General features: G+C 41.0%; 2 protein-coding genes across 2 annotated transcripts; one reads left to right on the top strand and one right to left on the bottom strand.

Moving 5' to 3' along the window:
• The first annotated feature begins 26,396 nt into the window (after window positions 1–26,396).
• Window positions 26,397–69,543, top strand: lpar1 (lysophosphatidic acid receptor 1). Its single transcript, XM_084383987.1, has 3 exons — window positions 26,397–26,754; window positions 48,021–48,776; window positions 63,256–69,543. Exons 2-3 carry the CDS (start codon window positions 48,038–48,040, stop codon window positions 63,579–63,581), a joined length of 1,065 nt encoding a protein of 354 aa, XP_084240113.1. The 5' UTR covers window positions 26,397–26,754; window positions 48,021–48,037; the 3' UTR covers window positions 63,582–69,543.
• A 4,991-nt stretch (window positions 69,544–74,534) lies between these two features.
• On the bottom strand, window positions 74,535–109,277 carry musk (muscle, skeletal, receptor tyrosine kinase). Its single transcript, XM_084384023.1, has 16 exons — window positions 109,057–109,277; window positions 102,704–102,830; window positions 101,865–102,016; window positions 101,596–101,723; window positions 101,228–101,369; window positions 100,692–100,816; window positions 96,076–96,235; window positions 94,123–94,282; window positions 93,845–94,038; window positions 91,090–91,113; window positions 90,844–90,932; window positions 85,682–85,856; window positions 84,800–84,989; window positions 84,521–84,712; window positions 81,337–81,485; window positions 74,535–77,511 (listed from the first exon to the last, which is right to left on the bottom strand). The coding sequence occupies exons 1-16, from the start codon at window positions 109,145–109,147 to the stop codon at window positions 76,811–76,813; spliced, it is 2,799 nt and encodes a 932-aa protein (XP_084240149.1). The 5' UTR covers window positions 109,148–109,277; the 3' UTR covers window positions 74,535–76,810.
• Between the last annotated feature and the right edge of the window lie 2,982 nt (window positions 109,278–112,259).

The following is a 112,259-nucleotide window of genomic DNA, read 5'->3' as shown; positions in this document are numbered from 1 at the left end:
GCCAAACGTTTCCTTTACCCTTGTAGCAGAGGGATCAACTTTGTGTCTGAAAGCTCTAACAAGGTCATAAAAAGATCTGCATTAGCTGTTCTCACGAGCCAATGTCTTTCCAAGAAAAATCTTTTCACACGCAGAAAAAATGAAAATATTCCCAGCAGTAGCAACTGTGGTTTCTTTGGAGTAAGAGAAATGAAGAACTGGGCGGCGGAAGCATTCATAAGTGAACGCATAAGTGAGTTTTTAGAAGTTTTTAGCCACGATAGTGCCTTGGCTTCCCAGATGGCAATGTGGGTCAGTCGGTCAGCCAACCACTTTGGTCCGCACTGAAATATCTCAGCTGAATTGCCATAAAATTGGGTCAAAACTTTATTTTCCTCAGAGTAACAAGTATCTACAACACAGGACATAACATGAGTTGATTAGTCCATAACGGAGATGGGAAAGCAGATAGAAATGGTGCCGGGCTGCCAGCCTGACTTCAAACAAAGTCAAAGTGAAAGTGAAGTTTATAGGGAACTGGACTATGACATAATTATACTATCGCCGTTACATTGGGCAATAGACAATCAATCTATTGCCAGGTTTTGTTTAAGTTACCTGCATTACAAAAGTAATAAGATTACCCTCAGCTGTACTTTTTGCTTAGTGCTACTTACCAAATATAAGCACGCTTACACACGATGCTAAGATGGTGAGCACTGTTAGTGTGAGCTTGTTAGCATACTGATGTTAGCATTGAGTTCTAATCACTGCTGTGCAGCGTGGCAGAGACGCTACATGGCTGTGGATTCTTAGAGGATCGCCACCAGCTCCTTATTGGTCATGATGGATGCCAAACAACACAACAGAGATTTAAACTTGTGCATTATGAAATTAATTAATTGGTATGAAGATGGTGTTTCAAGTATATCTTCAATCTCTCAGCACCATGGCATTCATTTTGGGCTAATTAGCATTAACTGATGAATTGAAATATTTCTAAATACAACCTAAAGGAAAAGGATGGTCGTATTCTTCATTTTTTTCTAATGACAAAGCCCGTAAAAAAAAAAAACTTCAGAAGTGACTAATGCAGTCCTAGTTTTAGCATTTTATAGGATGTATTATCAATAAGAAAGTATGCCCATCATTTATATGCACACCTAAAGTAGCCGTCCCAACTATGAACTAACGTGAATGTGTGTATCTGCTCTCCACTAGCTGCTCTTTACTAAATAGAGCAGCTGTGGAGCTTTTATGGAAATATGTCACCACGCTTCCAGCCCTCCCCAGGAGGCAGGATACCTGGTTGAGTGAGACTGCCTTCCTGGCTGAGAACATGCACCAAGCATCCGGACTGTGGCTCCAATCCAGTTACTCCTTTAATAGCATTCACAATATTTACATTGTCTGTGGATACGTGGCCTCTACAGCCTGCGATCTGGATTTGCATTCATTACTGCACTGGCACTGTGTGGCTCGTGTAAAGAGAGCAGGAGCTCATCCGATGCCAAAATGTGAGAGTGGGCAGTCAGACAGGCAGCCGGACTTCTTGTTGTGAATGTGTGATATATTAATTGTAGACAAAATGACTATGATAATCCATTTAAGCCAGTACAATAATTGAACTTCTAAAGATAATAATAATAAGAAAAGGATGTATGGGTTTGATTTGTCTGTCAGCTGCATTAAATTAGCGGTAGCCTACTGTCTTCAGTCTAAACGCTTGTCTCATACTCATTGTTTTACCATTATAATTAAGTTTAAAGCATCTTATTAAACAGATTACTTGTAATCAGACTAACCTTAACCTTTAAAAGTTAACCTTTAAAACTAGAAGTACTTGGACAGAAAGTACTTGGGTCAAATCGTGGAAAGGGTCCCAGAACTGCGGCCCTGAAGTTGCTGCCTCCTAACATGATATTGGCCTACAAGCTGCAGAAGCTCACAAGTAGTGCAGTGTCACTAGTCTAAGAATAATGATTTTTTTTTTCTTCTTCTTCTTTGATAAATTTGAAGTGAGATCTTTCTGCTACGATTGCGCAGACAAACTCTGTTCCTCAGCCGCTGTAGTAAGGTCCAAAGAAGCGATGCAGTTTGCAGCATGATGGACACAGACAGCTATGTTAATGACATTAACAGAGTGCAAGAGAAAACCTGATTTACACACACAATGCTCGTGTGTGTGTGTGTGTGTGTGTGTGTGTGTGTGTGTGTGTGTGCATGAGAAAGACAGACTACCATGACATCACTGTTTCCACAGGAAATCATGTTTCCAAAACCCTGGTTTTCCACTCTGTAGCCTACCTCATACACAACTCACTCCTCTCTCTACGTCTCTGTCCCACACATGATACTGCGGAGTGGCAGCAGCGAACTAAATCAGTTTAATTAGCTCCTCCAGTGCTGCCATTCCCACCAGCAGAAAGGGTGAAGTCATATCGTTTTTTTTTTTTTACATGTATGGCTGGTGATTTAAAAGGAAAATTGTGGTTTATCACAAGCTGGATCCTTTTTTAATTGTTTTGGCCGCCACTACAATCGCTTACGGTAACACTGGACTCACCAAAGTAAACACTGAGATATGGGAAACCTGAGAGCACAGTGAGTATAACTGTGAACACAATGATATCATCACTGATGGAAACGGCTGCCAGAGCTGCGAATAGAACCGCACTAAATGAAACTTTAATTTGCCTTGTTATTCATCAAGCTGCTCTTTCCCTCCCACAGAAATCCAATTAGATTAAAAAGTAACCAGATATCCTACTAATTAATCCTTTTATCGTTCAGTCCATGTCAGGATTTAAACATTAGATCAGGGGAAGAGAATGGGGAGGAAAAGATGGAGAGGAAGGCGAGGAGTCGGCGGATAGAGACAGAAAGTAACTGATACGACGATAATGATAAATACAGATTGCGGCCTGGAACACATGCAGCGCACAAATCACAAAAACACACACCTGCACACAGATGTGCTATAGGAGATGCTGTCCAAACATTCAGATCCAATCCCTCGCAGATGAAAAATCCCAGATCTCTGTTATGTGCGTGTAAAGTTGATGTGTAAAAGTCCTGCAATCACTGCAGTGTGTGATGGGTGGTTAGTGTATCACAGCGGGTAATATCTGGTTGCGGTGCCGTACTGGTGATTCAAACAGAAGGAGAGCTTTCTCTGTGAGAGGGCAGGTGGCAGCAGGAAATGGGAGAGAAAAGTGGAGAGGAAGGAAGACGGTGGTAGGGTTTGGGTTGTTCAGCTAATTAAGTTTCCTCCGTCTTCAAGCTCCTGACCTTGAAATCAGAATCGAGGTCAGCCATTATAGAAGAGGTCGGACTGAGGAAACACAGGTGTATCCTCGCAAAAGTTGTTTAAACGTCGTCCTAATGCGTTTTCTGATTGGTAAGCTGATATGATGGGACAAAATAAAAGTTACTGGGTGTGTCTGTAATACAAATCTTGGCTATATCAGAAAAACACAACATTTTATTCCTCTTTTTACTCTACATTACTTGAGTTTTTACATTTTCTGCTACTTCATACTTCCACTTCACTACATATTGAGGCCAAATATTGTACTTTTTACAGACTAAATTCAATTAATTTAATAACTTTGGTCACAAGTTACTTTACAGATTGCAAATCATTTTTAAATGATATTTATTTTATCAGGTACTGACTCAGATAATCACAGTTCAATCAGGAGAGACTTCATTTTTTGAATTAATAAATATTTATTGCACCCTGCACATCAGTTGAGAAATAAGAGTCTCTGGGGATCAGGCCCCATCGTGACATCCATTATAATATTTTAGGAGGGAGGGTGAAGCTGTGAGCAGTAGAAGTAAACCCCCCTGATGGAGCCTACACGGTGGTGTTGGTGGTGGGATGGAGAGAATGGCTGAAGATCTGGATGTGATGAGGTGGATGGGGTGAAGGAGGGCTGCACTGAAACGACAGCTGACAACAGCAGATTTAAAGTTTGACGGCAGCAACATAAGCCGATTGTCCCTATTCCAGTCCAGAGGGTGGAGATAATGCAGGCTTCTTACAACCATAACTGTTTAGCTTGGGAGCTACCCACAAACCAACACGTTGATGGCCCGCGTTAATGGACAAAAATGTTCTCATCTTTCAGTACTCTCACTCATTGCTGTTTTCCTTGTGACGTCATTGAGACAGGAAGAGAGGTGCCTGCCGTTACAGCTCACATGACTTAACCATTAGCATTAGTCTGCTAACATAAAATGGTGACCATGTGTGTTTCCTTAGCGTACGTCTCAGATGGATAGGAAAAGGGAATCACTTTTACAGGGCAGAAACCATTAGCCATAATATTCAGCCTCCTGTAATCTGTGGAGAATGATTGTGAACATTTTCAGGACAGAGATCTCCTGACAGATAATACTTGGACACGGAGGCTCAGAGACGGGGAGAGAAAAACAGTCGGAGATGACTTTGACAGAAGAGAACACAGTGTGTTTTCCTCCTGACCTCAGATTGAACCAGTGATGAAAGTGATGAAGGCCTGAGCTCCAAAACATTGCACATGACTGATGACTACGACTTTACTTCTGTATCAAAACAGTGATTTTAAAAAATATTATCCTGGTGAAGTGGACGGCTATTATGTGGTTTTTCGAAGTTGTCTTTAAATGTCAGTTTTTAAAAGCAGTGTTCTCGTCTTACAAGTGATGACCTGAAGGTTTCGAGGGCCAGACTTTTTGGAGTTTTGTTGTAATTTCAATTGAGTTATGGAAAAATGATGTGTCTGATGGATACGGACCAAATACATTGTTTTTTTTCTGCAAGTTTCCGTTCTTTGAAACTTCATCTGGAACGGTAACTTAAGAGAGTGATAAGTCCAATAAACCTTCTGTACGCTGTAATCTAGATATACTGATTACACCCATCTTTTCCATTGACCTCACAGTCAAGGGCAGCCTGATCACAGCTCTGTAAACACAAGCTGAGACTCTGAAACTAGGAATCGCTGTCAGATGGACACCAAAGTTTTACACACTTTTACACACATAACTGGAAATTCAATTCATAAAGAGTAAAATCTCTCATACTGTCACAATATGCAGCAACAAAATAGGTTATTGATACTTTTAAGTGGGTATCCAGTTGTGAACAATCCAGGATACATGTGCAGCAGCAGGTTAGAAAACCAGAAAATGTCACAAAATGTCGCATATAGTTCCTTCTGTACCGTTTTTGTTGTAGAAATGTTGTTTTAATGTTAAAATGTACATCTTTAAGAGATGTGCCCTATTACTTTTCTTTACTCTAACATGACATTGATTTTAATGTTTTAAAACTTATCATGGAAGTCTATGGGAAGTATTTGTTTGAAAGTCTGAACAACTACAAGGGCTGAAGTGCTCACACTTTATGGACGGGTGCCTCATCTGACTTTAGCACAGCGCCACCATGTGGTCAGTTTTATGTGTTTTACGTTTTGGCCAATAACTCAAACCATGAAGCCCATTTGCACCTATAAATCTGTTTTAATAAACACATATTTGCCTCTCTTGGCTGATATTCCATCCAGTCTTCACTCATTTTGGTACACACCATATTTAGATAACCCCCCCAAAAATTGTCTGTAAGTGAATCAAAATTTTGGAGGTGGGCCTGATGGGCTTCACAGGCCCCAACTCTTCAATGCTAACATCGAAATGTGTCTGTGTGTTTGTACATACAGCCCCATTACACAAGTGTGTATAAATGTCTTACAATTCTAGGGACTTTCTCCTGGTGAGGCAAAGCTCCAGAGTCAGAGAGCTGCATGAAGAACTGAGCTAATTAGCTAACAGCAGCGAGAGTAAGCAGCGAGAGTTAGCAGCAGTTAGCGGTTAAATTAGCATCAATTAAGCTATTTGTCCATCGGGATACACCGTGAATCTCACGGAGTTGAAGCAGAGCAGACATCAGAGGGAACACCAGAAAACCTTTTCTCCATTAAACAGGATCCATTTTCACTGAGATAGTCGTAAGTGTGACCCAATTAACATATTGCAAGAACAGGCATCCAGGCTGCAAAGTGGGAATGACAGATGCACCACTTTCCCTTTTTAAGTAAATGTTGCTGTAATATAATTCTGGGTGTTGATAGGTAGCTGGTGCTGTCACCTCAGATGTACGGTGATGGAAGGGGGTGGAAAGGATCTCTCCGGGTCATGCAGCGAGGATCACTGTCAGTTCAGCGCTTGTAGTGAGTCAATGTTTAGAAAGAAGGAAAATCACCACATCTTACTCTCTCTTCCTCCCTCGTCGGCTCTTCTGTTTATCCTGGCCCAAATACGTGTTTTTTTAGGATCTCTTAGCTTGACTCAGCTTTCTTCCTCTGTGTATAAATCTGTGGATGCATCACGTAGCCTACAACTCTATCCCGTCTTCTTTCTGTTAGTCTTTGTCACGATGCTGTCGTTTTTATTCACTTTCTCTTCATTTTGACAAACTTGAACCTTTTGACTCCCTTTGTTTCCCTCCTCTTTCAGGCCTCTGAGACAAGTATTATCGATTCATTTTATACAGTGTAGTGTAACGTATATTCACATATGACTTCACTACAGAAGAAACTGTGATTTTAGTGGTAATGTACACAGTGTCAATAGTGTCGAATCTTGCAGCATGTTTTCATAAGGCATACTGTACATTCCACCAATATATGTCCGACAAATGAAATGTTAAATCTAGTTATTGTTAATAGTTCACCCATGGGTCAGTGAGGGTTTTTTGATTCAGACAAAAATATGGTTCTGAAGGAAAACAAGCTTGACTGAATTCAGCCCGCTCCATAAACACACACACATCAACAGACACGTACTTACAGCGCACAGACAGCTAGACACAAACAGTCACGGCCCAAACAAACAAAAGCACATGAAAAACCTAAAACAGGACAGTTAAACAATTACTTCCTCTGTAAATAATTACATTAGCGATGGATAAATCTATTACTGTAGCAACAAAGAATTGTTTGGGTCAAACAGAGAGCCCAAACGCACTTCCCAACCCCAAACAAGAGAGCTCTGCTGACCCACAAACACTACACTTCTGATTAAACACACTTCTGTGATAGTTGGGATCTGGCAGTTCAGGGAAAAAATGGTGATGCTTTCAGATTGAGGCCTATTGTGTAGTAGGGGCTACTTCTCAGATGCTCAACAAGTGTAATCAGTAATTGACCCTGGTGTTTTAAAGGTGCAATTTGTAAGAATTTAATTTCCAAACATTCAAAAATTAACAGAACTTATCAACACTTTCAAGCCACTTTGTACCTCAAGAGGTGAAGGTCCAATAGTAAATAACATCAGCATCTTCCGAGCTCCTCCAGCTAATACAATCGATATCTGCACGGCTAACTGAATTTACTAGCAGCTACAGTTAGCAGGTGATATGCTGCCCCCTATTTGTTTGGAGTGTGAATTCAGCAGGTGGCAAATTTTTACATATTGCACCATTAAGTAGAAGTGTCCATTCAATAAAACAATCAGATTTTTATCATGAAGACACTAAAAAAGATGATGTGATAGAATCCATTTGTGTTTGTCTATCTTTGAATAAGATATCTATGTCACTAAACCAAAGACGTTATTGCAGTCACATTATACCTGCATTAGACACACACAAACTTTTATTTTCTTCAATTCGAGCTAAGCTCTGTAAACGTCTTGATAAGACTTTGAGTTGGAGCATATTCAGTTGGGGTTTAGGTAGAGATTCAAGTGGTTTTGCAGCTTGACCAAGTCAGGATATCAGCTGTTCTGATTATGACTACGTTTTTTTAATCTGTCTCTTGCAAATTATGCAAAATTAAAATAAAATAACAGCTTCAAAATCATTGTGATGATACAGTGTCTTGTAATTGAGTGAATGGTGTCTCTGTCACAGCCACTCCCCCTCCCCCATCTCCTGTTTCTGTGCCAATGTCCCGGTCTGAGAATTTAAGCAAATGTGGAAGTTCCAAAAACTGTAGTAGCTCCTCGAATGGCCACTTGAGGCTGGCTCCAAAAGTTAGTTTTTCAAACTTTTGGGATAAAACAATGGATTCATCTACACTCTGCCTGACAAAAAGAGCCAATGTAACGAACTGTAACGCTGCTGTTTGACTGCTGAATGGAAGAGAAATGTAACCTTAGCCATACTTTACTTCATGAGTGTTCAGATAGGAGATGGAAAAAGAAAAGACACTGCAGTGTAGTGTAACTGCTCAGATCTGGCTGTTAGCAGACCTGGGATTTGTATTTACAACACTCAGAAACTTTGGGGTGCGGCAAATCGTGCAAAACGCCAATTTCTACTCAATGTTGCTTCAAGATAACATTGCTGAGAAGAAATACGTGACATCACAGCAGACTAACAGGAATGATACAAGATAATTTCCAATGAAAGCATCTGTTTCTATGCATAATGTCTTGTCTGGTGCATTCCATTGCAATGACATTTCCTGCGTTGTACTTTCACATTGAGAATACACGATGTGGCCTCACACAAATGCATCATAACAACGTTCATGTTTTCAGTAAATCTGCAATGGGACACAAGCATGTCAGCTTCATCTCAGTATTGAGTTTAAGGAAATGCTTTGAACTTTCTGGGATATGAGGGTTTAGAAACCTGAACTCTGAGTAACATCATGACAAACCCATTCTTAACAGTGAGCAAGTGAACATCTCCCTTGTGTCTGCATCTAAAGCCTCCCCATCCCACTGAAAGGATCTGAGATCATTCTGTATCTGGTCCAAATGCTGTAAATATGTCTACTGAGTCTTGTTACTAACACGGGCTGCTATTGTAATATCAAGGATTTCTGACCTTCTGGAAATGCACTCTGCAGGAGTCGAGGCCCATCCGGTCCTCTAAAAAGTCCCTGAGGTGGGGACAACTCCTTTGAAGTGTATTTACTCTATTATACATTCTTGAAACGCTGTAATACAACAATAACACTCCTGAGTCTGTAAGTGTGAATGGGGGTTTGTCAGCAGGTAAGGTCGTTGACTCGCCTCAAAGAGCGTCAGAGAGCTCATTGACGGATAGAGCCATCAGGCTCATTTGACCCCCTGACACACAAACACTGAGACATGTGCTCTCTCTCTTTCATTCCCCTCTCTGTCACTCAAACTCTCCCTTTCTCTCTCTCTCTCTCTCTCACACACACACACACACACACACACACACACACACACACACACACACACACACACCAGAATGAGTGAAATTCTCATCAACACTTTGACGGTGGGTGATCTGCCGTGGCTGACCTCTTATTGAAGTCAGGGTGCTAAATGTCACCACTTTGATGTAAAAACTCAACAGCTCCAGTGTGTGTGTGTGTGTGTGTGTGTGTGTGTGTGTGTGTGTGTGTGTGCTATCACACATTCTTAACATGCCACAAAGGATGTCACACAGAGTTACATACATGCCCCCTTTCTCGTCAACCATATGTTAAGGCTACCCCCCAAGATCTCCACACACACACACACACACACACACACACACACACACACACACACACACACACACACAGTTAGATAATATATGACCATTATTGCTATGTAGCACCAGAGGACTCCAGCACCAGGCTTTGACAGTCAGCACTGAAGCACATTGCAGCGTTGAATCTCTTTCTAACCCTTTTCTTTGTCATAACCAGAGACAGAAAACCAGACGCAGAGTCATACGGTCATTCCTGAATGCAGCGATACACTTTTGGGATGATTAAAGGTTCAAGCGGAGTTTATTTATATAATCAGGTAAATGACAGGTACAGCATACTCACATGTAAAACTGAAAATATGTACTTACCGATGAATAGCCATCACTGTTTAGTTTTTAACTGATCATAACAGGTTTCAACCATTTTGAATGTCTACATGTGCAACAGTTTTTACATTATATTTTTATTAAACCTCATCTGATTTCTTCTTGTCATATGTATCTGATCTCATTTCATATTTACTCACAATCATCAAATCTCTCTTTCATTTCCTATTTCTTATTTATCATTTAGTCTCTCACCCAATCTCTGGTTAATATAATCTCATATATTTTGTCTCATCTCATATTTACTTCAACTCATTTTACCTCCAATATCATATGTCCTGTACATCACTTAATTGCCACCTCTTCAAGCTCATATTTCTCCTCTCACCTTTTGTCTCAACCTCATCTCTTATTTCTCAATCATCATCTCATCATCTCCTCTTGCACGTTTCACACATCACCTCATCTCTCATTAAATTGATTTAATCTCGTATCATATCATATTATTTATCATCTCATACCCATCATGCAGTCTCATGTTTCTTATGTAGTCATATCATCTCATCTAATCTCATATATCTAATCCCATATCATTTCATATTCTTTATATTTCATCTCATTTCTCATACATTTTCCCATGTCATTATTACATGCTAAGAACATATCTTGAATTAGCCTAAGTGAACACTAACTGTTAGCTCTATGCATGTATGTGTATTCTTAAAAATCTGGAATAAGAGACACGCCGGACTGAACTACAGAGACTGAACTAAAGAGAGCTGAAATGTGACTTTGTTGAACCAGACAAGGGGTTCTTTTACCTCTATGGGCAGGGACCATTTCCTCTCCCCCTCTCTCCCTTCCTCCCTCTCTCCCTCGCTCCGTTTCTCTTTTTTAGGGTCTGCCTTTATACCTTTCTTTTCATCCCTCCTTTACTTTTCTATGCCATCCTTCTCCCGGTCGCTCTCTCTCTCTCTCTCTGTTACATCTCTCTCTTGCTGACTCCCTCTTTTAGGATTCTGGCAAAAGAACTGACGGTGTGTGTTTAATCCACGGGTCCTCTCTCTCTCTCTGTCTGTGTGTGTGTGCGTGTGTGTGTGCGCGTTAGCCAGAGGTCCTGTGGTCGCAGCGACTTCAAAGCTGAAACCAGAGTCTCTCCACAGTCTGCAGCTTCCCTATAAATCACACTAACCATACTGCGAGGGGAACACACATACACATATACACGGGCCACAACAGAGAAAAAGATGAAACTAAGAGTGAAAGTTTAATGAAATAACTATAAGGAACAACAGAAAACAGAAAACACCACAAAATGCAGACAGGTACACAAATAAAGGAAGGTAAACTAAATGTGACGATAGGATGAGGAGGTCAAAGTGCACTGGGGTGATGTGACGAAGAGATTCTGGATGGGATGGATTTTGAACGGGTTGAGTTACAGCTGAAAAGCGCCAGTCTTTCATTGAATTTGCCATTGAATAAACAGGGTGTTGCCAGCCAAGCCCTAAGTGAATTTATTTTTGCAACTAGATTCTTTCTCCTGTTATATATGCAGCTATGCAGTTGAATCAAGTGATTTCCCTCGTGTGCCGTAACCAAAGACTGAATCACCATATCTGCAGTCGCAGAAACAGAAACAGAAAACAGAGCACGGGCTTTTGTTTTGTTTTTGCTTTATTTTTGTTTTGTTTGATTTTTCCCGGTGATAGATGATTCATCTACATGTCCTTCACAGCGACGCCCTGCTGTGCGGTTCATACTCCATGTATGGCTTGAAGACCTGGAGCTGCAGTCGTATGCCGTCTGTGCACATGTCACCGCCAGCCTCATTTTTTAAAGCAGGCATGTCATAGCTAAGACGATCTGGTAAAGGTCTGCATATTGAAACCTATTTACTTTCGGGTCATATTCTGTCTTCACCTTGTATCTCAACTTTCATTGGCTTTGGCCATAAAACCCCAAACATGTCACACCAAATCCTGTAAGAAACCAGCAGGTCTCCGATTGTCAGGAGGTCAGAAGCCCTTGACACTTACAAGACAACCTCAGTGACCTTTGTCCTGAGAGCCTTGACTGACAACTGTCCTGGCGATAGTCTAGTCGTGTAGAAGTGGAATGAAAGTTGTTCAGCTGTTCTGACATACTTTTGTTGTCACTAGCAACCATTGAAAATCTTTTACCAAACGAATTAGTGCTACTGAAGTAGTCACTCTGCTCTGCTTCCCTGCCTGAGGGCTCATAGTGACAGTGTAGCATCTGGTTTTGAGTCCTTGCCAAAATAATTTTAAAAGATATAAGTTCATACTGGTTGTTATAGAGTTGTGCCCCTTTCACACTAGACAAAAAACCCACAAACACCCACTCAGCCCAGTCGCCAGGATATAATGTTAGCAGACTAGTTTTCAGCAAACCACAGATACGTCCAAGTTTGACATTTGTACCAAATGTGGCATATCACATTCACACTATATGCTTATTAGTCGATGGGGATGGAGGGGATGGTGGTGTCGGTGCCGACCGCTGTTCAAGTCACACAACTGGAGACTTTTAAGGACACCCGGGGGAAATGTTTTTCATGGGAAGTTGGACCATCTCCATCTGTGATCGTGGTGACCAATAATTTTGGTGTAAATTTGGTGAAAGCTGACAAAAACATTGGGGCCGACAAATGGCAACTCTGTAACTCTGGATCTGTAAAACCAGCGTTAACAGGTCATCAATATCCATTTTCCTAAGCTATCAACAAAAGTGTAATGTGCAGCACGTGCTTGACCCCACTGTTTACAGAATATTGCAGTCATTCATCAGTCATCGTTATGGTGTTTGTTCTTTGTGTGGATGGCCCTTCAAAATGTAGCTAGCAGAAGAACTTGCTTTCTCTTTTTACAAAGTTGTCCATTGGGGTCTGTATCATAATTCTTACTCCATCATAACAAATTTGGTTAGCTGGTAAAAATGTTATAGTCCAATAACCACAGAATGGATTTGTAAACTTGGTAAACTGCTTGAGTTAGACTACAACTGAATGCATTTTGAGTGATATATTTGAGTTTATATTGGAGTTTGTGTTTCCAGCATCTACGCAGCTTGTCCACCTTGCCGACGACAGCTCCACTGCTGAGCTTTGGCTCAATATTCAGTCTGTTATTTAAATTCCTGACCTTGGATTCTGTTTGGATAAACTTGTGTTGGACCTGCGCAGGCTGACAGATCTCAAGCTGTTGCTGTGTTGCTGTAGAGTGGATTGTCTCGAAAGCAGAGTTTTTAAGGGCTGATTTTCTTCACACAATGCCTGAGAACCGCAGCAGTCAGCACAGTGTCACAATGGGTGGTAGATCCACATCCTCCCTTCAGCCATTAAAACAAATAGCTCTTTATCCAAGAATGTCAATGTGTGTGTGAGTGTGTTGGCCGCCGGGGAGACTGTGTGTCTGAGAGCAGACATGCATGTGTTTACCTGTTTTTCATATGGTGATGTGGGTGCACACATCTTGTACATAAAGTGTCATGTCAACTGACAGGGAGTCTTTGATATGTACTGGTTGATTTACTGGGTACATCCGCTCATAACACACCAATGTGGGGAAAAAAAGATTAATACATTTAATGAATGAATCAATTAAAACTGCTATAATCAATATTTGTATATTACCAGTGGATGAAATGATCACATTTGTTGTGCCTGTGGTGAGGAACTCACATTTTCGACCAACTCAGCTTCGCGTTTTGGTTCTCATCAGCAGCAGGCAGCTGTTTTCCACAAGAAAGTACCAAAAACTGACCGTATGTTACCTGCGTGAACACACTGAAGCATTGAATGAATTTCATATTTCTGACATAAGTTGGTGGACAGCAAAACAGAGCAGGGAGGAGAGTAAATATTGGACCTACATTCATATGGTGGACACAAATGTAGCTCCATGCTCAAAGCCACTGCTTTCATGGGGCCAAAAACAATAAAAAATCAGTTAATCATGTTTAAAATTTACTCAACGATCCGCTTGCCATAATAAATGTTGGTAATGTGCATTTCTGCAAACCACAGATATGTTAAAACTTTACATTTCTTTGTGTTGCAACGCTGTGCTTATGGTGTGGTTAGGTTAAGGCACAAAAAACATTTGGTTAGGGTTAGGAAAACATAAAAATACCTTTGGTCACCACAAACAAATTGTCCCAACATCGCCTTTAAAATATCCAATGGTGTCATGCTAACAAGTGTTGAAACGCAGTCTTGAACTGTGGTCACTGGCTTGACAGTCTTCTAACCTGTAGCTACACCAACATCCCCTCCACCTCCTGACAAGTAAGGTCATAAACATGCAACGTGATATGAAACGTATTGTATAAATGTCATTATGGTACGTAGCCTATGACACTTACAAATGTGAACATATCACTAGTTAGCCAACATTTTAACCTGGCGACAGGGCTGTACTACAACATTTATTACACCACACCAACAGTTTGGCCCCAGAGATGTAAAGGTTGGTTGGTCCAAAGGTTGAATCCTCACTGAAATGACTCAATGAGGATCGATAGTCATGACATTCTGGACAGACATTCATGATCCCCTGTGGATGAATCTCAAAGACTTTGACCATGTAAGCTATAAAGACATCTGGGGTCACTCAGGAGCAATTATCATAACATATTTTCCAATTTAAAAACACACAATACGTACAAAGTAACTACATAATGTGGAAAGAAATAGGACACATAATAAATAGAGCCACACTGACTTTAACAGTCAGTGAGAATATGTTCGTATATTACAACTGTTTATAAAGCTGCATGTAATACATCAAATACTATAAGAAAACACTACATTTTTGTAAACTATATTAAATATTCATACAGATGCAGGCATGGAAAAACAAATTGCAGATGATGACAGTGAGTACAATGTTGACAAACCTCTGCAAAATCAGATCGACATGTGCACAGTAGATGAAATAAGTTATAAGGAAGAAGCGAACAGTCAAACAGAAGATGACATGGTGGTTAAATGACAGTGCAGACAGACAGACAGGCAGCCGAGAGAAAGAGAAACACAGAAGCAGTGTACAGTGTGTGAGGGTTACCACAACCATGCCACTGAGTGGTGTATTTACATGGTACCACACCACGTGGCTTTTAACCACAGACATGGCACGGCTCAGTGTGTGTGCGTGCAGCCGAGTGCATGTGTTACCGAAACACACTGACCGCATGCATGCCTGTGGGAAGAGACTCAATATGTTTCAATAGGAAACCTGTGATTTTAAGATGCAATCTCAGTTTAAATGGATTCGCGGACTAATTTTGTTTTACCAACAGGTGAAATCTGAACTGAAATCCCCTTTTATGTTTGCGCCAATACCCACTGGATTACACAGTAATGAACTCCCTCAGTTTCAACTGAAATCCTGGATTTTAACAGAGTTTAACTATAGGTTGTAGTTTCTACCGCCTCAGCAAACACATGCGCTAACATTTGTACTGCACAGCAGGATACGTGTGATTATGTTAAAAACTGTGCACGTCAGAACAACTTGTTTAAAAGAGACGAGCAAATCACAGCCATTCTCTGACTGAAGAGATCACATCACAAGTAACTCTGCTAGTGTGAGAGGCGAAAACAAACAAAACAAACAAAGGAAATAATTGGATTCACTAATGCATGAGGTTTGCTTGTGTTCCAAGTTGGATTCAGTTCGCTTAACTGCACAATCATTTCCTAAAATGCTCTTTTCAACTTCATGAATGCCTTCTGAGCATCAGCGTCCCTGTGGCTGTTTGGAGCTACTGTACCTGTTCTGCTTTGTTTGTGGGCAAGTCACATTCACAAAAATGTCACCAAAGAGTGTAAAGAAGACTTTTACACCACAGAGCTTCAAGTTCTGCTGTCGTAAAAACAAAGAGATTTTCAGGAGTCGTATCAAGGATCCCAAATCAATCAGTGTATCAATAGTTAAACTGTGCAGAAACAGAAATAAAGTGTGTGGAGTTGCAGGGTTATTCCAACTTCACGGTATCACACCATGTATATTAGCTCCAGATCAGTCAGTGTTCCCCCACACATTGCGGCCCATTTTAATATTTTTTTTACTTCGACAATCTACAATCTGCTCTATCATCAGCTTGTGAGTGGGCCTGGTTGTCGTGACGTCATTCCAACACCACACTGGTTTCAATGTGAAAAATCCAAAACACGAGGTGTGCTTTTTCTGATGCTGACGAAGAAAGTCAAAAGAGCTGACACATACAGGGAGAGAAATACAAGAAAGGTGAGGCAAGCCAGCGTGTGTGCATTAAGGTGGACAATTAAAGCAACAATATGTAGGCAAACTCTGAAAAAGTCGATTTTTGATTCTCATTCTCAGGTCAAATACCGACGCTCTCCCTGCCCCCACACATGTGTACGACAGGTGTGGACCACTCGTGAATTTCACCAGTAACACTATAAATACTAGATTATTGGAGAATGCCAATCACTCGTATGTGCCAAAAAAACCCCTGTTCAGTTGAGTGGTTCTTGTATGAAGCCCTTTGTGCAAGATGGGCCGAATGAAATCTCTCCCGCGGTCTGTGCAACACTGTATGGTACCAATTTTGAGACAACTCATTTGCAGTGACCCCATCGTGAATCACAGCGCAGCGATGTAGAAAAACACAAGCGGCAACACATAATAAACTTGTGTCGTCTGTCTGCTCTGCTCTCAACTTTTGTCAAAAGGATATGTTTTGTTGTTGGGATCCGGTCCTGAATCGTATCAGTGATCCAAAGCTCTGATTCAGACGTCAATGGATGCGTGTCACAGTGCTTTAAGCTGCTATTTAAGAGGATTCTTTTTACGTGAAGCACAGCTTTAATCCCTAGACTTTTTGCTTTAAGTGTGAGAAGAGAGAAGAAGGAAAGAGAGACAGGAGGAACATGGTGAGAGGCAGAAGGGAGCGAGAGCTGAAGGGATGATAACAAGGGGAGGGATCAGAAAGAGAAACACTAGCGGGGTGCAGAAAGAGCCGGGCACAGGGGCGAGGAAAGGTTATGAGAGGAATGAGGTACTGAGAAAAATTTTGAAACTTAGGGGAAAAAATATAAAAGCGAAGCTCGCTGTCAGGAAAGGGTGGAGGAGAGAAGAGTGAAAGCAGATAGAGAGGGAGACAGGAAGGAAAAGGAGGGTTAGTTAAAGAGAGAGGTGCCAGCAAAGGGAGAAGGAGAAAAGAGAGAGGGAGGAATAAAGGAAGGAAAGGGAGGGATGGAGCTACAGAGAGAGGTAGGTATAATGGCCAGGGAGGGGATGGAGGGAGAAAGGAGGAGAGGAGTGGGGGATGGACGGAGAAGAAGGTAGAGGTGGGGGGTTCTTCAGCTGCAATCTGAGGAAAGCAGTTGAAGTTAATTGGTTCCTGATGTGAACCTGAGCTTAGTTCTGCAAATAAAAGGCCTTTCTGTCAGCTGTAATGGCTTTTCCATGCTGCGCCGCTCTGGTGGGGGCTACATTAGCATCCTAGCATAGCTTTGAATTCGAAATAATACAAACGAATCAACTGTGATGGCCTGATTAGCATCAGAGGTCATGGACAATTTTAAAAACACAGTTTCCGCCACAATACAATCTAATCTGTTGGAGGCCGGATAAGAGCAGATAACTGCAGGCTGTAGCTACATCTCAGCAACAACATACAATAGCCGACAGTGTCTGTTCAGCATTTTGACATACATCAGGCTGTTCCCCCTCTTCCCAGTCTTCATGATAAACTAACCCATAGACCATATTCACATGGCAGCCATTTTCCTCCGACACCACGCTCAAATGTCGTAAGGCTGTACATGCGATAATGGGCCACTGTAGCTAATCAGCTGCTGGCTGTAGCTCTTTTGTAGCTCTTTTCAGTTGCTGATTAATCAGGAAGCTGTGAAATGATAACCATTTGTCAGATTCCCAATGTTTATTTGACTTGCGACCTGAAACACGGCAGCATAGCATTATCCCAGCAGTTGAGCTTCCCACCCTGAGTGTGAAATCAGAGGACAATGGCTTCCCTGTGAATATGGTCCATTGCTGGTCAGAAGTCAATAGTTTCGAGTCGGTATTTATTTCCGACATCCATTCTAAAACTTCACAAACTTCACAAGCATCTACTGACGACCTGATTAGCACATTTTAAAGTAGACGGGAGTAGTAGCCGACTGCATGCTAACAAAGAGTTCTATCAAACACAAATCAACTGAAAGGAAATGGCAACTGTTACAGCACGTCTCACAACACAAACACAACGTATAGTAAGTGTATAGTAAGTAGGAAGAGGTAACTTACGTCGGTGAGGTAAGGATTGGTGGGTCTTGCCGGAGTTTCCGACTTGAATAACCATTCCACTGCACTTTTCAGGGTTGGAAGTCATTTCTTCTGGATTCTTCAGTACAATGTATTGCAGCATAAGTGAATGACACTTGGCTGTAGTTTCATATTTACTGTTAGCAAGTAAGCTAATGATTACAAACTAACCAAAAATAAACCAAAATTCCACACTGTTCTGTTTAAAAAAAGAGAATAAATCAGTTTTCAAGAACGGAAACCGCTGGCCCTGTGCTGACGAAGGTCCAAGGAAGCGGAAAAGAGTTTCAAATTCATCTACATTACTGGCAACACACGCACACACAAGTGCAGTGACCCTGATGCAACAGAGAAAGCCTGAGCCTCTACAAACTCCAGACACCACTGACCTCACAGTCTCAATTACAAACAGCTGTCACATAACAGCTCTCTTTGTGTGTGTGTGTGTGTGTGTGTGTGTGTGTCTGTATTTATGTGTGTGCATTTATGCATGCTTACTTGCCTGATTGCCTCTGTCTCTGTGTGAGTGACTGTGTGTCCATATGTTTGCCTACCTGGTTGCCTGAGAGCATTCATGTGATTGTATGCGTGTGTGGGTGCATACACACATTATACACATGATGAATGAGGGTTTTGGATGTGGTCCACTGGTGGGAGAAAAAGACATTTGTTCATCTGTTCATGTTGTGTCTTCTGCTGATAAAAAAATAATTAGGGCCATTATGAGCACGCTGCAATGACAGTGACAGAGGATATTGTGGATACTGTGTGTATGAGTGGGCTTTGTCAAATGGTGCTCTTTTGGGTGCCTGTTTCCAGTCTTTATGCTAGGCTATGCTAATCAGCTGCTGGCTGTAACCATTTTGGGGCCTGTTTAACGGATAGATATGAGAGTGCTGTCAATCTTCTCCTCTAACTCTCTGCCAGAAAGTTAACATTTCCCAAAATGTCAGTCCATTCATTTAAATCTTGATCATTTACAGTGTATGTTCTAAAACTTAGCTCGTCATCGCAACTGACCTTATTTTTCAAATTCCTTTTACAATGACAGCCCGGCAATGACGACAACGCTGCGGTTTAAGACCCAGTATTTGCACTGGAGGCTGTAAACTAGTATACAAGAGTCCATTACAAAAGGAACACTTCATCATTGATGCAGTCATCAACATAGAGAAGCCATTACCATGCTTTCACCACCTGAGACAAAGGAAGTCACCATGGCTAAGCTGTCATCTCCATCTCATAAGTCTTTTCTGCTCGGACAATAACAGAGAGATGGGAGAGAGACATTGACCGGAACACAGAGAGTCCGACTGTCATCATGTGCATCTGTGTCTGCCTCTGTGTCATTTACACTGTCAGAGAGTAATCATGACATTAAAAGCTGTGGATCAGAGAGGCAAAAGAAGAAAGAGGAGAGGGGAGACGAAAGAGGAAGTTCAGATTGCCAAATTTGGCAATGGGGAATTTATTTATTCATATTTTTATGTATTTTTCACATTTTATGTATTACTCAAGGGGCAAAGTCCCCTTCTGTGGACAGGAGGTCCAACTTATCCATTTTGTTGCCTAGTACCCAAATAATGAAGCACATTGAAGCACTCCTTAACTGCGTATTGCTCAATAAACCCTAATTTGAGCCTGTGCGTGAGATCATTAACTGTGACTACATTAGATATGATGACCGTGGCAATATGCCCTGTCCTGCCTTCATTCTGCTCTGACTGACATTTCATTTTTTAGATTAGAGTTTGATTCTTTCCAATGTGTTTCATTATTCTTTTGTCCTCTCGCTTATTTTCATGTGGTGGCCTTTCATATCCAGGCTTCTATCTGCATCGATGATAGCTCACAATCACTTCTTTTCATACTCCTACCTATTACTTTTGTTTACTTTGTGATGCAAATCATCTCCCCACCCCCGCGCTGTTTATGTAGCTTTGTTTCTCTCCCCCCACCACACACTTTTCTCTTCTATTTCCTCTGTTTTCACCCGACCTAACCCCTTTGCTCCCTTTCACTCTCCAGCTCCACTACTGAAATTGATCTCTCCTCTGAAACCTCTGTGATTCCCTCGTCTTCTCTTCTCCTCTTCTCTGTTCTCGTGTGTCCAAACCCCTTCTGTCTTTCTGTGGTGATTCCTACCTGCCTCAAAATGCTTAAGAATCTTTGAAAACTTTTGTATAAGAGGACAGAGCTGGGGCTGGAGGGGACCTTTGCTTTAATGAACAAATTCAAGTCTCAGGCCTCCCTTATCTACATAAGTAAATGTCACATGAGGCCGGACATGACCACATGCCTTTTAAAGGCGAAGGGGACTATACCTGCTGTTATTGCAGAGATTGCACATGCCAAATACAACACTACTCTTCTGGTGGCTTACAACATTGAACAGCAATTACCATGAGTGAGTGAGTTATTACTTCAGATATTTTAGCTTTCATTTTTTTATTTGAAAATTTAAAAAAATGCTAGCAGCTGTGTGAGGCTGTACGAGTTGAATGCTATGTTCAGTGTTACCATGGTCACCATGTTAGTTTAGCATGTTAGCATACCACAGTCTAAGTATTTAGACAAAAAACAAAAAAAGTATGAAATGATATTTTGACCCCACAATGGCGGTGGATAAAATGTCAAAGGATCATCAAAGTTATTACAGTTCATCCTCAGAGGAACATGAATTGTTTTTGAGACTTTTTACTCAAATCCACAAATCTTAACTTAATGGTGGTGCTAGAAGGAAAGTCAGGGGATCAGCAAACAGCATTCATCATCTGGGAACCATGAATAATATTCAAATTTTGACCTCTTGGTGGCACTTAAGAAAAGTCAGAGGGTCACTAGAGTCATAAAGATTCATCCTCTGGGAACCATGAACGTCTGTACAAAATTTGAGGAAAATGCAGTAATCGTTCTAGTAGAGTTCAGACAGTCAGGACCAATGTGGTGACGGACAAACATTGCACAGATAAGAATAAATGAACCTTTATTGTGTTTTTTCTTTCCATATACAGAATCTCAGAAATCTACTCTATACAGGCCTGTGTTAAATAGTTGGGGTGTAGTTTTGACAATCAGATAAAGTATAAACTTTATTTTCAAAGTTGTATTATTAAACTTCCACTGATTTGAAAAGGCAGAACTTATTTCATACAGCCAGATTCTCTCTATAGCATACAAACACTTCACTATGCGTTTGCTTCCTATGACCAAGTTGCAGGAACAATGTCCGTCAAGTGACAGTCTAGCAAAGGAAAAAAAAGAGGACTAAGCCATATTACTAATAATACAAAATGACTGCAGGGACTTCAAGATGATCGGTCCTTCAGGGACTTGCGAGGAAGAAGTTTTTGAGACATACGGTTGTGTAGCCTCTGCTCTTCCCTTTCATTCCCGCAATTACGTAGGTTTGTTTACAACAAACACTTCAGTAATTGCTACCAGATGGCACTCAAGCCCGTGGGTGTGACACATTAAAAACAACTCTGCTGGATTATGTTTACTGACCTACCTGGTGACAAGGATACATGTGTTTTAAAGGGTAGGTTCACCCAAAAATTTAAATTCAGCCATAATCTTCAGTAAATTAATTGATTTAGAGCCTAAATATGTGTTAATCTCACAAGTTAGCCAGCAGAGTTACTCACTGGGTAATGTGGCTATGATAACATGCAGTCTTTACTACTGTGGTGTTTCATTTTATGACATACTAGCTGGCCAACACTGGGTGTCATAATTCATGATAAACACATTGAGACTTGTGTGAAGCACTGAATTACTGTAATGCACCCGCTGTGTGTTTTCACTTGGCAAGAGGAAACAGAAGAAAAGAGCCTCGGTGGACAAACATGGACACATGAAGAAGAAGATTAAAGAGATTAAGAAGATGAGGAAGAAGACGAGTGAGAAGAGGAAGCAACAAAATTGGCACAATTTTGAATGATACATGTAGAAAATGTAATTGTTTTTGATGAAATAACACTATTTTTTAACTTGGATGTATTTATAAATCATGGAGGAAGCCTTTGTATGGCATGGTTAGTTCAAGGACTGTCAGAAATGTGAAAATCTGGCGACAATTTCTGTTTGTACAGTTTCTGGGTTGTGACATTTTGGCAATTTTTTTATGAAAACATGTCTTTCAGACCCGCCCGCTGGTTTTGAGGTTCTGTTAACATAGTCATAAGAGATACATTTCAGGACACTGCCCAGTCTAAACCTCAGCCATGCTAAAATAGTGATGGGAACCATCTACGAGGGCACTGCTGACAACCATCTGAGCCTTTTGACGACTTGATATAAAGACAAAGTCTCCTATTAACCCTCACCTTTGTGCAATCACCTATTTTTCTTAGTAACACGTCCATTCAACACTCAAAATCAGTGCAACAGTGATAAAAATTTAACCTCCTGATATGGAGAGGAGCGACCTTGTCTCAAACCTGATAATCCTCAGGCGACAGATAGAAGCTATTGTCCATGGACTGACTTGTACATGACACTTATAGATATAAAGAAACCCTCCAAGTTGCTTTCACTCAGTAGAAGCTTATGTTGATTTCTTCAAGGAACGTGTTTGTTTATCAGATTGATTATAAAATGATAAAAGTCGAGCTGTATACATGAGAATGAAATGCTAGAGAATAATAAAGTTGATAGAATAACTTTTCATATGGTGAAATTGTGTTTTATGATCATCACCTAAAGTGCAAACAAGCAAACATCTGCCTGCAGCCACGTGAGCCTCAGTCTTGTACACTAGGTGGGATTCTCCTTTGGCCGACCGGTCGATGTTTGCTTTCCATTGCGGGTCGCCACGGTTTAAATTTGGTCTGTTAGGCTTGTGTGAAATAGTGGAGCTTCTATCACAACAAGAGCACAAATGTAGCGTAGTGGTCGAGCAAGTATTTTCACAGATCACTCAAAGGCAAACAGATTTCCCCCATTTCTGGGTTCTGTGTGCTTCCACTCATTCCTTCCCCGTCCTCAAGCATGCCAGACGCTACAAGTGACTGCACACAACATGTCTTTTTAAGTGAGGGATTTTTCTATTTTTCCCTCTTTTTGTCCACATCACTATGCTGTGCTCTCCACTTTAAGGGGAAAAAAGGAACCACAAGGATCTACTGGAACCAATAGCTATGAAAAGCAATGTGTGTGGCGGAGAAACAGAATACGGAGGTCATGCTGAAGTCCGTGGTTGTTACAGAGTTGTGAGAGATGTTGGATTTCCATAAATCCAGGCCCAGACACAACATTTACATCTTTTGTCATTTTCACTTTATTACCACCGCCAAGGATGTCATGTTTTCAACCATGTTTGTTGGTTGGTTTGTGAGCAGGATTACACAAAAACAACTGAACGGATTTTCTACAAAACTAGGGTGAGCTTACAATTGTTCTCCCTGTTGCCCCCATATTCAAAAAAATGCTGCAAAAGTGCCCTCTTGGATGCACCTATGGTAGATAAAACATGATAAAGTGCCCTCTAGGGTGCCGTTCAAGTTCAAATGACAAAACCTCTGAGGGAGGAGGATGAGGCGGATGGTTGGACCCACGGAGAGCATGTGATGGTGACATGGGACACCACTGTTAGCAACCTGTGTTTTCTTTCAATCCCCAACAACAACACTGAACTTAACCAGGCGGTTTTTGTTCATAAACTTAACCAAAGCTTGATGTTGCAGTGTCAGATCAAAAATGGTCCCTTTGAATTGTTTTTGTAAGAGTTTGGAAAGGCACTGACACACAGTAATCCTGCCAATAGGGGCGTCAGATTGGAAAATGATATTGCTCATGTTGGTTGTTTTTGTTTTGGAAGGCAATGACAAATTACATTTTTGGTCATTGAGTTATGACGCTCTGTTGTGTTTTCAATGACCTGCCTGATGTGCCAAGGTGACCAGGCAGGACGGGGCTGAGACATGACTTCCGGGCTCAGGAATGTCAACAGCCGTACATACACAGATGTTGGCAATAAGTGAAAGAATACACAAAAAAAGCCCCCAAAATATCTGACATGCTTTGCATTCTTTCAGTTCCTCATTGAAGCATCCTTGATGCAAAATAGCAATTGTTTTTTTCTTTCAATTGACTGATAAACTAATCGTCTCAGCTCTGCCTGGGATAAATCAATGAACTGTGCCTCAACTCATTTGGCATTTTTAGACTCATATCATGTAGTCTCATTCAGTACCTAGAGTCCTGAATTATATAAGTGCTGGTCTGTGGGAAATTGGCACTAAATAACATCCGATGCAAATGACATATTCAGCTTAAAGAGACAGTTCACCACAAAATCAAAAATGCATATTGTTCCTCTTAGCTGTAGTGCCTTTTATCCATCTATTGTTTTGTTGCGAGTTGCTGAGTTTTGCAGATTTCTGCCTTCTCTTGAAAACAATGGAGCTAGATGGTGCTTTGTTTGAAACTCAACAGTAACGTCTCTTTTTCAGAAATCCTGATTTGCTTTAGTTACTGAAGATAATCCACAGACCTTGTTGTTGGCAGTTTTATGTAAGAACTACTTCCTTTCTACTGAACTACTCTCGCAAACCGTTACAACAGTTTACAGTTTAGCCGAGCAGATTGTTAATGTTGACATCCCACCCTGTCGTGATTTAACCCTTGCATTAACCTGTGAACCAATCACAAGTGGGCGGCTCGTCAGTTCACACCTGGCATTAGCATCTGGAGTGACCACTAGAGATGGACACAATGCTTTTTGCACAGAGAAAGAAAGAATTAATGTATAACATGTGCCGAATTTACAAGAAGGCCCGAATAATTGAATTTGTCACAGAAAGTGCTATACAATGTTTATTAAGTTTCTCCTAACTCAACAACTCACAAAATCGAGCAATTTTATAAGGGAGTCTGGGGAATTTCTCTTCTTCATCTCCTTGCGGTTGTTGAATGTAGTTGATGTGGCTGCTTTGACCTATAATATGTTGGAGTTCAAGTTTGCCATTGGCTGTAGTGCAAAGCGTTCTCAAAGTATTGTTAATAATGATTTAATAAGTTATTAAACAACACAATTGCTTTACTTTGGACGCTGCCACCGTTCTGTCTTCAAACAGTGTTCTGGGAACTTATTTTCCTCTGAGAACAGCTTGTTTATTCAGTCATGGAAAAAAGAAACATGTCTGAGTTTGTATTATTCCCTCATTAATATTGTAAATATTACATTTCTGCGTTTGAATTTCTTCTCCCAGACTATATAGTGCCCATTTAAGAACATTTTTTTAGGCACTACACTTACTTTACTCGAGTATTTACATTTTCTTCTACATTTTGTCGGCAGATATTGTACTTTTTACTCAAGTGCTCGTCGTATAGGTGACTTTGAGCTTTACCAAAGTAACATTTTGACCAATATCTTTTACTTTCACTGACGTTTAACTTTTGGGTACTTTTTGCTACACTGGCCACAGGTAAAAGGAAATGGGTATTTTTGATTTTGTGAACTGAGACAAATGAGAAATGTTATATTCCTCAATGTATGGTGGCTTTGACACTCCATTTCATTCCACAGCCGCGGTGGTTGGTTTACTACAAACACCTCTCTAAGTGTTCACAGATGGTGTCAAGTTGGCAGACACAACTACCGAATACTTTCTCATAGGCAGAGAACCTCATTCGAGACGGTTTTAACTCCGCTTGGACACCAGCACCGGCAGACGGGAGGAAATATTTCCAATATATTCTGTGCAAGGTTAATTGGTAAGGAATACAATATGTCTTTGAGTCCCTGGGTGTCAGTCTCACGCTCTCTCTTTTTCACTCCACCCCTCTCTGCCTTCCTGTCTCTCTCTCTCTCTCTCTCTCTCTTAACAAGTTACTGAGAAAGAGGAAAAAAAATGTGTTTCCAATTAGGCGCTGAGGGAAAAAGAACAAGTCTCAGCTGCGAACACTACAAGAAGTGCCTTTGCTAACGGGACGTTTACATCATAAAACATCATTTTCTCACATGATAGGCAGGAAAATGGAAATTGGCTGAGTAAATGCACTTGTTGCTGATCAAGATTCACCTGCCTTCAGCTTTTAAAAAATAATGCAGAAAATCTCCAGTTTCACCTTTAACACCTTTCAAAATAAAGTTCCTACAAGCAAAATATGATGTCCAGCAACTTTTTAATGGCACTCTCTGTTTGAATTAGCCATTTCTTTTCTTGCCTGTGTGCGTCTGCGTGTGCATGTGTGTGAGTGACGTCATGTGCAGACAAAGGTCCTCTCCTGCAGAGTGTGTGTGGCAGGGAGAGAGAGAGAGAGAGAGAGTCAGAGAGAGAGAGAGAGCTTGGTGGAGCCGCCGCGCCAGCGCAGAGAGGCACGGAGACGCAGCAGAGAGCATCAAGGCGACTTCATCTGGATACAAAACAAATATAACGACTTGAGAAACAGTGGGCACGCTGGTGAAGGAGGGGATACTTCTTTTCTGCACGGACATAAAATGAAAGGGTTACCTGGCTGTCTACTGGATTTGGAGTCTTGCGTTATTACGCCGCTGCGACTTTGACACCAGAGTTGCGCAGCAAGGCAGGCGGGCAGGCACAGTCTCTAGGAGTTGTCTGTTGGAAGGAATTTCAGGCACCCCGAGTCAAACTTGAGCTGGACATCCAGGAACCAGTCAGGGAGTAAGCTACACCACATACCTACTGCTCTCACTGGAAAAAGGAAGACACTGTAAGTATTGAGTTTTGAATGAATCCTCATATGAAAAAAGAGAGAAGGAGGGGGAAAAGATGTTTTTCATTGGCTTTCTCCGGCGCGTCTTCTTGTGCATGCACAACGTGGGCATCTGTACATAATCAAAGTATACCTGCCACGTAGACGTGGCTAGAAAGCAGTCGGGTTCAGATAAAGGCTCTGATGGCATTAGCAGATGACTGGATCCGCCGTGCGCACCGTTATGTCGACAGGAGACGCTCGGCTGAGAACAGGGACGCGGCTGGGCTGAGGGACTTGTTGCGCCAGAGTTGGGCTCTTTATCAAACGCTGGGATTGGAACAATATTTGTGCAAGGGAGTGAGCAGGGGGAAAAAAACAAAAAAAACAAGCGGACGTTGGGTCTGGGAGTAAAAAAGGTTGACATCTGTGTTGATTTTCCACGCTGATGTGCAGTCAGAATGTTTTTGGAGTTTGCTTTTAGTCTTCCTCCTCTCTCCCCCCCTCTCCAGTCTAATCCAGCTGTCATCCAGCAGGAAATGCTGGTGTTGTCGTTGTCAGTACTTGTAGGTGTAACTGCTAAAACATGATGACCGGGCCGGCAGAGTATTGATAGTCCCTCAAACATTTCTTGTGGGGTTGGCATCCTCCCAAAGTATGCGCCTTGATGCTGTCTACCGCCGGCTGGAGTCAATACACCGCGCTGCGCCCTGGACTCAGGCCTCCAAACACACAGATTTCATTAACTAACTTCACTTCTGACTGAACCTTCTGTTAGAGAAGTGACACACTGGACCCTTCCACTAAAATCAGATGTTCTAGATTATATGTTAACCTGCCTCCGTTGATACAAGGATGGAGGTTAATGACCCTGAGACCCTGTGATTGTTTCTTATTGTCCTTCTGGGACAGAAAGACATCATTTGTTTTGTCTCCAGAGTTTTACAGTAAAAAGTCTAAAGCAGTCGCCATCTTCTATTATCATTCCTGCATCTGGGAGACTTTATTCCTGCATCTAGTTCAGGTTTTAGCCAGCTGCTCTCGGTTGTTCCTGAATGAGTGGAGCCAGCATTTACAGAGCTGAAAGATGCACAGATGATGTTTTAAGTGAAATTGAAGCTGTGCGTCCTGGGCAGTAAGCAGATTTGTTCAATAACATCTGAAACACATGTTGTCTTTCCTGCCAAACAAGTGATGCTTGATGACGTGTCCAGCATTTTGTTCCAAAGCAGTCAAAGTTTGCGTTTGTGTCTCCGGGGGGGGATTTCTAATCTCTGTGGAGACTCATAACATTTCCCTCAGAGCAGGTTGGGTCAAAGTGTTCACTCAGTCCTTGTACACACTAACACAGATATTTTTTTCTGTTTAAAAAAAAAAAAAAAATCATCTTGTCCACATCACCTTTGTTTTACAAAATATCTCCAAACGCACAAGGACTCAAGTGACGATTACAAATGCTGGAACAGGCTTGCCGAGCCAGTATGTGGTGATGAAGTCTACATTGCTGATAAGTTAAAAAAAACAAAGATTCAACAATATTCTGAGCGGGCACAGTGAACTTTTTCCCCTGTGGCGGCAGGTCCTTACAGAAAGCAACAACTGAGAGGAGACGTCACCATTTAAAACAAATACCCGTGTAGGTTTGTGCAGTGTCTGATGGCCTGGTTGCTGTGACCTTAACTGTGTATTTGTTGCCCTCACAAGCTGAATCTGACTGCTTTCAGTAACTCCTTGAATTCTCCCTCTCTTTGCCAAAGTTTTCTGTTTAAATCTTTTGAATTGTTGTTGCCCACTTGAGTTTCCTTCATCCCTGACCCTCAGGCCAAAATCTCCATTTGCGCTTAATCCTCCTATCTTTAAAGGAGAGGTAAGAATTTAGTATGCTAATGGAGGGGGAGGGGCAAAGATCCCATCCACAGAGTAAGCAGTGACCAATTACAGTGCAGAAGTAGTTGGTCACTCCAAATTGTGGGAAAAATTAGAAGAATATTACTTGAGATATTACTAGAATAAAAAAATATCTCCACTTTGGTCACAACATGATTTTTCCGTAACCTCTGCCTTTAAGAAATTAAGAAATTGTCATCATAAAAAACAAACGGCTGGATCATCATTCTCTCAAGGCTTTTCCTTTTCATTTCCACGTGCACTCAAGATATGAAACAACACAACAAGGTTTCTATTTCATATTTCTTTGAAACCGATTTCAAAGGTCTGCTGTAAAAAAGCCATATGCTCTCTACATGATGTCTTTGCCCTTTTGATGTTATCTAATTATACTGATCTCGGGCTCAAATGGTGTGTGTTTGTGTGTGTGTGTGTGTGTGTGAGTGTGTTTATTTGTGTATTGGCAGGAGATAGTGTTTACCTACCACCCACTGCAACAAACCTCAGGGGGTCTTTGATGCTAAGGTGGAGTGTGAGATGCATTTACACTTCTGTAGGCAGACCAGGTCTGTGGCCTCCAGCCTGTTTTCAATATAGAATCCACATTCTTAAAATAATGTCGCTTAATGAGTAACAGTCAGTGACTTACTGACTGAAAGCTTTGCAATAAACAGTTCATGGATAACGTACTGGAACTCTTGAACGTTTTCCAGTTTGGGTCCATAGAATCTCATGCGTACTAACTTTAAACCAGGCTGAGACACGTCCACAAGCTACAGCTGGAGGTGAGATAGGGTAACTGGCCTTGGGCTGTTAAAGACATTCTGACCTTAACACTTTGGACATGGAGAAATATTATTTCTTGTTATTGTGAAATCCCTCAGAAACTGAGCTGCAGCACTCTGGGTGTCCTGATCTATGGCTTATTGAACCAGTTTTGTTCCCTATAGATATTCCTTAATTCAGGCATTTTTGCAAAAATGTGGACTCAAAGACAAATAAGCTTCCTTCCCTGGCAAAACCCCCCAAACTCATGATCTATTTACGGTCTTTAGTTTCGTGCTTCTTGCTGCAAATGTTAAAACAACTTAGTGACAACCAACCCATCTCTGAGAGCCACCTCACTGATTTTATATAGCATTTAACCACAAGCATGGACCATTTTAAAATGACGTGTGCAGATAAGTGAGATAAAGGAGTGAAAACAGATGACAGAGAGAGATTGCTAGAAATATAAACGTTCTTCGAAGACAGTCTCGGCATACGATGCAATCTGCAACAGATAACGGTTTAAAGTGTTTCCAAAACACAGCAGTTTTTCAATCTGCTCTGAACTCTGATGTCTCTTAAGATGTTTCAGCTGATAATCATACTGTGTCACCCCGGTTTTGACACACCAGCGCTCCAAATATGGCGGCAGGATAGTTCTCAGTAGCTGCGTTGGTTTCCTCAGCAACCAGGGAAGCAGCGCAGGCATCAGTCCTTCAAGTTCTGATAGATTGAGGACTACAAAAACAGACTCATCCCAAAGTTATTCCAAAACTTGCTGAAAAGCAAAACAAATGCTGAAGGGATGAGTTGATGCTTCTGACTTGTGACCCTTTCGGTCAAACGAAGCAAAACTCCCCACTGCAGAGACTTATCGTCCCCCGTGAAGATGACTGTTTTATGTTTCCCCACATGAGCCCTGACATCCGTCAAAAGAAAGGGTCCTTGAACCATCTGTGTTGTGATTACTGAAAGCACGATTTCTCCTCCCCCTCGTCTGAGGACCTGCATTCCACCCATTCTTCCTCCCGACGTCCAGATTGTTTCCACATTCATGCAGGTATCACAGTCACATTTTGTGAGCTTGAGGGCAGTGGTGAGGATATGAAAGAAACAAAGAGACGGTTACAAAGACTTGTTTGTATCTTAGAGTTCTCAACGGGTCGGGTCGGCCCGACAAACCCGACGGGACCCGCGGGTTCGGACCGGGTTCGGGTCGAAAACATAAACAAGTGACTCGGGTCGGGTCGGACCTCGGGCTTAATTTTTTCCGCTCAGTCAAAAAAACAAAACATTTATTAATCCTCGCTGCTGTTCACCGTAAAGAAAGTCTGGCAGCTGTGTGCAACGTGCATCATGTTTGTATTGTTAAAAGGCGTGAACATTAAAGGTTGATTTGAATTCCCGTCTGCTGGTCATGATAATACGTGTATGAGAAGAAAAAAAAGGTGTGGGGGGGTGATTGGCGGCGTCGGGCCGCGGGCCGGGTTCGGGCAGATAATTCATGTTGATGTGTCGGGTTACATCAGGTCCGGGCTTTAAAAGCCACGGGCCGGGTCGGGTCGGGTTGTAATTTTCAGGCCCGTTGAGAACTCTATTGTATCTCTTTACATGCATCATTTCTGTGGATGACAAAGGCTGCAAAGGTTTCTGCTTCAGTTTCCGATCCAGCGCTCGTTCATCTGTGGTCAGACCACCACTTCTTCTTCAACTGCTGATCAGGATTAAGTTGCAGACCACAGTGGACTTCTTTAAAGTCACTGCAGTTTCACATGCTATTGTCTCGATCATGCTTGTGGTTTGCAGTGACGTGAGGCTTTTTGAGGTAACACAGGATGGCAAAACACTTGTGTGCAAGCTCGATCAGCTGCAGTCAAAAAACAGTGATAACAGACCAAAAGCCTCCCTCGATCTTCAACCCTTCCACTTATTGCTGATGTTTTTTGTTTATATCATGATACAAATATCACGTTCTATGATGTCAGATAGCTCTGGGTTGTCAGCAAGTTTCAGTACAAAGCTGTCCTCATTCGTGTTTTTATTCATTTGATTTGGAAGGTGCTCTTTAGATTGTACAGAAGAGATGAGGAGCTGATCTGTAACAGCTGTGTGTAACTACTAAAATATGGCTCTGTGGGTGGGAGCCGGGTTGTGATAATGCAGAATTGCATTGGACAAAATTGAGTGTCATTTCCACCACTAGCACCTCTTTCACACTCGACAAAAAACCCACCAACACCTACCAACATCTGGCTTTTGTCTCTAATGTGAATGCTTCCGCGTCAGGTTGAATAGTCGCAGGTATCTATCGGCACCGGCTTTGATTGGCTCGTTAATATTTTTCTATCCGTCTCTTGAACATCGTTCAGTCAGCGCTGAGTTTGGAAGAGAGACTGAAGTAAAAGATATAAAAGATAAGTTAGTATCTTCTGTCAGCTGCCTGATCGGTGCTGCGCATGTGCAGCTCTCAGCAGAGATCAGAGAGAAGCCAGATGTCTCACTGTAGTCTGAAGCTTCAGGGCGTTTAGGTCAGCTCTGGAATTATTCACCATTCGTGTAAGTTTGCAGACAGTTTAACCCTTGTAGGTCTGTTTGACTGTTTAAGATGTATGGATTTAGCGGTTCCCATGGTATAATTAAGGATAAAGTATCTCATCCGTCCCAGTTTTTATGTTTTACATTTTCATACTGTACAGCATATTAGCTGTATGTTCTGCTTACGCACCAGGAGATGTAAATGTAGCAAAGGTCCTCTTCAGACTCTGCTGTCCTGAAAAAATAAACTGGTATTGACAGGAAGCTGCTCTTATCAGTTTGAGGACACTGCTGCCAGCATGTTTGTGATGCAGAGTGCAGTTTTTTAAGACATCATTATCTTAAAATGTGGTTTACTGTACTCTGGGGGGTGACATTCAGTTTCAGAGGATGACATATTTGGGGGCAGCTGGTAGCTTGTGAGCCAGCTAGCTAGCACAGAAAAAATGAGCTAAAAGTTATCTTTGAATGCCCTGCAGGAACCACATGTCACGGCCCTGCGATGTATTTAACATATCCAGACGACTCCGGGAAATGGAGACTGACACTGAGAAAATGAAAAAGATGATGATAAAGACATAACAGAGACAGAAAGAGAGAAAAGCAGGCAGGCACATTTTCATTTTCCCACAGGTTTGGAGCCAAACACTAGTCTGTTTTTAAGGTCTCAGCATACCTGTTGAGACTCTGCAGACTCATGCCCACTGTCTGCAACTCTTAATGTGCACACACATTCCCAGAAATGGAATGAGATATGTCCTTTAGCGAACCTTCAAACGTTTTTTGAAATCATGAGTTTGACAAAAGGATATTGGTCAGTTCTGCTGGTCAAACCATGAGCTAGGCATCAGTGAGACACGTGGAGTCAGAGGGACCGAGATGTTCGAAATGACGCAATGTCAGAGGCTCGTGCTGGAAGACACTGGACCACATCGGCTCGTGAAAAAAAAAAACATGCCTGACCGTCGCACCATAACTCCTCGTTTCCCTGCTGCCCTCCCATCAACTCCCCCCACAGCGACTCTTTATTCCTCCTGTCTTAACTCTGTTGTGTGTGTGCGTGATGGGGTTGTGGGTTCAAGTCATGTAAAGGATGTCTCAAGCCAACCTTGGGAAAGACAAAGAGGAACCAACATCTGCAAAAATGAGGAAATTAGGAGAAAACACATACAGTAGTTCAGTACACTGTTGCAAATATTGCAGGAAGGATACAAACAGGAGCAGTCACAGCGAGCTGAAAGGGCTGCAGGAAGGCTGTATAAAATGCAGAAGAATACGTTGGAATATTTCAATTTTAATGCATTATTCTTTACTGCTGACATTTCAGTTCTTATTGTCTGAATTATGACTGAGGACAGTAACATTTCTGTTGCAATTTCCTTCAGCACAGTGGTCAGTCAACAGGTTTTCAACTGTCCTTTTCAACCCCTCCGCCCACCCCTACTTCCACCCCAAAATAGGAACACCTTTAAATACACTTAATATACAATTTATGGTAGTTCTGCTTCTCCTTTTTTCACTTGCACCAGTGCAATGCTTCCCATTTAGTGTCCTTTTTTTAACATCCAAAACAAGGGCTTTGGAAAGCAGTCACGCCATTTTCACTCTTACTTGTGTTAAAAAAATTTTTTATTTCAGTCTGTGAAGGAAACCCCATAACAATAAAGGAAAAAAACGTTTAGAAATTTCTGCAATAAATCAAATCTCTAAGTTACATAAGTACATAAGAATTCAATAATATATAGTAATTTCCCCTCTGATGAGACAAAATGCAGCCAAATATTCAGAGGTCCCTGAGGTAAACTGGAGCAAATGCACAACAATAACCTGAAGTATATACCACCAAGACAACCCTGGACTCACTTCAGGAGAGTCTCTGAATGTCACTGAATGGCTGAGCCAAAGCTTGAACACCGTAGAACCTTTGTGGAGAGACCTGGCAGCTCACAATCGCTCCTCATTCTGCTGACCTAGCTTGAAAGGATTTGCCAGGAAGAAAGGGAGAAACGGTCCAAATGCACAAAGCTCGTAGAGACTAACCTAAGAAGACTTGAAACTGTACTCGCTGCCAAAGGTGCCTCTACAAAGTAGTGAACTAAAGTCCTGAGAGATTTCTAATACATTTGTAAAAAGTTCTAAAAACATGCTTTTGCTTTGTCGTTATGGGAGAGATCAATCCTTCTTAAAGGAGACACGTTCACTTTCAGGGTCATGATTTTGTTTTGGGTTACTACTAGAATAGGTTTACATGCTTTAATGCTCAGAAACACATCAGTTTTCTCATACTGCCCAATGCTGCAGCACTGTATTCCCCCTCTGTCTGAAACGCTCTGTTTTAACTCCTGTCTCTTTAAGGCCCCTGCTCCTGAATACCTAGTAACTGCTCTGATTGGTCAGCTCGAACATGCCTGAGCCAGCACTGCTCACTGTGTCTCCGGACGGCTCTGTCATGTTTTCAGCTTCTGGTTAGCCTCACTTCTAAGTATAGGCATAAATCATGCACATGGTGACAGTGTGATGTCATGAAGTCACTGAATTAAAAGTGGGACTACTGACGAAGTTTCAGGCTCTTCAGGAGCAGTGTTTCTCTGCGGGAGAGGGGAGCTCCCGTTGGCGTGGACTTTGGTCTTTTTTTTTTACTTTCAAAACCTTTCACTTGTACAATAACCTTTAACACACTGAGGGAAAAGGGGAAAAAAAACAAAAAAGCATAATATCTCTCCTTTGAATTGAAAGCAACCTGCTAGCTACTGTTTTCTAATGTGCAAACTAAATAAAACTTGCTCACTCGCTTTTGGCCTTCAGTCTGGTCCTCAGTAAGTGGAACGTGCAGTTGAACTGAGGTCAGGTGACTGGTTTGGCCTGTAAAGAACATTCCACTGCTTAGCCGTAAAACTTTTTGGTTGTCTTGTGTGTTTGTTTAAAAATAATGTTTCTGCATTGCTCTTAAATTGGTGATTTAGGGACTGTATAAAAAAGAGCCACAAGTCATCCGATCTGGGTGTGAAACCCTACGAAATTACGGCTAAAAGTCAACACTTTCATCTTTATAACTGCTGGTTTATTTCAAATGTAATGTGCTGAAATAGATCCAGAACAACAGAAATCCAAATAGTGTATTGCACAATTTATCATTGTTTTGTTTTTGTTTCATTTCAAGTCAACGCACAATGATTTTTAAATGTGCTTTCAGTGCAGTAGCCTCCATCCATGCAAGCATTTGTTTTCGTTCAGCATTAGGGATTCTGACTGTCCGGAGCGTTCGGTGATGAATTTGAGGAACGCTTTGGAGTCGAACGCCCGAAATCTCTGCAGACCGCACTGACGCAATCCCATACTGCATCTGCTCTGGTGATGTAATCGGTGGAATCTGTCTCCAATAGTGTGATTTCATTAGCGGATGACTGAACACACCCAACAATAAACTGCAGAGTAACATGACACATGTGGTGGAGGCTGTTTATCTGCACCCAGTCTTTGTGTATATGTTCATATACAAAAGAGTGTCAGTTTTTCAGAAAGTCACATAGACACATTTTTGTGCTTCCATCCTGCTGCAACCATTAGTCGACGATTAGTTGCCAACTATCTTGATTAATGTTGAATCAGTTCAAGGATTTGCTGCTTTTATTTTGACGTCTTTGAGTCACGTCCGTCACTTTGAGCTCTGGTTAGTTGTAATTGTAATCGACTAAACCATTGTTTTTCAATCCTGGTCCTCGGGACACCCGATTCAACTATTCAGCTCGTCATAGAGCTCTGCTGAAGACTTTTTCATTTGAATCAGGTGTGTTGGGGCAGGGGAGCATCTAAAACATGCAGGGCAGGGGGCCCTGAGGACCAGGATTGAAGAACACTGGACTAGACGATTACTTGATGAATAGTGAAAATAATCAGTAATGACAATAATCGTTAGTTGCAGCCCTGTTCCCGAAAAATCAACACATTTCTTACATTTCAAAGACTTTCCCTGGTGTTGGTTGTCCTTCACCTTGAAATTGCACTGAAATTGAAGACCAGTTATAATGATCTCTCCCCAACAATGCCCCTTTCATTGGAGACATCTGGTTCTACTGACCGTGTGTTTACCTACGGCAATACAGCGTGTGCTATGCATTTGTCTGTTAGTATTCTAACGCAAGATACAAATAAAACTGGCAGGCGCTCATTAAGACTTTGCACTCTGCCCCCACTAGTTTTCCAAAACTGCACAAAGGCCACGAAGTTTAGGTGTGCGGCGAGCTACACACCGTGTATTTGTGTCACACAGCTTATGCTTACGCTGCCCTAAACTGCATTTCTGAGAGCTTTTCCAGGATTAATTTCATACTGAGATATTTTCCTGCCATTTAGCCTGAAAACCTGCTTTACCAAAACATGTGGAACAGATCACAGCAGAAAAACCTCCACGCAAAGTAGCTTATTAGCTGGACGTTTGCTAAATGAAAGGGTGTGTAATACGTTGCTGCGCAGATAATAACCCATGAGTTGGATTTTCGGTTGTCACCAGCCTTTTGTGATCAATGTTCCCTGGGAGAATTTATAGGCAAATTAAAATGGCTTTTATATGTTATTTATGATTCTGGTTGTTATTTAGAAGTAAAAAATTGCATTCAGTGGCTTTCTAGGAACCAGAAGCCACTGTGACACCCACTCAGCCTGTCTCTACTGGCCTGTGTGTAATTTCACAATTTATCTCCTCCCCGGGGAATTAAACTTTATTTTGTGTGAGTAAGTCCATGAGTAAATTCTCCAGAAGTGCTTCTGTTGGTGGTGTGATGAAATGCATAAATCTTGAATCCCTTGTATTGTGGTTTTCTTTTGTCGTCACTAACATGTTATATTCTTTGGCTTTCTGTCTTGTTTTTGTTTACAATAGTCTTCTCAACAGATTCTCCTTATTCTCTTCTATTAAGGTCGAGCCGGGTGAAATATGGTCTGTACGACAAGACACATTTTTCTATTCCTCTTCTATTGTAGTTGAGTTGAATCAAATCATATACATTCTAGTCTGCCGTAATGAAAAGTGTGCTATTCTATTCAAGTTGAGTCTAGTCTAGTCGAGACAGAATCACAGTGAAGTTGCACCAACATCACAGTCAGTTCTCGGTAGACAATGGCTGTTGATTTGCATTGCAGATATATGTGAAATCAGCAAACGTCTTCTTTTCTGTCGTTGTTTTCAGTGTGGTCCGACCTGTCTGATGTTTCAGTTGTGCTTATCTGATGTACTGTGTTGCTTTGCTAGTGTCTTTGATATCTACTCAACAGCATCACAGTCAGACAGAGTCTTGGTTTTGGCACCTCAAGCTGTCATTGTCTTTAGTCTGTGGCTCAACGGATAAATCAGGTCTCCAACCAGACAAATCATCTTCTCTTCTACATCCGTTCCATTCTATTATATTCTAGTCAACTATGGTCTAGTTTGTTGTCCTATATTATTTTATTCTGTTCATGTCTAGTCAGGAGAAATGTGGTCTAGTCTGTATTGTACTCGGTTGTATTCTATTCTAGTTGTGTTGATAAAGTCTTGTTCAATTTAGTCCTGGCAAGTCAAAATATAAGCCTCTAACTCTGACGCTCTACCTGCACTTCTAGCGTCAGTTTTGCATATGAAGGGCTCCAGGGTCGAGAACTGATGCATAATATACAGTGTCCTGTTAGACAAACGGTTCACATAGCATCACATATTATGACTTTTGACACGGGCAAAAAGTTGTGGTTTGGTTAGGTTTAGGCATAAAAACTACTGGGTTAGGTTTAGGAAAAGATCATACTTTGGGTTAAAATAACTACATTCGGTCTCGACTTGGACTTAGCTCTCTCTTAATACTACTTCACTAGAGTGGCTCTTCAAGAAGTGACTCTAGAGGGGTACCTACAGTGTCGGATACATTAGGAGTGAGAACAGACTGCCAAATCAGACACTATAATCACATACAACTGTTTATTCTAATTCAAGTCTGTTGAACGATAGTACACATATGGGGTATGTAGTGCATAGAAATGCAATTTCTGCATTGCGATTGTATTCTATTCTATTCTTAGCCATCAAAATGACTGTAATGACTGAACATGTGTCAGTTCGGGGCTTCATGTGCTGAGTTGGAAGTGCTTAAGTGGTTGGAGGGGTATCATCGAGTGACGAGCCGTGAATCAGCCCGTCACGGCCGCAGTCACACATGACTCAACACCAGCTCTCAATCCAACCCTTGTCCCGAGCTCCGCCGCTCCGCTGCAACTGTTTGAGAGTATGTGCGAGACTTAAGGGTGAGTGTGTGTGCGTGGTGTGTGTGTGCACTCGCCCATGATGTTAAAGAGAAAGTTAGAGAATGGACGCCTATGTGTGTGTGTATTCTGCGTCGTAGAAGTCCTGTTTCTCTGCTTTCTGGGGTGGGAGCGTGGAAACAATGGGCACATTGTGTGGAGAGTTGGCAAAGAGGAGAGGGGGGAGGTTGAGGAGGAGGAGGAGGAGGGAGGCGGAGAGGAGAGGAAAGCTGAAGAAAAGTGGGATGACAGAAGATGAGATGAGAAAAGAGGAGAGGGAAGGAAAGGAAAGGAAGAAGGAGAGTAAAAAGGAGAAATGGGGGCAAAAGGATGAGTAAAAGCAGATTATATGAAAAGAGGAGAGATGGAGGATGTACGGAAATGTTGAAGTTTGAAGTCTGCTGAGTTTCACTTGTCAGACATAAAATATCCACGTTGCCACATGAGCGCCAGGTGGTTAGTTTGTGGATCGGGCTCTCATGCAAAATAGAAATCTTTACACCCTGGCTGCTATAGAAAGGAATAAATCATCTCAGTCTGCGCTGAGATGGAATGTTAAACAGGCTTTTTAAACCAATGTGAGATCTGACACCTCCAGACAAATTGGTCCAGGACTGGTATACTGTATCATGTCCTGGACATTTCAGTCACTGCCTAAGATGCAAACTCACTGGATGTTAGCCAGTCTTTGCATGCAAGGAAAAAATTACGTCAAGTGGGTATAAAGAAAGCCCATACCGGCACGTGTTGCCACTTGACAGCCATCCTGTCAACACCCCCGGGCAGTTATGTCAAACTAAGTAGACTAACCCCCTGTCTAAATGAATAGGGGGAGAATAATGTTTGAATAATCTCACTTTTCTTGGTAATCCTGTGCATTAGCATGATACCCTCCACTTCCATACTTAATAAGAGCACCAAATTGGTTGAAACTGTCGTGCAACAACGCGATTGGCTTTCCCGGTTTGGCTGCTTTAAAGCACATGGTTGGCTTTTGGGGGGAAGGGATGGGATATGTGTCATACAACTGCTATCTCTGGCATAATGGACTTTTTTTATTCAAAAAGCCTTAAGTGGTCTGTCTCTCCCTCTAATGTGTCTGGTATAAAGTAAGAAAATATATGATTTACTTTAACTGAGGAAGGACTCTCGCTTAAGCGTCAATGCAAATGCATAAATATAGAATAAGAGGGCACATTTGTGAGAAGAGTTGATTTTTGAGTCTCATTCCCAACTCATCAAATACTGACACTTTGGGATGGTAGGTCGCGACGGTCGCCACCCTAAAGCGTAAGTATTTGACGGTTTGGGAATGAGACTCAACTTTTCTTACAAATAGCACCTTTAACTAACTAATCTTTGGTATAGAAAGGAACTAAACGCAGGCAGGACACTCCAAAGCAGAGTGTGCAGACGGTTTGAAAGCAGTCAGTGAGGAGACTTTCTATCACTTTCAGATGTTACCTCCGTCACTCATAACTCATTCACATCAAAGTCCGGTTTGGAAAAAGCTGCACAGCTGAAATTTATAAACTAAAAATAGTTTCACATCTTTCAAAATCATCATCATGTCCCAGATGTGCACAATGGTATTACTGTTCTGTATGATAATTTATGCATAACTGTAATCACTCTTCGATGTTTCGTGACTTTTTATGAACATGAATAATTCTGACAAAAGCTCGAAACCACAGAGCCAACAATTTAAAGTGCTGATGAAACGCAGCGGCCATTTCTTGGACTAATAAAGGTTTTTGTCTGAACTTTAATATCCAAACAAACTTCATATGATGATATTTCTCTCAGTTCCAAAGCCAGGAGATGCATTCTTGTCTCCATAAAAATAGAAAACCATCATAATTCCTTGAGAAAGTATATGTCAGCGTGATGGCCTCGACTTCTTCATTTCAAAGGCAACGTCTTACAAATAAAGTCAAGTCAATTTTATTTATATATGTCACAAATTTCCCTCAGGGGACCTCACAATCTGTACAGCATATGACTCCCTCTATCCTCACCCTGTTGGTTCATATCAGGAAAAAACGCTCCCAAAATAATCTTTTAAGAGTGAGAAAACCGGAAGAAATGTCGGGAAGAGTTACAGGGGAAAGATCCATCTCTCTGGCTGGTCAGACGTGCAAGTGATATGGTAGGAAAATTACAATTTGGTAGGACGACAGATAGAGAGATACAAGTGGACATGAAGCAACATCAGGGCGTGCCAAAGGGATGTGTGGGTCACACGACCTCCTCTGCACCATGGAGACCTGGAAAGAGGACAGACTACACAAACACATAAGAGGCTAAGCTCACGCACACCATGCACACAGATAGGAGAAGAGAAACAAACAAAGAGGAAGAGAGAGAGAGACAAGAGGAGAGGCTGAGTCTCCTGGAGGAGAAAGATCCAGATCCAAAACATCTGGAGGGAGGCACCGACAGCCAGGGGAGAGAGAGAGAGAGAGAGAGAGACAAAGAGAGGTCCACAGGATGTGTGATGGTCCAGCACAGAAGAAAGTAAAGTATCAAAGGTTAAGCAGGGTTCTGTAGTCAAATAAAATGGCCACTGACTGACCTTATTTTTCTATTATTTTATTTAATTGTTTTTGATTCTATTTTTTTAAATGCCAAGACTTAAGGATGATATCATTTTTCTAGCTGATGGTACTTCAGTAGGCCTCAGACCGTGATCAGGAACAGGTACCCAGCCCAAGCTCTGGAAGAAGATGAGGAACAACCACCCCATGAAGCTAGAACAACCTGGAAGTGGCACAGGAAGAAACCTCTGGAAATATAAATAATTTATAGCTAAACAATCAGCAGACTATAGGTCACTCTCAATCATTGCTTGTATAGTTAATTCCGTAATTCATCCATGATGGATTAGGAAAAGAGAGATGAGTTAGGAGCTGGGCAGTCTGTTCATTTCTTCTTCCTTCCATAAGTTATGGACCTTTGCTAGATGTTTGGACAGATTGCCTGTGTTTCCGCCCATTTAGAATTACCTCATCAACTTATCAGACGCACCTTGAACTGAGTGAGTTGTAGCTCAATGTGTTATCGGTTAAAAAAGGGGAAAAAAGAGCACTTTATTTGGAAAATTATCTGGCATGCTGTGAACCTCATCTTTTAATTATCCATCGTTTTTAATAACTCCTTCTGAAATATAGTTTGGTGTAGACGCCCAAGGCAGAGACTGGCCAAAGGTCTGTCTGACACATTAATAAACGTTCTCTAAAACAGACTAAACTCTCTCTCTGCTAAGGAATAACATGTCAAACATTAAATTCAGTGTCCCTCTTAAAGCTTTAACAATATTAACCAGAAGGTTGGATGATAGATTGTTGGGAAACTGAGAGCAGACTTGGGTTTAGTTACTCTGTGAAGTTTATTAAACGTCTGTTCGAGCATTGATCTGACTGTCCCCATCCAGTTTACCTCTATGTGTCAGAGCAACGGTAACAAAACACAGAGACAGACTTAAATGTAGGTTTTCCACCGCGTTTAGAAATATTATGACTTGACGCCCGATGGTTTGTTACACTGAACCATGTGGAAAAACACCCTTAGAAACTGTTTGGAAAGGGGAATCACTTTCAAAAATGACTTGGCAGGTGATTGGAAGAACCATCCACGTATCAATGTCTGTCATGGGATAACTTTAACCAATCAGATCAACATTAGGAGAGCTCTATCAGAGGGGCTAGTTGATGAATCAAGCTTTCTTTGCTCTTCTTTCGGTGAAATTCTCTTCACTTCTGATATAACTCATTCAGCCTCTTCACTTACCTCTTTAGGAACCAAACAGTAGCTTCTCTTGCTGGTCAGCACACCTGAAACATGTCCGTAGCTTGCACAGAGGGGAAAGGCCTGTTAAAAATCTGCAACCCTACATCCCCAACCCATTTCCCAAAGGATATCGATGTTGCAAGAAGTCCCCCAAATTCAAAAGATTTTGTAACTGGCCACTTGAATGACACATAGAAGCATTCTCTAGTATCAGTGACATCTTTTGTCTGTGCCTGTCAGAATGGTTACAAATCAGTTTTATGACATGACAAGGCTGGGCACAAACACAGCTTGCTTATGTTTAGGAAGGGATCATGGTTTGGCTTAAAAAATACCTTGTCATGGTTGGAGAAAGATGATGGTTTGGGTTAGACTTTCTTCTTTGTTAACGTCAGGGGAGGTTTGCCATCGCGATCACAGTCGAGACCATGTGGCTACAGTCAGGAGAAGACTGAGGTCATGTTTAAAAGGAACCAATGTTGAACAGCAGTCTAGCTTTTGAAGTCTTTTGTTGACAAGTCCATCCGTCCCGACAGAGGCAGACTCGGGATGTTTGAAGGGCAGGGGCAGAAAAAGAATAGGGCACCAGCTGTATGCTGCGGGGTACAATGTATACAAAAATGGACCTTAAGAAACATAAAGTTGCAATGTTATCACCAGAAATATCAAGATCAAATGCTATGATGTGTATTTTGGGTACTCCAAGTTTGCACCCAAGATGCCTTATACTCCGTTAGGAAGATTTCCATTAAATGTCCATGAACCTTTTGGTTTCAACGAGCTGATGATATTCTCTTCGCCTCACCTTTAAGATTTGCTCATTCTAATGTGCATCGTGCGGCATAATGAACTTCATTCGCAGTTTCAAGAGGGGCTTTCGGTCTTGCTTTTGAGCGTCAGCAGCTTTCAACAACTGCAGAGCTGCTAAAACATATCGCATCCTGTGAGGAAGTGTCCAATTCAGCTGAGGTTAAGATGTGAAAGCATAATAATAATAAATAAAATGCTGATTTTAGAAGTCTATTTAGAAGTGGGTTCATGCCTTTGTTCATTTGCAAACAGCAAATGGAGTGTGTGTGATTGAAACAGTGAGAGGTTTGGATAATCGAGGTTGTGTGTGTTAATTAGGCGTGTGTTATAAATATGCTGCCCGGGTGCTGATACTTGAGTTATGACCTCACTTGTATGGATTCCAGGGTGGTCCTTTCATAGCCTGTTAGACACTCCCACACACACACACACACGCACACACACACACACACACACATAAAACACACTTTCTTCTCTCTCTCCACACAGCCAGGCTTTATCACACATTACTAACAAGCATGAAGAGAGTGTGTCGACACACCCTCAAGCACAGCGAGCATTTTGTTCCCCGTCTTTAACACCCGGGGTCCAAATCATTGTACACACACACACACACCCTCAAACTTTCCTCTCTTGCTCACACACACACACACACACACACACACACACAAATGCTTCAACAATTTAGTCATTTCAAACTTTCTCTTTTATGTTACTTTTACACGCCCAGGTGCACGAACACAGATTTCTAAAATCCCCTCATTCTGTATCCTCTGTCTTGCTCAATCTTTCCCTTTTACAAGACCCACCCACCACACACACTCGCACACACACACACACACACACACACACAATGACAGGATCTCTCTCTGCAGGCTCCAAGGGTCTGATGAAAGTGTTGGGAATGTGCACTGAGAGGCCACTGACACTTCCTCCACTTTCTAGTACTGACGACTCGCCTCAGGCATCTAATGCCCCGGTGACTGCTCCCCCCAGACGTTTAATGGCCACAAGCCGCAGATGACAAATACAATAGATGGGCTTTCATCTGTGCCGGTAGTTATCACCGAGGCTCCCCCGCTGTGGGTCCGTCCTGCATTAGCACCGCTGCCATCACTCAGCTGCTCCTTTTACTGTTTCATAATGGCTGAGTTACTGCTTTCTCTGGATGTAAGTATCAATTAGAAAACCTCAGAATTACACGCAGGTTTGAAAATGCTTTTTTGTAATGTAATTAAAAAAAGTCACCACAGGCAGCAAAGGAGAAAGGAACAAACACATCACAAACAGGAAACAGCAGCTTTCTGTGCATCATCATAAACGTAGCAGCTTGTTTCTGGAAGGACATTGACCTGTGCTACTGTCAGTGACAAACATTATGCATGTGAGGGCATACAGAACGAATGGAGATTATTATTTTTTTTTTCATGTATTATCTGATAAGTTAAAGTAGTTTCCTTCACTCACATGCTCATGTGTACACTGAAACATTATTGCTGCTGTAATGGTTCCTCCTGGTCATCCCGGCAAGCCGTCGTGGTTCGGTGCTGAAATACAGTATATTCTGAGTTATATCTGAAATTAGTGAGTCCTCAGAAGTCTAAGTTAGATATCTTCCAAAAGTACTCTCTCAAAGTTACTCTTAAGCCATTTTCACTGAAGGGTCTGAACATTGTGCCCTTTCACAGATAGCCCATGTCAGACTTGTTCTCACCTCGCTGTAAACTTTAAAAGTTGACTTTACTTTTAAAAAGTCAGGGGATGGATTACCTCAGAATCACCAAATAAAGTAGACTATTAAAGTTAAGTTGTACAAGCTAAACAGTTTTAAACAACTATTAGTGGTAATTCTGAGGTAATCAGTCTCCTCATATCTTTAAGGTAAAGTCACTTTGTCAGATTTTAGAGTGAGCTGGAAATACTCAGTTTGGTCTAGGCCTTGGATGGCGCCTGGGTAGAGCATGCAGGAAGAGTTATCGTCCATAATGATAACTGTTTTCACATTGATATCAATGCTTTATGCATTTGGACATATCTGCAGCTAAACTCTGTGCAGCGTCATTAACACACCCCTCGCTCACAGTGAAATCGTCAGACAATGACTGGCTCTATTTATGCAATGGCTCAATCGGACATTACGCTGACTTTGTAATGGGATGTTTGCCTTTACAGACACAGCTCATGGAGGTAATAATGGAAAAGTTTAAGGTTGCGGTTAGGGCTCACGAAGCTGCTTCGAAGCTTGCATGCTTTGGCTGTTGCCATGGAAATTGACATCCAAATCAGTATTTGAATGATTTATTTGTTGTTGTTGTTTTTTTTTAAGAGAAAGTAGATGTGTTGGCTGCTTTAATGTTTCTGTGCTGCAGTGTAGGGATAGAGAACATTTATTAACTAAAGAACATAACAATATTATATTATATTATATTATATTATATTATATATATAAAAATTATATTATTATAATAACATGTACATTTGTAAGATACCCCCTTGATTTAGATAACTCAGGCTGCAAAAACCTCAAATTAATTTCAAAACTATCAAAACATAATGTCTAATATGAACAGGAACAATGTTGATACGAGCACTTGTTTTAAGACACATTTGAAAAACAGTGAAACTGTCCTTTAAATAAAGCCTTGTATTTTGTCTCATTTGAAATTAACATAAAAAAAAAATAATCGCCTTCGAACTCTGAAACAGTAATTAAATGTAAACCCACTGTAAAAATGTAATGAAACCATGTCGCCCTATTACAGTGATTTCTTGCCAGTGTATATTTTTCGACACGTCTCCTCAGAAATTGCCATGCAGAAATTAAGCAGATACATCCGGCATGTCTGGAGCGGGACAGTATTCACAATGATTCAATACAGCTAATAGAATATAAAAACATTTTACAGCCACTCCAAGCAAACAGGGCTGCAGATGTCGTCTCTTATCGGCCCGCCTCAGGAAATTGGAGATATAAACACGGTCCAGAAAACCGTTTATTTAATTAATCAAGACTTCCTTTATACGGCTATTGGGGCAGTGCCATACCTAATATACAGCAGTTTTGGCTGAGGAATATAAAGATGTTGTGGACTTCCAACATTATGAGCCGGTCTACTGTATAGTTGATGGGAAGTATTGCTTTTGGCTAAATCTAGACTTTAAAGCATGGAACAAAAGCAGTCAGGAAGTAAATTATGGGCCATAGCTACCGGCAAACTAACCCTCTACATTATGTAACATGTCATGTATATCATGGCCGTCAAAACAGTATGCAACCCATGAGATTTAGTGCTCCCTTGCAGTTCAGGTGCAGAAGTTGAATATTGTTGGCAAACTTCAGCTTTCATAGCTTTCAACACTGCCTCATTTCCCAGGAGTAGCCCTTATTTTTCATGTGAATTTCTCGAGGGGTGAAGGTTGGGATAGTTTTTCCAGGATTGCAAATTAGTCCAAGAAAAGAGGGAGCGAAAAAAAATTCCCTCGTTTGCAGTTCAGTTTTGGCAGAGCGGGGATGTTTGCTGTGTCACTGCAGAGGGAAAAGAGGGCTGAGAGGATTTGAACGGTCTTATTAGAAGGTAAATCAGGAGAGGAGGATTTCCACAGAAACACCAGCCCCTGAAGCTGAGCTTCTTTCGTTCCACGTCCCCTCTTGTTGCTGCAGTTGCTACACGCCCATGACACACACTTCACACACACACTCCACTCTGCTCTCACCCTGAGGTCCTGTTTCCGGTCTGGAGTGTATGAGAGAGACCAGCCTGCGTCTTATTACACACACATGTTCCTATGAGCATTGTTTATGTGTGTGTGTGTGTTGACTCTAAGCGTCATGTTGCTGCTGTTGCTGCTTAGTTTTCGTCTGATGCGCTTTTTTTTTTTTTTTTTTAAGCAGAAACACTCGTAAAACTCCAGATGGAAAAAACATGTTTCAGCTCATATCACACAGGGGTTTATTCACACGGATACAAAGACTCACACAGCTGCACACACATAACAGGCACACGGACACAGACACACCAGCGTTGTGTGGTGTTGCTGTAAACTGCGACTTGTAGACAATAAAGGTTGTGTTTCAAACAATCATTTGTCGACCTTTTGCTCTTATAAAGCTGCTGTTCCTGTGTTAACGAAGGTTGTTTTCTGTATGTAAAATACTCACACACACACACACACACACACACACACACACACACACACGGATGACTACTAATCATGTTGAGTCTAAATCCAAAGAGGATTTTTGTTTTCCCGTGTTTCGGGAACCGGCTTAAGTCCATGTTTCCTAAGAAGTGCTTTGTGTTGAACGTTAATCTATTACAGATTAACCCATTCTTGACTAAAGCGGCTCTGTTTAGTACAGACAGGTTTTCTTTGTTTATATACATACTTCAAATTGTATTTTCGAAAGACATATATCATAATTTCAAAGTAGTTAAAGTTGAATTTCTGACATATAACGACCATTTGATGGTTTTCATATGATTCGTATTGCTGATACCATACAACTAATACTTTTTATTGAACGCAGATGCACAAATCTTGTTGCTTAATTGATAGTAATCATTCCCACACTCTAACACACAAATATGCTTATACTCTTGTGGGGACCTTACATAGACTTACATTAAATTCCTGGAGACCAGCCCTAAACTTTACACAGGTCTTCACCCTAAAGTTTCATAATCGACCATATGGGTTCAAACATTTGGTCCCCACAAAGTTGACGGACCTCGCTCTGTGGGTGGACTCACATATAGAACAACAAGTTTGCACACACATGCACTGATGTCTACACAAAGAAAGCCCAATCCAGCCAATCTCTTTTGATTTACGATTCATTTACACAATAATACAATCAGATTTAATGCCAGAATCTTTGACTCAACTACCTGGTCATTCACTTTTGTGGTTTTTCCATTACTCATTGTAATCTAGCTTTTGTGATCTTCAAACATCCTTTGCTTGGCAAGCATGCAGTATCGTTCACTTGCCAAATGGGGGAAAACAACCAGATGCGATTTACTGATGAAATTTTTTCCTTGTTTTTTTTTTTCCGGTTGGTAGTGTTATAGATGAGTGCATGTAAAAAACAAACAATACGCTTTAAATAAAATCCCCAACACCTCTACCACCAGACTACAGGGAGTAATCCTTCTGATCAGAGCAGCATCTTGTTCGATCTAACCTTCAGACATCTTCTTAACATTGAATCTGTTTTCTCCTTTCAGAAAGCACCACTGCCACCATGGATGAGGAACAGTGCTACTACAATGAGACCATCGCCTTCTTCTACAACCGCAGTGGCAAATACCTTGCTACTGACTGGAACACCGTCAGCAGGCTGGTGATGGGCCTGGGCATCACTGTGTGCATCTTTATCATGCTCGCCAACCTTCTGGTGATGATTGCCATCTATGTCAACAGGAGATTCCACTTCCCCATCTACTACCTGATGGCCAACCTGGCAGCTGCTGACTTCTTTGCTGGACTAGCATACTTCTACTTAATGTTCAACACGGGACCAAACACGAGGCGTCTGACTGTTTCAACGTGGCTTCTGCGTCAAGGCTTGATTGATACCAGCCTGACGGCGTCTGTGGCCAACCTTCTCGCCATCGCCATCGAGCGCCACATCACTGTGTTCCGCATGCAGCTACACACGCGCATGAGTAACCGGCGTGTGGTGGTGGTGATTGTCATAATTTGGACCATGTCCATAGTCATGGGGGCCATCCCCAGTGTGGGCTGGAACTGCATCTGTAGTATTAGTACTTGCTCCAACATGGCACCGCTTTACAGCAACTCCTATCTGGTCTTCTGGGCAGTGTTTAACTTGGTGACTTTTGTTGTAATGGTGACACTATACGCCCACATTTTTGTCTATGTGCGCCAGAGGACCATGAGGATGTCGCGGCACAGCTCTGGACCACGACGCAACCGGGATACCATGATGTCTCTGCTGAAAACCGTGGTGATTGTGTTGGGTAAGGAAGAGATTTACTGTGTCCTTTCTATCTATCGATCTATCTATCTTGCTATCTTGCCATGTGTCTTGCTAGCACTATGTCCTTCTACGTACCTACCTAGCTATTTCTATCCAATTATGTATCTTCTACATATACACAGTATCTCTCTCTAACTAGCAAGCTACTTGTACTGTCTATGTATTTCTGTAGCAGTGAGAGCAACATTTGAAGTCTTCAGCAGCAGCAGCAGCAGAACAATGAATCTGTTGACAGCTCTATCTGTGAGGCTGTATCATTCAGTCCAAGCACAGTGTCCGCCTAGCACGACTGTAAGCCTCAAATACATCATCTCAGCCAACCCTGTCTCCCAAGAATCACGTTAATGTGCTGTGATTCTGCATGAGCAGTTGTGTTCATTTTGTTTTAGGGCTCTAATGTCTACATGATACAGCTGTCTCATGTGTAAAACTGGAATAGATAGAACGATTACTGTCATACTACTTTGATAGATGTGGGTTGTTGACTTTACACAGTATATTTTTCACTGTAAGTGAAATCAATTTCCTCTTTCCCATTAAAGAGGATATGGAACAGGTGATAAAGATCTAATTTGGTGGGAAAATACTTAACCCAATTGAAGTAAAGTGAGATAAATTGCCTGATCATCTTCATAGCTACCCCGTAAAAGCTTTTAAACTCGACTACCTGACAGTGTTCTGAAATCGTCTCATGTATACTGCCCTGTTATACGCACCATTATAATATTCACTGATTCAAAATCCAAATCTCCCTCTGACCATGTCTATATTAACTATCTTTTTTCCCCAAATAAACTTATGCTATTCTGTCATTACTAATGATATCATTACAGTCCTGCTGAATGCAAACTGTTGACTGAGAAAACAGATGCACACCATCATTTGCAGTGATTATGTGGGTTTTTTTATGAGCCCAAAAATGCCCCTGTTTGTGTCAGGAACTGTGAAGTAATCACAACACTTGGGCAGTATATGGTCACATGCTTTAGGCCATACTTCTTTTTGGACCGTACGACTGTAATTCTCATGTCCAATAAAGTGCGCCTCAGGCCTCAGCTCAACTCCCTGAGATAGAAATGATTCCCAAACCGCTGGAAAAAGAGACCCAAATTGCTATAATCTAGAATTGTCCTTCAGTGTAGTATTTTGCAATTGTATGGAGTGACATGGCTCTGTTCTGTTTTATTTTCAAGCTAAGGCTGTGTGTGTCAGTCTGACAGTTTTATGTCTGAGCACTAAGCAGAGATATGTCTCCCACTTTGCAAGTCTCCAGGCCTCTCCAGCAGAGTGTAATAAGATAGAGGCATTTCTCTTTTTTACATAAACTCACTATAACACAGTAGCAGACCAACTCAGTCATCTGTTGGAGTGTGAATTGTGGGAAAAGGACATCTCACTGCCTGGAAGCAGGATGTGTTGTTCCTAGACAAAACATACCAAAGGATTCCATGTGATTTGTCTCCTATGTGCTGCGTTATCTCATCCTGTTGCCACTGTTGTCTTTACTCCAACCTTAATTCACAGCGGTGGACAGCAGAATGTGCTCTGCAGCCTACACTATGTATAAAACTGAAGGACATACATTTTCTGTTGCTTAGAGATGTGTGTGTTTGTTTCTACTCATTTAACCTGCCTCATAGTTTAGCAGTACAGGTGGTATATATCCTTTTCATTAACTTCTGTAAAAAGTTAGGCAGATTGGTGACATTTGTCGTCATGGTGACAAAGATAAACGCAACACAATGTTGCAATTTTGTTAGGTTTAGGTGACAAAACTTAATGGCTAGGTGTAGGAAAAGATGACGTAAGGTAAATATGTTGCTCGGGTTGGGAACCACTGACATTTGAACCGATATGCTACCGTAGCTAAGTTGGCTAAATGAAATGACATTCGTTGTCAGTTTCTCTCACTGGTCAAGTGAAAAGAACTCAACTGTTGCTATAAGTTTGTCGTTGTCAGTAACTCTCAACTCTGAGCTGCCCTCTAGTAGATGCATTGCTTAACACTACACACCACACTAACATAAAGGACCCATGGAAGTTTGTGGGTTACGGTTGCATTGTTTGAGATGGAAGTCTAGTCAACGTGGGGCCTAAATGAGCCTTAACACTGGTCTCCTGAGTGAAAGTCTTGTATTTGTTGGACCCATTCATCAACCACAACCTCCCCCCTCCCAGGGCCTTCTTGCTTTTTATACTACATCACTTCACATGATTTAGTGTGTCGTATCTGGATGCATCTGTTTCCCATAGAACCACCTGCACGCAAAATTGGACTTTGGTGTATCTACTGCATCAGATTTGAAAGTGGAAAGTCGTGTTATTTGTAGTGACAGGGCTTATCAGATAATATGTATCTGAGTGGACTATTGTTATTGTTGATCATTCTGGGAAGAAGCTGAAAGATAAGACTATGGCCAAAAAAGCTCACTTCACGAAGTTCACTCATGAAGGAAAGCACGTTCATATCGCTTATTCTTCTTATCTGCTTTGTCTTTTCTTTTGTCATTGCCGTCTTCAACCTTGATTAATACAATAACCAGCTTAAAGATATTCAGTACGATGTCTATTGTGAAAGCAAAATGGTCGAAACACTTAACCTCGGGGCTCAACTATATCTCAAGTACACTGTATTTTTCCGTTGTGCAACGGTTGACTGAAAGTTTGAAAGTCCTGGAGTCGTTGCGGCTGCTCCCTCCTTCCTTTAGCTGGTGTTTGATACACCACTACAAAAAAAGTCTGAGTCATCCAATAACACGTGCTACCATCATTTAAAAAGCTGTTAATAAATCCAAACATCTTCCCAAGACATCTTGCGTCATTCCGAAGCAGCAGCGGATTCCTTAGAAATTAAACAAGCAGTGTCACATTCTTTCTCAAGAGTTTCTCAATCTCAGGATCTGCCAGTAAATGCAACGACATGACAGTCTTAATGAAATCACCTACACTGAGCAACTAATTGGCAGTGTTTTCTGAGGGAGAGAGGAGCTCTGGACTTTGAGCTTTTTAAATGTTGAGACTTTTAACATGCATACGAACCTATGACACACTGAGGGAAAGATAAGAAATGAAAAAGCATAGTAAGTAAATTGATGTCATATCATACGGAGAAATATAAGCTCAGGCTTAAAGGCAACTTTATTTGTGGTTTGTCTGCCGTTGGTAAGAGCTGTTTCACAATACTTATGACAGTTTGTCTCTGTGTTACTAATTTGAGTTATTGTTTTGGATCCCAGAGAAGATCACATTTGTTTCTCTTCTGTGATGACAAACGCTTACTGGGAAAGTAAGTTATCTGGAATCCACTGCCGTTTCTGTATGAGGTCACTTTTTAAGCACCGAGGAGGCTAAGCAATAAAATACCAGAAGGTAGTCGCTTGTTTTGATTGGACGTACAGTACAATCACTCATTCACATTTGTTGGACACTTATCTCCTGTCTTATTTCCAAATATTCCCTCTTTGCCTGTTTTTCGTCTTACGCTGGTCAGAGCGAAACAAAAAAGGTCAACAGGCGTTCAGTTTGTGGCTGGGTCAAAGTGACCATTGAGTTCTGGGTTTTGATTATAATCAAATTCTGAGGAGGATATCACATTGGGTTGATGAGAAAGTAAACCTCACAGCTATTCCCCATCCAGCTTCTCCCATCATCTGGTCAGCAGATGGTGACCACGTGATAATAACTGGTCCCCTGCTGCCTGCTGTCCTCTCCACAGATCCTTCTCAGGATGCTGTAAAGAACCAGCCAGCTGGGTGAGGAAGGGATGGAAAATAAAGACAAAGTTGGTCACACACACTTAGGCGTGCATAAGCGCCCGACATATACAGAACATGTACACATGTAGACTCTCTCACACTCATATAAACCCACCGGCTTGATAAAGTACAATTGGACATGAGCGTGGCTGCATTCACATAAACACTGATGCACTCACTCAGTCAAATGATGGGAGAGGAAAACCAGAATCTGGCTTGTGCTTGATGTGACCTGCCAAAAACAATCGAGATAGAAACACACATGTGGAAAAAGCATTTCCACGTGCACATACAAGAAAATGATATAAAGTTCTAACTATGCATTAAAGGTGTGTTGTATGTGCACATGGAGACGGAAAAAGGAAAGCAGGTGAAGCAATAATTGCCAGCAAAGGCAGGAAAGAAGAACTAACCGCCGCCTTAAACAATCAGGGTTTCCAACTGAATTAGAAACCTTGAGTTGAGTTTGTTTACAAGAATACTCCACAGGGTACCCTCAAAGGAAGCGTTTATAATCGACCAGGCCAATATATGGGCTGATAACAGATCATTGAAGATTTATTGTATCGATCCATGTGTTAGCCGATAAACAACCACAAATGTCAGAACTATGTCAAACAAGGTCTGACGTAATATAGTGTAGAAACAGTGTCACCGTGATTTAGTTTGTGCTGCTCAGTATGTATCTTGGCCACAGTATGGACTTTTTTGTATCATATTGTTTGTTTAAAGTCTGCATTTATGTTAAAGACTTCTGATTTTATCATTTTGAGACTTCCTAATTTCTATATCGGACTCAATACCTCAATAGACACACCTAAATCTGTTTCCCTCCCATTAGTGGCTGATACATCTCAAACCAGGCTACAACTAGTTTTTACTCTTTGTAATTTAGTGATGGGTAAAAAAATCTGCACTTCCTGAACACCGTCCTGAACTAAGCGTCCGCAACTAGAGGTCATGAATAGCCTCGTCCATTTGACCACTGGCGCTTGTCCGCTGTTTGAATGACACCAACAGAGATTCTCTTCATCACTCTTCAGTGAGTCACCAGCTCTGTCAAATGAGGCATGACCCTTGTTCACAGTGTGAGTGTCTGTGTGTCAGGTGTTGGCTCGTGAAGACGTCTTCTGTGAATGATTTGATTATCTTAAAGCCCACGGTGGTGTATGCGGTCGCATCGTCAGACAATGTGGAGCGCCAAGACATACCACCGCCCCAAACACATGCACGCAGATGCCATATCGCTTACTTACACTTGTTTCCAAATTGCAATGTATAACCAATCAATGTTCGACCCGGGAGCCGGCTGCTTTTTTCTCTCTGCTACCACAATGCATTCGACTGAGAGCAGAACCAATCAGAGCTAACTACCAGCCCTCCAATCAGTCAGCGTGGAGACACGACTGGTGCGCGGATCGCAATGTTCACCTGTTTTCTGGGTGTTTGGGTGTGTGAAGTACTCAATGCGTGAAATTCCTGTTCACAGTGTAGCTTTTCTAATCACTCATAACGACAGCATCTGCGCTTATGAATCCTGTGTCAGCAGTCAGTCAGTTGCTCATTTCTGGCAAACTCTTAAACTCTGCTTCAGCATGCACAGTATCATTAAATGCTTCCTGGGACGGCACATGCAGCTTGTTTTACACACTGTCTCAGCTTTTTGAGTAAGCCAGGATTTGATAGCATGCATTAACAGCAAGATATCAAGTATAATCGAGTATTAGCCAGAACAACTCCGCCTGTTTGGAGCGGAAAGTGGGTTTGTGTGCATATGTCGGTTTGCTTTTGCGGCAGAGTGTATTGGTTTCTTGGGAGAGGTTTTTGAAAATTCATAAAGTACCTGTAAAAATACACCTGAAACATGTTATTTTCCTGTCGCAATAATTAGAATTAGAATAAAAACGTGTTGAGTTTAAAAAATGATTTTTTCTGTGTATCCTTATCAGATTTTTAACCTCCCAAATATCTGTATAGATATTGGCCAGTATCCAGTAGTATCAAGCTGTAAACGTGCATGTCCGTGGGTGTGTATGTGATGGATTTTAGTGCTGGCAGAGAATAACAGCCGATTCTAATAAGAAAACATCTGCGATCAAAGGCTGAAAAACAATAACAGAATCTGGTGGCACCGAGCAGCCAGCAGAATGTAACCGTACTGACAATTTTCTCAACAAAACAACTGCTGGAGTGGATCAACTGCTATTCTTTAAAAGTTTTAGGACCAAAGTGCCGCTTTAAATGAGATGCAATTTTGGAAAATTGGATACAGAATTTGATGGTGGGAAGAAAATGAATTTGGTGCTGATGGCATGGTTGTGGCCAACAATCTGCGTTTGATCTAAACCAGGGGTCCAGAGTTGTTCCCTTGGAGCGGCAAAACTGAAACTCGGGTCACATCCAAAAGCAAAAGCCTAATAATTGTATTCTGTTGTGTAGTTGAGATGCAAAATGGGTTAATCCAAAAGTTAATTGGATGACCTTCTGCATTTAAAGAGCAAAAAACAGCACAAACACTGATTTATATCACATTTTTGAAACTCTTTTCTTAATCTAGAAAAGGCCCCTCTTTGGGCAGCACTGATCTGAACCGTAACAGTAACATCACAGTACCAGTGTGCATTTTACTGTTGAATTTTGTCTTTTTATTCCAATAACAGAAATACAAAGAGCAAATAAAGTTATAAAAAACTGAAATCTCAGCACCTGGAAGTGAGTGAGTCACTGCTGCTGACCACAACAACTCTGTAGACATGTTACAGCCTGAGCAGAGCAGAAAACCTTCATTATTGCCTTTTCAAAGCCCTCACTGTACTTCCAGTCAAAAGCGTGTTTCTCTTACCATTAGATCACCGTGACACCATCACTAGGCTCCATCACTGTGTAAACCACAAGCCTCTTTATCAATAATTGTAAACACTCAGCTACTGAATGTGAACTTTCATCTAATCTCCAGTGTGTGTGTGTGTGCGCGTGATGAAGCACTGATGTGGGAATGAGGGGAGAGGAAAAAGACATCCCTCTGTGGACAGACGGGAAGCACTGGGCCATTTCAGAAATAAAGATAATGGATTCTGTCCGCTGACTAATTTCAGTGGGATCATGATCGCAGCCGCAGACGACGGTTTGGGGAGAGAAAATGACAGAAAGACAAAGATTGAGTGAGAGAAGCGGGAAGCTGAGGGACAGACACGGGGGTAGAGAGGTCGCAGAAAGGGAAATGCAGTGAGAAACAGACGAGAGATGAGATAGAGGACAAATTGAAGGGACTGACAGTAAGTGACGACGCGCCGAAAGAAAAGAATTGAAATAAGATATTAAAAAATGAATGGATGGTAAGAGAGAGGATGGTGGTGGTGGTGGTGGGGGGGGGGGGGGGGGTTAATGGGAAGAAAGGGAGTGATGAGAAATGTAATTTAATATTGGGTGTTTGTCATTTTTAAGGGCCTGAAAGTATTGCACATTAGAGGAAACCTAAGCCGGCAGACATGAGAGAAATAAAAGTATGTGGTAGTAAGATGAAAATCCCAGATGGCTGGAGAGCTCGATGGACTGCAGCTTAAGGAAACACATGCAAATAGACAAAACACGAGAAAATTGAGAATATGTCTTCATCAATTTTACTAAAATGTGCAGCGTTTTGGAAATGCGCTGCAAATACACAAATATGTTGCGGTGCGTCGAGCTCTCTCGGCCACCCTTCAGCACAGCGTGAAGCCCTCTAATGAGCGACGTGTGTTGCTACATGTGGAACACATCAGCACAGCGTAGAGGAGGTGTGAGACTCAGCACGATAAGGATCAGAGACTTAAACGGCTGTACGGGAAGATTAACAGTGACATTTTAGCCCTGCTCTACCAAAATATTGAAATCGCTGCTCACAATTCATTATGTTCAAATTTTACTTGAAATCACTGCACAACATTATGGCAAGGCGATTGCAGGAAAGACTGCACAGGTCTTTGCTGAAAAACTAAAACCAGGCTCTGTTTCACAAGAGATGACTTCTTGTGTCCCTGCAAGTTATGTTTTCTCTCTAGAACTATAGTAGAAACAGCACGATGTTTTCACAGCCCTGCGAAAGCTCTCAGGGAGGAGGTGGAGGGTGGAGGGTTGGACGTATCAAGCAAGTGACGTAGACTGCCGTAGAGGGATCCCAGTTCATAGCCCATCTCCTGTCAACAGTCAACAATGCCGTCTTTACACATGACCACAATGTTTCCATATCCTTATCCAACTACTTTTTCCCATGTAGTGTCGTAGTAGAAGACAGCTGATGCTGGGAACTGGGCTAACTCACATATAATGCACAAAATCATCAGAGACAGAGAGCTATGATTGGTTGAGGTAGTAAGTCTAAGTCCATGTTGTTTGTCCATCCTCTCTAGAAGGGTTTTCTGCTCTGATGAGCCTTCAGCAAGGTTGGCATCATTTGTCACTGTCTAAAATGACACTGTTGTTGCACTCAGAAACTGTGGGGGGCGCCAAATCGCACAAAATGCCAATTTCTACATAATGTTACTTTAAGGTGGTAGGTTTTAGGGAAACATCGTACTGGAGTTACAAGAGGAGGGAGCCTTTTTATCAGGGTGACATGTTTCGTGAAAAAAACAATCTAGCAAATATAATAAATTAGAATTAAATTTTAGCTTCTCCTTAATTATATCTGACCATAGTTTGATTTAATTTGAGATATCTGTCTCTTTTCACGAATACAATGGAGGTGAATGGTAGTCAGTTAAAAAAAATAACAAAATCCGACAGCTACATTGTCATTGTTAGTCTGGACAGTCTGCATCCATAAAACATGATGTCTACAGTTATATTGGAAGTACTTTTTATGGAAGAAATAGTTCCAATATAATCAGCCCACCCACACCCAGACCCCTAACCGCATTGATCATAGCACCTTTTTCAAATCCCTATTCAAGCCCCTGATTGTAGAGAAAAAGGGTAGTGTACTGTACAGGATTTCCTCCTTGAAAGTATTTTTCAGCAGCTCACTCTCACATATCAGAGGCCAGAACAGCTTTCAAATCCACAAAAGGAGAGTATTCATTACAATTAATGCAACTTTCACTTGGACGGACGACTAATGCTCATTACCTCTCTTGAGCGTGTTTCAAATTTCTGCAAATTGTTCTTCAAAGTGCAGCCAAATCACTGGAAACTGATGCCAGGCATTCAAAATAATACCTCAAGCCAAACCACCAGCATGATCCTTTGAGCCTTTTAACCTCATATTTATGTATTTCTGCAGCACACTACATGTGACAAAGTGCAATAGAACAAGCTGCTCTCACTAACACTGACAACCCAACGTCATAAACATCTTCTCCATGGAAGAAACATGACACGTCAGCCATTAGAGCAAAGCCTTTCCATTACAAACAATGAGATTAGGAAAGAGCTCCACATTTCCTTCTTTAGAGGAGGAGGTGGTGTACAGAGACATTATTGCTCAAAATCCTCTAATGATTTTTGTATGAAGCAAATAGCTTTAATGTTCAAGCTTTAATGTTCTGTTTCTGGTTTATAATGATTATAACGCTGATTGCGAGGCTAAACACGTTGGGATGGAAGGACAGTTTTGTTTTCTTTCTCAACACCGTCCAAACGCTTTCACGATGATGCGTTCGAGTGCTCCGCCATCTGTCTTTGTGCCATGTGTAATTATGTAAGTGAGTGTTTGCGTGTGTTTTTGTCTGCACATGTGAGTGTTTATCCATGTCTACCCTCAGTTTTGCATCTGTGCGTGTGTGTGTGTGTTTTTGGGAGTGTGGAGTTCGTTCCTGTGGTCTGGTCCCCATTATTTCCTTATTTTTGTTCCCATAGCCCTCTGTTCTCTGTCCTATGGAAGACCATTTCCGCCAGGAAAAGAAAAAGGAGGATGGGACTTCGGAGTGATAATAAAAGAAACGCTCATGGGATAGTCCAAGTCTGACTGACAAAGTCAAAAGTATTACTTTTTATATAAAAACAGTCACTGAAAATGACTAAATAATAATGATGTTAAAGGTAAACGGTTCAGTTATTAGTTGTATTAGGCTTTTATAACAACATTTGAGTCCCCTTTAAAAATTAAAAAGAAGTTAAAACAAGTAAAACAAATTGACTGACATTGGGGGCGTGGCAATAACCGGTGTAGAATAGCCATTATATTCATAAATTAAATGCTGATATCATTTTATTAAACACATATAATAATATCATGTACATAATCCAGCACGTTTAAACATTTCAGTATTTTTCCATTCTCGACTTCCTATTTCATAAATGTATCTCATATTAATGACTAACCGTGAGTGTTATTTATTTTTGTCATTTCATTTTTTTTTTAAGGCGAAAATGAGCTTCCATACACATTGGATCCGAAACTTTAATAGACTGAAAACACAATGTTTTGGCACTTCTTGGATTTATTGCTCAATAAATGCTTCCAAATGTCTCAGTGAAGTTTTGGACGTCGAGCCGTAGCTTCGACAGTCACTCTCCCATAGGTCCTGAATGATTTGTTCTTCGCTGGATTCTGGGTGTTTTGATTAGCTGAAATATCATCAAGTGCTATGGAGCAACGTGTCTTTCAACAAGATCAAATCACTGTGTAGCTGAGGACGATCGTAAAAATGTCACAGTGTGTCACATGCGCTGTCTCCTGCTTCTGTGTAATCCATAACTCTATCAAGACCTGGAAAGTGTCAAAGTAGTTTTGCATGCATTTCCAGATTTTCCAGGCCTGCGTCAGAGTCCTGTTTATTTACTTTTCTCCACTGACTTTCCATTTCTCCGGTCTCTTTTCCCTCCATGTGGCAAGTTGTGACAAGGCAAAAGGATTCACCTCGGTCCCAACAAAAACCCGTTTGTTTCTTCCATACACAAAAAACTCTGCTGTTCTCCTCTGTGTATCTGATGTGGCAGGAACGCTGGCCTATGTGGCAGCGGTAAGGCGGGCACTTTTTTGGGGGGGGCGGGGGGGGGGGAATGTAAAGAGGCAATTTTGAGATAAAGGGTGTAACACAAGCAACTACATACCCCTGGCTTCACAGAGGAAATGAAAGAATCTGAGGGTGAAACCTCTCAGGTCACAGCTTCACACAAAGACTGAGGGAAAACCGGGACAAACTTCCTGCAGATATGCACATTTTACACTCCATTTAGAACAGAGAAAGCTCAACTGTAAAGAGGCAGCACGTTTGAAGAAGAAATAAGAGGAATGTAAAAGAGCATTATATGATTTTAAATGTTATTTTGTCACAATGCTGGTCTGTTTCTTCTGGGGTTTTTTTGTGTGCTGTGTCTTGTCCCGTTCTGAGTAAGATGTTTCACTCAGAGACAAATACTTGAGATGGTTTCTCTGCTGGGTTGCGAAGCGTTTCAGAAATGTATCAAACTCTGGAGAGTCTGCCTGCATAGCTGGGAAGTGAGGTCAAGCCTTCGCTGCAGCTGCCGCCTGCAAAACACTAACAGATAACAGGCCTGCCTGTCAATATTCCCTCTCTCTCTCTCTCTGCTTCCCTAATTTCTCGTCTGGACTTTTTGTTTTACAGCCTCAAGAGTGTAATGTCCCCCAGTTGTCTCATAGTTGCGACAAATAGCATCTGTTGAGTGAATTCATGGTGCTTGAACTTGACATTCGTGAGTAATGAGTCAGTGACCCCCTTTTTCTGTAACACGCTCAAAGTGATGATGCATTGTACTCAGCAAAATGAGGTTGGGAGGTTAGATGTGATGATGGATTAGTGGAGATTGGGTTGCAAAAATGAGGCAGAGGTCAGTGGTTTATGTTTCTGGAGATGTTCCACATTAAGGGAGAGATAATGCAGGATGTTGATTGTCATTGGCTGATTTCCTGACAGAGGGAATCCAATTCCAGCTGAAAAGTTGACTTTTAGATATTTCATTGTAGAACGTGTCTGAAGCCCATAACCGAAACAGTCATACTTTCTGTCGTTGTGGTGTTTGTGGATTATAGCACGTTTTATTGTACACATTTTTGTATGGGGCCCCTTACTGTAGACCCCCATCAAGAACCCTTGAGGGTCCCGGAACCCACTTTGAGAACCACTGCAGGAAGAAATGATGTCGAAGGCACCAGATCAAAAAACACATATAGTGTGTTCTGGACATACAGCCTATTTAGTTTGTGAGGCTTGATGAAATTCCTCAAAAAACGTGAGATTGACAGTCTGATTGTTTTTTTTTAATATTAATTTTTTTAAATTTTTTGTATTTTTTGTATTTATCTATATATTTATATGTATTTATTTATTATTCTAAGTCATGGGGCTTTTATTTTGAACGCTTGGCCTTTTTCTCGGTCATCCCGATGTTTGGAGTCCTAAAAGTGACAAATTGTCAGTATTTGCACTCGGCATATGTGCTTATTTAAGCAACACAGTACTTTATTGAGACATATCTCTTTATTCAGAGGTGCAATAATACGTTAAAACAGCAGAATAAGTTCAGTTATTTGAATTGTTTTTGTAAAAAACTGATAAAAACAATAACTGAATTGTTTGTTTCCCTCACTTAGGATGTCAAATAAGTGATCATTGTTCCATTTGCACAAGTGTACTGAACTTTTTAGCTTCGTCTTTGTGCTATGATGCAAAATAATCAATGACACATTTTCCACTCTCAACATGAAACATGTTACTCAATCCTTTCCTCATTAATCCTTTATCATATAAAAACTAGAAAAATGAGAACTGTCGCGATGAGTAAGGTTGTCTGCTGAAAATACAGCTACAGTGATTTGCGAACAGACTGCAGGTGATGGAGTGATGCTGAAGGATTTTACCAGCACTTCACCCTATCTTGGTGCTAGCAAGTTAATCAGTGACGTACTGTATTTCCCTCTTTCATCATCTTCCATTTTTGTTCCCTTATGTATAGTTTATCATACAAAAACTAGAAAACTGGAACTTCAGTAAGACTACAGTATCTTGTGTGCTGGAAGTAAACAGGAACACTGATTTTTGCACAGATTCCCGTTAATGCAATGTTGTGGAAGATGGAGGCAGATTGTCCACCAGCTAATTGATTGCGGATGGCATTGTTCTCTCGGACGGATAAAAAAAAGACATAAAAGTCGGCTATAAAATGAGAAAATGGCTCGACAAATGTACTTCGGCATCGTATAAGTATAATGTATGTGCAGGAAATGTTGTAAGTATGTTTTTGTCTCAGACACCAGCGTTTTAGTGGTGTCTTTGGGTCGCCGTAACTGGCAACCTAATGCACCCACAACATCAAAACACTGTACAACTTAAAGTACTTTGTGCTCAAAATGTGTAATTGAAAAGTTTCAGATGTGGTGATAGAGCTACATGGCTGTTTCTGTTGTGTAGACTGATGATGGTGTGGTTGTTAAGTAATGGTGGTGTGGGTCTAAAGTGACTTTGGTGTGTTTCCGGACAAACCAAAAAACAACTTAGTCTGTCTCCCGGACGGTATGAACGTGGTTGTGTGATACATTTTCCGAGACAAAACCTTTGAGCCATTTCATTTATTCATCTGTTTTATGTTGTTTACGCTTCTTTGCTTTTAGTGGTTCAGAAGAATGCGAGGACAGACAAGTAGATGATTACCACCCAGGATGTCTCATTAACATAACTTAAAGCGGAGGTGGCACGCTGCCTCCCATGTGCGACATGATAAGGACCACAGTTCAAGGTGACTCTGAAAACATGTGTAACCATTTTGAGTCATCAGTACTTAAGTTTAAGTCTAAGTGAATCATTTTTCCAAAACTGTTGGTCAGCAAAATTCAGTTGTGAGTCCAAAGCAAGTCATCACTTTTAAAGTGTAAATCATGAGTCATCAAAACATAAACAGCGGGGATCCAGGAAGTCCAGGGTTTTGTGCTGCCAATGCCAAAAGACAATTTAGAGAAGCGTGTACTACAGTCAGGCAAACATCACATTTTTGTGCTGTTACCTGCACATTCAAGTGTTTCATCCAGCTCCAGAAAAGACAGGAATGAGACTAGATAAAAACATGAGCTTACTCATTGATTAGTAAGAGTAAGTCATGCAAAAAGCCAAGCCAAAAGCATCAGAAAAGTCCCGTTCTCTACCAGACCAGAGTTATTGTAACATTGCATGAAAAGGGACATTTTATTTCTCTTCTACTTTTATCTTTCAGTAACTATTATACTGCAACCTGAGCTTATCTACACACTTCATGGCTGACTAATAATTGCATGCTCTTTTCTGTGACTGCTGCAACGTGCTGGTATCTCTCTCACTGGGTTTCTAATGTCAATTATATTTAAGAATTCTATTTGGAAATAAAAAAGAAATGTTGGATTTTGCATATTATTTATTTGTTAATGGATAATTTATAACAGAATGGTTAGAATCGCCACTGTAGACGTCACCACATTGTACGATAACACTTTAAAGTGGGGTCAAAAGTCTCATTGTTCCTCCTGTTCTTGTCACACCAAGCCACTAACCTCTACGACCTCATCGGGGTCAACGACCGACAACACAGGAAACAATTTAATGAACTCTTCACAGCCTCTTCTCCCGTTAAGAGTCACTCACCCCAAAATGTTACTGTTTCCATGTTGCTTTTTATATTTAAATATGTCATTTTCTGTAATGTAAGAAAAACATTCTGTAGAGCTGTCTTTTAATATTCCCTAATATTGTGTTTTTCAACACAAATTTGAAACCTCTTCTCTTTGTGTCTCCTCAGGTGCCTTCATCATCTGCTGGACCCCCGGCCTGGTCATCCTCCTCCTCGACGTCTTCTGCGCCAACTGCAACGTCCTCACCTACGAAAAGTTCTTCCTGCTTCTCGCCGAGTTCAACTCGGCCATGAACCCCATCATCTACTCGTACCGCGACAAGGAGATGAGCGCCACCTTCAGGCAGATCCTGTGCTGCCAGCGGCAGGAGAATGTCAACGGGACGACGGCGGAGGGATCGGACCGCTCGGCGTCGTCCATCAACCACACGGTGCTGAGCGGCGGCATCCACCACCACCACCACCACCACCATAATGAACACTCAGTGGTATAAACGGAGGGTAATCCGTCTGCTTGAAGGGGTTAATCTTTTGGAGAGACTGACTGAAGGAAGGAAAATGGCAGCATGGGAAGGTCAAGAGGGACAGCGGACAGGATATGAACTAAAGACAGTAATGGAATAAATTTGAGAATGAAGGTTAGGGAGGTCGAGCTGATGATCTGGATGAAGAAGAGGATGACAATTATGAAGAAAGATGACAAGACTTTATCGCTGTGTGGAGGAAGAACAGGGGAGGAGTCTCCGACAGGCTGTTAGTATTTTAGTTTAGTTGTTTATTATTTTCTATTTGTTTGAAATGTGTTGTGATGGACAACGCTGACATGAACTATTTAAAAGTAATCTGTGAAATGAAGGTAATGCCAGTATAACCCATCCTCTTCCTCCAGTCCTCTCTAAACGTTGTATCCTGTAGTCGTAGGTCGAATAACATCATGTTGCATACAGACTGAACCAACATCTGGAACACTATTCTTTCTTTTTTTGGAAGGAAAGAGTTAAAAAATCAAACCAACACACGTCGTTTTGTGCTCGTGACGTGTAACTGAATATTAATACAAGTGGTCTCCAGCAGCTTTCACTTTAAAGTGACCTTCTGGAGACTCAAGGCTGATTTTATTGGTGGTGTTTGGACCAATTTCCAGAGTTTGAACTTTCTCAAAATATGGTCTTCAAAGTGAAACGTTTATCAGACATCCTGCTAATGCTCATTAAACACACGACTATATAAATACTGACATGTTTAGTAACTGACCAAAACATACTTCGATATCACTCAACACATTGTTATTTAAGTAAGCTGAGCCTCTATTCCTGCAGTGGATGCATCATTCATCATCTAATGACTTTACAACCTAAATACTGCAGGGACTCATTAGTCAACTGATCCTCTTCTTCTTTTATAAAAAAGCTTTGTGAACGCATCCCAAAAGTTTCTTCCTCTCAGCCAACTTAAATACACAAAAGGTCCATGATATGCAGAAATCTTGACTTGTTTCCCCTTTAAGGAATTAGAGACAGGGATCTTACCAAAACAGGGAGGAGGATATTTGCAGCTTTGGAGCAGGCTCTGTACTGTACCACAGTGTTATGTGGAGGCGAGGTGAAGGTCATGTCTGGTGAGTGTTAACGGACGTGAAATGTGCCGAGTTGTCTGCCTCTCGTGGATTTGTCAAGTGTCTCCTCTGTCCACGAGGCTGGCTGAGGAAGAGAGGTGGAAGTGTGAACGTTTCAGCATTGTAGGAGTTCTGAAAATTGAAATGTACTCTAAATTACATCAAATTGTAATTCTGAAAAATAGATGATTTCTCCTCATAACATGTGAGAGTAGAGTAGTTTATAAACTACATGTAGTTGCTCTGAGCTGAGAGGTCAGCAGGGTTTATCCTCATCCTAGCTAGATTTTAGCAGTTAAAGGGAAACTCCACCAATCTTACACATTAAAGTGGGTTTACAGGTCTTGAGGAGTACTACTGGATATGAGAAAAAAGAAGTATAAAGCCTTTTCTGGCTCCAGAGAAAGCATGTAATCTAAGTTGCATTGTGGGAAATGTAGCATTGCATGTAAATCAACGATTTTGATCATTTGTTTTTAAACTGTCCATCATGAGAAACAACAGTGTTTATTAGAGTGCAACGCAAGACCTGGCTGCTTCTCAAAACCTGGTGCCTACATTACCCACAATGCCAAAGCCACAGAGTGACGTCACTGGAAGCAAATTTTCAGATTACATACAGTTTCCTCTGGAGTGACAAAAGGCATCATACTATTTTTTTTTTGAAAATATCCAGTACTACTCCTCACTTTTATGTGTAAACTTGGTGGAGTTAACCTATAACAAACTATTTTACCAAAAAATGATGCAGCAGCTGATTTAAACAAAACTGAGTAAAAATTGTCCTGCGTTATTTAGCAAAAACCTGATGACACTGAGGTGGGGGCATTCATCTGTCACCAGATTATAAACACAGAGGGCAGAGCCAAAGAAAAACCTACAATAGATAGTTTGTACTCGGACCTTTTTTTCAATAAAACAAACTACTAACAAGTCTTAAGAGTCTACAGCCACATTAATGGCTCTGTGAGGCACAGTGGTGCTTTTTAGCTAAACGCTGAGGTCAGCATGCTAACATGCCTCATACTCACACAAAAATACTAACACGCTCATATAAAACAGGTCATATTTACCATTACTTGCTTGGTTTAGCCTGTTAGCATGCAAAAGTTATCGGAGGCTGCCGAGAACGTCATTCAATTTGCAGGTATTTGGTCATAAACCAAAGTGCTGGACAATTTAAGTCTTGACCTGACAATGATGCTACTTGAAAAGTGAAATGGTCATGAGAGGTACACGAATGTCTGAACCACATGTCGTGGCAGTCCATCTAACAGTTAGCCTATATTTCAGTTCATTAGCTCAGCGCATTAGCTCCACTTCAGTGAGCTAAAAGATCTCCAATGTGCTTCTTTTCTGCCACTATTTGGGCAAATTGCCATTTCAACATATGGTCAATGACTTTTCTGTGAGGGACTCATGAAGTTCACTCCTACAGTACCACAGTCTGATGAGTCTGCTTGGCCTTACAAACACTCCAAGGAAACCAGAAACTGAAAGACATGTAGAGTACACAGTTTTTTGCCGTGACAGTGTTATTGGAGATATGAAGTAATACAGATGTTCATCCAAAATATAACAGATTTTGTTGATGTCACTGAATAAGATTGTTGGGGGTATATTCTTTTTTATTTCTTTTTTTTTTTTTGCACACACACATGTCTCTGTCCCCGCTCCCTTGTCACCCCTCTTAATGGCAGCATCTCCCCAAAACACCCACCCTGGGGTCTCCCACTGACTTTCTGAGCAAGTTATAATGTATAGTCTTCCCATGGAGCTTGTTCTTTTTTTTTGCACTGTTGCATGTGACCACATCTCCAAAGTGGAGGACTTTGCCTTATTAATTCAGGCAGTAGACAGCTCAAATAACACAATGTCATTAAAATATGTCAGCCATTTCCTGTTGCAAGGTGGTGAGGCGGCAGCCATCTTTGGGACTAAAAGTTTAGTTCAGTGGCTGTACGACCTCCCAGCAACAAAGGGGTGTTTTACTTAATGAAGTGACTTCAGGGGAGGTGAGGCAGAGTTGAGCCAACGCAGTGTTGAATGGTGTTATATTATTTCCATAAGTGCACTCCCTCATTGAGGGACTGAAAGCCAGCTGAAAGTCAAGCCTGGTGATGCTATGACGTGCTTTGTTAAAAATTGCCAGCTGAACTTTTTGTCCCGACCAAAAATCAAAACACTTTTTGGCCAAAATACATAGACAGAGCTCCGAACAGCTGACAGGAACGAGAGAATCACGGCCAAAAACGCAGTCAAATGTTTTCCAGGAAGCGAGATGTTTGTCAGGGATTTAAGCTGCGGTGCTGAAATGAAGTCAGCTGGTATTTTTGCATGTCGGAGATGTTCAAAATGTTGACCTGTTTTGAGGCAACGTAAGTTTGTTTATCCAAGTTCTTCTCTTGGTTGTGCCTTTACACTGTAAAATAACAAAAAAATGAAGAAAACTCAGAGGCAACAATCTTGGATGTTCTTCACTAAGACAGTTTAACTTAATTATTAAGTGTTGCCTTTTAACTTTCCCTACTGTTAGCAGCAGCCGCAGCAGTGCCACTCGTTGTTTCATTGACGCAACTTTGTCAATCTACAGCTCTGGACCCAAAACTCCATATCTGACATTCACTGTAACCATTTTTTTTTAACAACGTGTTGATTCAGGTTATATAACAAACCAACTAAACTTCTGTCGTTGTCTGTCTTTGTTTACCAGTGTGTCGCTCTTTGTACACCATTGTAAGTATATGTGTACAGTATGTATGTATATAAAATATATTATTCAAAGTTAATCACCAAAGGGAACGTTCTGTAAATTTAACTGTGTTATACTCTGTCCAAATGTACTGTAGGATTTTGTTTATGGTTTTTATGTCATGAGCTCTTTTGTATTGTGATCCTAATTAATGAATTTCCTGTAGACAGTATTACAGTTATTAACCTGTTTGTGACCCACAACTAGATATCTATGTGTGCAGTGCCTTCCAGTCCTCCTCCATGAAGAGTAAGTTAACACCAGGTTGAAAAGCAAGAGTTTTGCCGCCCTCTCGGGTTGAAAGTTTCAAGTCTCGCACTGTGTGGAGGGTGGTGGGTGTGGAGCACCCAACAGTGATGTCACAGTGTCCTGGAGTACACTTGCGCATCACTGCAGCAAGTCGAGAAGTTCGGGAAAAACTAAGAGGTCAGCAAAAACAAGATTTTCAGGTGGTGTTCAGCTACTCTTTGGGTTTGTGTGTTGCTAACTCCGTCGTTTTGCAATTGCCTTAAAGTAGAAAAAAGATTGATGTCAGTGTAAGAGTGATATTCCACTTAAAGAAAAGTTTTTTTTCTTCACTTTTTGAATGATGATACGCAGCACAGCCTAAAAAAAATTGTAATTTGTACAAACTCATAAAAAAGTATTGTATAATATGATTTTACAATAGTATGAACCCACATTATCAACGATTCAACCTTCTCTTTGTTCACAGGAAGTTCAAACCATCTGATGTGGGGAAATTAACTGAGATTGAATAGTAATCTGTCCAAAAGAATAATATCTTTAAGGTCAACACACACTGGCAGCATATGACCCGTGTCAAAACCAACATGTTCTCACTTCCGACTCATTAAACATGGCAGCTATGGTCAGTGGCCCTAAGCTTCAAACTGTTACGCTCTGGTCTGGTTAGACTTTCAAAATAAAGCTTGTTTAGGTTTAGGGGAAGATCATGGTTTGGGCTAAAGGTGCATATGTGTGAAAATTTGTTTAAAACATTCAAAAATTAACCAAAATTATCAACAGAATTCAAAGAAACCATAATTTTGACATAATGTTTAAGGTGTCTATGTACTGTGTTGAGGAGATACTGAAGTTAGCATGCTAACCAGCTAGCCCTAGCCCTAAAAGAAACCTCTTTCTCCTAGCGGTGTAAAGCTCCTGTGCTAGTGGTGTTAACACCATCACTCCCCTTGTAGCTTCAGGGCTAACTGAGCTAACAAGCTAACAGTAGCTAAAGTCATGGATGTATAAACAGAATACAGTTAGCAGCATTTAGCAGGCACTCTGGTGATATGCTGCCCATATTTGTTGGGATGAATTTGAGTTGCCCAATTCTTATGTCTACAGCTTTAAATATATTGGGTAAAATAAGTTTGTTCATGTAACTTACAAAACAAAAGTTAAAAAACTTTGACTTGTGGTTGAACACCGTTCTCAAACTCAGGTGTCCAACCACCCCAATGCCAACTTCTTCAACCCCACACTAGAGGGAAAATGCTGCTAGAAGGGTACCTACAGCATTGTAGTTTGAACTGTTGGTCCACTGATGAAGTTGCCATATTTGATGGGTTGGGGCTGGAGAACAATCTGTTTAAAACACAGGCAACCACTGCTCGCTATGTAAATTCACACTCCAGCAGTCTCGACATGTATCAACCCATTATTATGCATGACAGAATACACCACTGTCCTGTTTCCCAGCATTAAGGTGCATGAACTTTCTCAAAAAGCTAAAGTTTTATCACATCAGCACTCCAGATTCCTGACTACTGCGTAAGATGTCTGAATGATGCTTCCAATTTTTGCTACGTTAATGCAGCTGGTGTGTGTTGCACTTTAGAAATGTTCTTTAAATACCAAAAACATCATCCCAAAGTGGTATCGACATCATTTTTCAAGAGATATTCTTCCAAAGTACAATGTTTGTGGAAAATTTTGACAAGCCTTACATTGTAGAAAGTGATCGTGACAGGGAGATAAATGTGATTTCCGTACTATCTGTGTGCTCCAATATCAATGAATGTCCACCAAGAGTCATAGTGTTGATATCCCAGCAACAATAAAAACATGAGAAAAGTCTGAATCATTGTGTTTTTTGTGTCTTTTCGGAAATAAATGAAGGAAAAATAGTGTTTAACAACAACATTTTACTGACAGTAGTGGAGTGTTTTTTGAGAGTCTTACTTTATCTTTCACGTTTAGCCTCCTTTCTGTTATCCACCGGTGTTTTTGTTTCTATGACATCCAAAAACGGGAACACACGGGGTCACAGACACACTGACTGATAATATGTGCTTAATGAGATGAAGAGCTAGACCTAATAATCTATAGACCTTGAGGCTGTTGACACATATTTAGACAGCCTTGACTGTTAGCAGAAGTGTGTCTATAACCTTGTGTTTATACATAGAAGGGACGCGTTTCTCACAGTGTGGTTTGTGTTTGCGCAAATCCAGAGTGAGAAAATGCTCAATAAATTAGCACTCGACACTCACGTGTTTGTGTTGAAGTGTTGTGTCTAGGCTTGGCTTGGCTAGGCTTGATACATTTAGCAGGGAACATTAATTTTTGTCAGTCAAACAGGCCCGGCCACCTCTTAGAAGCCCGGAGGCTGACGGGGCATGTCATGTTGAATCAACAATAGTGTGAATCATTTTTAAAATCCGTGACATGACACATCATTACATGGAAATGTAAACCTGACAACATTCTTCTTTGTCCTGTCTGGTCGAGCGTCTGTGCTAAACCTGACAACATTCCAAAGTGCAATATGAAGTGGGTTTTCTAATTTTGACTGGAATTACGCAAATAGTAAAGTGAAGTGAAGTTATTTAAATTATGATCAAGTGACAAACTCTGTGCTGGTTGTTTTGGTTTCACAGCCAACAGCTTTACTGTTTTGCTCACTCTCACTGCTCTCATCAAAACCTGTCTCTTGCAGTGATAACGCTCTGATAAACCAGCTGAATGCTATCCACCCAGCAACAAAAGTCAGGGTGAGAGACAAAGTTAGGGTGGAGCACGTACTGTAGTAGCTAAAGACACCAACCAGACAAGCCTCCTTGATGAAGATGAGACACGAGCTAATAGAAGTTTCCTCTTATATTACAGTGTATATATCCTCTTATACACTGCAGGGTGGTTACGACTCTATAGGTTGTATTAATATTTCTATTGATGAATGTGCTTAAATTTTCTCTGATCGCTCTGTTACCTGAATGTGAGTGTGTGAGTGTTATTGGCAGCAGGTGTGTTTGGCTGAGTGATTAATGACTGAGTGTGAGTGTAGGTGGTGTGAGGGAGCTGATTGGTTCCAGCCTCCAAGCCAGAAGTTTTAGAGCCGGCTCCTCCCAGTACTCTCTCAGCTCTCAGCCAGACTGCCAGCATGTCTGTTTGTGTGCTATATGTGTTTCTAAATAAAACCTTTAAAAACACTTTGCTGCTGGTGGTGCTTGCGAGATGGGAGGAGGGGAGTTTCATTTACATGTTGCGCCAGGGTTTCCTCAAGGCTCTGGTTGTGACAGGGGTGTCCAGGGTGTAGTGCTGCAAAGATTTTGTGAGATTATGATACTTTATCATACCTTCATATTTGATCGTGCTTTTGTGATAAAATATCACTATTAAAGGGGCAGTATGTAGTTGAAGGGGAAATTCAAAGTCAGAATCTTAATATTTACAATATTGAGGTAATAATACAATCTCAGATATATCTTTCTATTTCATAACTGAATAAACAAGCTGTTCTCAGAGGAAAATAAGGTCTCCAGAACACTGTTTGAAGCTAGAAAGGTGGCGGGGTCCGCCACATTTAAACAAAGTAAAACAGTATGAAATGGTGTTGTTCTTTAACATCAGTTTGTTTATTCAGACATGAGAACAAAGAGAGTTTGTCTGTTTAATATGTTTAGGCATAAAAAGAAATCAGTCAATGAGATCAATCAGATCTTTCTCTTCTGATTCAAATTGCTTCCCCAAAACTACATAATGCGCCTTTAATCCATTGTGCTCCTGAATGGCCCTTCCCCGCAAATAATCAAAGCAAAACAATGGAAGCAAAAACTGACCAGCATACGACTCAATCCTGAAACCAAAAGTTTGAAATGAACGACTTTGCAGTGCAGAATGTGGACTGCGACATAAATCAGACGCTACAAGAGTGCTGCACCGTACAAGTGTGATATGTGTGTGTGTTTAATGCTACTGTAAGAGACGTCAGGGCAACTGTGTCGTGTGTGACATGAATTAAGCAGCAGTCCAAGCAACAGCGGCCAAATGTTTTTACTGGAAAGAACATGTGTGTGCGCGCGCGATCTATGTTTATTGTTCCACAGCTTTAGAGTGTTAGCCTCCAGTTGACTGATATATGTCTCCCTACTTCCTGTTGCTCCCGGAATGGGCCAATCAGAGCCAGCGCAGCTACACAGGAAGTTCCTCTGTGCTGTCGCTGAGTGATCTGGATGTCACATCTTCGTCACAATGTCAATACAGACACTTTCCGTGGTTCCCAGCATGGTTTGCTGATTGACAAATATGCCCCCTTGGTCCGATGTCCTCCTGCAGATAGGGTCGTGCTAATGATTTGAATGGAGGGAGTCAGTATTCTTGTTGCCAACAAAATTTATGATGCATGGAAAGGTCAACAAGACATTAAAAGTGGAGCTGCTAACGTGCCAAGACAGCCAGGAATCACACTTCTGTTGAAACAGTCAGAAGATTTCGACACATGAAACACATCCAGCTTCCTTTGAAACATGATTAAATGTCTGTCCCGAACCAGAGGAGATTATCGTGACAAAACAGGAAGTGATTTTTCATGGCAGAACAAATCTCTTGTCTCCAAACACTGAGATCCTTCTATTACAATTTGGCAGGAAGGTTGGAGAGTCCATTTAGATAAACCTTTTGTTTGGAGAAAGGACAATCGGCTAATTCACTCTGAATGAGTGTAACTTCCCAGTATCTGCAGCTGGCATACATTTTGGCTTTAAAAGAAAGAGCAAATGGAGACAGCGACAGGGAACTGACTGGAACCACAGATAAGAAAGGAAACAGTGGCGATGGAGAGGGAGGAAAGAAACGACGGAAGAAGATAGAGCAAAAAGAGAAAGGAGAGGAGGCGATGAGACGGCAAATAATAAGTGAAGACTGATCAGCAATAAAATGTTCAGTCTGTGTTTCTGAAAACCATGGACACGTTAAATGTGTATGTTCCATATGTATCTTCTCAATATTTCTACAATATGTGTTAAATTCAGGTTTGAATAACCTGTATCAGCTGACTTTATCAGATTTTACAGTGTGGACAAGATTGCTGACAAGCAAGAGACCACTGTTGGAGAAGGTGATTCAATGTTTTTAAGCATGAAACCACTGAATATCTTTAACGAGACTTCGGGACATTTTCCAGCTGTGTACGTGTTTTTGATCAAATGTCTGGACGTTGACAACTAGATGAGATGGCTGATAAGCGAGAGACCAGTGTTCTAATCAGAGTTTAATATTCTTAAGTGTGATATCGCAGGATATTCTTAACAAGATGTTGGGACATTTGGTAGCTGCATCGCTGGCAACAAAACTAGATATTTCTGACAAGAAGTCGGGGCACTGACAACTGATGGCCGATAAGCGAGAGACCACTGTTCAAAGATGGTGTCTCAACATTTTTAGGCATGGAACCACTGGATGCTTTTAATGAGACGTTATTGGCATACTTGGCATTGGATCCAAACGGAATTTATTGGTTTGATGCAAGACTTAATAGGAAAACAAATAACATCTAATAAAAGAATATTCTCTTCCAACCTCTTCACGAAATTAGGAAAGATTCACTGATTCTGAGAGGATAACGAGTTCAAGAAAGAAACGGCGAGGAAGAAATTAAACGGGAGTAAATGTGGTGCTGACAGAGAAATCTGTAGGAGGTGTGAGGAGAGGAAAGAACACGAGAGGAAGTGGGAGTGAGACAGTCTGATCCACAGTTTAGATCAAGGAGAAGAGGGATGGCAAATCCAGGCCAGACTCCACGCTGCCTTATTTAAACAGTTTACATTGTGCATCCTCAAAACACACACGCCCTCCATAAAACTCACATGCACACATGGGAGGAAGGCAAACACAGACACATTCACACATACAGTATACAAACCCATGCAGACAGAAATGCACTGTAAAAAACACGCACATGTTTTTCTGCTTCAGTTCCCCCCTTTGATCCCTCTTGTGGTGGGTAATAACACTGCAGCATCCACATGGTGAAGTGCTTTTTTCTGTGGGTGGGGGGCTATTACAGAAGTAGGAGAGGCTCATCATCAAATAAACAGAGAGAAAGAGGTATTGAAAACAGAGTTCAGGGTCAGAGAGAAAGAAATGCATGATCCTTCTTGTCCTGTGTCTTTCTAGCTGTAATAACAAACATTTTGAATATTGAAATCAATGAATTGATATGATTATTTCTCCATCATCTGCAGGGATTCTTCACGTCTGCGTTTGTCTCTTTGTCTTCATGCCTCAGCCGCACTGTTTGTTGAAAAACTGCCCTTCAAATAATACTGAGGAAGCTTCAGGCCACGTGTCATTTGCTGTGGGCATGTCTGTGGATGTGGTTTGATTTTACTGCTGTTCAACACTCTCACCATAAAGCCACACCGGAAAACAGCAGCCTAGGTGGAGCCGCTGCCTCCCATTTAGTTTCTATGAGGTGCAGCAAAACACTTGGGCTCAGATTGACAGGACTGATGCTGGCACAGTGCAACAAGGGCCTGAGGATGATGATATCTCAAAATCATTTATGTTTATCGGTCAATTGCCTTTACATTTGCTGAGCATCTTCAGGCAAGAAAGCTCTCCACAGCTCTATAATTGATGATAATTGATTGCATTAACGATCAGAGCTTTATCTTCTTCCCTATTAGTGGTGCAATGAAAGTCAAATATCCATTTGTGGCTGACTGGTTATTCATATAAACTCAGTCAGATCATCTCAATCCATTTGTTTGTTTTCTCTAGTTTTACAGTTAAGATAATTCTACACGTATTTCCTTGAAACGTTTTAGATTTATTTTATTTCAAACATCTGTTGTCAGCATATGGTATGCATGCACACCTCTGAATAACAAAAATCTGATCTAGTATTGTCCGGATCTCAATACAAATGTCTTTAATTATTCTTTTTTATTTGCAAGCCATACAAAGAAATATTTTACTTAATGGGGAGGAGGTGAAGGAAAACCTGCGTCATTATTTTGTGTAACAAATAACAAACAAGTGACGTCACACATTTAAAAAGAAACAAAACATGTTGTTCAACTGAGGCAAGTCTGCTTTGATGCTAATCTCTTCAAGGTCCAGTGTGTAGGATTTAGAAGGATCTATTGGCAGAAATGGAATATAATATTCATAATTGTGTTTTCATTAGTGTGGTGTTTAAAGACCTGCATGTTTTAGCTGTTTCCCTGCCTCAACACACCTGATTCAAATGATCAGCTCATCATCGAGCTCTGCTGAAGCCTGATAACGATCCTTTCATTTGAATCAGGTGTGTTGGGCCAATGAAACATCTAAAACGAGCAGGAGCCCAGGACCAGAACTGAAAACACTGTTAGTGTACAGTCACCTGAAACTGAGAATCATTGTGTTTTCATTGGCTTAGAATGAGCCTCCTACCAAACCTGCTCTACAGAGGGCCTTTCGCAATTTTTGCTTTATAGCTTCTCCTACACGTTTGAAAAAGGAGGGTAAGGCGAGGGGTATTCAGTTGGTTAGCTGCCACTTAATCCTACACACTGGACCATTTATTGAAGAAAACACAGTAAAGAGAACGGAAACTTCGTATAATCCACATGACGAGATGACACAAGAAAGACTAACTCTACTTAAACTGTGTAATAACATGAACCTAATTCACTTTAACTCAGCTGAAATGAGACCAGAGAGCAAAGTTTGATCTGTAACAGAGACTTTCTATCTTTGTGACAACCAATTTACTCAGATTTACTCTTTCAGAAGACATTTTGGCCATCCTTCACTTGTTAAAGAATCTATGTTAAAGCAACATTATGTAACTTTTTTACCTTAACCTAACATCTTCAAAATGTTGATGGTTCAGTGTCTTGTAACAAGGTGAATGGTGTCTGTCTCAGCCACTCCGCCCCATCACTTGTTTCCTAGTTTTGTTTGTAGTTTTTTTTAGAGTTTCTGCTGAATTCATCAGTAAACTAAATACAAATTTGACCCAATGCAGCTGTAACTCTCCAATTTCAAACACTGTGTCAAACACTGTCAAACAGTAAAATTTACACAAAAAAACAAAGATAAAAATTATGCAAAAGAAACACGGAAGTAAAACGAGAATGCCCAAAAGTGGAATAGCAACTTGTCTATAAAAACAATCAACAGCAATGGTTTAAAGTGATTGTGTGCCACTGTGGAATTAGAGGTGACGATGAAGCGTCAACTGTCCCGTCCCGTTCTCTCTCTAACCCTAATGTTTAGTAGTCAGACCATCTGTAACAGCTTGACAGCTCGAAATAAAGAAGAAAACACACAACTATTGCACATGCAATGGACATAGCATAATGTTTGAATACATGTGTATCTAAAACTGTTGAGGATGTATCTGCATGGTTAGTGACTTCAAGTCTTTAAAGGCTCTGGGGTCAGGGGTCAGTCTTTACAAAGAGTTTAAACATGCCTTTTTCCTGTCTATCTGTATTTCCTGTCTGTCCAATGGATATGTGCTGGTAAATGTCCAGGAGTGATGAGTTAAGAGTCTGAAAACACTACGTCATTCCTTAAAAACCACTTCTGAAATGAAGAAGTAAACAATATGCAAATTACTAAAATATGACAGGTGATAGAAAAACATCCTGAAAGAAAAAAATGGGCAAGATAAATGATTAAAAATCACTCTTTGGGTATTCTATAGATGATTGTATGGAGGACTGAACTGCCAAAATTAGGAATATATACACAGCTAAATAGTCATACTTTGCAGGACCCGCTTGATCACAGATTAAATGGGAGAGTAAATAAATACAGTAGTTGACTTCATATAAAGATAAATAAATACAGAGGCAAGTAAAACCTGAAATATATGTTTATGTCACATTTTATATATTAATTAATGGCTACATTTATTTTCAGTATTATTTGTGCTGCCTTTAATGGCATATTCATTTATTTATTGAGCTATTTACTTATTTATTTATGTCTGATTTTGTCGGTTTTAGTCCTCCATATATTATGCTCATTGGAAGGGTTCAATAAAAGTGTGTTGTCAGGCAACAAATCACTACATAAGTCAATGTTTTTTTTGCATAGGCACTAACATTTTTCTGTGAAATGTTCCCGGGTTAGCAGTCAGCCTCAGTGTCAGCATTTATGCTCAGTGTGTTTTGATGCATCCGCTCCAGTATCCGATGTATACTGCTGAAGCTGGGCCTGTCTGACGACTGTGTGCTCCAACAAAGCCTCATCAGATTGTACAGCTCCAGAGGACAGTTCTCAGGACAGGAGAGAATGTGGCCGTCCCTCACATAGTAAATAACTTCCTCGTGGCCCATACCGTAGTACGGCTGCATCCCGTGGGAGAAAATCTCCCACAGCACCACGCCGTACGCCCACACGTCCGATTCAGTGGTGTAGCGGTTATAGAAAATCGACTCTGGGGGCATCCAGCGAATGGGGATGGCATCGTTCTCATTGGCTTTGTAGTAATCAGCTGAGTAGATGTTTCTGGAGAGGCCGAAGTCGGCGATCTTCACCACCATTTCCTCCCCGACCAGGCAGTTCCGGGTTGCGAGGTCACGATGGACGAACTTGCGCTCTGACAGGTAGGCCATCCCCGCAGCGATCTGCTTGGAAATGGACAGTTGCTCAACACAGGAGAGGCCTCCGCCTTCCACCTCCGAGGAGAAGCTGCGACCCGACAGGCTGGCGCGGCTGAGGGTGCGCACCGACTGGGTTGGAGATCGGCGACGCAGGAACTCGTTGAGGTCACCGTGGGCCATGTACTCGAACATCAGACACATGGGTTTACCCACTGCACACACACCTGTGGGAGAAAGCACACAGACGATTTAACTTCATGATCTGAGCAGAATATACAGCAGGCCTGTGAGCTGTGCATATTCCCACCACCAAGCACAAATACTCAACCACATAAACACATCGGTGACATCATTAAACCGGGCTTAATAGTACAGTATATCATTCAATGAGTTCATTCACTGTAAAACGTAAATAAATATTCAGCCGAGACATAAACACAGACAGAGCCATCTGTGATGTGTACACGCCCGCAAATAAACGCTCACGCACAGTGGACGTACAGTCTTACATTACTACCCCTGTGATGTAAACATAGTATGTTTCTAAATTAGCCTCGTGTTCTCCTGATCCTGTCCGTGCTGTGGGCAAATACAGGTAATCAAAGGGAATTTCTTAATGTGGGAGTGGTATGACTGTGGCCGCACTTTTAGTTAATCTCAGATCTGATTATAGGAACTTAATTTAGGTTTCTGGAAAACTCAAAATCTTTGCATTCATGTGGCGCAGGGGGCTCCCACAGCCTCCACGACTGAACTTCTTTGCATGCTCGACGTAGGAAGACAGTGTTTTGATGTATTCTATTGAAAGAATACTCCTATGGTGACATAAATCCTGAAGGAATGTTTGCATGATCAAGAAATCAATTTAGCTGAAATTTACAAAAATGTGAATGAAGTCTGGTGGGTGTAAAAGCACTTTGCAAGATATTCTAGCATAAGCAGAGGTTTCCAAACACCAAATTCATTCTGCTTTATTTACTACTTATTTACTTTACCTCTATAAAAGACTGGCTGTCTGCTTGTTTATCTACACATTCCTCTAAGTGCTTTCTGCAGTGTGCACTGCTCAGAGGCATTACAGCACACTGTTAAGGCTGTGCAGAGCTCCAACAGCCCTGCCGAAGTTGTAGATGTGCCATTCATGTAACCTGGCATTCACAACTGGATTTTGAGTACTTTATGGCTCTGTGGAAAAAAATCATAACAAATCACTGTGTCTGCCAGCGAGAAAAGCAAATATAACCCACTGGAACCAGACTGCAGTTTCAGTTTCTCTTTCTATAGTCCGTTTTAGCTTGAGGCCTTGCAGATCTTCTCTGTGTTCTTTCCAATTCAACCCACGATTAGTGGAGTTATTGTGGCTTAGTAGACTGAGTCATACTGGCCACAATCATAATTTTGATTCAGTGCACTTCACTGCTTCTGTTTGAAACATAAATTGAACCTCAATGATACACCAGCAGTCCAAAGTATTTCATACTGTTGAATAAAACAAAATGAAGTCACGTTTCAGGCTGAATTTTGCAGAGATGTGTATAAAATCATGCAAGACACTGAGAATATTTGATGAATCGTGCAGCCATTAAGTCATCGAGTCTTTGGTTTAAACATTGCTACAAATTGAAAACCCTTCTTGTCACCCTCCCCTTCCAAGCACGTGAGCCGACAGTGCGCCCTCTTCATAGCCAGTGTTTGACCTTACTTTAGCTCAGCCTTGCTTCCATTTTTTCCTAGTGGCCACTGGGAAAATGTATTGCAAATAAAAATTCTCTTAAAAAGCATTTCCCCATAAGTCAATGTTATAGAAGAGAGGTCTGTAAAACTCTTCACAGGACACCTAGAACTGCAAACAAGGTCAATTTTGACTCTTTCTATTCTCAGTTTTTGATCCACAGAGGTTCCATATTTATAAAACATATTCACTGGGCTGCATAACCAGGATGTATCCCTGGACGCTGGATAACTTTTAAAGCATATGCATCCTGCAATTAATTCTCATTGGACTGAATAAACGGCATCTTAACATTCAGTATCCAGTTCTTCTTATAAATCTATGGATGAGAACACAGCAGGTGATTTTACACTAGTGAAAACATAACTATGGATATAAAAGTGACATCATGTACAACTGTAGAAGTCAAACTAGCATAAAAAAACATGAACATGCACATCCACAGATTTGGATCTTTTTTTTTCTTCACTGTAATGTTTTCCATCCAACTGTCGTGTCCAAGTCAGCACAAGAAACGCAACAACAACTTGCTCGAGTGGAACTTTATGAAGGAGAGGAGGCTCGGAGGTCGTGCTCAGTTAGTTCATGTCCTGTGGGTCACAGAGTGGGACGGCTCCCCAGAGAACAAGCTCTGATTACTGCTCCCTTGAGTGTGTGTGTGTGTGTGTGTGTGTGTGTGTGTGTGTGTGTGTGTGTGTGTGTGTGTGTGTGTGTGTGTGTGTGTGTGTGTGTGTGTGTGTGTGAGGGGGGAGGATTTCCACAAACAGTAGCAGCCTGGGCTTGAGGTCAGCGGCTGGATCAAAATGTTTCGCTCCATCTCTAAATATACAGAACACAGAGGCCCCATCCCCAACACACACGGTGACATGCAGACATATGGCAGCTCTGACTCTGACACATGCATGTTATGGATGATACATGTATTTTTACACATGATTTGCGCTGTATTATTAGTCCAGAGGCTAATTAGAGGTTAACTAAATAATTGAATCAACTCTGGTTTCATGTGAGACTTCAGCGTTAGTGTGTCACTCTGCAGATGAGTCAACCAAAATGGATGAACATATGATCCAGGAGTTTGACACACATCTGAAAAATCTCAATTTTCTTCTTCAGTGGTGGATGTTGATTTTAAAATATTTCACAACCACCGCAGCTGTAAAATGGACCAAAGTAAACAAACATCTTTCTGCACAGCCGATGACCAATAGCTCTGTTTACTCTGTGACAGTGCCAAGTGGAGTGTGTTGTATGGCTGAATGTCCTCCTGGAAATATATTTAGATATGAGCTGTTTGTATTAGATTAGATATGCCGTATTAGTATAGATAAACTTTAATGGAGGACATTTGTTTTACTCAAGCCAACAAAGGCACATTAGCTGTCGAGGAGCACTCGTTTGGCAAATACTTCTATCTGCATCTCTGGTGGGTTTATAGCACCTCAATAAAAAACGATCTGATGTGAATGACTTAATTCAGGAGAATCACAGTCTGTGAGGACATTTACAAAAAACACTTTACTAAGAGGGCTGTTTCGTGCATTGTCCCTAGTGTTACTAGGAGACAAGATCTAACTTCTCCTATTGCAAACATATACTGAAACACAGTGAAACCGTCTCTTGTCTGCACATTGAGGGCACTGGGAAAAAGAACTGGATTCATTGATGGATAGTAAATTAAAATATTGTACAGGTACTGACTTTAAGAAGAGCAGCAATACAGATGAAACAGATGGCTTAGCTACTACATGATTAAGTTATCCAATCAGAAGCCTTGATGTTGTCTGAAAATGTACATGGTATGGTGATACCTGAGTGAATTCAGGCGTATGACTGCTGAAGTGAAGATGCGACTTTGCTCTCATGGTTCTGTAATTTTTGCTCATCTGTGACCTTACCTTATAAGTGGTTTTGAACTAGTACTTCTGTCTGGCTCCTGATGAAAATGAATAAAACTGGGCTTTGAAACAGAGCACGTGGCCGAAAAAAACCCAGTGTTTTTGTTGCTTGACTTGTCACCCAAATCAAAAAACCTTGATCGTGTTCCCAATACAAAATACTTAAGAGGAGCAAATAAAATAAAATCTGACATTGGAAATCTGTGATAAACTGCTCAGATTACCCCCAAAAAAGTGAAAAATAAGAAGTAAACACAGCACAGAGTACATAGTTCAAAGAATTACATTTTTCTCTGTTTCTACATCTTTTCACACTTCCTTCATCTATCAAGTAAACACACTGATCCAGCAACTGGACAATTTAAAATCCAGCTGTTAGCGCTGCCTCTGTCGGCCTTCACAGACACATACACACTCACCTAGGAGCCGTACGATGTTTGGATGGTCAAACTGAGCCATTAGTGCTGCTTCTCTCTGGAAGTCATTCTGCATGTCAGCTGAGGCCTCCTCCTTCAGCATCTTCACAGCCACCATGGTGAAAGACTCCATTGGCAGCAGGCCCGGCGCTCTGCAACAAACAGACATGCACAGAAATACTCAAGCGAAGACTAGAACGGAGGAAGGGATAGTTTAAGGATTGTAACTGTCATCGCACCGTATTATGAATTTAAGTGTTGTGTGCATTTACCAGATGTCTGTAACCATGTGATTTTAATGTGTCTATTGAGTCTACGAAAAATAATCCAAACAAAGGAGCACAACTGCATTAATGTCGTGCATTCGGAGGAAACAGACGGACACACACTTCCTGTGTTGGCTCATGAGAGGGGCAAACGAAAGTCAACATGTTTTTTTCTCAGTGTAGATTTAAATATAGCTAGCACACAAAACTACACACACACGCATATGGAAACACTCACTTGGTCACCAACACATACACACACACACACACACACACACGCACACACACTGGGAAACTACAGATTGATGCCCATCTGTCGGGGAAGAAGATTTACTCCCTGGGTCTATTTAGGTCTGTGTCAATGCATGTGCATGTGTGTGTGAGTGTGTGTTCATGTATAGATGAACATGTGCTACTAAATGCAGGAATTGCGTCTGCATTTATTTGTACTTCTGAGTGCATGTGCACACAGGAAAAAGTCTGCATTTGCTCATTGCCTGTTTGAGGTCATGCATGCAGAAATGTGTGTGTGTGTGTGTGTGTGTGTGTGTGTGTGTGTGTGTGTGTGTGTGTGTGTTTGTGCTCTTGCACTTGCACTTGCTCTGTAAGGTCAGATGTTTAGTTTTATACTCTTATAGCCAGGATGTGGTTATATAGTGAGAACATTTTGATCTGTGTTTTTTTTTTCCAAGACGTTGTTTATCGGGTTAAGTTTAAAGAAGTGGTTGGTCATCTAGTTCTATGATGTAAGATTACAGATATTCAGTAAAAACTGAAGTAAATATTTTTGCGTGTGTGTGTGTATTACGTTCTCAGGGGTGTCCATGTACTGCACCATTCCAGTTTTCATTAAAAGGATTAGCAGCTGCCCTGAAGGACATCTCAGATCTGCCTGGTTACATGCAGGTGCTACTGTGAAAATGCTGTCAACTACTACAATACACTGCTGACTGTGCTGTTACATGTTCTGTACCCTGATTTATCCGTGGTTCAAGGTTCAGTCATTTGTCATTCTGTCAAAATGGAAGCTGTGTTCTTTTATGCTACACACACAAAAAAAACTATTATTCGAGGAGTGTCAGCCTGAGGAAAGAAGCTGCTCCGTAGTCTGGTGGGACGGCAGCAGATACTCCTAAATACCTTGTCAGACTGCAATAGGGTGGGTATTGTTTGGCTCTACACAGGCACCTCACCTCACCTCACCGATATCACTGATGCTCTGTAGATAGGTACCACTGATGCTCTGTGCTGCACCTATTGGCATTAAAGCTCTGTGTAATGTCTGTGCGACATGGACAGAGGGTAAGAATCCTCAATCTTGATGCCAATAAGTGAGTTTGTGCTGTCTGTCAGTATGTTGCAATTTTGCAGGAGTCTAGTATCCAGTTCTAGCCTGAAATAGTTCACAAATGCATATTAGTCTGGTCCCCCTCAAATTAATTTTAGATTTTAAGGGGCAGTATTAACGATTGCAGACCAAAATGCCCGTGGACCCTACCCACAACCAATCAGAGCAGTGAAATGTGTGACATAGTGTTGAGTGACACATGCAAGTTGGGGCAGTTCTTGGTCCATTTTCAAGCAGGAAAAAAAAAACAGTACACTAAGAATATGTTCCTTAAAACATTGAGACAGGAAATCTGTAACAGAATCTTGATTTATATTCGATCAGCACTTCGTAGTTTGACACTTGGACGGACCTGGACAGACCTACAACCAATCACAGCAGCGGACTTTGTAACGGGGGACTTTTCAGATCTTGACTGGTGACAGTGCTCTGTCAGTCATTCTGTCAAAACCACCCAGTATAAAATGACCAGTTGTGATTGGTTTACACAAAACCAGATGGCCAGACGCATCTGCCAGAATGAATATTAGTACAGTGGAGTTATTTAATCTCAAATGGGAATAGTCCTGATAAAAGAAAGGTTAAATAAATATTTTTTTAACAAATGAGTTCAGCAGATGTGTCTGCTTCCAAGACTAACCCAGCACACTATAGAACAGAGAGATGTAAGCAGCTCTGACAGGTGTTTAACTCTTTCTATTCCACCTTTGACTGTGGCTCTTCAGAACACATATAAGATCTTTTGACTTGCTTGATTCCGAACAATAAGCCAGGCTTATTCTTTAAGCTCTTCTTTGTGAAAATGTGAGTGTGGTCATGTCAGACAGATGCTGCCTCCTGGTCAGGAACATTACAGGGGTGAGAGGGCTGTGAGACTTGCGTAGGAGGAGATAAAGTCTGATCATGCTCAAGTCTCAAGGTTTGAAAAAACAGAAAATTGAAAATTAATCTCTACTTTTTATCATTTCAGATGCCGTGAATTCTTGTGTTATTAATGTATTGTTGTGGTTGGATGAAAACGACATACTTTGGATAGATTTGGGTGTTTTTGCTCGTGTTTTATAACCAAGTACTTAGATTTATGATATTTTAGAAATGCAACTACTGTATGACCCATGTCTGGTATTTAGCCTGGTTACAGGGATTAGTCTGAGACCTTGGTGTCTTGCTGTGAACAGGGTCAGTGTGGAGGTAAAGTGACACCTGTGGCGGCTCTCCTTGTGACTTTGTGAATGACGCAGCAGTTCTCAGAATGACCAGTGGCCTTGTGCAGTCACTCTACCCCCCTTCTCTTCGCTGAATCCTGTCTGACCTCTTCCTCTGCCTGAGAATTATCCACATCATCATGTTAGCCCCTGGCAGCGATTATGATGATGACATGGCAATATTAAATATTAGTCTGAGTAATTTAATACTGCAAAAAATAACCCTCTTTTGTCTCCAGTTTGACGTGGAAGACTTTTCAGCCTCTCCTTCTCTCTCCTTTCGTTTTCCAATCTTTTTCTTTCATCTTATTGCCCACTTCGATAGATATACAGTTACATATATCAATTACCATCTCCTCCCCTCTCACCTGGCTTGGAAAACCCGTCCGAAGGCTCCCTCTCCAATATCTCTAACATATTGGATATTATTTCGGGGATACTCCAGGGCCAGCAGCTTTGAGTTCAGCAGCAGGGGAACCCGCTGGTACATGGGGTTGGGGTGGAGTCGATCCAGCAGGAGCTCTGATGGAAGAGCGCTCAGCGTCGGGGTCTCCATCGCTCTGCAGAGAGTAAGAGGGAGAGAGGGATAGAAAGTTGGACACACAGGTAAAGAAAGAACTGTGCATCGTGTCTGTAATGTATCTCACCTCTTCCGGTTTCTCCACTGCTTCCTGCGTCTGCGGCAGGCGAGGATGGTGATGGTGAGGAAGACCGAAGCTGCAAGTGCCGCCAGGATGATGACGATGACGGACATGGAGTAAGCTGGAGACGACACCGTGATCGTGGGTGGGAGACGAGAGTTTTGATGAGTGCCTGGTGACTCTGGATTTGATTGGACTGATGGACACAGAGACAGTTCAAATAAAGGCGATGAGTCCTTATAGTTTACAGTAAATGAAAAATAATAGTAATTAATAGTAGAAAGTCTCACTCGAACCAAGCATGTTTTCTATTATCACAATATTAACACAATAAATAGATGTCAAACGTCAAAACTGTTATTTCTTCACATTCTGTTGCAAATTTGAGTTAATTTTTTTAAATGTTTTTTTTTTTACTCAAATTCGTACATATTGCACCTTAAATTATGTTCTACAATTAATCATGCAGAAACACAAGATAAATGATATTGCTAATATTGACCAAAAGTTCAAGGGGTGTCAGAGATAACAATGCTTTGTTGAGAGGTGTAAGTTCACAGAAGTATCTCTATCCATCCATAACTGCACTAAATCCAAACGGCCCATTTATATCAGATTGTCCATAATCTTTCCAATTTACTCTGTTATGTTTAATGTTGGTATTACTGAAATAATGTCCAATATAGCATCACAAATGTACTAAAACTTTATGAAGGTAAGGTGTCTACAGGTAATGCCTTGACTGCAGCTAGTTGTCTAATCTGTAGTCGCATGTTAGCTGCTAACTGGTGAAATAGCATCCTATAAATTCTCTTTGACGGGTGGATTTTCTAGGAAGAGAGCCAGGAATTGGAAGAAAAAGGGACAGGAGACAGCAGAAGGCAATACCTGACAAAATGCTTGTCTCCCCACACATCGGCACGGTGCAGTACTCCCAGCGTATGTTGGGATTCGAGGTGTAACACCAGGGCCTGTCGCTGATTCCTCCGGGGTTCCTACAGTGGTTGTTTGAGTTCTTCAGCTCTGGAATCACATCCACAGAGAGGCGGTGCTGGTGGGGAACCTATGGGACAAGCCAGAACCATGCAGAGAAAGAAAATCAACAAGGACATTGACCTGTTCTTAACAAATGTTTACACCATAGAACAAGCAATGATGGGAACAAGAAAGGTTGAGTTCTCTTTGTGGCATTTTAGAAAGGAGCATTTAACTTCTTGTTAATCTTGGATCCAGCCTGTGCATCCAGAAGTGTTTTTGAGTAAAGCATCATCTGTTCTGTTCTGTTGCTGACCCTCAGGAGTCTCAGGAAACACACTTGTCTTAAGGGATCAGTAAAGTCTGATCAATACATTTCTTGCTGTATTTTCATTACTCAAACGTTCAAAAGCTGTCGCAAGCAGATGTGGATGGACAGACTTTTCAAGGAAATGTCAGACACTTCATCAAAAACAAAACCAAGATGGCTTTTCAAATCATTTAACACATTTTAAAGACCCCGTTTAAGGTCGAAGGTAAAGTTACAGTTTAATAGCCGCAGATGGTGTAAAATGTACTACAGTGAGGGACACTGGGGGTTGCACGGTTGTTTCTGCAATCTCAAGTGCCAACTCAAACACTGAACATCTGGTATCTTCATGTGTCGTGGGCTTTAGTCATCAAAATAGCAGTGGTCCAACCTATCCCAAGAGATGTGAAGTCATGAGCTGAGAAGACTGGGTTCAACACATGTGCTGCCGGAGCTGAAAGTGTGAAGTAAAGTGCTCACAGAGTTGATTTCCCACTGATGCCATGAACGCTTACAACAACAAGCCATCATACCTAAACGACAAGATGGGTAATTTGTCATTGCTACCTGAAATGATCCAAAGTGCATTTGCTGATCCCACACACCTGTTAGGGATGTGATATTGTATATCGGTGCTGTCAGAACAGCCCACAATCCAAAAAACTCTTGGTCAACTAAAACCACTTGGTTTAAGTTAAGGAAAGACTCTGGTCATGGTGAAACAAACCCAACATTAACTGTTTAGAGGAGATGGGATGTGGACAGTAGTCTCCAGGGTCCAAAACTCTATACATCTAAACATGCACCAACCTCCTTCCTGAAGACATTGTTGTGGCCCTACAACAATATGTATATATTGCTAAAGCTATTAGCGAGCCAGTGGCACAGAAAAGTGCAGCCAAAACTTCCGATACTATGGTAGCTTGACAATGGTGAGTACTAACAATAGCCATGTCCGCTGTTTACATTCATTAATATAATGTCAGCAGCCATCTACCTCAGTAGCACTAGGCAGCCTTCCTTTGAGCCAAATAAAAGAGCAGCAACAACCTCCTTCGGTGGCTAACGTTAGCACAAAGCACACAGCAGTACAAAACACACACCAATGGCAGTGAAGGGTAGGCTTTTTCGGACTGCGGAATATTTATTAGACTAAAAAAGCTAAGAGAGATGGTTAAACGTAGCAAACTAGCTGCTAACGCATCATCCTGCTGGCCAGAGCTACGGGAGGGAGGCCTGAAGGGAGGGGTTGGTATTTTTTCAGTGGGATATTTTAACCAATACGTATTGCATCATAGTAGCTGTGATATTAAACTGATGATGAATAATATCCTAACAGTGACTCAAGATGCATAAGTGTAAATATAAGAATGATTGAAGTCAGTACTTCTTATTAAGTAATAATTGGTGGTCACTTCATTAATTACATTTACTGTATTATTATGACATGCAGGAGCTGACTCACCAAACATGTTTAATTCATTACTAGTGTTCACAACAGTCAAAACACTTATTCAAAGTTTGGCTGCAGTATTTCTGCATGACTCAGCAATAAAAAAAGGACACGACTCACTCCATGCACAAGAAATGTGTGCTTGTAACCCGATGACACACATATGTGAGTATGTGCTGAACATAAATGTGATTTTACTACAGAGGGGAACGTATGACATGTGGAACATTAGAGTTTGGTGCTCATTTCCTAAAGGACTCATATGTGCAGAATGTTTTATACCGACTGTTAAAAACATTTACTTAAAGACATCTGCTATCTGATGCATAAAAGGTAAACTATGACTTTGGAACGACCCGGCGATGAATAATCTCGTGTTGTGGGATGCAAAGAAACACCACCGACTGTTCAAAAGATTAGGAACAGCTGCTCCTCCCGTTACTCTAATGGACCAGGTAGGAAAGTGAAAGCTACAGTGTACCTTCAACCGTAAATCCACCGTCACTTATTATACACATCAGCATGTATCAGTGATCTTGGCATTAAGATGGAAGTTGGTGGAATTCATTTCAAAGATGTTTCTATGAAGCCAACATTTCAAACATTTTGTTTTGGTTTCCTCCGATATAGCCCCGATACTTTCAAGAAAAGACAGTAATGTTTTTCTTAAAATACTCATTACTTAAGTCATTTTATCAGTGAACACTTTACACTCTAACTCAAGTAGTTATTTTGATGACTTTACTTCTACTTGAGTACTTTATTTTGCCAACTAACAGTACTAATCTACCCATCTCTGACCATGCTTTGTTGCAGTCAAGGCCTGTTAAATATCAACCCACCCCAGGAACAAATCTCTCTGCAAGCTGAAGTCAAAAGTTGGCAATCCCAATCTTTTTTTTTATTTTTTTTTATACAGTACTTATGAAAGGAAATGAAAGCTTAGATGCTGGTTAGGAACTTAAGCATAATCATCAACATGATCCCATTGCCTTTAACTGCCTTCCTCTTAACTTATGTTTGGCCAGCACATTATATCACAAAATTCCAGTCTCTTCCTGGAAGCAGCACACGATACAATCTCATTGCCTTTAACTTTAAATCCTGACCTTCATATGGACCAAAACTCCCTGACAGCACGGCACCCCTTCAAGGGCAACAGCACCCTGAGCCAATCAGCAGCGCTATATAACATACTGTACAGTATACTGTATATACAAGGATGCTTATGGGTTTAAATTAACATTATCACATTATATTATATCAGTATTTAATTCCAAATTAAGCTTCTGTTTAAGGTGTACAAAAACAACCATTCCATTCTCACTCGGCTGATTTATCACTCAAAATTCGTAGTAATTTTTTCCACAATGGGTCCTCGATTTCAGGAGGCTTCTCATTTCCATCATGTAAATAATAATTTTGCCTTTTTTAGTAACATAAGTCGAGGAGACATATTTAGCTAGTTTGCTTGGAGTGAGTTGTAGGCTAATGTTACCGATAAATGGAGAAACCTTCGGCTAAACATGGCATTACTGGCTTGTATTGATGTGAACAATCAAACATTATCTTGTGCTACAAAGTGACCCAAGTGACCCATTTGTTAATTTTGAAGAGCATGCTCTAGCTATACTTTGCTTTACGTTACTCATTTTAGTGTAGCCTAGGCCTAGAGTGTGAGATTGGATTTACAAATCTACCCGCAAAGCTAACGTTAGCATCTTAAATTGGTTGAAAATACTGTCTTTGGTGGACTTAACTTGTTTTTGAAATGAGAATCCAGCGAAGGGGTCTTAAATATACAGTCGATAGCTACACGGATAATATCATGCTAATAGAGCCTTACACTCTGCTATAGGACTAGCTACAAAGTGAATATTTTTAAACATGACCCCACAAAATGGCACAGAATTAAATGCCATGAGCTAGGTTAGGTTACTGCTCTAGGTAGTTAGCTAGATATGCTAAAGCTTGTAGCCTACCTCAGTGCAGACAACCACCCAATGTTAGGTAGCTAGCTAGCCAGACACGCTAACGTTCACAGCTTAGCAGCAGACAAACACAGAGTTAACCATTCTTTACACACTTACTCTTGTGTTTTTGGCTTTTGGAAAGGTATAACAAGAAACCACCATCATACATCTATACAGAGTAGCGCTCTTACTGCCTATTGCACTGTTCTTGAGTACGCTATGATATTTTGAGATTGCTGTCTACATTCTGGATCAAAACAATCTGCACCTGTGCTGTAGTGCTGCCAAAATATTCATAAAAACACACATGCACTCTGCAAACATGTGCGTTCTCACAAACACATCCACGCCAGCAGCTCTGGCCAGTGTCAACCAGTGGGGGCAGTAAATCATGTTGTGTGTTTTTGAAGAAGTCACGAGTTCGCAGTCCTCCCAGTGTGGGAAACCAAACCAAACCAAAGTGTTTACAAGTGTGCACATTTTTGCAAGTCAGACACAATATGTAGTCGTCATATTTTTCAAACTGTGTGCTCTGATGTGCACATGGTTTGGGGCGTGGGTGAGGGAGAAAAACGCTAATTATATTTGAACTAAAAGTGTGGGCCAACACTGTGTGGAGAGAAAAAGAGAGAATGGACGGCGAGAGAACGAAACAAACAAAACGTTTTGAATCGTTCTCTCAATTTAACACACGTCTCTGTGTGTGAGCAAGTGTAACATGTTAGAGTGTGTATGTGTGAGTCTGCGCAGCGTATGCGTGTGAAAACTAATTGCTTCCAGAGGCAGGATGTGACACGATGAGCCCCTCCCTCTCTGCTGACCTGGCAGACACACACACACACACACACACACTGCACAGGAGAGTAGTAACAGTTCACCCTAACAGACCCTCTCACTGAGCAAAGCAATAAAAACATAAAGAGGCTTTTGGGCCACAGGGAGTGTGTGTGTGTGTGTGTGTGTGTGTGTGTGTGTGTGTTTCTGTTTTTGGTTAGAGGTCAGGAATGTTTGATATAAAACTGAACATCCACGCACAAAATATCAGTCACACTTCAGTAATTTACTAGAAAAGGGAGACATTTATAAACACAGGCATTAGTTGTGTTGTTGGCTTTGCTTTCAACAGCTGTTCAGCAACTTCCTCCTATTTTTTCTACTTTTTCAATCTTTATTTTACAGTTATTGTAATTGACAAAAGAAACATTTCTTAATTTCGCAGTTATTTTGATAAATTCTGTTAAAATTTCTGTCTTTCTGGAATTTCACATTTCTCCCCAACCCTCTTTACATGTGGTCATTTTCGTAAATGTATATATTCTACACAAAAAAACCACAATACCTGTTGGCTCCATGACTGACACGGGATCCCAGACCTCGTCATATTCATGCTGCCTTGGTAGAAACGGCCTCTTTCATTGTAACATGTTGCTGTTGATAACAGACAGAATGGATACAGGATTAATATATTATCATTATTATTATTATTATACAATTATTCAATTATTTCTATTGAATTCATTATTAATTTATTTTGTGTGAGATGTAGTTTTGATGCATGTGTGTTGAACTGTGTGTGCACACTCACTTGTGATTTGATCTGTCTTGATGTCTGAAATGTAGAAAAAATACATTAAAAACAATTTAGAGGAAACACAGCTATTAAGTAATCTGAATACTTAAGATCATTTTACGCAACATACACAAACTATGCCCGGACACTTTTTAAACCATACACCACACACACACACCTACAGCTGTATGTTTTGGCTCAGCTATTAGACCCTCTTAATGACCTCATCAGTATCAGTCTAGCAGGCCAGGCTTTATTTGGCCCTGAGCATATGAAGAAGTACACGCTGCCAACTCCTGCTTTTCTTTTACATAACGCTCCATTTCCTCTCTGCTATTATGCCGGGCTCAAACTGTTTCTGCAGGACAGATTCAACAAATCTTAGATTCAGCAGATTCTAGGAACAAGATGCATTTCTATGTTCAGCACTGCATAGTGTCAGCTGTCAGGTTGGTAGAAAAGTACTATTTGGAAAAATAGTGCAATTAGATTATAGTTAAATTGTCAAGAATTACTTGATTACATTTGTGATTACATCTTCAAAATATGCCAATTTTAAAATGAGGAAACTTTCTTGCATGATAATAACCAATGCTCTGTTGACTCATTAAAGTGTGTCCGCCTCATGGGGTTTCTGCTCCACTTTGTATTACAAAAACAAAGTGCTCCATGTGGCCTTAAACAGCAGCAACACATAACATACATTACATGTATGAAACATCATTCTACATGCTGTAAAATACACACAGTACACCTGTAGTCTGTGCTGGAAGTTTTTGTAGCTGTTGGTACTGTTAGGGTCATCACCAACAGTACATACTGAATATGCACAATGCATTTAACCACTACTGAAAATGTATTGAGATGTTTGAAGAGAAAAACAAAACTCAAAGAAACTACATTTGTGTGGCTACGTATATTTTTTTTAGTGAAGTTTCAGTGTTTTATTTTGAAGTTGCCACGTAGGTTGTGTTCAGTAACTGACTACCTGTTTATTTCAACATAATCTGTCGTACTTGACGTCCTGGGACCAGGGCCGGCGATTGCTATAGGCGAACTAGGCGGTTGCCTAGGGCAACAAATGTGCTGGGGGCGCAACCGCCCTCCAGTGTCGCCCTTACCCATTAATCATAGAATTATGTTTATTAAACATGATCATCCTAGGGCGCCCCCTCAGCCACACGTTTACTTGTCAATCTGATTATTAGATTGAATTGATGATTATCGTCGGTCATTGGGGGGGGGGGGGGGCCAGCTCACGCGCATGCGTGTCCTGCTACGTTGCGTCCGAAGATGAAGCGGTCTAAACCCTCCGGCGCACAGGGTCGTAAACAGAGAAAGGAAGAAGATGAAAAGAAAGCCAAGTGTAGAGGTAAGTCTTCTCTTCTCAGCCATTAAAGTGTCAAACGAAATAAATGTAGTATTGTGCATCACCGACGTTTCATTGCTGTCACTAAGCTATAGCTAGCTAGCGACTGCTACTTTGCTAGCTTGCTACGTATTACAGCATAGCAAACATAACTTCACTGTTAACCTACATTAGATGTGAATGTCATAAGACCAGTATCTGGTGTAACCATTTTGGTGATAGTGGTGTTTGTTCACACTTCTGTAAAGTTCCCCTCCAAGAATATACTAATATATATGTATATATATTAATATATAATATATGTTTGTTTTTTGTTTTTTTATTGGCCAGATACACTCAGGCAATATTTGCAGAGGCCGGCACCTGCTGGAGAAAGGACACCTGATCCTTCAGGTAAGTACAACTAGTACTATTGTTGCTGTTTTTGTTATTGTTTAGTATTATTATTAGCAATTATAACTTTTATAATCACATTAACACTACTAATTGTAATCAGTAGTATTATTTCTCCTTTTAACAGCCTAATAGTAATGATAGTAGTGGTGGTAGTATCTACTACAAGTTACATGGTCATATAAAATGTATATGTACAATGCAACTATGTGATACGATGATAGAAATGACCAAATGCAATTGTGTAACAAACAGCATGGATGAACTCTGTGTTTAAATACAGCTGCAGGAGAAGGGACAACCAGTAGTAGTAATCCAGGGACCAGTTACACACAGGCCAGGAACACACAGCCCACATCAGGTGAGTCTATTTAACAGTATTTATTCAAGCCATATCCATACTTTAAAGTACAATAGAAAAAGGTTAGCAAGTATTAAAATACAATAGATTGTTTTCTTAAAGACGTTCAACCACATTCATGATCATTTCACTTATTATATTAAACACCACTTGTATAGCTATAAAATATGCTTGAATACAGGTGAAGGTGAAGGAACATCCAGGACCACATCAAGCTCTCAATTTTGTAGCGGTACGTACAGTATCCATAAAAGCACTTTTCTATGTAGAGGGTATAGTTAATCCAGTTGATGGGTCTTGGTCATAATTTGCTTAAGCGTCCTTACAGTGTGTTTAAGAGTGTTTTGAGTGTGTAATAAATTATTCAAAATAATAATAAAGTAAATGTTCTGAAACTATTCTGGGTCTGCCTGGGACTGAGACCCAGCAATCAACTGTCTTTCCGGTGCGTTTACGAACGCTCGGACAAATCCTACTGATTCTACCTTTAAGTTTAATAGTCTTTGGATTATGTTAATTTGAAGTGAGGTTCAATTAGCTTTGCACTGAAATGGCCAGGAGAAATGTCCTAACTTACTTACTTTTATTTACTTCTACTTCAGTGAAGAATGGTTCTTGACTTTTGACTTCACTTTGGAGTATCTTACCTACAAAAGGCACATGTGTACAAGCGTCAGGGTCTGCGCCAAGACTTGGTAAGGCCTGACAGTTTGGCAGCAGTGAAGTGGGACTGTGGGACCCGGGGACAGAGCTGAAGAGACCAGGCTGGACTGAACTGCTGCCCTCCAGTAGCAACCACTCCTTATGGCAGTACAGCTCCTTCACTGCCAGGCAGTGCTCTCTGTTGTAAAGAAAAAAACATTTAGCCATTCATCTGTCATAAAACGATTCACTACCTTGTTAATTCTGGGGACCCGTGAGCTACCTGCAGACAGGTTTAGGTGCCGGTCCTGAACCTGATGGGTTGCAGTCGGGGAAGGATGAGTGGCAGAGCAGCGAGCGTAATGCAGGGCTACACAGCATGCTGAGTCCTTCCAGCTCCGTCCACCAGCTATGGACCAGGTACTCCTGCATGTCCTCGGGGTCTGAGAGGGAGGAGTTAAAGAAAACCAGCAAGTCGTCTCGCAGGATATTGCGGCACTCATCTCCACGGTACGCGCTGCAGTAGCCTGCAACGCCTTTGTAGAGTCTGCGGGAAGAAGACGCATATGAATACAAGCCTTTGGTTGCAGTTCGATTAATTGAGAAAATAAATGACAGATTAATCGTCAGTTGCAGCCCTATTTGGCTGCTTGGGCTAAACTTGTACTCTGCTTTTAATGGAAGAGTTTATCCCCATAGAAGTTGAAATGTCAGATTACAGTAGGTACTTCTCCAAACACGGGGAAGAAAGTTAACTACTGGCCTGGATCCAGTTGTTCTTAGGATGTGTATTTTACAAAAATAAAGAAATACAGTGAGAAAGAGATGGTGACTATGGATCCCTACAGCAATCAGTCCTTTACTGCTTTGGCTTAGTGAACCTTTGTGGAGGGGTTTGCACCAAAATAACTAAGACGATATGATCTACTGTACTTGTATAAACTCACATTACTCATCCAGATGCTGATCATGACACAAGTAGTATTAGGTTCATCTGAAATGACATGCCTGTTTGCCTGTCGGACTTCTTTGCTGCCTCTAGAGTCTCGATCTGTCGTACACACATACATAATCCAACACGTTTCCCACTCTGTCTGACTGCTTGTTTTTTCAGCTCTTACGTCTGTTCGTCTTCCAACATTTCTCTCTTTCTTTTCTGTTCTTTCGGCCTCACATTAATGATCTTTCTCTCTGCCCGTCTGTCTGACATCCCTCACTCCGCTCTGGGTTTCTCTCTGCCTGTCTGTGCACTGCAGCACTTACAAACTCCAGATGTCGCCTCTCGGGGAGATTGGTGCTTCAGAAGAGCTCAAGTCAAACCATCAGACTCAACGCTGACTGTAAATCTTTCAACCCCGTCATCCCACCATGTCCTCCTCCTTTTCACTTTCTCACTCTCTCTGCTGCTTCTGCATCCTATAAATATAACGGTCCAGATGTGGTCACGAGTTGGCAGATCATGTAAGATCTAACCATCGAGCCTGATACTTTTGTCCATCTATGACCTGAAATCCGCTCTCTTTCCCCCATTCTCACCAGGCATCCCAAGGCAACCGTTTTCTCTTTCCCCTACCTTTCTCCCCCTCTCTCCATCTCTTTCTTTGCAGTGACATAGTCCAGATGTAGTGACTGGGGTTGTGTTGCAGTTCAGGAAAGTTCAAACTCAACACACACCATATGGGTGACAGAGAAGCAAGCTCTCTTTTGGCATTGGAGGTTCTTTGATGGAGCAAAAATGCATATTGTCTCATGAAAGATAGCATATAAAGCATTTCTCTTACCTCCACTCTACAGGGAAGTGGCAATATCCAGAAGACGATGGTTGGAGACGCAGAAGCAGGAGGACAGAAGAGAAGAGAGGAGGCAGACAGATGACCGAGGTAAAAAAGACAAAAATCAGCCTCAGTAGGAAGAGAAAAGCGACCATGGTGCTTCTCTCACCGATTCATAGCTATCTGTGAGGATACTGAGGGACAACCAGGTGGAGGGTCAGTGTGTGTGGTCAGGGAGGGTGTGTGTGTGTGTTGTTTTAGGTGACTGTGGTCATGGGGTGTGTGGCTGAGGTATCGACCAAATGGGAGGGCAACAGACAGCTGAAGCCACAGAAAGCACAACTCAGTGGCAGCTAACATAACTCGAGACGGAACGGTAACAGCCTCCTAACACACACAGACCGAAGAGCTACAAGTATCTATTGGTCATTTTGTAATGTGCAAAAATTTAGTGTCAAGTGTACCTGCGACAGTGACTCTGGCGGTCGCCTTGACAGTGTTGGCTCCGGCACTGTGTCTGTTGGAGGCCAGACATGTGTACAGAGCCGGCTTGTTCACCGTGACTTTAAGAACGGACAGGATCACCTCTCCCGTCAAAGTCTCTTCGACCGATGCACCTGAGATCTGAGAGAAAAGAAAAAGAGCAGAAATATGTCATCATGCAAGAACAAATGACACTTACAAATATTTCCTTAAACATGAAAATGATGCCTCCTTTCATTAAAGATAGACAGACTTGTTTTTGTCCACTTGGGGGCAGCAGAACAACCTTAAGACCCAACCTCGACATACTATATTATCTCTTATCTGCTGTTATTATGGCAAATGTGTGAGGAAATAGGAAAGGAAGCAATTAAAAACACCTAGAGCTGTTCATTCTGCTACGTGGAGAATACACACAAAGATCAAGCCAGGCAGGAAGTCGGACACAGGAAGGGCATAGAGCATGCACTCAATTTTCAGAATAGAACAACCTGTGCAGAAGTTAGAAATATTTACCATTAAGAAACCATTTAACTACATAGCCTACTCGCTTGCTGCACTTATAATATGTGTTATCGCCACATCGCACACATGGGGTCACAGAGACATGCCCAATGGAAACAAGACTATTTAAGTAAGTTTAAGTAATATAAGAATATTTGCTATCTTTTTAGCTCTGGTTTTATTCTCACAGACTCATAAGGCAAATATGTTCTAAGTATGCTCTTTAGCTGCTAAACGCTCCACTGTGTTCACTAGCTAGCTGCTAAGTTCTGTCATTTGGTGCTGGGAAGGTAGTCTACAGTGGGTTTTTCAGAGCTCAGTATATTCATGGCTCATTTTTACACCTTTAATTAACAGTGTGAGGTGAAGAAGTGAGGTATGACATGCAACAAAGATCTCCATCTGGAGTTGGACCAGCAACTTAGCGGATACATGGCGTCTGCTGTAGCCATTCGGATATGAGCTTTTCTGATGAAAACAGGAGCCTGCTACCACTGGAAACAAGTGCTGAGACTGATAGAAGAACTTGTGCAACATCAAATCAGAGTGGTACCACAGAAAAGCCACACATCATGTGACCAGGTGTTCATATAAAAATGATATGCGCTTTTTAAAAAACAAACTTCACCGTAACCATGTTGCCTTACCAGGTCAAAATGATGCCTCCTTCATTTAAGACCACCATAGAAACATGTACCATCAAGCCCTTAATCTCCCAAATTACTCAGAAGATAACACAGAGTATGACCCTTTAAATTGCGTAAATAATTCCATGGAGGAAGCATAACTGAGGTAGCATAACTGAAAACAGACCCCTGAAGTGTTTATTGTTGGGACCCGTAGCTGAAGCTAGGTAACCAGGTAACCGGCAGAGAATTTGGTGAAACATCTCAAAATAAGTTGCTGTTGTCCTCTTTTATCAGGCAGCATTCATGGATCAGGAAGATTGTGTGCTCGACTTAGAGCAACAGAGCTGAGCTTTTCTTTTTGAGATCAAGTGGAGCAACGGTCCATTTCATCCACCTCCTCACCAGATGTTTGCGCAAAATTGAGTTGTCAGCAAAAAGGGGAAAGTTCCATAATAACATTTAAAAAATGTTGTCTCAAGATTTAATGTGTAAAATATTCATATGCTCTAAATAAACAGTCTCATGGGTGTTGAGCTGATAGGAGCACATACACTGTGTAATATAACCACTTGTGATGATTTAGTGGATTTAAATATTCCCTGGTATTCACACAAGGCTGATGTCGCCATATTAAATGTATTTGTTGTTTTTAGTTCCTGTATTCACACTCACATCTATAAGTGATATATGTGAGAGTCTGCAGCGGGTGTGTGAGCGCCCGAGTCAACGTGCTGATGTGCGACGTGTCTATATTTGAAGTTGTGTCTGACACCGCCTGTTTTTAGGACGAGCTCGATCCAGCCCCGCTGAAATTAATGACCTTAACAAGCTGCCAGCAAAAGCAGCTCACACAGTCATTTTAATCGGCACACACACACTCACACACGCATAGTATTTACAGGCATTATGGGCCTGTAATCACATTGTAGCTAGCACCCAAGACTATTAAATACCCAGACATTATGTGGTGTATGTCTGCCCGCAGTGGCACGCATAAAAAATGTCTGCTGCCTGTTTGAATAAACGTCCTGCTTAATACTCTTAAGGTGGTCTTGTTCATGATTTGAAAAAAGCACATCTTATAAAACAGTTAAGTAGCCAGTTAGGTTATATGAGGTATAATTTTTTGCAGGTTTCTACCAGGATCAGTTAAAATGGCAATTCCTTTTAACATTTAATCTGCAGCAGTAAGAGAAATTGTAGACAATCAATAATTAGCTTTTCAATAGTTAAAATTCCAAATCAATTGTAGATATTCTTCAAGGTGAATTATGAAACAATTTCCGTCTTAAACATTCGAAAAAGCAGTTTTGACATCATGTCAAAGATGATTGGGTTGCAGTGATATGTAGCTATAAAGAAGTTAGCGTGCTTACCAGCTAGCCGCGGCCCGTCCCATCATGTAATACCACTCCAAGCTCACCTAGCCCGCTAGTTGCACAGCTAACTGAGCTAACAGCAGCTACAATTAGCAGCAGATAGAGGGTACTGTGGTGATATGATGCCCCCAATTTTTTGCAGTTACCTTTGAGAGGTGGCAACTTCTCATAAATTGCACCTTTAATGGAGAAGTTTTTAAATATTGACCACTTGTTGAATGCATACTCCCAACAAAGAGGGGCAGCATATCACCAGAGTATCTGCTAAGTGCTGCTAACTGTGTGACTGCTAACTGACATTTAAACTCGTCAATGTGACATTTTGACATAAAAATGAATCACAACTACTTAGCCTTACTGTTTCAATGTCTAAGGCGATTGTTTTACATTGAAAGCACAAAAATACATATGAGGTTGCGGAGGTAGAGGGGGAGATTACTCCTCACTATGAAAATCCAAAACAAAAGTTATCCTAAAAGGAATTTAATCTTAAAAGGAATTGACTTTTAAGATTTTAAATTCAATACATGAACTAAAATCTAACAAGAGCGTTGTTCTTTCTTAGGCTTATTTGTGAACTTTTCTCATGAACACAATCTACAGGAAGAGGAGAATATGCTGTCCAAGGGTCATTTTCAATAAGAACGAAAATGCATTTGATATGAATCTTGAACAATGTCTTCTGCTGTCCTAAAAACCTTTGCATGTGGTTGTGAGGGTAATAAAACCAAACCATTGCAATGACTCACATATTAGAACATACTCATTAGATATTAGACTTATAACAAATGATTACTTGACATTCTGGGTCACAAAATCTATTAAAAGTTACCTTTATCTCCCTCTATAATATACATCTGGCCTCTACAACAGCTATATATCCAAATAAGATGAGCAGGCCCATTATGTGACTGGGCTGTTGCACAATCTAGTCTCTGGATCACAGTCAGCAGTTAGAGGCTTTGTGCATGCTCCCTTAAAAAGACAAGCCAATTGCAGCTGATAACACTGTGTATCATTGGCTAAATTGAAGGCAATCTCTTCAATCCCTTGTCACTATAATGGGAATTCCTTTGCTGTTTATACCGCTGATCCCACAGCCAATCTCTGAGCGCTGCGTTAAGTCTGTGTATGTATGTCAGGGAGACGGACAGCGAGGGTTTAGTTGGGTAATTTCTTGTATGTTTGCATTACAGTATACTGTATGTGTGTGGATTTGTGTTCCTCGTGTCCCAGTTTCCTTTGTTGCCCTTGCTCACGCGCACAACTTATATTATTGTGAACTAATTCTGCATTAAGATCTTAATTGATTTGTTTATCAAGCCACATGAACAGCATAAAGAACGTATGCCAGTCAGTATTTACACATGAAATTGGTCTGTGTTTAGCCTTCTGTCTGTTCTTTGGATTAGTCAACCAGCAAGGTCAGCTGTTTACTGCTAATTTAAGCAGACAATGCTAATGTGCAGGTTACAGGTATTAGCAGTTTGTCTACTAAATATACTGGTTAGCACAATTGTATTCTTTTGTGCGCTACGATATCGTTTAATCTCAGATCTATACAAAGACGAAGACTTTTTATAAATAAACCTTCATATAAGTGTTTCTGTAATGCATGTTGGCCTTCCTCCTTATCTGCTCTGTTATTGTCACAGCTTTCCTAATATGTAAAGCTCTGCGGCTGACAATGTGTTGAAATGTCAGCCATGCGATACATTTTCTCTATTGCTGGCCGTGTTGGAGTGACATTTGAGCCAAACTCCACCACTGTGAAGGAGACAAGAATATTCCTGGAGAGATCACAAGCATTTATGAGAAGCCGAAGGGTCAGAGCCTGGACGTGGATGGATGGATGCATGGAGCTATCATCATAAACAATGTTTAAACGTTGGTTTTTGATTGCAAAAATGTTGTTGTGAGCTTTAGTTTCTCGTTACATGCGGTTTAGACACTTTTTGACCTTGACAGGGGCACATTTACAATGAATTTAACCCAATCAGCTTCAGTCAAGGACCATTTAGAAACTCACCAAACCCCCAAACTTGTTTTCACACACACAAACACACACCGAGCCTCAGCACTCACAGTATTCCCATTTTCCAGCCAGGTGATGGTGGGGATTGGATTTCCAGTGGCGTTACACTCCAATGAAATCTGGCCGCCATACGCCACCCTCTTCTCCTTGGGAACCCTCAGGATTCGTGCTGGAGCTGAACACACACATACACAGTCGTTTTCCCATCACTTTTGGATGCATTACTTAGACTTACAGCACATTCATTTCATGGAAACTTACTATAACCACTACTTACCTAACCCTAACTTTAACCTAAACCTAGCCTTAAACCAAGTCTTCACCTTAAAAACGAATGATTTACATAACGGAGACGTTTTTGTCCCCATAAGGACAGCGTGTCCCCACAATGTGACTGTGTAACAGATTTATGTCCCCACAATGTCACAAATACACGTCAACACACACCCACATGCAGTCACGCAGTTTCGACACATGAACACATATGCTGCAACTGAAAAATTATATTCCACTGTACTGAATGACAGTTTTTTAAGTATACAGGATATACTAAGCATAGAAAGTGAAACCAAGTTTAAATACATACCCTGTACCTCTATGGTGACAGGCTTTGAAAAGGCCAAACCAAAGCTATTCCTGGCCACACAGCGATACTGGCCGGCATCCTCCTTCTGTATGTTATGGATCTTCAGTGCACCATAGTCAAGAATGGTAACACGGTCAGTGATCTGGGAAGATAAACTGATTTGTTATTTCCTTTTCTTCTTTGATTGAAAGGCAAAGTCGTTAGTTTTAAAAACCAAGACAAAAGCAAGGGCATTTGGGCTATTTTGTAATAATTAATACACAGTCTGGATGTTTTCTGTAGTCTGCACCCATTCCCAGTCCTTGTCAGACAGAAAAACAACTTCCTGTAGTTGTAAATTAAAGTTAAAGAAAAAAAAAAGCAAATACTTTGATAAGCTCATCATCCTTGAGCCAGGTGACATCTGGTTTGGGGTTGCCGAGGGTAACACAGGGCAGCACTGCCTTGGATTCTACCAGCAGGGTCACATTGGTGGGATGGCGTTTGATTTGTGGCTCTGATGGCAAAACAAGAGAGACAGGACAGGTTTAGTCTGTGAGTGTTTTGTTCTTAATGGAATTGTTCCAACTGCAATTTAAAAGAAAAAAAATTATCTGGACTCAAGATCAAGACAACCTTAGACAGAAAGCAGACATACTCATCTTTAGCTGCAACGCTCCGCAGCTCTTGGCTGGCTCTCCGATGCCGTTACTGGCAATGCAGCAGTACTCTCCATTGTCTAAGTCTCTGACGTGAGGGATGATTAACATCTGTCCCTGCTCTCTGGTAATGTACCGGGGGTCATAGTACCTGGTGGTGAGCAAAGAAGAGTGATTGTGAGCAGAAGCAACTGATGGACTTTTATTTACCAACTTGTTAATTGTCTTGAAATATTAAGAGCTTTAGACAATGTTTTGCATTTGGCACTATTTGTATTTGAGATTTGTAGCATTATGATGACCAAACTTACGAGCTAATGTTAGCCTAGAAATTTTGCCAATTTTTTAAAAAATGTCTAATAAGTTAGCTTGCTGCTGGCCAAAATCAGAGCTAATGTTAAAGACTTTTTGTCATTTTGTAGCCTTGTTGATGGCTTGAATTAGAGCTAATGTTACAGGAATCAAATCAATTTTGCCATGTTAGCCTTGTAAGGCCATACGTAGCAGCTATTGTTACTGACGTTTCATTACTGTACCATAACCAGTCTTGTGATGAAAAAAATGTAGCAGCTATTTACACATTTTAAGGTTAGCCTAAAGCTTAGCATCTAGCACTGACATGTTTTAAAGCTGCCACTATGGCCGAGGAGACCAAGAAGGAAATACTAGCTAAAGAAACTCAAACATCATCAACATAAAACTAAAAAAATACAGTACACCCCAGAAATTTTGAAAATCTTGTGAAAGTGTGACATACCTTAGTGTGAAAATGCATTGGCCATAATATATATATATGTAACCATTTGAAGCATGGTTGCCTAAATAGGTGTAAACTCACATTATTTGGTGGTTGTTCTTGGTCCAAGTGATTTCAGCGGGGGGACGGGACTCCACCTCACAGATGAAGGTGGCGTTGTGATCCAGCAGTACATCCACTGTCTCTAATAAGGTGATGATACGAGGCGCTGCAGGCGGTGCACATAGGGAAAAATCATGAAGACATTCATTACAAAACAAGACATCCATTACAGTATTTGGAAAAATGGTCAGACAGAACATTAACATCATAATAGATCTGATCGAGGGAAGGAAGGAATTAGCTGCGAAATGTGATTGCTAATGTAAAAGTTCTGGGAGATAAGGGTGAAAATTGTTCATATTGTTTCGTAATAATGCATCACAGGGAAGTGTAAACAGCTGCATCTTCTCAGCCGAATGATCTGACATTCTTGGCATTCCTGCTTGAGACAGAGTCATCTGTTTGAGTCACTCAGCGTCCAGCTATGACTGTTGACCAATGGGACCAGATAAGAGGTTCTGTGGTTTGTTGCAGCTCTGACCTCAGTCGAGCAGAAGAAGGGTGACTTTGAGGGGACTGTGTTCATGCGATTACATCTGAAGCAATTTGGGATTTTGCAACTTTATATAAAGTATTGTGAAAGAGGGGAAAAAAAGAAAAGGATTAGACGGAACAGAGACGGAACGACAAAGACTTGAACTGGATGCGAAGTTGCAGCGAGGACATTTTAATTTAAGGTTCAAGGACAGACTCCGTCCCCAGTGCACACACTGTTCTCCACTATCTTGTTTCACCAGATGGTCTTTGTTAAAATGAAAGCAGGTAAATCGCCAGTTCTGTGTATGCTGAATATACAAATTATTAGAACCACCTGTTTTTTCCATGATATAAACCAGGTGAATCTAGAGTAAAGATGTGAGCAAAGTTTAGATGGTGAAAGGGAGTTGTAGGAGAAAGGCGGTTCACTTTCAGACGAGTGGGACAAGAGTAAAAGGGAATGCAGCTCAGTTTTAGTAATGCAGTCTGATATTTATTTATGTTTTACTCAGGGTGAATATGTTGAGGTGGAAGAAATGAACGGGGGAGTAAAAACAAACACAAAGACATGTTGAAAGGGAAAAGCGATGGAAGAAGATAGCGGTAGCACAGGAGTGAGGCAGCCAGTGTTTATACGTGGATTCAGATCAGAGACTTTAAGGTTGCTTTAAACTTTTTCTGAACTGAGGAGAGGAAGAGGCAGAATGGAAAACAGAGGAGAGGAGAGAAGGAAAGAGCAGAGGATGGTTTGAAAGGACAGAGTTTGAAGGACATTATGCTTGTTTGTCTCTTGAGAAACAAAGATTTCACAATAGCAGCCCACAACCCCCGGCCCCAGGTCACTGCTGCTGTTTGACTCATGGAAAGAAGGCTACTGTGAATCAAACCCTGACAAGAGGTTAAACCTGGGTTTTAAACACTGGGTTGCAATTTTAGCCAAGGTCAGAGCAAGGTTAAATATCTCAGCAGTACCTGCTTTATTAAGTCATGTCATGTATGCAGTCTAAAATCGTATTTTTAGCACGGTAGCAGCAGGACTCTATGGATGGCAACACTGGTCTGTCTGTCCACCACTTGACTGAAATATCTATTCAATTATTTGACAATCATGGACACTGATGACGTTGGTGAATGCTCATGTTTGTGCGGTTTTTTTTGTGAAATGTCTCAACAACTAAGGACAAAATGTTTCCTCCCTAAGGATAAACTTGATAACCCCATCCAACATTTTGATTTATTTACCAAATACTTGCAAAGCTATTATAACATCTCTACAAGCCTCAGCTGTAATTGAGCATTAGCATTTTTCTCAAAGCACCGCTGTGTCTACGGTACACTCACAGCAACCCAATTACCAAAATAAATGCTGCCAATGTACAGTACATTTCAACAATCCACAATTATATTGAAACTTTACACTTCGTTATGTCCGATTTTCAGTTTTATGTATGACAACGCTGTGCTTATGGTCTGGTTAGGTTTAGGCATGAAAAACACTTGGTTAGGATGGAGTGAGATCATTTTTCATCACCACAAACATGGCTGAAAATTGTCCCGACATCTTATTACACATAGCCGGTTTTGCACATCCAATTCACGGTGCTGCTAGTTTGGACTGGAGACTCTTAGTCATGTTTCATCAAACACTTTTTCAAAACGTGACACTGTAAATTTTGCTGATGTTGTTGCCATCATGGCTATCAGAGTTCACCAAAAGTCAGAAAGTACTTCCCCTTAGAAACTTTCAAATACATGAATTTGATAGTATTGTTAAATGTATTTGTATAGTGTCAATAGACAGTTGGTTCTTGAGTGGTTTTGCTGCTGAATGTGTCTTTTTTCTTCACCATGTTACTCATACTTTTGCCAGTGTTATGTCTGAACAGATGGATAACATCTGAAGAGAGAAGGCTTCGCTGTGCCTCTTGTTTAACCACATGACTCATTATTTAGAGCAAAAGAGAGCCTCAGTGGTTTTGACCCTGCGAGAGGTCCTTGTTATGAAATGCTGCTTGGCCAGCAGAAGTGATACAGTGCTGTTGTCAGAGAGTCACATCTGGCCTCTACTGTATATATTAGAAAAATCTTCTTAATCCACACAAGTGCCTCACATTATCACTCTTGGTGTGTGTCCAATCCAGAGCATATATAGCACATTTTATGTCTTTCTTGTTTATGTTGTTTTGGACCACTGAATGAATCTTTCTCACTCTGTCTTAATCGCATCTTTTCTGTGTTTTATTGTTTCCTCCAGCATCCATTAGATCTTATTCAACTCAAGTTCTTTCCCAGAACAGTGGCCTACTTCAGGGCCTGTAACTTATAACATCCTTTGGTTACTTTGGTGTTTGCTTTGATTTGGAGTTTATCCTCTAGGTTTTTTCCGTACTTTGAGTTGAATCCTCTCTTCTCTCCGACTCTTTCATGCAAACCAGATACAAGTTCTTCTGCTTGATACATTCAGTGTGGTCAAACAAAGAGCAAATACAAAATGGTATTGTACTCGTGGCATGTCAGGGGATCAGATGTCGGCAAAGGGAGTCTTCCGTTGTTTGAAGATGTTCGGTTCACACAGACGTGCTGAGCAGCAATAAAAACACCCTCTTTAACTCATTATGCTGCCATTAAATACATAAGTGGTTAAAACTGTTCCTGGTAGAAAATATTTAACATTAAAGGTGCAATATGTATAAATTGGCCACCTGTCAGATTCAAACAGGGGGCAGCATATCAGCAGAGTAACTGCCAACTGCTGCTAAATGTAGCTAGTTAGCTCAGGTAACAGTGCAGCTAGCGGCTCGGACAAGGAGCTCAGGGATTTGGGGAGTGTTAATGTTTACACGGCTAGCACAGGAGCTTCCGACCAGGCCAGCTCATGGCTAGCTGGTTAGCATGCTAACTTCAGTAAATATCTCTGCAACACAACACATAGTCGTCATTATGTCAAAAGTGCTATTTATTCACATTATTTTGATGATTTTATTACATTTCATTACACATTAATAATAAACATCCATTGTATTTACTGGCTCACAATCATTTCAACATAAATCCAAGCCAGCTCATAAAAACCAGCTCTGCTCGGCGAATTAATGACAGTGACGCCTTTTGGACATCCATCTCGGCTTTGCACAACAGACCCACACCTCATATACCACAACGAAGAGCCAATAATAATGATATAACAATAACACTTTTGTCAACACTTGTCAACTAACAGTTGCTTATTGTTTATTTGCGGTCACAGATTGTTAAACTTTGCTCAATCAAGTCACGGGCGATTAAACTTGATCTTCAAAAGCCAAACCTTGTTTATGTTGTGTTGTCTCATTTAATTTCAATCTCACAAAACTTACAAAGTACATTTCTGCATTTAAACGCACAGTATGTGTATTGCTTCCAGTGCCAACTATACAGTATACTGTACATATATAATCATCTCATTGCCTTTTCGTCCATAACTTAGTTAAAATACTTCCCTTTTCACAGTTCACTTTGTATATATTATCAATAGTTTACCATTTGTTTTTGTACATAGTGTTTTTAACAGTTTTGATCATTCAGATAGATAGATAACCATTAGCGATGTTAGCTAGCCACACACTAACATTAGGTCCCTACGGCTCTGAACACACCCTGTGCTTGGAAGAGCTGCCAAAAGAGAAAGTGACTGAGGGACACTATCTTGTGAAAGCGAGCAGTAAAGCTCCGACGTCATAGCTGGATAAGAGATTTAAATCAAATCAGAGAGAAGAACGTGCAGTCAGTAAGGAGGATATATGTCACACTACACTGCAAGTGGAATATTGGATCTGCAAAACAAAAGGTGTGAGAAATGTGGAATGATGGGAGTTGTTTTTATTATTAATTAACAACCACCATTGCAGATGAAAATCAATCTGACGAGACTCAGGCAGAAGTGTTCATGGACGAGGTCGTGTTTTATAGTTTAGTGACAGTCACATTTCTTCCGTCCTTACTCTCTCATGTATCATCTGATGTTTTCCCAGAAGTTAAAGCTAACACGCCATCGTCCAAGCTTAAAAACTGCTGCAGACTAAGTAACACACATCTGAGGATGCTGTGGATGTAGAAATGAATTACTTGATGATGGATTTCAGTGCGGTGGCCATAGAAAGAATTCCAATGGCTCAAATAACATCTTGCCGTACTATAACATCTTCATTGCTAAAATGTTTATGATGGAATTTCCATCCCCTGATAAGATTATTGACATCTAAATCATTCTTCTCACTCATATCCACAAGTTATTGCTGACAGGATGCCTTCAGTGATTTGGACCAACAGGAAAGATGCCATCCATATTTCTTTCAGCCTTCTAATCACTGTCATATTACACGAAGCACAGGTCGTCTGCCAAGCCGAGCCCAACCCCGTGTCAACCCCACCTAGCTACCATATCTCCCTTGGCAGAATGTGACAGCATCACCACCTGTCTTACCGAGCCGGTCTGCAACATGCACTGTATATCTGTGCTTATAAAACATGTATTGTATGTCAATGGTCTGCTCTGCAAGCCTGTGCATGTGACTGTAAAACAGTGCCAGCATTTGATATGGTACCCATCTCACATGTCCTGAAGTCCCGAGGCCACAGCTGAACTAGCTGCAGTGAGCCCCTCCTGATGTCCATTTTTGATTTATTTTTTTTCTGAACGGGTTTTTCTTATCGTTACCAACACTTTCATATGGCAAGTGCAAAATACAAGAGGAGTTAATCATAACATACAACCATGTTCACTTTCCAATCTTGTAGGCTCACAGCATGGCTGTGCTAGAGGGGAATTATACAGAAGTTTGGTTGATTAGAAATTCAAAAAGATAAAGCAGATGCAGCCTTTTAAAGGTGCACAGTTTTGGGGTTTTGGGGAAGAAATTTTAATCAGAAGAGAAAGATCTTCATTGACTGATTTTTATGCTTAAACAGACTGACCTTAAAGGACAACACACTGTTTTACTTTGTTTATATGTGGCGGACCCTGCCACCTCTCTAGCTTCAAACAGTGTTCTGGGACTTTATTTTCCTCTTAGAACAGCTTAAAAAAGAAAAGAATATTTCTGAGTTTGTATTATTATCTCATTAATATTGTAAATATTAAAATTCTGAGTCTACATTTCTGTGTTTTAACCTTGTGGACATGTTTGTATCTATAATTTCCTGGCTGAGACTAAAGACAATTCTCCTGCTTCAGATGGAGGATAAAGTTCATTTATTTTATTCTAGAGTCGGTTCCTAACCACATTTACAACACCCTGCAGAAAGGATATGTCAGAACTATAGGAAGGATATAGATTTAGTCACATTTACACTATGTAGGCCTATAAACACCTTCTCGTTTTCCCTGCAGGATGTGGTGGAAAACAGGTGATCTCAGCGCTACATACGTCTGGAAACTCCAACTGCATTCTCTTTAGGAGAAGTCTTTACAGAGGGTAAAAAGCAAAGGATGCGCTCCATGATATTTCCTTTTCATATATATAGTTTACGCCATTGGTCTTTGGACTTCTGAACTAATTTTTTCTCACACATGCACACATTATGTACAATGTATGGTGTCAGTTTAGGGCCATGTTGTTTAGTCTTGCCCTTTTTCCTTCATCTGTTTTTTGTACGTTCTGTTTATGTCTTCTAATGATTGTTGTTATTATGTAGTATATTATAATATCTTATGAAACACAGGACATATTTAACACTTCTATGGATTTAGTAAGGTCCAAAGAATTCACACTGGTTTTATATATTCAATTTCTGAATGTGTTTGAGAGACTTTTGACAACTTGTGCTAAAAAACAAAACAAAACACACTCCGAACATAGCAAGTAAACTACACGTACCTCTCTGCATCCCAACACTTGAGGTGACCAGAACTAGCAGAAACACTGAAACGGTTCCCACCATGTTCATCCTGGCTCTAGACTGATCCATCTTGATGAGGCTTTGTGACAGGTACAGTACAAGCTGGTGGTTAGATTCCCATGGCAGGTAAGGAGACGTTTGTGTTGGTTCGCTCACTGTGTTTCTTCACTGTGTGCGTCTGCGTGTGTCACAGCCAGGGACAGCCATGAGCTCTGTGCTAAGTCACAGTGTGTGTGTGTGTGTGTGTGTGTTTGTGTGTGAGGGAGAGAGAGTGTGTGTTTTGATGGACAGTGGCAGCTGCTAGCTGTCCTCATGTACAGTCACTCAGGTCTTTGGAGCCACACTCAAAGCTCCACCGGCTTCAGTGCTCATTGACGGTAATCAACAACAGCGTCAGTCCACTGTTTATTCATCGAACCACAGAACAAGCTGCGTTCAAGGTCCTGCTCTGAGGTGCTGTGTTGGTTGAAATATGTCACATTTGTGCCAGTGAAGCTACGAAAGACACAGAAATCAAAACACAAAAACAGCAAACATCACTGTATATTTAATAGAATACAAATTAACATTTCATTTAATTTTTTGTAAAATAGCTCCCAATCCTGTTTGTATTCAACTTTGTACATGTTGTAACATATTGTAGTTCAGAACTTAACCCTACATAGGACACAAGTGGGATAAACAAACATTGAAGCCGCAGAGAAGAGTCACATCACCCATAAAAAAGGCGACAGAAGAAGTTACTAGATTAGAAGACTTTCTATTTTCAGAAAGAGCAGTGTCAGGACATTAGGTCACAATATAGAGTATCAGTTTAGTTTGCATCTCTGTCTTCTTTAACCATCTACATGCAGTCTAATATGCAGATAAACAACATTAACAATACATCCGTACACAGAATATTACTGTACAAACCAATGAACACACAGGCATATCAGGACTGGCTACTTAACATGTATTTACTGTGACATATTGACGCACACAGAGTCCAGGAGGCCGCCTTTGTGTCCACCTGTTGCCTGCCAGGCTGTATGTCCTGTTTTATTTTAGGAAAGGAATGGCATTTCAGTTCATTTACTCCTCATCCATTCTGCTTTGGTTGGAGCCAACTATTGTATTTCCCTCACCAGGCACACTTAGTTGAACACATTGTTGTCAAGGCAAAAGGTTTAGTTTCTGTTAAAGGTGCAATATGTAAGAATTATAGTTCAAAACATTCAAGAATTAACTAAAAATTTCTACAGAATGTGAAGAAACAACAGTGTTGATGTTATGTCGAAGACGTCTCTGTATTGTGCTGAACAGATATCCACTGAAGTTAGCATGCTAACAAGCTAGCCCCGGCCCTGAAAACCTCCTGTGCTACCAGTGTAAACACCAACACTCCCCTGGCTAACAGAGCTAACATGCCAACAGTAGCTACAGTCTTGGGTGTATAAAAAGAATACAGTAGCAGCAGTAAGCAGTTATTTTGGCGGCATGCTGAACCTATTTGCTGGTGGTATGAATCCAAGATGGCCATTTCTGATGTATTTCACCTTTAAAGAAATAAAATGTTTTTGCCTTAACAAAGGTTAAACTGATGAAGTTGTGATTGTTGTTTGGGCTTCAACCCTCTATTCTGAACAATACTATCACTTGTAATGGTGAGGGTGCCATCGGTGATGTTGTGCCATTCTTTTGGCTTATCATGTGACAAAGATTTGTGTTCTTGCTCACTGTTTCTCTTTTATTGTCCATTTCTATTCATTATACTGTATTCTTTTTAAACCCTCATTTCCCTCCATCTTCATGAGACAAAATAGCACACATGCTGTGTTAGCTTCACATAAAGCAGACCAGCAACAATACATAACTGTAATTGTTCTTTCAGTGACCATACTGCACACCACTAGGTGATGCTGTCATGTAGGGTAATTTGTGCTACATGGCAGAATGTAGTATTATTGTAATATAGTATGGTTTTCTTCTAATGATGTAACGCACCACTGAAGTAGCTCAAACAAATCCAAAAGACCAAAAGAAAAACATTACAGCATCAGACTACCACTCTGCCAGGGACCACTGACTCAGCAGTATGATCCTGGACAACATTTGTGCCGATGCTGTGCCTCCCTCTGCTGACACAAAGATGAACTGCTCCTGAACCTTGAATCACAACAGTCAACTGAATCCTGTGTCAACATGTTTCATACATTTCAGATTCTGTAAAAAAAGAAAAGGAAAAGAAAAAAAAGAACTGCCTGTGCAGTTAAACAGCTCCACTATTCTTCTGCCCAAAGTTTTTGCATGTTGCATCTTGTATGTTCTTTAATTGTGAAGCATTAAAATTTCACTTTTACTGTAATAAAGTTGAACTAAACTGCTGTTTTGTCTTGAGAGAGGATGAGGCATGGTTACACTTGAAAGTCACATGTGACCCTGGTAATCCACATAAGACCAAGACAAGCTTTGCTTAATGACAAATGTTCAAAGCTCCAGCCTCAGGGTGGAGCTGTTCAGAGACTCAGTGTACTCTGTGGTGGGAAACATATTGGGACACTATTATGAAACAAGAACAATTGCAGAATGTTAATGACTCCAAGTCCCCCCCATCAACAAACTGAAGCCCCATTTGTTCCACTGAAGCTGCTCTGCAACCCACACTGGCCAAATGTGCCTGTGGAGCGAGAAAGAGAAGGGAGTGAAGCAGGTTATGTTTAACAAAACAATGGCTTCTGTCTTGTCTTCACTCACCAATTGAAATGTATTTGCTCTATGCCATGGCTGCCCAAAATGGGGTCTACAGGCCACTGTGCTGCCAGATGTTTCTAGTAATGAATGAATGAATAAATAAATAAATAAATACTAAAAGTTAGAATAGAAATCGCTGTTTTTTCTGCTTTATCTTTTGTGATTTAAAATGCTCTTTAAATATGTAGGATCCCTAAATATTCATTATTTTAACAACATACAATAGATCATACTCACATGGTGGCCATTTTCCTCTGATGTCACACTCACAGGCCAGATTTCAAGGTGAACCACATATTTGGTCACCCATGAGCTAACATTAGCACTTAACTACTTCCTAGCTAACATTATCGTTTGACTATATCGGGCATGTTTCACTTCCAGGCTTTTATAAATGTGTCCAAGATGTCTGTTGATATTTCAGAATTATTTACTATTATACTGTTAC

Source organism: Pagrus pagrus (assembly GCF_965226575.1).
Source record: "Pagrus pagrus genome assembly, chromosome: 19".
NCBI lineage: Eukaryota > Metazoa > Chordata > Actinopteri > Spariformes > Sparidae > Pagrus > Pagrus pagrus.
The sequence above is the reverse complement of the archived record's forward strand: the minus strand, read 5'-3'. Positions and strand labels throughout refer to the sequence as shown.

Excerpts from the sequence above, each read along its gene's own strand:
- lpar1 (XM_084383987.1), top strand. The coding sequence starts at position 48,038 with ATGGATGAGGAACAGTGCTACTACAATGAGACCATCGCCTTCTTCTAC. Across the intron at positions 48,777-63,255 it reads AACCGTGGTGATTGTGTTGG|GTGCCTTCATCATCTGCTGG; the intron begins GTAAGGAAGAGA and ends GTGTCTCCTCAG.
- musk (XM_084384023.1), bottom strand. The coding sequence starts at position 109,147 with ATGGATCAGTCTAGAGCCAGGATGAACATGGTGGGAACCGTTTCAGTG. Across the intron at positions 94,283-96,075 it reads CGCCAGAGTCACTGTCGCAG|ACCCCGAGGACATGCAGGAG; the intron begins GTACACTTGACA and ends CCTCCCTCTCAG. Across the intron at positions 90,933-91,089 it reads CAAGACAGATCAAATCACAA|CAACATGTTACAATGAAAGA; the intron begins GTGAGTGTGCAC and ends TGTTATCAACAG.